General features: G+C 39.4%; 2 protein-coding genes across 11 annotated transcripts; one reads left to right on the forward strand and one right to left on the reverse strand.

The window, feature by feature from the left end:
* The first annotated feature begins 6,042 nt into the window (after window positions 1-6,042).
* ATIC (5-aminoimidazole-4-carboxamide ribonucleotide formyltransferase/IMP cyclohydrolase) lies at window positions 6,043-34,776 on the forward strand. Its single transcript, XM_030324194.1, has 16 exons — window positions 6,043-6,150; window positions 6,454-6,580; window positions 9,823-9,899; window positions 10,799-10,865; window positions 14,475-14,563; window positions 15,123-15,274; window positions 15,602-15,758; window positions 20,281-20,406; window positions 21,348-21,455; window positions 23,287-23,372; window positions 24,725-24,814; window positions 26,069-26,197; window positions 30,884-30,976; window positions 32,181-32,363; window positions 34,095-34,250; window positions 34,545-34,776. Exons 1-16 carry the CDS (start codon window positions 6,132-6,134, stop codon window positions 34,662-34,664), a joined length of 1,779 nt encoding a protein of 592 aa, XP_030180054.1. The 5' UTR covers window positions 6,043-6,131; the 3' UTR covers window positions 34,665-34,776.
* Window positions 34,777-46,450: 11,674 nt separating this feature from the next.
* On the reverse strand, window positions 46,451-116,311 carry FN1 (fibronectin 1). 10 transcript variants are annotated; one of them, XM_030324190.2, is made up of 46 exons: window positions 115,875-116,282; window positions 114,758-114,886; window positions 113,693-113,830; window positions 111,931-112,062; window positions 110,859-110,996; window positions 108,489-108,647; window positions 105,934-106,125; window positions 104,947-105,126; window positions 104,110-104,286; window positions 102,899-103,051; window positions 101,476-101,604; window positions 99,184-99,327; window positions 94,336-94,457; window positions 91,489-91,669; window positions 91,114-91,290; window positions 89,964-90,092; window positions 89,767-89,856; window positions 88,535-88,729; window positions 87,474-87,746; window positions 85,885-86,151; window positions 80,739-80,833; window positions 78,885-79,053; window positions 78,261-78,347; window positions 76,815-77,006; window positions 75,232-75,504; window positions 73,926-74,108; window positions 71,703-71,792; window positions 70,134-70,403; window positions 69,020-69,136; window positions 67,983-68,147; window positions 67,071-67,226; window positions 66,283-66,396; window positions 65,176-65,445; window positions 63,783-63,970; window positions 62,476-62,563; window positions 61,414-61,590; window positions 60,573-60,662; window positions 60,142-60,321; window positions 58,908-58,997; window positions 57,479-57,942; window positions 56,205-56,343; window positions 53,596-53,760; window positions 51,617-51,742; window positions 51,008-51,114; window positions 47,799-47,906; window positions 46,451-47,208 (listed from the first exon to the last, which is right to left on the reverse strand). In XM_030324190.2, the coding sequence occupies exons 1-46, from the start codon at window positions 116,020-116,022 to the stop codon at window positions 47,137-47,139; spliced, it is 7,428 nt and encodes a 2,475-aa protein (XP_030180050.1). In that variant the 5' UTR covers window positions 116,023-116,282; the 3' UTR covers window positions 46,451-47,136. The 10 variants fall into 10 exon arrangements, with proteins under 10 accessions (XP_030180050.1, XP_030180044.1, XP_030180047.1 ...); XM_030324184.2 differs by lacking the exon at window positions 75,232-75,504 and having other exon boundaries at window positions 115,875-116,311; XM_030324187.2 differs by lacking the exon at window positions 75,232-75,504 and having other exon boundaries at window positions 57,479-57,585.
* Window positions 116,312-144,179: the final 27,868 nt, after the last annotated feature.

The following is a 144,179-nucleotide window of genomic DNA, read 5'->3' on the forward strand; positions in this document are numbered from 1 at the left end:
AATTTAAAAACTGACATATTGGCAAGCAACCCTTAAATAAAACAACACTTCTACATAGTGATTACTTTTCAGCATGAGGGAAAGGGCAAGGTTCATCCACTTCCTCAGAGTCTTATGTAGGAACATAAGGAGTCTATATCAGACTATGTGCTATTTCTATTTTTTTCTAATGATAATTATATGCTTTAAATCAAGTTTTAATTTAGCTTTTCCTGTTGATAGAAACATACCCTATGATAGAACCCCAAATCCAGGGTTCAGAGTTAGAGAAACTTACATTTTTCTAATTTCTGATAGAGAGAATTGAAATAGTACAATATGCATTTATTTGTCCCCATATATTATTTAGTATCTCAGAGACAGGAAGAAGATATGAAAAATACATCTGTAGGATCTAGTACCCAAATCCTGAATATATATAAACTAGATTCTATATAATCAATCCTAAGTGTCTGGAAATCTTAACAATTCTGGCAAAACCAAATGTACCACTTTCCACGTTATTTTATTACTTTTTTAATGTTTATTTATTTTTAGAGGGAGAGAGACAGAACATGAGTGGGGGAGGGGCAGAGAGGGAGACACAGAATCTCGGGACTCGAACCCACGAACTGCGAGACCGTGACCCAAGCGGACGGCAGACCTTTAACTGACTAAGCCACCCAGAAGCCCCATACTTTCCTCATTTTAGATAATTTCTAAAATTTGAAATTTATATTTGAATCTTGCTATATAAATAGCATTTGCAAAGTGTCAAATGCTGGAAACGGCCAGCAAACCCTGTGCTGACTGTTGAAAGATTACTCCACACTTTGCTAAGAAAGAGAGTGCTAAGAAGGAGAGCAGAAGGCATGGGGATCAGCTTTCGCAAAGACTCTGCCTCACTTTTACTCTCATTTATTGCAGTGTCAGGCCAATCACAAATCTCACTTGGCTTGTTGTGTACAGAGGGCTTATAACATTTCAGGTGGGCAAAAACAAAGGTTGCATGACTTAAAGGTGAACAATCACAGGAGACTAAATCAGAGATATACAGCAAGGTCTATGTATCCTACCGTTTCATTAAACTTTGTATGCAATGTATAGATAACAGAGTTCCCCAAGGACTGCAGAAACACCTGGGAGGGCCTCCAGGGTAGTAACAAAGCAGTCCTCTTCCTCCTCCTCCAGCATTCCAAGAGATCCAGGCCCCTCCCAAGTTTAACTGCAGCCCACCAGAGACCTTGGTGTTACATTTTACCTAGCCAAGCATTGCATGTAATCTTTAATCTCGTCATCCTCAGTAATAACCCCATCAGTCAAATATAAAGCTTTTCAAAGAATTCTGTGCCTCATCGCAGTTGGCAAATGATATGAGAATTCTTGGATTCTGTCTAGATTAATGCTGTCCAGTAAAAATATAATGGGAACCACATATCTTTACAGTATTTTCTAGTAGTCGCATTAAAAACAGTAAAAAGATGGCTCAGTCTGTTAAGTGTCTGACTTCGGCTCAGGTCATGATCCCAGGGTTCCTGAGTTTGAGCCCCACATCGGGCTCTCTGCTGACATCTCTGAGCCTGGAGCCTGCTTAAGATTCTGTGTCTCCCTCTTTCTCTCACTGCCCCTCCCCTGCTCTCTCTGGCTCTCTCTCTCTCTCTCGCTCTCAAAAGTAAAACATTAAATTTTTTTTTTAATTTTTTAATTGATGTATTTATTTGGGGGGTGGAGGGGCAGAGAGAAAAGGAGAGAGGTAATGCCAAGCAGGCTCCATGCTGTCAGCACAGAGCCAAGATGCGGCTCAACCTCACAATTCGTGAGGTCATGATCTGAGCTGAAATCATGAGTCAGAGGCTTAACTTACTGAGCCACCCAGGAGCCCCTCAGTCAATATTTTTTGAGTGAATCCGAGAGTAAGTAAATAGTATCCTTGGTAAATATTCATCAGATGAACACTTGCCATATCAAATTTTTTTAATTATACTATTGGCTACTAGATTAATTATATGAACACCAAACAATTAAAATCCACATGTACTCCTAGGGTATTAAATGCTTGCTTGAACAAATTTCCTTTTTTTGGCCTTCTGACCTCGTCTATTCATTGGGTCTAATGTGTCTTCTTTCAGGCTTAAACTACTACTTCAGTGTCATTACCTTTCCAAATTTATTTATCTTTAGCTTCACATCTATTCCTGATTTGCATTTGTATTTCTAAATTTTTTTAAATATTTTGGGGAGAGCACAAGCAGAGGAGGGGCAGAGTGAGGGGGACAGAGGAAGTGGGCTCTACACTAACAGGCTGATAGCGGTGAACCTGATGTGGGGCTCAAACTCACAAACCAAGAGACCACAACCTGAACCAAAGTCATACACTCAACTGACTGAGCCACCGAGACAGCCCTGCATTTGTATTTCTAAAAACTTAGTGTATATTTTCATTTTGATGTCCCTCACTATTTATACTTTAAAATCAACATTTAGAAACTCAAATTTATTTACCCAACCTCTCACATTGACCTCAAACAGACACTGGCAAAACTTTCTTTTTTTTATGTTGATTATTTGCTTCACTGCTACTCAGATGATCAAGCTAGAAACAATGAAGTCTCCCTTATTTCCTTCCATTTTATATTTTCCTTTATGCAATTAACCTTCATGTGCTGCTGGTTTTACCTGATCTTGTCTCATACACATCTCTCCTTTTCCATGCTTTCAAGTCTTTGGTTGGGAGTTTGTTAATGCAAAACCTTCTTATCTGGTTTCCCTGCTTCCAGATATTCAATTCACTCTTTGTATCATTGCCATCTTTTACAATTCCAAACAGTTCCCACACCCTTCAAGGAAAATGTTCAGATTTCTTAATATGTCATAAGAGAGTTTAACCTCTAGATCAGAGAGGGATTTTGTAGACAATACTTAATCCTATTACCCAAACTCCTGGGAATCACTTCACAGGGCAAACTACATCCACACGAGTGGGTAAACTCTTGCTTGGAATAAGTTAGCTCAAAATGGAGCAGCTTTACTAATCCTTAGAGGCCAGAGGAAATTCCAGGTTTAAAAACGCGATAGAGGCTTTTTGGAGAAAGTGTTACGTTTACACAAGAAACAAATAGCATATAGGCAAAACAGATTAAAGCACACTTGAGGAACCGAAATCACTTATAAATATATTAGATATTTTTAGATACAGTAGTCCCCCCTACTGTTCCAAAACCCCTGGTGGATGCCTGAAACCACGGAGGGTACTGAACCCTATACACAGTATATTTTTTCCTTTACCTAAGAATGATAGAGTTTAATTTATAAATTAGTCACGAGAGATTAACAACAACTAATAATAAAATAGAACAACTGTGACAATATACTGTAGTAATAGTTATATAAATTTTGCTCTTTCAAGATATTTGACTATTCTGTACTCACACTTATGATGATGCGAGATGATAAAATGCCTACGTGACGCGATGATGATGACGTAGCAACTGTGAAGTAGAGCTAGCGTACTATTGACCTTCTGCTGATTCGTCATAAGGAGGCTCATCTGCTTCCCTGCAGCAGTTGGCCTCGGATAACAAACTGCGGAAAGCGCAACCACAGGTAAGGGGGAACTACCGTATATAAAGATGATCCCTGGGTCCTCAAGCTTCCTTCTGGATGGGTGTCAAGTAAGAGAAGAAATGAAAATGTAACTATTATAGTGCATGCATGTCTTTTCTGTCTTAAACAGTAATGCTAGTGATAGAGGAATTCAACATCTCCCATTTCTAATACACTGGCTTGCTTGTGACTAGCATCTTTGAGGAGGCTGTATTCTGAAGCCCAAAGAGAAACACATTTATTCACCTGCATCAGGTGAATGGAACAAAAAAAGAAATTACAAGTTCTTTCTTACCTACATCAGTCATTTTGCAGTTTGTGCTTACTTTTTATTTATTTATTTTGAAAGAGAGAGCATGCACGTAAGCAGAGGAGGGGCAGAGAGAGAGAGAGAGAGAGAGAGAATCCCAAGCAGACTCTGTACTGCCAGTGCATAGCCCAACACAGGGCCCAAACTCATGAACCATGAGATCATGACCTGACCCAAAATCAGCTCAACCGACTGAGCCTCCCAGGAACCCTACAGTTTGTACTTTCAACAGATTAATTTGCTTCTTACGATCTGAAGTAGACTGCAGAACAAATATTATATCCATATTACATAACAGGTAACTATGGTCCTAAAGTTGGAGTCATGTGGCCAGGATCACAAAGCTAGCCAAAAATTCATTTACTCATCTTGCCATTTACATATGGCAAGTCTTGCCATTTACATATTATCAAGTCTGAACTTGAAGACCATGGAAGTATTCATCAGAATTCATTTTAGTAAACATCTTTAAATGAAAAAGCTGTGTCTTGGTCTGGAACCCACGGTCCATTCTTTTTTAGTACCTAGGACAACATTCCAAAAGACCACTACAAAAATCAGTTTAATCCCATGTTTTCTCTTTATATTCATGTATTCTCATTGTACCTAACTGTGTATCTATACCTTCATTCCATCATGAGCCCCTTAAGGATAGTGATTAGGTAATATTCATCTGCCACTCAGGCAGAAAGGGCTCAATAAATATTTATTAAATTAAATATTTGAAATTCACAAGCAGGAAAAATATCCAATGCCTAAATACTATTTACTTTTCTCTTATCACTAATTTCAGCATTATTTTCTCCTCTCTCTGCCTTCTATTTCCTATGAAAACCTAATGGTGACTGAGCAGTGAGATTTCCTTTATTATTAGCTATGAACCTTGTCTCTTTTTTTAATTTTTTTTAATGTTTATGTATTTTTGAGAGAGAAAGAGAGAGAGAGACAGAGCGTGAACAGGGGAGGGGCAGAGAGACACACACACACACACAGAATCAGAAATAGGCTCCAGGCTGCCAGCACACAGCCCGATGGAGGGCTCAAACTCACAAACTGTGAGACTGTGACCTGAGCTGAAGTCTGATGCCCAACCGGCTGAGCCACCCAGGCGCCCCTGAACCTTGTCTCTTTAAATTCAAAGTTGGCAAACACAATCTGAAGACACTGTGATAATATTTCTTTCAGAAATGTGAGAAATATTCAGAGCAAGAAGTTCACATATTCAGAGCTCTTGATTCTGGCCAATAGATACTCATTTGGGGGAGTAAAAAAGCCTGGAAGAATTACAGAGGGTACCAGAAAAAAACACAAATAGCATATAGGTAATAAGAAAATACTCTCTTTTCTGCATCTGTGAGCCCTAGACTAAGAATAAAAGATAAGCAGTACTATTTTATAATATAATCCTAAGAAGGAACACTTAAAAAAATCTCTGTAAACAGCAATATGAATTTATGTTGTTGCAAAGGTGTTATTTTCCAAATGAAACGAGTGTGCAGTGTTGCTTTTTCCTATTTTTAATGAATTAAGAAAGATGTCCTCCCTTCCCCCTTAACCGTTATTTCTTTCATCCAGGCTAAGTCAAGTATTATTTACTGATGCAAGCCAGTCACCACCTTTAAGCAGATCTCAGACTATTTCAAAATGTAGAATCAAAAACTTAAACAAGTGTCCATTTCACTGTTTTGCCTCTATTACGTGAACCGTGGTGTCAATCGCTTAATCTTTAACCATCAGGTCTTCATTTTATTTATTTTTTTAAATCTATTAAAACGGAGTAGGTGATTGCTAAGATGCTTTCTACCTTCGCCGCTGTAGGTATTATTCCTTGTGTTGCGTTTTCTGTCCCAGTGCTTTTGACACTGCTGGCCGCGTTCCAGCGTCTGGGGACAGGCTGTTGGCATTTGCTCCTGAGGTCCTGTGCCGCCTCACTTTTGCGGAAAGGGACAAGTCACGCTGAGAACGTGAGATTGCAACGGTGATCCCTTCAAGTTCCGGGCCTAGGAAGGCCAGCGCCAACCTGGCTGCGCCTTCCCCTTCAACCCCGAGGCTCCAGTTTCAAGCCTGAAATTGACAGGGCGGGGGCGCCCGGAAGGGTGTCTGGGTCACGTGGCAGGTCAGGTGACCGCCCAGCGCGCCCCTCCTGCCTGGTCGCGCGCGTTCTGGGCACTCGGCGCCCCTTCGCACGTGGCGTGCCCGCAGCTGCCCTCGCTCGTCCGGGACCCCGCAGCCCGCAGCCATGGCACCCGGCCAGCTCGGTGAGCCCCTTGCGCGCCCTCGCGGAGCCACGCCCTCCGCGTCCCTTCCCCGCGGCGTCCTCGGCTCACAATGGCGGCGCCGGGCTGCGCGCCGTGACTGCAGGCTCGTGGTCCGTTCGCGGTAGCGCGGCTGGCAGGTGTCTGACCCGGGGGAGGCTCCGGGTTAGGCCCGGCCAGTGTGGGCCGCCGTGATGGCCTTGAGTTTCGTGACCGTCCTCCCAGCCGATCCCCCCACTCCCCAAGGCCTGGAAGGACTTCGTGTAATGTACTGCGAGTAGTGAGGGGAGATGTCTTCTGTTTCAGCCTTATTTAGTGTCTCTGACAAAACGGGCCTCGTGGAATTTGCCAGAAACCTAACTTCTGTTGGCTTGAATTTGATCGCTTCTGGAGGGACTGCAAAAGCTCTCAGGGATGCAGGTCTGGCAGTCAGGTAAGGCACAGCTTAGTTTTTAAGGTAAGTCCAATCCGAGGAACGGAGTGTGATCACGTTGACCAGAAAGGAATGCACTCCGGGCACAGAGACTGAAAGAAGTCATTTACTCCTTCCAGCAGTGTTGGGAGGTTGGCACACTACTTACACACTTTGCAGAAGAGGAAAGTGAGGCTCAGATTTAGTAACTTGTGCTCAAGTTTACAGAGCACCCTGAGGAGTTAAGGGTTGAAGCCCCAGGAGACCCCATTTCAGAGCCCTCTTTCTTAGCCCCTTCCTATAGAAAATTAATTTAGGCGGGCTATTTGTTATTAAAGAAAAACCTAGATTACCTGATTCACGCGATTCACGTGATATGTTTGGACTGGCTCTGTAGTGAAACTGTTGACATTGTTAAGATTCAAGTCTTCCTGTGTACCCTTACCACCTCTTAATGATATGAAGGCGCGCATCTTTCATTCATTCCCTTCTTCACAAGCTGTTCCTTACCTGGCTAAGTGATGGGAAGAAGGAATGAGTAAAATATAAATCAGCTGCCATTCCTGACCCCAAGGAGCTGGCATTCTGGTGGGAGAGTGAGGAGATAACTACTGAGGGGTAGAAAATGAATAAGGCTGTAGGACAGCTCTAATAAATGGCAGTGACTTTTTTTTTCCTTTAAGTTAATTTATTTTGAGAGAGACAGAGACTGCAAGTGGGGAAGGGGCAGAGAGAGAGGGAAAGGGAGAGTTCCAAGCAGGCTCCACAGTGCCAGCACAGAGCCCAACATGGGGCTCCAACTTGTGAAACCGTGAGATCATGACCCAAGCCCAAACCGAGAGTCAGATGCTCAACTGACTGAGCCACCCAGGCGCCCCTGGATTACTACCTTTTTCATTGTGTAATCCTGCCTTCTGTAGCCAGCTTTCCTAAATTTGACAAGTTCAGATGGCGAGAATGCTTTATTTTCTTTATTAAATAAATGCTTTCTATTTTCCAAAGTCTTTTTGCATCATCTCTCTGATGTTCTCATAAGAACCCTGTAAGAATCGTGACAGGCCAGCCTTTTCTGAAGAGCAGCAGGGTGAGAATCCAGTATCTCGGCTGTTCTTTCTTTTGGAGCATGATGGATGCTGTTGTAGTTGGACCTTTCAAATTAAGCAAGCTCCTCTTCTATAGCCTATTTTTCTCCACCAAACTTTGTATCATGGGACCATTTCAGACATAATCAAAAGTAGAAAAAGGTAACGAGTCTTCATGTTGCATATCCATTCTTCAGTTTAAATACATGGCAGCTGTGGAGTCTTGTTTGATCTCTGCCTCTACTCCTCGCTTACCTCCATTATAACTATGTATTTCTTACAAATTGGGAATGTAAATGTATTTCTCTCCCATTAGAGCGTGAGACTCTTCACACTTCATATTATACACACACGCACACACTGTCATGTAATCCTAACAACTTTTCAGTGTAGGTAGTATTATCCCCATTTAATAAATAAGGAAACTGAGGCACAAAGAAGTTAAGTAACTTGCCCGAGTTCGTAACAGTTAACACAGCTAGTAAAAGGCAGAGCCAAGATTTTATCCCAGGAAGTTAACCTGGAGGTTGAGGTAAACTGATGAGATTTTAATTGGTGACTCTACAGCAGTGGGCATACCGAGACTCTTTGAAGACTGCAGCTGCTGCATGCAAATTCTGGAATACAAAGGAGCAACAAGCTTTTTAATGACCCCACGTGGTTTTTCATTCTAAGAATAGATCTGCCTTCTCTGTTCTTAGCAATCATCCTCAGTTGGAGAAACTGGATTTTATTTCCCAAATGCCAGGAAAGGGAATTTTGAATTGGACAACATGTCACCAGTTTTTAGTGCATGTTGGAACTGTGTGAGTCATTAGTCAAACACTAGTCATCTGCAGATGGCCCTTCATGGGAGACTGTACCCAGGAAATTCTGTATCCTATTGGAATTTGCTGCTTTAGTTTTTTTTAATGTTTATCTTTGAAAGGGGCGGGGAGGGGCAGAGAGAGGGAGACAGGATCTGAAGCAGACTGTGCACCTGCAGCAGTGAGAATGATGTGGGGCTCGAACTCACAAACCCACAAAATCATGACCTAAGCTGAAGTCTGATGCTCAACCAACTGAACCATGCAGGTGCCCAGGAATTTGCTGCTTTAAAATATTTATTGTTTTTTTATTATAAAGGCAGTGTATGTTGGTTGTAGAAAATTTGAAAAATGTAGAAAATTATAATGAAGGTAATAAATAGTTTATAATCCTGTTTAACAGTTGATATGCTTCCAGTGTTTTTATAAACATCTGTTTAATTTCATAGCTCGTACAGAAGATAGTTTTGCTTCTTGATTTTGTTCACCTAACATATTGTCAGCATTCTTCATGTCATTAAAATTTGCTTGTAAATCAGGCTGGGGAATAGGGGAGTGCATGTCAGTTTGGTGATAATGAATCGATATTTAAACATTGTTTTGCATTTGGCCCTTTGTCAAAGTTTGAGATTGTTTTTTCCAGCTTTTTTTTCTGTGTGAAATTTTTAACATTTTACATAGATCTATTAATTCTTTGTTTAATGCTTTGAATGCACGCCTTACGTATTTAATTTTAGTAGTTCTGTGATTTTTTTAAATGCTCAAACCTTTGGGGGTACCTGGATGGCTCAGTCAGTTCAGTGTCTGATTCTTGATTTCGGTTCAGGTCACGATCTCACAGTTCATGGGATCGACCCCTGCGTCAGGCTCTGAACCTGTTTGGGATTCTCTCTTTCCCTCTCTCTCTGCCCACCTCGCTTGCATGTGCACGCTCTCTCAAAATAAATAAATAAACTTTTTTTTTTTTTTAATAATCAGACCTTTGATTCATTGGGAATTTATTTTTATGTGGAGTAAACTCGGATTATTCCAATTACGAATATCACTTTACTAAAACACAATGTTTTATTTTTCCACTCATTTGATATGTCATCTTTATGCTTGTTTATTCTTAAAACTGAATTCTTGTTTTTACTTTAGTCTGATTCTGAGATATTTAGGGGATTGTTAGTGCTTTTTTGTATATACTGCTAAATTAGTTTTCAATTGAACGCATGGCTTACAATTCAGTTTCTGAATTCTGAAAATTAAGGCCCTGAAAAATCCCCCCCAAATGAGAACTGTGGACGTAATGTTGAAAGATGCTTTGGAATAGCATAAAATGGAAAAATGACAGTTCAGCGGAAACAGCAATATTCTGTTCATCTATTTTCAGAGATGTCTCCGAGCTGACGGGATTTCCTGAAATGTTAGGGGGGCGTGTGAAAACCTTGCATCCTGCAGTCCATGCTGGTAAGTGGTTGGTACCTTCAATTCAAAACAATCAGTGGTCTTCAGGAATATTTTGGTTGACTACTTTATAGAATAAATGACGAAAAAGGCAGGTGATAAGCCCCCCCCAAAAATTACCTGTGAGTCTGTATTGGCTTTGTCACATTTGCTGCTAAAGTTCATACTACGTTAGACCCTGTTTAGAATCTAGAATGCTTTATTATGTGATGGATTCACATCGTTTTCCTCTGCTTGCTTTTAGTCCTTCTAACTAAGAGTGTTATTTCCTTCTGTAGTTAATGAAAATGTTTCAGTTTCTTGTGTGAAAAGACTTATTACACTCCACACTTAGGATACAGTATCACAGTGTAACTATCAAAATAATTCTTTTTCAAAGTGCTTTAGTTTTGTTTATTCATCTGAGACCAAGAGTTATGTATTAACCAAAAACGGTAAGAGATAGGTATATTGCTAATTACAGTTATAGTAAAATTTGGCAGAATAAAATCCTTAGGCTAAGGAGGATCACCAGACAAGCCACTTACTTTTGGGAACACATAGATTAATGGAACTGGCAATGGTTATATGGAAATTCCTTTTACACTTTGTTGCTTAAGAAAAGGGGGAATAATCGGTGTGCCTGGGTGACTCACTTGGTATAGCATGCAGCTCTTGATCTCAGGGTTGTGAGTTCAAGCCCCATGTTGGGTATAGAGATGACTTAAAAATGAGAAATCTTAAGAAAAGGGAAAATGAGGAACTTATAACAAAGCTTTTTAAATATGCCCACTAATCTTTCACTACTTTGTTTTCTTTATTAGGCAGTATTAGAGGGTTTAACTTGATTGATGGGACTATATTGGAAAGAAGTACCTTATTATAATGTGTTTTAACTTAATACTTTAACTTTGTTAAATTAGGAATCTTGGCTCGTAATATCCCAGAAGATAATGCTGACATGGCTAGACTTGATTTCGATCTTATCAGGTAAAAATTCTGGAGTTGAAATTTTAATACGTTGAGAATCAAAGACTGTAAGCATGACAAACATGGTGCCCCCCTTTTAAGACTAAGGTTAACATTAGGTTTAGTTTTCTGTTCACTCACTGTAAACATTTATTGAATACCTTCTATGTGACATTGTACATACATGAGCATTTTTAGTTCTGCCAAGTTTATATTACCAAAATTCACGTTTAAACTAAAACAAAAAGAAAACAACAAAAAGAACCTTTTTTTTAAGAAATTATGACCTGCATTTTGATACATATTAACAGTGTACTTATTTGCATAAAAATATGCACTGTTTCTTTTCAATGTATATAACAACTTTACTCAGATATAATTTCTATACCATATAATTTCCCAATTTAAAATTTTTTTTTTTTCAACGTTTTTTATTTATTTTTGGGACAGAGAGAGACAGAGCATGAACGGGGGAGGGGCAGAGAGAGAGGGAGACACAGAATCGGAAACAGGCTCCAGGTTCTGAGCCATCAGCCCAGAGCCCGACGCAGGGCTCGAACTCACGGACCGCGAGATCGTGACCTGGCTGAAGTCGGACGCTTAACCGACTGCGCCACCCAGGCACCCCTAATTTCCCAATTTAAAACACAACTTAGGGGCGCCTGGGTGGCTCTGTCGGTTGGGCGTCTGATCTCACGATTTGAGTTCGAGCCCCGCATCAGGCTCTGTGCTGACAGCGCAGAGCCTGGAGCCTGCTTCAGATTCTTTGTCTCCCTCTCTCTCTGTCCCTTCCCTGCTCACACTGTCTCTGTCTCTCTCAAAAATAAAATGTTAAAAAAATTAAAAAAAAATAAAATATACAATTTAGTGTTATTTAGTAGATTCAGAGTTGTACAGCCATCACCACGGTTAAAATTAGAACATATTCATCATCCCCCTCACCCCCAAACACCCATACCCATTAGCATTCATTCTTCATTTCCCCCCAAATTTCTAACCCTGTGTAACCATAAATCTGTTTTCTCTGTCTGAATTTATCTGTACAGGTATATCATACCAATAGAACCAGATAATGTGGGGTCCTTGGATTTCTTAGCATGTTTTCAAGGTTCATCCATGTTCTAGTATGTCTTAATACTTCATTTTTTTTTATTACTAAAAAATAACCTATTGTATAGATATATCCTATTTTATTTATTGTTTTATCAGTTGATGGGCATTTGGATTCTTTTCACATTTTGTATATTAGGAATGAGGCAGTCATGAGCATTCACGTACAAGTTTTTGTATGGAAGTGTGTTTTTACTTCTTTTGGTTATATACCCAGGAGTGGAATTCCTTGGTCATCTGGTAACTGTGTTTAACCTTTCTAGAAGCTGCCATACTGTTTTTCAAGGTGCTGATCATTTTACATTCCCTGTAGTAGTATAGGATGTTTCTGCACATCCCCACCAACATCTGTTAGCTAGCTTTTTGATTTTAGTGGTTCTGGTGGGTATAATGTGGCATCTCATTGTGATTATTACTGGCCTTTCTTAGTGATGTTGAACATCTTTTCATTTGCTCATTAGCCATTTTGTGTAGCCTGTTGCAATCCTTTGCCCATTTTTTAATTGTTTTTAATAACTTTATTATTAAGCTGTAAGAGTTCATTTTATCCTATTAGGTGGATTGTTTTTTCCTTTCTGTAATGGTGTCCTTTGACTATCACAAAAGCTTTAAATTTTGATGTCCACTTTACTTTTTCTTTTGTTGTCTGTGCTTTTGGTGTTATATTTAAAAAGCAGTGGCATAATCCAAGATAATAAAGATGTAAGAGTTTTCAGTTTTAGCTCTTATGCTTAGGTCTTTGATTTTTTTTTAAGTTATTTTTTACATATGGGTGTGAGTTAGAGGTCCAACTTCATTCTTCTGTATGTGCTGTCCAATTGTCCCAGCATTGTTTGTTGAAAAGACTTCTTTCAGACATCATTAGTTTTATCTTTGTGGCAAGTTTTGAAATTGAGAAGTGTGAGTCCTCCAACTTTGTTGGTCTTTTTCAAGATCATTTTGGACATTCAGGGTTTCTTGCATTTCCACACGAATTTTGGGGTCAGCTTGCCCATTTCTGCAAAAACCAGAGTTGGAGCTTCATAAGGATTGCATTGAATCTGTATATCAATTTGGGAGATGTTGCCATCTGAATATTGAGGCATAAACTGGGGTGGCTTTTCATTTGTTTAGATTCTTTAATTTTTTCAACAATGTTTTGTACTCTTTTAGCACACACGTCTTATGCCTTTGTTAAATTTATTCTTAAATAGTTTTTGTTTTTGTTTTTGATTGTACTGTTAGTAAAATTGTTTTCTTAGTTTCACTTTCGAGTTATTCATTGCTGATGTGTGTGTAGTTCAGTTAATTGTATGTCCTACAGCCTTGCTGAATTCAGAGATAATAGTTTTTGTGTGTATGTGTGTGAAATACCTTGATTTTCTATATACAAGATAGTGTCATCTGCTAATAGAGATACCTTTACCTCTTCCTTTCCAATCTTGATGCTTTTTATTTAATTTTCTTTGTTAATTGACCTGGCTAGAACCTCTAATACGATTTTGAATAGTGGTGGTGAGAGTGGACATCCTTGTGTTGTTCTTGATCTTAGGAGAAAGCATTCAGCCTTTTGCCTTTAAATGTGATGTTAGCTATGGGTTTTAGGGTTTTTCTTAACTACCTTTTATCATGTTAAACAAGTTATTTTCTATTTGTTGAGTGTTTTTATCATGAGTGGATGTTCAGAATACTTTTTGTGCATCTGTTGAGGTAGGTGGGTTTTTGTCCTTTGTCTTATTGACATGGGCTATTACATTAACTGGTTTTTAGATAGCAAACCAACCTTACGTTCCTGGGGTAAACCATACTTGCTGCCATGTGTGCTTCTTTCTATATTTTGTTGGATTCAGTTTGCTAGGTTTTTGTTGAGGAATTTTTTGTTTTTTTCAGTTTTTACCAGTTTTTACCAGTTGTGCTTATTTCACTGGGTGTGAACCTGCCCACAGAGCCCCTCACGTTGCAGGCCCAGGCACAGAACTCTACTCCACTGGTTAATTTTAGATCAGTTTTGTATCTTAAATTACTCTTTTGGCCTTACTGTTGCTGTCGTTGTATATGATCTCTCTGAAGACAAAACAAATAAATACTTCACCCTTAGAATGGTTTATCGTTTTTCATCATTATACCTAACCCGTTGGAAATAGAGTCTAAAATTGAATGTCGAAGGTAATAGTGATTGTATTCCAAAATGAGGATGTTATCTATAGCCTTGTAGTTTGCATTTCTGTTAAAATTTAACCAAATTTTTTAATGACTGGATCATATCATAGGAGCTAAGTGTACCTGGACAGCAACATTGCAAAATGATTTAGGGGAAATATGTTTTGAGAGTACCTGCTGACAAAGCCACTTATATTTACCTATGTTCTGCAACAGTGGGAGCTCCTGATGTCTCAACATACTTTTTAGAATTCTAAAATGCCAGGCTTATATTTTACATCTTTAGACTCTTTGGTCTTGTTAAAGCTACTGACTGACTTACATGTAAACCCCATAAAGTTTGTGTTTCTAATGGCAGCTAAATCCTTTTTTTTGGCTTAGGGTTGTCGTCTGTAATCTGTATCCCTTTGTGAAGACAGTGGCTTCTCCAGATGTAACTGTTGAACAGGCTGTTGAGCAGATTGATATCGGTAAGTTAGAAAAAACATATTTGAAGACTGACAGGGGAGGATTATTATATCTTATTTATTTATTTTTGGACTATTTACATTTATTTATTTTTACTTTTTGCTTTTTTTATTTATTATTTTTTAGAGAGGGAGAGGCGGGTCCGGGGGTCGGGGGGCGGAAAGAGAATCTTAAACATGCTCCATGCTTGTGGAGCCCAACGTGGGGCTCGATCGCGTGTCTCTGAAATTATGACCTGAGCCAAAATCAAAAATCGGATGCTCAACTGACTGAGCCACCCAGGTGCTCACTGGCTGTTTACATTTTAAAAGATATTTTGTTTTGATGTTCACTGAAAATCAAAAAATTGAGAGAGCAGAAAATAGTTACTGCTCCCAGACTGTGTTCCGGGATGACCATAATTCATCTATATTTTCTAAGCTCTTTCTTTATATAGAAATACCTGTGGGGTACATTTTCCTTATTTTTTTAAGGCAAAAATTAAGGTAGAAATACGTATACAGTGACTTTATTTAAAGGAGGTTAAAGTCATGGAAATACAAATTGTCTTGTTCTTCCAAGGTGGAGTAACCCTCCTGAGAGCAGCAGCCAAAAACCACGCTCGAGTAACAGTAGTATGTGAACCTGAGGACTATGTGGCCGTTTGCACAGAGATGCAGAACTCCGACAGTAAAGACACCTCCTTGGAGACTAGACGCCAGTTAGCCTTGAAGGTGGGGATGCACTTTTATCGAGCAAAGTGTTTGCCAAACCAAATGGTGTTCAGTTTTTAAAGACCATGTCACTCATCAGGCCTCTGCTTGGAGCTGAAATCCTTTTCCTGTAAGTGAAGAGAACCAAGCATTTCAGAGGTATAATGTCAAAAAGTTGAAAGACACTTGGAAAGAGAATGATTTGTTGTGTTCTTTAGTGATAGTGGGTGTCTTTCTTGCACAGACGTGTGTGGGAAGGAGTGTGGTTTGCTCTGTGCTACCTGAAACCCTCTCGCCCCAACTTTGGTAAATGCTGCTGGTATTTCACAAAACTTACCCTTTTTGTAGGCTTTCACTCATACAGCACAATATGATGAAGCGATTTCAGATTACTTCAGGAAACAGTATAGTAAAGGAATATCTCAGATGCCCTTGAGGTATGGAATGAATCCTCACCAAACTCCTGCCCAGTTATACACGCTGAAGCCCAAGCTTCCCATCACAGGTAAAGGCTGTGTGTTAGGTGGCATAGTTTGCTGTGTGTGGGTGTGTGTGTCTTTCTCTGTATTATATCTGATGTGGTTCACATTGAAAAGGTAAATGAAATTACATCATGCCTTTCAAAGCCACTGGAAGTCTGAGGTGCTAGGTGTTCTCATGAACAAAATCTGTTGAGACAGTCATGGGTTCTGGAGAGAGGTCAGGTTGGAGATGCAGTTTGAAATGTCCTTGGCATATAGATGATTTTGAAGATGTGGGACAGGATGGATGGATTTCCTAGAAAAGGTCGAGATGTGGAGGGACCAGCTGAGGAACACGAGGCTAGAAGACCGGCAGGGCTCCAGCTGGTTTGGAGTGCTGCTAAGAACAGGAAAGTGACTGTTTGATCCCGGAAAAATTTCATGAAGCAGTTTCCTTGGAATGATGGTTCTGGAAGCCCAGTTGAAGTTGGCCGAGATAGGAATGTGAGGTTAGGAGATAACAATAATAAAGATAGTTCTTTGAACAGGAAAATCAGTTAGGACTTCCATGGGTTTGTAGAATTAAAAGAGGCTTTTCACTTTTTTGTCCTGTTTTATTCTTGAGGTGGGCATTAGAACACGTGCTACTGTCTGGTCGGGGATGGGGCGGGGCGGGTTGCATGCGTGCAGAGGGCAGGGGAGAGAGTTGTGTGTGTGAAGGCCTTGGGTAGGAGTGCTGGCCTCGGGTGACCACAAGGACAGCTCTCTTCATACACTGGGAAGGCAGGGCGAGAGCACGCTTGTTGGTACATGGGGTGGCAGGAAGATGCGGGTACTCCTGTCTGCTTCTCCTTTCCCTTGTTACCAGCAGAGAGGGAGGAGCAGGGAGCAGGGTGGGAGATTTGAGGAGAATTTCAAATACTCCTTTCTTTCCCCTTCCCATTCACTGGATCCAGTCCTATTTTTACCCTACTTCAGATACATTTGGAATCTCTTCTAACACTGTGCCAGCCCCCTCAGTCACCCCTAAAGTCTCCAGACTGCAACAGTCTAATTCTCTCTGCTTTGTCTTTTCTACTCATGGCAGAATAATCTTAACCATGTAAATCAGGTGATGTTACACCCAATTTGAGACCATGCATTGGCTTTCCTTCCCACTTGAATGCCTGTGCAGGTAACAAACCCTGTTATCTGACTGCTCTTCTGTGGCAGCCCTCCCCTACCCCATGCTCCTCAGCGCCTTGTTTCCATTTGGTCCACAGGCACAGTGTCTGCGGCCTTTGCTCTGGTCTTCGAGGTCTTTTTTGCCATTCAGATAATCACCTTAAAGTCACCTCCTCAAAGTTTTCTCTGATCACCCAGACTGAAGTAGCTGCCCATCACACTTTTCTCACAACACTACTTGGTTGCATATACAGTAAAACCTTGGTTTGCGAGCATAATTCATTCTGGAAACATGTTTGTAATCCAAAGCACTTGTATATCAAAGTGAATTTCCCCATGAGAAATAATAGAAACTGAGACGATTTGTTCCCCAACTGGAAAATACTCATATAAAAATGATTACAATAATGTAATATGATACAAAATAATAAAGAAAATACAAAATACGAAGAAAAATAAATTAACCTGTACTTACTTTGAAAACCTTCATTGCTCATGTGAAGGAGACGAGAGAGGAGGGTTATTGTGTAGGATGACTTTGACTATCACTAAGGGAATCACTGCTGTCTATTGGGTCAGTGGCATCTTCTTTTTATGCAACTTGAACAAGGCACCTATGCAATGACACTTGGTTTTGCCTCCTTTTGAGGATTTCATGGAAAGTTGACATTGCATTGTCCTTAAGCAGATTCATCGCTCACACTGCTGCGGCTTTATTTGGGTGGTGCTTTTCTACAAAATTTTGCACTGTTTCCCACATTTTACATATCTCCCTAATCTCATTGCAAGTGAGGGATTCCTCTGCCTTTTTCTTCTCCTCTGCAGACGAGACACAGACTTAGACTTATAAAGTCTTGCAATTTTGGCCACTCACATAACCTCATTGGTACTTTTCGATGATTTTCTTCTTCCACTGTAATCATCTTCTTACCGCCTTTCTTTTCAACCTTTTTCTGCGTAGGGGCCATTGCATATGCTCACACCGATGTTGACTACAGTACAGTATTAATAAACTCTTGTCATACGCTGTATTGAATGTAACTGGCAATAAGGCAGCAGAGGAAAGGGTCTGAATGAAGGAATGAAGCAAAGCATTCCTAAGCTGACTGTTGTGTGGAAAAGCAAAGGACTGTCCAGAGGTGCTTTGACGTGACAAAAAATACCAGTTGTGGGCCAGTTGTGGGCACCTTCCGATGTTCTGAAAAATCCCTGATTTCTGCCAAACACCGCGAGCTGAGATGGAGCATCCGAGGATGGGAGACAATCACCCCACAGTCCTGCAGTGAGAGAGAGAGAGAAGAACCATTATCTTGGTTGTGATCCTGTGACATTTGGAGTCACATACTACTCATTGCAAGACATTGCTCATTTATCAAATTAAAATGTATTAGAAATTTGCTAATTTTGCAAGTTTGCTCGTCTTGCGGGATACTTAGAACAAGTTACTTACAATCCAAGGTTTTACTGTATTTATGTTTTAATTGTCTCCTCCCATTTAATCATCTTCTCCCGAGAACAGAAACCTCAGCTTTTTTCATAGCTTTTTGTTTATCGCTGCATCCTCAGTACTTAGAATATCGCTTGGCATGTTTCCTAAGTATTTATTGAATGAATACCTGGAAATTTGACATTTTGTATGAATTTTTACGTTTAGATTTCTTAGAAGAAATTCTCCTGTTTTATTCTCAGGTATTTCCTCCTTATAATGTTTCCCATTTAGATTCTGAGGCAAGAGATACCTCCATGTACTTTCAGTTCCCGTATTTTTCATTTTCAAAAGCTATTTTGTTCATGCCGGTCAAGGGAACTCTTTTTTAGGAACTTTTTTTTTTTTTTTTTTGGTAGATTTTATCTTTTAAAGTAGTTAATAGATTCACAGAAAAATTTCTCAGAAAGTACAGAGAGTTAGTTCCCAGACATTCCCTCCCTCTGCATCTCCTCTCCCCAGTTTCCCCCTTTTACATCTTGTATTAGTATGGTATGTTTGTTAAAATTGAGGAACTAGTATTGATTCATTATTATTAACTAATGTCCACTTTACATTAGGGCTCACTCTTTGTGTTGTGTATTCTGTGGGTTTTGACATGTATAATGTCATATCCGCCTTGACAATATCATGCAGAATAGTTTCACCAACTAAAAATTTCGTCCATTCTACCTCCCTGACTCCTGCTGCCATTCATATTTTTACCATGTCCATAGTTTTGCTGTTTCCATAATGTCATAAGGTTGGAATCATACAGTATGTAGCCTTAAGGCTAGCTTGTTTCATTTAGCGGTATGCGTTTAAGTTCCTCTGTGTCTTTTGGTGGCTTGAGAGCTCATTTCTTACTGTTTAACAATATCCCATGGTATAAGGATGTATCATAGTTTATCCATTCACCCCTTGAAGGACATCAAAAATGGAAAGACAATTTTTAACAGTTATAAAAAGTTGCTAAAAACTTTCAAGTCCAGGTTTTTGTGTGGACATGTTTTCAACTCATTTGTGTAAGTATGTAATATTTTCTCTTACCGTTTTCTACTTATTGCCTATTTTGTTTCTTCTCTGGCTCTCCCATAATCTCTATGAAGGCAGTGATTGGGGGATGAGACATTGGGGGCAGGGGGCTAGCTTATTCACTGATAATATTATCCCCATTACCTACAACAGTGCCCAACATTGTTGTAGGCACTCAGTAAATATTTGTCAGAGTTTTATTTTTAGAAGTATGTATTAACCAAGATAATACAAAGGAAATGCAGTTATAAATTGGCTTTTAACTAATGGCTCCCATTTTTTTGTATGTGCTGAATTTATAATTTATATAAATATATATAAATATTTATCTTGCTATTGTCAAGAAAATAGGCAATGAGAAACTCTGAAATTGTAATCTTTTTAACTGCATTTTAGGCAGAGCCTACTGAGGCTGGTATAAAAGAGGAAAACTCCAATGCATTTTTCCCCCATCCACAGCTCTTGCATTAGTTTGTAATGTTTTTGTGTTGACAAAGTTTACGGAATAGATTTTGTACTACCTCTAGAATTATCATGACTGTTCTTAGTTCCGTACTAAAGTGGATCCCTGACGATCACTGGTCTTGTTCTCCTGTTCCTGAAATCACTGTTGGTTTATTTCTAGATTGGCTAGATTTGGTTTCTTCAGTAGCATATAGCATATGTGAGTGTGTATCGTATATTCTTTTTGGGCAGGGGGCCGGTGAGGCAGGCTAAGGCTCTAGTGTTTTGGTCTCTGTTGTCATCAGGTTCTTTTATGTTTGTGTATATGTCTTTGCCTCTTAATTATACTTCTCTGAAAACATACTCATGCAGCCTTGACATAGGTTATGTTTTCAGCACTGTATATCTGACTTGATTGATCCTGCTTGGTAACATGTTGTGTATGTTTCCATATGTAGTTCTAAATGGAGCCCCTGGATTTATAAACTTGTGTGATGCTTTGAATGCCTGGCAGCTGGTGAAGGAACTCAGAGAAGCTTTAGACCTTCCTGCTGCTGCCTCTTTCAAACATGTCAGCCCAGCAGGTAAAGCACTGCTTTCTGAATGCTCTGGAACTGTTCAGAATTCACTTTTTAATTTTAGAAAGAATTGACATGTTCTAATGTGAAGTCTCAAACCACTTTTTTCAAGTCTGTTAACAATATTGATATGGTAGCATGACAAAATTTGGTAGTAAATTAACACATAGATGTTATTTATGTGTATGTAATTTTGTAACATTACTGTGAGATAAGGATCAGGAAAATGCTTTTTTATAGTGGAAACATAAAAAATAAAGTAAAATGGTTTAATGCAATATGGCTAAATATTTTTCCACAAGGTTGAAATAGAACTGATACAAAGAAGTTCTAGGGGCACCTTTTCTGTAACTTTTTATAGCCACTGAATAAGATACATTTTTACTTCTATGGCTAAGTCAAATCTAACACATAATTCTTTGAAGCTTATTTGATACTAAGGTGATGTAAACAGGAAAGAAATAAATGGTATGGGTATCAAGCCGGGTGGAGGGAGTCAGTAATGAAGCAAACTAACTTCGTAGATGTGTGGTGCTGGCAGACCCAGTGGTTGTTTTCAAAAGGCAGAGAGAAGAGATTCCCCCCTCCTCCCCCTCCTCTGCAACTGTATTTTTGTTGTTTAATTATCTGGCCAGATTTTTGTGTAATTTGGCATGGACGCTAGAAATTATGCTGCATAGACCAGATGTTAAGAAAAGTTGCTTTGGGGCGCCTGGGTGTCTCAGCCTGTTAAGCATCCGCCCCTTGATCTCAGCTTAGGTCTTGATCTCACGGTTGTGAGTCAAGCCCCACAATGGGTTCTGCGCTAAGCACGAAGCCTACTTTAAAAAAAAAATATATATATATATATATATGTGTGTGTGTGTGTGTATGTATGTATATTGTCTTGATTTAGGAGATGATAAGTAGTAACGTGTGGGGGTTTATTTTACGGTTTTCCCTACCAGGTGCTGCTGTTGGAATTCCACTAAGTGAAGATGAGGCCAGAGTCTGCATGGTCTATGATCTGTATGAAGCACTTACACCCATATCAACTGCGTATGCAAGAGCAAGAGGTCAGAACAGTAAAAGGGTTTTTTGTTTTTTTTTTTTATATATATATGAAATTTATTGACAGATTGGTTTCCATACAACACCCAGTGCTCATCCCAAAAGGTGCCCTCCTCAATACCCATCACCCACCCTCCCCTCCCTCCCACCCCCCATCAACCCTCAGTTTGTTCTCAGTTTTTAAGAGTCTCTTATGCTTTGGCTCTCTCCCACTCTAACCTCTTTTTTTTTTTTTTTTCCTTCCCCTCCCCCATGGGTTCCTGTTAAGTTTCTCAGGATCCACATAAGAGTGAAACCATGTGGTATCTGTCTTTCTCTGTATGGCTTATTTCACTTAGCATTACACTCTCCAGTTCCATCCACGTTGCTACAAAAGGCCATATTTCATTTTTTCTCATTGCCACATAGTACTCCATTGTGTATATATACCACAATTTCTTTATCCATTCATCAGTTGATGGACATTTAGGCTCTTTCCATAATTTGGCTATTGTTGAGAGTGCTGCTATGAACATTGGGGTACAAGTGCCCCTATGCATCAGTACTCCTGTATCCCTTGGATAAATTCCTAGCAGTGCTATTGCTGGGTCATAGGGTAGGTCTATTTTTAATTTTCTGAGGAACCTCCACACTGCTTTCCAGAGCGGCTGCACCAATTTGCATTCCCACCAACAGTGCAAGAGGGTTCCCGTTTCTCCACATCCTCTCCAGCATCTATAGTCTCCTGATTTGTTCATTTTGGCCACTCTGACTGGCGTGAGGTGATACCTGAGTGTGGTTTTGATTTGTATTTCCCTGATAAGGAGAGACGCTGAACATCTTTTCATGTGCCTGTTGGCCATCTGGATGTCTTCTTTAGAGAAGTGTCTATTCATGTTTTCTGCCCATTTCTTCACTGGGTTATTTGTTTTTCGGGTGTGGAGTTTGGTGAGCTCTTTATAGATTTTAGATACTAGCCCTTTGTCCGATATGTCATTTGCAAATATAGTAAAAGGGTTTTTGTTTCTTTGTTTGAAAAAGAGAAAAGAATGTTTTATCCTAAGTAGAATAAAGTAGTAATCTTTTCTTTCAGTAAAAGATTCCAAGTTGTCTTTAATTTGTTTTTTGTTTTTTTTAATTAATACTTAGGAATGACTCTATGAGTGCCTTAGAATAAATTTGTTTATAAAAGTGTGTGCTCCTATTTTAATGTAATAAATGGAAACATAATTAGAATTTGATGCATCTGATTCCACATTAGGCTGTTGCGTACATTGTTTAATATATAACTAAAACTATATGGTTGTTTTAACTACACTATATTTGGTTAGAGTTATTTTTTATGTATTTCAGAAGTATCTAATTCATGAGGTTAATAACCTGTGAATATTACTGTAACATTTATGGAAGATCATTGAGAAACTTCACAGCACTGTTCACCTTCTACAACAGGGTTGCAGACTGTGGCTCATGGGCGAAATAAACCCAGCCTGCCACCTACCTTTGTCAATACAGTTTGATTGAAGCAGGGCCAAGTCCCTTCGTTGATGGGACTGATTTCTACAATGGCACCGCTGAGTAGGTGTGACAGAGACAGTGTGCCTGCAAAGCTTAAAAAGTATTTGCTATCAGGCCTTCCACAGAAAAAGTTTGCCAAATGCTGCCTTAGAAGTTAAAATTAAAGAATACTTTGTTATGATCATTTCAGTTAAGTGGCTTATTAATCTGTTATTTAGATCTTATATAAATAATAGAGTTAAATTTAGAGAAATGGATTTTATATGATCACATTGGGGTTTTTTAAACATCTTTTTCTATGCAGAGACCATTTGTAACACTTCATTTTTATTTTTATAGGGGCTGATAGGATGTCTTCATTTGGTGACTTTATCGCATTATCTGATATTTGTGATGTCCCTACTGCCAAAATTATCTCCAGAGAGGTTAGTGGACTTTCCTGTATCTTGATCCAGGCATAACTGAGTAAAGCTCTATTTGGTCATAGTTTTCATTGAAACTATAACTTCTCATATTTATTTACACCATTTCTAAATTAAGTTTATCATTTAGAATGTTCATATTTTATGTAGAACGTGAATCCTTGACTGAATTGTAATTTTGAGATTTAGTGAGTGTTTCAAAAGAATATTTTACTATTATGATAAAGTTTTAATTTATATATTTAGGTTTTTTTACATTCTCTAGTAGTCATTATCTTAATGCCAAAGTTAATGTTTCTAAAGAGCAGAGGATGATGTAATAATGAGCCTTACCGTAAACCTTTGTAGATCTGTAATGAAAGATGTTGTATAAGGGAAGATTATAAACTACTCTGAAAAACTAACCCCCATTAGTTGAATACCAAACAAGCTTTCTGGAAAGGTGGGTTTTGGGGCAAGGAGACAGGCTGAAAGAAAAAGAAGATAGCTTGGAGGGAAAACGAATAGGTAGAAATGAAGGCTACATGAGGTTGACAACATTTAGTTGCTTTGGGGATTCTCCCCATGACCATTACCATCCCTCTACCATCCCCATCCACAGTGGAGCTGACCTGCTGTGTTTTATGTTCTAGCATAAGGCTTTGTAGTATGACTTCGCTATCTTTCAAAGATGTTAAATATGGTCCCTTTGTCTTGCTGTTGAGGTACTTGCCTTGCCTAAGGTTATTAGCAAAGATGTAATCTGATCCCCATGCCCTGCTCTTGTGGAACTTGCTTTGCCGAAGGTCATTTTGCTAGTACTGGCAGAGAGGGCACTAGACCGGGCTCTTTCTAGTGCAAAACACTTCATGAACAGGATAGTGAGAAATCGTTCTTCTTAAGGTACATGTATTACTGAGAATCATTTGTTTGTTCTTAGTTAAAACTGAAACAGCCCGAAACCCTGAAAGGAGAGCAAGTGAGATAAGGTCAGCTGTAGAACTCTGTGTTCTAATATAGGCTTATCTTTTCCAGGTATAGGTACTAGCATTATCTGCTGGAGAGAGAAACCAGAAAATGCTGCTGCATTAAGACAGATAATTGTGTTTAGATTGCTTAGGAAATGTTCCCTAATTTTTGAAAATAGAAATTAATGTTTAAAGGTCGCCTGGGTGGCTCAGTCGGTTAAGGGTACAACTCTGGATTTTGGCTCAACCCAGCATCAAGCCCTGTGTTAGGCTCCAGGCTGAGCATGGAGCCTGCTTGGGATTTCTTTCTCCCTCTCTCTCTCTCCCCCCCCCCCCACCGCCCCACCTCTCCCTCTCCCTCTCTCAAAATAAAAACTTTAAAAAAATTAATGTTTAATATATTTATAGGTATCTGATGGTATCGTCGCCCCAGGATATGAAGACGAAGCTTTGAAAATACTCTCTAAAAAGAAAAACGGGAGCTACTGTGTTCTTCAGGTTAGTTTAATTCATGTTTGAAATAGTAATTTGTTTTCTTCTCTTATGTTTCTTTTCCCCCATATTTAATCTTTTCTTTATGATGACAACCTTTGAATTTATCCTTTACTGAAGTTTCTTTAATTTTTAATCCTACAGGGTTTTTTTTTTCTTACTATTAATTTTTTGGTTTAAGACGAGGGTAGCTTCCTTAGTCTTAGTTTTAAATTCTAATTAAAAAAAAAAAGTTATTCAAAAGGTGTTAAATTTAAATATCATTTGATGAAAGGCCTCCCCATCCTTCCTTTTTGCCACTCTGTTACCTCTTTAAAAGTAATATTTTAGGGGCGCCTGGGTGGCGCAGTCGGTTAAGCGTCCGACTTCAGCCAGGTCACGATCTCGAGGTCCGGGAGTTCGAGCCCCGCGTCAGGCTCTGGGCTGATGGCTCAGAGCCTGGAGCCTGTTTCCGATTCTGTGTCTCCCTCTCTCTCTGCCCCTCCCCCGTTCATGCTCTGTCTCTCTCTGTCCCAAAAATAAATAAACGTTGAAAAAAAAAAATTTTTTTTTTAAAGTAATATTTTAAATTTCTTGCTTATCTTTTCTGAAATAGTTGGTACTTTTTAGGAAATATTTGCATTTCTTTTTCTTTTTGTTGTTTTTTCCTCCTGACACAAATGCATACAGTCTGACCATCTTCGAAGTTTGCCCGGTATGGGTGTAGCTTATGTAGCCAGTCACCCAGTCATTAGCCACCACACACGCTCTGCAGTGAATTAGGACCGGGTCACAGTCTGTGATAGGTCCTGCTCCTCTTTGAGGTTGTCCCATCAAATTTTATGTCTTAATGGGATTTCCTAATAGCTTTGCCAGCATTGTGTTCTTTAACTTTTTCTTCTTATCAATAGGAGATAAAAATGGCATCTCATTGCAGCTTTAATTTCCCATTATGTGTGTGGTGAACATCTTTTCATATTTGAAGTATTTTTTATTCCTTTTTATAAATTATCTGACTATATTCTTTGCCTGTTTTTCTAATTGATGAGATTTTTCCTTACTGATTTTTACACACTCTTAGGTATTAGGGAAACTAGCCCATAGTCTAGGATCGATATTGATGCCTGGCCATTCTATTATACCCATAGTGAAAGGATCTTACACATGCTTAAATTAGAAAAAACGAATATAAGCTTGCTTATAATGATTTTTTTGTAAAGTTAAATGAAAAATGTTAAAGGTTGTAGATGTGTTGGTTTTGACTCTAAATTTGTATTTTAGATGGACCCGTCTTACAATCCAGATGAAAACGAAGTTCGAACTCTCTTTGGTCTTCGTTTAAGTCAGAAGAGAAATAATGGTGTCATTGACAAGTCATTGTTTAGCAATGTTGTGACCAAGAATAAAGATGTAAGTTTGAAAATATCTGAACTGTATGCTAGTTACTCAGTGAGTATTTTTAATATTTATAAGCTTATGCATTTTTAAAGACTCATATTTAAAAATGGTTGATGTGCAAATGTCTAGCTCATTTTTAAGTTATCAAGTAAGTTTGAGAGCTTAAAAAAAGAATAAATTATGATATTAGAAGCTAATGTGTGTATGTACATAGAGATATTTATCTTCATTTCTACGTAAATGGCATCGTATCTTTTATGATTCTGTTCCATAACTTGCCTTTTTACCATGCACTAAGCTGCAAATATGCTTTCTATATCAGTAAGTGTAGATCCACATGTTCATCTAAAAGGCCACATGGCGATCCATGTATAGATGTACTAGGATAGATACTTAGATTGTTTCCATTTTCAGTGCTGTGATCAGTGTGTTCACATAGTCAAGTTTTTGTTCTTGTGCTGTTTGTCATCTGTTAGGAAGGACACATTCCTAGGATGATAGTGGTGATTTTTTCCTAGTATTTATATATACCCTATCATTTAATAGGCATAGCATTCTATGTGGGGGTTGGGGAAGGGTGACTACCCGATCATCTCTATTGTAAAGATCACAAAATTGTGACGTCAGGTACAGTTAAGAAATTTGTCCAAGGTTGCATAATATGGAAATGGATGAGCTGGTATTTCTTTTCTGAAATCTCTTAATTGGATCTTCGATTTTGAAGGATATTTTTGCTGGTTCTAACAGCTCTACTTGCCCCCTACCCCCCCCCCCCCCCCCCGCCCTGCCCAAGTACTTAAGATGTGTAACTACACTGTTTTATGGTCTTACCTGCTGGTATGTCTGGTATTTTTGATTGAATGTGAGAAAACTATAGAGCTATTTTGAAGGTCTGGATGGTGTTTTTTTCTTCCCTCCAGAAAGAGCTGACTTCTCCTTTTGGTGGGCAGATCAGATGGAGTCCGACCATCTTTATCCTGGCAGGAATTAAGCTGACTTGAATTTGGGCTTAAATCTTTGTGAGGACCAGTCTGTTTATGGTTCACCCCTGCTTTGCTGAAAGCATCAAGGGTCTGCTAGTATCACTTTTCCCTGGTGTACTAAACTCCATTTTTGCCACTTATTCCTGTAACACTGCCAAAATTTGGGCTCAGTTCCTTTACCTTTTAGCTTACTGCCTTTCAACTTAGAAAATGCTTGAAGCAAAAAGCATAGACGGCTACACTCGTTTCTTCCTACTTCCTTTATCTCTGGGATCTTTGCTTCTCAGTACTTGCTGTTTTACTACCTCACTGTTGAGCCTGTTTGTTCCTAGAAAAGGTTTAGTCTCGTAACAAGTCATTCATTGTAACAGAAATAGAAATGAGGAGGTGCAGTTGTTCCCAGGTCTGACTCCTGAGGCTTTAGGTAGAGTTGCTGAAAGTAAACCTCCGAGCCTTTATTGGAATAATTTGATCTGTTAATAAGTATATGGTGATTGAGACATGATTTTTGTTGTTTTATTCTTCCATTTTTATTTTTAAAAATCAGTGGTGCCCTGAAGTAAAGGAACATGGTAGGCATTTCATATAGAAATAGCTTTCAGTCCTTTGCAATCTACTCCTTTGGTCAAGGCTATTAAGTACTGGGATTTCCAGATGGAAGCATGGTTTTGTACCAGCTCACATTATAACATAGTAATATGAGGCTCTTTTTCTTCTTACTTTATTAACCTGACTGGTTAATGTGTCTTTTTAAAATACTGAAACAGTATTGACCTAGATTCCATAGTACCTCTGTTGACAACCCTGCCTGCCTATTGAGACTCTTAACTTTTGTAAGTTTTCCTTATAGGTTTGTAGGTATTGGACAGATGAATAATTTAACGGTATTTGATAGATTTTGTACCTCTGACTGTACTAACTTAGATGTTTTTTTACAAGGAATGAAGTATGGTTTTAATGCCTCTTTTATCTAAATTCTTCTCTACTTATTTCATATGTATTTTTAATTAGAAATTTGGAAAGTGAAGCATAAGAGTGATGGTTTTATCTTTCTTTGTATTGCCCTCTCCTTTGAAAGCAGTGTTTTAACTTTTCAGCCTCAAAATCCTTGGAGGTGTAGAACAGTGGGAGAAGCATAAGGATTGATTGTGCATTAAAAATTAGTGAACATGGTTGAATTATTTCCTCTTCCATTTTTCTTAAATAATGCTTTAATTTGTTTTAACTATTTGTGCCATGTATATATGACTGGATTCCTTCACTCCCATCCCCATACCATCTCCCCCTTGAGATGTCTTGTCTCATATTTCTTGATCCTGTCTCAGAATACCAGGGTTACGTTTCAGGGCAGACCTGTAGGAAAGCTGGTTTATGTTATTAATCTTTCTTAGAACCAAAGGAATAAAATGTATACTTGGCGACTCAAACAGATACAGACAGGAAAGGATATACTACGTTAATACTATCTTAGAATAAGAAATTCTTAAGAAATTCTTTTAATTGAGCTTTTAATTTTGAAATAAAAATGAGAATTATAGATTATAGGCACTGTTAAGAATTCCCATGTACCCTTTGCCCCATTTCCCCTGATGGTAATATAATGCCTTGTAATACTGCAGTACAATATCACAACCATGGTAATGATATTGATACAGTTAAGGCACAGAAAGAATGCTTCCACGACCACAAGGATCCCTTATGTTGCTCTCTTACAATCACACTCCCTTCCTTCCTGCCTCCACCCCCTCCTTAACCTTGGATAACATCTAATCTGTTCCCCCTTTTATAATTTTCATTCATTGCACATTCATGAGTGAGTTTTTCTGTGAACATAAGTTCTCATTCCTCTGTTATAAAAGGCCCAGGAGTATCATCAGTGGCTGCTGGGTAGTATCATAGTTGCATATTTAGTTTTTTTATTTATTTTTGGGACAGAGAGAGACAGAGCATGAACAGGGGAGGGGCAGAGAGAGAGGGAGACACAGAATCGGAAACAGGCTCCAGGCTCCGAGCCATCAGCCCAGAGCCTGACGCGGGGCTCGAACTCACGGACCGCGAGATCGTGACCTGGCTGAAGTCGGACGCTCAACCGACTGCGCCACCCAGGCGCCCCGCATATTTAGTTTTTTTAATTGCCAAACTGTTTTCCAAAGAGCCTGTGTGATTTTGTGTTTTACACCAGCAACATGTGAGTGACCCAGTTCTCTGCATCCTCACTAGCTTTTAGTGTTGTCGCCCTTTTTAGTTAGGTGTGTAGCAGTATCTTGTGATTTTAATTAGCATTTTCTAATGGCTAATGATGGGTGTTTTTTCATATTTATTTTGCCGTCTGTGTATCCTTTTTAGTGAAATGTTTCTTCGTGTCTTTTGCTCATCTTCTAATTAGATTGTTTTTGTCACGGAGTTTTGAGAGGTCTTTACTTACTTAAATAGTAGTCCTTTTTTGGTTATGTGGTTTGCCAAATATTTTCTCCCAGTCTGTACTTTGTGTTGTTTTTTTTTTTAACTTTTTTTTTTTTTAAGGTTTATTAATTTCTGAGAGAGACAGCATGAGTGGGGAAGGGGCAGAGGGAGAGGGAGAGGGAGACACAGAATCCGAAGCAGGTTCCAGGCTCTGAGCTGTCAGCACAGAGCCTGATGTGGGGCCTGAGCCTATGAACTATGAGATCATGACCTGAGCCAAAGTTCGATGCCCAACCGACTGAGCCACCCAGGCGCCCCTGTACTTTGCCTTTTTATCCTCTTAATACAGTTCACAGAACAGAAGTTTTAATTTTGAAGTCTGATTTTAATTTTGATGAAGTCTAATTTTTCCCTTAGCTAATTGATCAGTTAGCTGCTGCTTATAGTCTTTGTCCACATAGATAATCCTTCTTTTCAGTTTGTATTTGCTCTTTACATTAAACATAGTGACAGGGGCACCTGGGTGGCTCAGTCAGTTGAGCATCGACTTTGGCTTGGGTCATGATCTCACTGTCCGTGGGTTTGAGCCCTGCATCGGACTCTGTGCTGACAGCTTGGAGCCTGGAGCCTGTTTTAGATTCTGTGTCTTCCTCTCTCTCTGCGCCCCCCTCCCCACTCATGCTCTGTCTGTCTCTCTCTCTGTCAAAAATAAACAAACATTAAAAAAAAATTTTAAACATAGTGACATTTCTGGCTATAGCAATTGCTTTATTCTGTTAAGACTGGTAGTTCACAAGTATTTTTGAATAGTTTCTACTTAGAATATTCTAGACAAAGCAGAAAATGATCGTAATTTAATTTTTCCTCAACAGCCGTGGCTCTGTGTAGACATCACAGTTGTTTGTGATATCTGTGAAAATTATTCTCCATGTTCTTTCTCAGCATAAACTTTATCATGTTTCCATATATGTTCCTTGGCACTGTGGTAGAGAAAGTATTATTTGTCGGTTTAGGAATGGATATGGTACTTCACAGCATGATATGTAAACACACTTAAGCTGGAGTTGCTGCAAAATGGCATTAGTTTGAGTCCGTGATGCATTAGGCACTGCTGAGTTCCACAACAAGTATGTTGAATGTTGATCTTTTTCAGTAAAACACAATAGTGTTTTCTATGAACAGTTAATTCCATTCTATCATTTGAAAGGTACAACTACATCATAGGTCTATAAGAAAATGACTTGTAAGATGCTTAATGTTTTCCACTGGAGCTACAAATTCCACCATAGTTGACCGCCCTGTGTCTTTTCAGTTGCCAGAGTCTGCGCTCAGAGACCTCATTGTAGCCACCATTGCTGTGAAGTACACGCAGTCTAACTCCGTGTGCTATGCCAAGAATGGTCAGGTAACCACACTCTCAAACCCACTTCGGGCAGACTGTTGTTTTTCAAAATGATACTCGTCCCTCAGGTGATAGACTGCTTGGAAAGGAAAATTGGCCAGGTTTTTCTTTTCTGGGTTTGTTGGTATCTACTCAGTAATGTGGTAGACCGTTAGAGCTAGTGATGATCACAGAGTATCTTCAGAATGACATTAAAATTGGTCGTATTACTTCTTGCCCAGACTGAGTTGGCACATTTGGGTTAGTGGGACTGTAATAGCCGCCATAAAACTAGTTTATTCACTCCCCTCCTCCTGATGGCTGTGATATTTCCAGTGAAGAGAGAGTCAAGAATAGTACTGCTACCTATTACTCCATATTTTTGTAGCTTGTTGGATATTTTTGCGTTATTTCTAAGGTTATTTTACCAAGAATCTGTAGACTGCAAGTTAACGTGATCTTTTAAAATCAGGTTTACTGAGACATAATTTATATACAATAAAATTTACTCTTTTTAAGTGTCGAATTTTGAGCAGTTTGCCCACATTATGTAGTTCGATGAATGACCACTACCACGAGCAAGGTGTTGAATGTTTCTTATAGACGTCAAGCGAGATATTTCACTTGTTTCCTAGTGGGCTGAGCCATAGAATGCAGCACTGAGCCATCTCCTCCTGGGGGTCTCTTCTAACTCTGGACTGAACTGGTTCTGCTTTCGCCATAGCTTCCTCGGCGTTGGGAGCCCTTCTCACGGTGTCTTGAGCTCTTCTTGGCACCTGTTAAATTATTTGTCCCATAAGTGGGGGAGGGAAAGTGTGGATATTCATTAGCATGTGATCTGGAAGACTTTGAAATTCAGAATTTTAGTGATTGTCAACTGTTAAAAGACTGCTTGTCTCTGTTAACAAAAACTTGGGGGATTGTGGTTACTGGTGTTCTTGGAGTCAGGTTCTAATAAGTTCCAGTAAGACTGTGCCTCACTACTGATGTCCAGGAGTTCTAGAAATTTACAGAGTATTAATAGCCATACTTCAAATGTCACCGAAGAGGTAAAATGTGTTAATAGTAGTTACTGACATCTACTCTCACCCTTAATAACTTAAGAATTATTTGTATTTTGGCCTACTGTTTTTTTCACAGAATTGATAGATTTTAGGAAATGTGCACAAAAGACCTGTTTAAAAAAAATATCGAAAGAGAGATTCATCTTAATGTTCCTGTTCTTCAGGTTATTGGCATTGGAGCAGGACAGCAGTCTCGAATACACTGCACACGCCTTGCAGGGGATAAGGCGAACTACTGGTGGCTTAGACATCATCCACAAGTGCTTTCAATGAAGTTTAAAACTGGAGTGAAGAGAGCAGAAATCTCCAATGCCATTGATCAGTATGTTACTGGAACCATTGGCGAGGTAAAAGTCACTGGGTTTGTGAGTGGAGTATACTGGTATGCTCACTCTTTTCTGTTAACAGGTATTTTTCTTAAAATTTTACATTGTCTAAAATTGCAATTCTAAACTTTTTACCAATTCTCCATTGTCTGCTGTCTTTAATTTTTTTGTTCATAGTTAATCCCTTTCTGATACCACAGACCTTCCTTGTCTTTTAAAATTATAACCATTGGTTTAGTTTTATAACTTTGTACTTTCCCTGTTGGTTTTGAGCTTTTGATGGCAGGGACTATTTTTCACCTATCCTGAGGCTTCTTTCACAGTGCCAACCAAGCATGATGCTTCTGCATGATAGGTGTGTATTCAACATGAAATACAAATTATCTGATAGCAGGTAACCAGTGTCTTCTCCCCCTACACTTTCTTTTCTTTTTTTCAATGTTTGGTTTTGAGAGAGAGAGAGAGAAAGATCATGAGTGCATGGGGGAGGGGCAGAGAGAGAGGGAGACACAGAATAGGAAGCAGGCTCCAGGCTCTGAGCTGTCAGCACAGAGGCTGAAGTGGGGCTTAAACTCATAAACCGTGAGATAATGACCCAGGCCGAGGTCAGACACTTAACGGATTGAGCCACCCAGGTGCCCCTTTCCCCTACACTTTCTACCAGAGTCATTAACAACTCAATTTTTGTTACATTTCATATTTAATGTCTTCTATTTTGAAGAAAGCATACGGGTGCATTAAAATGACAACTCGGCGTACCTGGGTAGCTCAGTCGAGCAGACCATGCATGATCTCACCGTTCATGAGTTGAGCACCACATTGGGCTCGCCGCTGTCAGACTGCCAGTGCAGAGCCCACTTTGGATCCTCTGTCCCCTTCCCTGTGCACATCCCCCACTTGCACTGTGTCAAAAATAAATAAACGTTAAAAATAAATAAGTAAAATTGCAGCTATCAAGTAGCCTGCTAAAAATGTAGAACTTAATCCTATATTTGGACATAGCAAATGTCGATAAATCCTATGTGGAAAGCAAAAGAGAAGTCTGGTAATCGGATACTTGATAGTCTCCTGAGGAGGTGAGTTAACCACATTACGTTGTCCACAAGTTCAGGGACAGGAATCCATGACATCATAAGTGTCACATAAGTGTGCCTTATAATCATAAAGTACTTAAAACATAAGCCTTTCTTTTTTTACTCTAATATTGGTATTCTGTTTAATATTACTAGTGAAATCTTGCTCGTAGTTCTGGAAGGATCTTTATATGTACGTGAACAAGAGTTAAAAGTATGTTGTTTTAGCCAACAAATCATCCAAAATGGAAGCACCTTTTTAAAAATGTGAATACCGTGAATCATACCTTGATTTCATCTGTATGACTGACTGTAGACTTGAGGCTGTGTAAATATAGTTCTAGAACATCCATCATCATCTGTTTGCTTGTTTTGATACAGGGATATAAAATAGTAGATTTAATTTAGGCAGAGATTAAGAAACAAAATATATTTAGAATAAACTGATTTTGAAAGTAAATGGTATAATCTTTATTTGGTACACTTAGAATTACTTTTCTTAATGAAATGTTAAAAGCATCAAAAAAAAATTCTGGAGACGTAAATTGGAATGAGCCATTATTTATAATTAAATCCTGGGACAAATGCCCAAGTGCTTTCTGGCATTCTGATTTGCATCAGATAGTATTAAAGATTGTATCCAAAATCTTTCTTTCCCCTCTCCACCCCCTTCTCATAGGATGAAGATTTGGTAAAGTGGAAGGCATTGTTTGAGGAAGTCCCTGAACTGCTAACTGAAGCAGAGAAGAAAGAATGGGTTGACAAACTTAATGAAGTTTCTATCAGCTCTGATGCCTTCTTTCCTTTCAGAGATAACGTAGACAGAGCTAAAAGGGTAAGTGTGGAAATGATGTGCATTTGCACAGAAGTGATTATGATGTAAAACCACTTCAGAAACCCTGCTTTTGGTGTTTAAGTTCTGTGAGTTTTATAGCCAAGTTATGGCAGTGTGATCAGTAATATTTAAGTATTTTACTTTTCCATTTGATGTTCTTTTGCTCTTTTGGCCGAGCGAATCAGTCTGTATTGTGAACCCTTGTTAGCTTATGCTTTGTAGAGGAGGATGTTGGTTCTTGCATGTCTTCACCTGAACTTGTGTCTTGAAAGTCAATGTCTCTTCTCCCCGCAGAGCGGCGTGGCATACATCGCTGCTCCTTCTGGTTCTGCTGCCGACAGAGTTGTGATAGAGGCTTGTGATGAACTGGGAATAATTCTCGCTCATACGAATCTTCGGCTCTTTCATCACTGATTTCGTTGCACAGTATTTTATGGTTTGCTCATGTGTAGGTGAAAAATCGCATGTGACCTTTTGACAGATGCCTTTTTTAAAAAATAAAACATTAAGTCTTAGTTACCTTGGATCCACAGCTTTTGGTTGTATTTAATTTCTTGAAGTTACAGGCTCTCTAGCATGACAAACATTACCCACAAATATTTGTGTGTAAGAAATACAGGTATATCCCTGCCTCCTGGAACTCAGCTCCTCCCAAAACATTGCCTGCACCAAACATTAAAAATCATCAAGTAAGCCAGAGAAGCCGAGTAAGCTGGCATTAGATAACATGAGCAGCCTGCAGCCTCGCTGCTTTTCTCATAGGGGATTTCACTCATGCAGCCTTTTTTTTTAGCCACAGTTCTAAAAAGCTTGGTTTTCCACTTTCTACAAAAACAGCACCTTGCAGTGTGGGGCCTAGAACCTTAGAAGGGGATAAATAAGTCTTCTGTTGGCCACATATACGAGTAATACTAGTCCATACTCTTCCCTTCGTGTTAAATAAAAAGTTACTTGCAGTATCAGCAAGCCCTTCGTGTCCCTTCTGGAGGTCTGTAGAAACATAATCAATGTTTGCTGTTCAAAAGTTGACCCAGCATTCCATGTACAGGCTTACTACTGAAAGTAGAGCACAGTGGGGTGGCAGTGCCTCCCCACATCACAGAATGGTGCCCTTATGTGCCCTGCACAGGTGGCCCTGACTGCTGATATATATGATACCTGTGGCCAACTAAAACCTTTTGTGATTTTTCATCGTAATGGAGGGGGTCTTCTTTTTCTATGTCTTTAATCTACCTCCTCCCTACATTGAAAGTTCTGAAACTTTTGTGTTTTTTAAGGTCATCCTTCTAGTCATGCAATGGACTAATTTCCCAGCCCTCATTGAAAGAAGGCTGACTTGGCGTAACCAATAAAATACTCACAAAAAATAGTCGACTTCTGGGGCTAGGTCCTAAAAGGCATTGGAACTTCAGCCTTAGTTTCTTGGATTACTTGACCTGGGACTGGCGAACACCATGTTGTGAATTTAGGCAGCCCTCCACGAGGAGAGGAGCTGTTTTGGCAACACTACCTGCCAGCTCTGGGAGCCAGCTGTCTTGGAAGTGGTCCTCCGGCTCCCATCTCAGGCAACATATGGCCGCGACCTCTTGAGAGACCTGAGACACAAGTGTGCAAAGGAGCTTCTCGTGAATTCTTGACCCACAGAAACAGAGACATGTTTGCTTAAAGCCACGATGGTTGAGGGTGATTTGTTAGTAATAGGTGGCTAATCTAGGTTTTGGCTTATAAATTAAGTGTGCATTCGATGTCCCCAACTTGATTGTTCTTTAACTTTACCAAAAGTTAACATCAAGGGTATAATTATCAAAAGAGTGGTTGCTGTATTTAACACTGTCTCGCCTATCCATGCTTGCACAAATATTCTTGAGAACGGTACTACAAAATATCCTACTTAGATATACCAACGTGCAAATTCATCAAATTCATTCATTCTGTAATTACTGTTTTACATTTGCAGAAGAGGACTGTGTGAGAGCTGAAATGCCACCCTCCGTTACTTCCCAGATATGGAGGAGCAGTATTTTTTTCTTTTATAATTTTATTATTTTTTTAATGTGTTTATTTTTGAGAGAGAGAGAGAATGGGGGAGGGGCAGAGAGAGGGAGATACAGAATCTGAAGGAGGCTCCAGGTTTTGAGCTGTCAGCACAGAGCCCGGCGTGGGGCTCAAACTCAAGAGCTGTGACATCATGACCTGAGCCGAAGTTGGACACTTAACCGACTGAGCCACCCAGGCGCCCCCGGAAAAGCGGTATTTTTAAAGACCCAAAATGCTTTAAGAGTATTTCTGTTAAAGAGTAAACTTTTTAAACCAGATAAGTTTTTATTTTGGACTTCAGGCACACAGAATTAGAATAATCTTTAGCCCATGACAGACTGGTTTATGTACATGGTCTTAATAACATTATAGGACTGTGACTTCATCTCTAGGACAAAATCTAGGATCTGGACAATAACTTAGAATCCAGCCCTTTGGTGTCCCCATCTTCCCCCACGCTATCCTATCTCCTCCAAGATAACCTCATCCTGAATCCCATGTCGATCTTTACATTTTTATGTAAACTTAAAAATTAGGAATCTTTGCTACCTACCCAAAGATTAGGAAGATTTTCTCTTATGTTTTGCTCTAGACAATTTATAGTTTTTATTATTACAGTTTACATGTAAGATCTGTTTAAATTTTAGTGTGATGATGTATGCGTCAAGTTTCATTTTCTTTCCATACGTTCATCTAGGTGTTGTATCATCATTTGGAAAAACTTCCTGTTGGATTTCCTTGTTTGCTTAGTTAACCATTATTTGCATGGGTCTGTTTCTGGCCTCTGTTCTGTTCCATAGTTATTTGACCTAACACCAGAGCCACGTTGTCTTAAAAATTATAGGTTTGTGGTAAATTTTGAAATCAAATCATGGAAGTCCTTTATCATTGTCCTTTTTAAAACTTGTTTTTTGGTTATTCCAGGGCTTTGGCATTTTCCTATACGTTTTCAAATTAACTACTCTATTTCTATAAAGAATCCTGTTGGAGGGTGCCTGGGTGACTCGGTTGAGCGTATGGCTCTTGATTTGGGCTAAGATCATGATCCCAGGGTTGTGGGATCAAGCCCTGTGTCAGGCCGGTGCTGAGCATAGAGCCTGCTTAAGATTCTCTCTCCCTCTTCCCCACTTGAGCTTTCTCTCAGGGGAAAAAAAAAAATTCTGTTGGCATTTTGATTGGAATGACATTGAATCCATAGATCAATTTGTGGAGAATTGACACGTCCCCTTCTTTCCCTGTGAAGGTTGATCCCCTCTGGTTTCTACCACCTTTTGGTTCCTCTCCAGTGGTTTCAAATATTTTGTAACATTTTTGTTCTATGTTTATAACTATCTGTAGGAGAGTTAGTCTAGTATAATCTACCCAAAGGAGAATCAGAAACACCAGTGAACATCAGGAAAATTTTTAGTCACTGCTTCCATTTCTTAAGTTTTTTTTTTTTTTTTTTTAATTTCTAAGTCAATTCTAGGAGCACTTGGGTGGCTCAGTCAGTTAAGCGTCTGACTTTGGCTCAGGTCATGATCTTGTGGTTTGTGGTTTCGAGGCCCGCATTGGGCTGTATGCAGACATCTCAGAGTCTGGATCCTGCTTCAGATTCTGTGTCTCCCTCTTTCTCTGCCCCTCACCCGTTCACACTGTGTCTCTCTCAAAAGTAAATAAACAAAATTTTAATACATTTGAGTCAACTCTAGAAAGTATATTTTTTTTCTCCTAGGAATTTGACCATTTTGTCTTAAGTTGTCAAGATCGTTGGCACATGGCTGTATTGTTTTGAATTTTTAAAGGGTCTTTATTATGGAGGTTTTGGGATGGACACAAATCAGCTAAACTCTGTACCTGTCATCCAAGTGTAACTCATGATCACTAGTTTTATACGTTTGCCCCCTTAACCACTCCTCAACACTGATTATTGTGAAACACAATATAGGTATTTCCTCTGTAAATATTTCAGTTAAAGTGACTCTATAAAATTTTAAAGTATTTTTACTCTTTAAAATATATAATCAATCTATCTGCTGAAGGGGCCAAGAAATAATAATACCCCAGTAGCAAAGAACATGCCTAATGCAGAGTTCTTGGTTTCTGATGCTATCCAATAAAAGGATCCAGGACTCCTTAGAGAAACAGCCGACTCTAAGACTAGGGCAGAAAATATACAAGATGAGATGGATGCCTGGAGCATCTTAGTTTCAGTTAAGGAAGTGGTTTGAAAACAAAAATATAATGAGAGTATGTCAAAAGACATGGGAGCCAATGAAAAGAATTCCCAATAGCCAAAGCTGGAATCATTGGAGCAACAAAATAATGTAGTGTTGGATTATAACCCAATCTATGAAATATCTGAGTTCAACGCCGACATAAATGAATGACTAAATATATGAAGAATAAATCCATGAAGAAGAATTTTAAGTAATTTATATGGATACTACACTTTCAAGGATATGAGCATAACTTTCCACCCCTGAAGTGTGGGCCCTCTGCATAGTGACTTGTCAAGGAGTGTAGCATGGAAAGGAGGGTGAAAGAGTAATTACAGTGGAGAAAGCTGCCCACCACCTTGGCCAGGTGAAGGTTGAACCACTGTGTCACGCTGTTAGTGTATGTATGCCTAAAAATGGGAGTGGCACTTTACCTCTCTGGTCTTTCCAAAACCCTGTAACCCCAGCTGAGTCATGAGAGAAACAGACAACTCCCAGCTGAAGGACATTCTACAAAATACCAGTACTTAGCACTGTCAAGATCATCAAAAACAAGGGAAGTCTGAGGACTACTATCTAGAGGAGACTAAAGAGACACAACCACTAAATGTAATGTCCCCAGGATAGACTGCTTGAACAAAGGACATGAGGTAAAAACTAAGAAAAGTCTGAATGAAGTATGTAGTTTATTATGGGTCAGTGTTGATTCATTCATTGTAACAAATGTACCATAATAATGTAAGATGATAACAAGGAGAAAGTGGGTGTAGGGTATATGGGAACTCTGTACCATCTTCACAATTTTTTTCTGTAAATCAAACTATTAGCAAATAAGTTTTTGTTTCTGTTTTTAAATATATCACCATAATTCAAGTATCACACTGAAAGACCTAACCATTCTTAATATCAAATACCCAGTAACTCTCCAGATCTTCCACACTGGCTTTTTTTCCCCTTAGTTTGTTGGGAATAAGATCCGAGCCTGAGACACATTGCATTTGGCTGGTACATCTCAAGTTTGTTAGTTGACTGGTTCCTCTCCTTTTTTATTTTTATTTATTTTTTGCAGTCAATTATTGAAGATGCCCACTTTTTGGTTCCATAGATTTTCTGATATTCTGAATTTTGTTACTGCTTTCTTACAATGTCATTTTATTTTATTTGTGCCTCTTTGTTTTCAATCTCTTTTAAAGTGTTAGTTGTAGTTTAATGATTTTTTTTAAACGTTTATTTATTTTTGAGAGAGGGAGAGAGAGCGTGAGTGGGGGAGGGACAGAAAGAGAGGGAGACACAGAATCGGAAGCAGGCTCCAGGCTCCGAGCTGTCAGCGCAGAGCCCGATGCAGGGCTTGAACTCACAGACTGTGAGATCATGACCTGAGCCGAAGTCGGGCGCTTAACCGACAGAGCCACCCAGGCGCCCCTGATTTTTTTTTTTTTTTTTAAGTTTGATCTATCAACAGTGGAGAAAGATCGGTTGAAACCTCCCTCTGTGAAGATGAGTTTACATCACTCCCTGCAGATTTATAGATGTTTGCTTCTTGTATATTTGAAGCTAAAAAAGTGCTTGCACTTTTAAGTTACTATTTTTCATAGTGCTTTTATTATGTACTAACTCCAATCCTACTAACAATTTTTGTCTTAGATAAAATATATAAAGTAAGTTATTTTATCTACTATGAACATAGCTAGACTAGCTCTTTTTCTGGTTTATATATGTCTAATACCACTTTTCATTCTTCTTTGGTGCTCTTACACTATAGGTGCAGATACATCTGGAACCTGTTTTTGTTTTTAATGCACTTTGCCAACCTTTCCTTTTGCTTTCAGCTCATTTGTATTCATGTCAATTATTGATATATTTGGACCCTATTTCTACCATCCAATCTATAAAGTTCAAACCACTTTTTATTCCCTTCCTGTATTATTGCTTTAAACTGATAACTATATATTTCTCCCTTAGTAAGAACTTCTTCCTGCTTAAAGAACATTTCTCCATTCTCATCCCCCAAAACTCCCATGTTAATCCCAGATTTTCAATTCAGGGTTAGAGAGAGACATTTTCTCCTACCTTTTTTTTTTTTTAATTTAAAGACAATCTTTCCGAGGTTTCTGTTAACTACTTTGCATACCTCTTGCCATTTCTCCTGCGTTTTCTCTCATGTAGAAATTGTATGCAGTGTTGTGGTCTCTTTAGGGACAAATTCATTTTTAAAAATAAATTGTAACAAATCATGCCCGTGGAAAGTGCATAAAACATCTACAGTTTAAAGAATAACATGTGAACAGGGGTGCTTGGGTGGCTCACTCGGTTAAGCGTCTGCCTTTGGCTCAGGTTGCGATCTCATGGTTGGTGAGTTCCAGCCCCGCATTGGGCTCTGTGCTGACAGTGCCCAGTCTGCTTGGGATTCTCTCTCCCTCTCTCTCTGCCACTTCCCTGCTCATTTGCTGTCTCCCAAAATAAATGCACTTAAAAAAAAAAAAAAAAAGAACATGTAAAGAAACACTTATGTCACCATCAACCAGGTTAAGGAAAGTAATTTTTGCCAGCAGCCCCCCCATGCCTGTTCTGGATTATTTTCCCATTTTTCCCTCCAGGAAACTACCTTGTGCCTTTTATGATAATCAATAACTTGTTTTGCTTCTCACCAGTTGGGTGATCTTGGGCATGTGGTTTGAACTCTTACAGTTTGTTTCCTTCCTCACTTGTAAAATAAGGATGGATTTGCTTCTGGAAAGGCTGAGTAGCTCTTGGTTAAAAGTACTTCTGGTTAAAGACACATGAAGCCAGTTTGTCAGGTTCAGGTCACAACACTGCTACTAACAAGCTGAGTGATGTTAGGCTATGCACTCAGCCTTTGCCTCAATTTCTGTCTCTATACACCTCATAGGGCTGTTACGAGGGGTGGGTGAGACAATGTGTAAGAACACTGAGAATACCACCTGGAACATAATAAATACTGTAAAACATGCTAGTTACTATTCCTGGTGTTTTTTGTGTATATGGAAGGTGGTGGAGGATGACATTAATGCATGGAACTTGCTTCAAAAGTAGTAAGTGTATATTTGTGGAAGATTTTATTTCGGTTTCCAAATAGGTAGCCAAGAGATGTCTGATTTCCTTCAGCCTTTCATCGACTCTGTTTCCCCACACCTCACTTCTTACCAGTAGGCAAAAAGATATTGCAGAGACTTTCTGTAAGTAAAGAGGCATTTTGTTTTCTTTTTTTTAAATTAAAAAAAATTTTTTTTTAGTGTTTATTTAATTTTGAGAGAGACAGAGTGGGAGTGGGGAAGGGGTAGAGAGAGAGGGAGACCCAGAATCCAAAGCAGGCTCCAGACTCTGAGCAGTCAGCACAGAGCCCAATGTGGAACTTGAACTCAAAGACTGTGAGATCATGACCTGAGCTGAAGTTGGACGCTCAACCAACTGAGCCACTCAGGACCCCTCTTTTTTTTTTTTTGAAATAAGAGTCACATAACACAAAATTGACCATTTTAACAATTCCAACGTGTACAAATCAGTGATTTTTAAGTGTATATATTCACAAATTTATGTCACCACCACTGCCTAGTTCTAGAACATTGTCATCAACCCAAAACAAAGCCTGTTCCCATTAGCAGTTACTCTATTCCTCCCTTCCCCCTGCCCCTAGTACCCTTTAATCTACTTTCTCTTTTGGTTTGCCTATCCTGGACACTTCATATAATTGGACTCATGATATATAGCCTTTTGTGTCTGACTTCGTTCACTTAGCATAGTGTTTTCAAGGTTCATGTTGTGGTGTGTATCAGAACTTCATTTCTTTTTACAGTCAAATACTATTCCCTTGTACGGACACACCACATTTGTTTATCCATTCATCAGTTGATAAACATTTGGTGGTTTCCACCTTTCGTCTATTAGGAATAATGGTGCTATGAACGTTCGTGTACAGGTTTTGATGTGAACATCTGTTTTTGGTTCTCCAGAGTATATACCTAGGAGTGGAATTGCTGGGTTCAACACAATTCTGGGGTTAACTTTTTGGAGAACCACCAAATTTTCACAGCAGCTGTACCGTTTTACCTTTTCACCGGCAATGGATGAGGGTTTCAGTTTCTCTACCAAAGCTGCATGTTTTCGAGGCAAATATAACTTTTTAGCGCTTGGCTCAGCATCTTACATCTAATGCTGAATTAATTAGATCAGTAGGTTTCATTGTCAAGTCCCGTCCAGCCGTTTGCTGGCAGAGGCACCGTTTCCTTCTGGAACGAAACGGCAGTTTCCAAAGTACTGTAATGCAAGGAAAGAAAAGAGAAGGCCAAGGGAAAATCCTTGGCCTTCACTGCATTATGTGGGAGAGGAGCCTCCTGTGGCGGGCAGCGTGCAGACGTGTGTTCCAGGGCCCCGAGCTGCCTGCCTCCCTCGGCCTCCACGCAGCGCTAATTGTGAGTCTTCGGGGCTCCACACAAGAGCTATTTTAGAGATAAATTTGGCTCCTAAGATTGTTAAAACGCGCATGTCTCTAAAGAGTAAGTAAAAAGGAATTCAAGGAAATGTGAAACATGCTTTAATATCTTCTACCTGACCCTAGTGAGGAATGTTAGAAAAGGAATTTCCATTCTTTGCTTTCAGCTGAAGCACCATTTCTCTTGCTGTTTTATTAGAGTATTTTCTTCCTTTGTGATTTATATAGATTTTTGTTTGCAATTCAAATTAATCTTTTATTTCAATGAAGTCATGGAATGAGCCAATGTGGCAATGATTATAACTCTCATTTCAAATGTGAGTGCCATATACTCTTTAAAAACAATGTTCTTAGCCTGAAAAACCCACAGCAGGCAAGGTCATCCTTGTGTTGTTCTCCTTTATGAGCCTTTATGCTTATCTTTAAGTGTTCCCGAACACGAGAAGTCCCAAGAGTGGTCTTTTTTTTTTTTTTTTTAATGGTTGAAATCTATCTCCTGAAAATGGGATTTTTTAATTGTAGCTTGCCACTTTCCCTACCACAGTAATGGGAATTTACTGAATAGGAAGCAATTTCAGCATTTAAATGTGCTGATGTGATGTTTCTTAATCACTTTAATGAGTTTCATGCAACTAGAAATGGAATAGAATTTTCGATGGAAATATAATTAAATAGAAAAGTCATTTCCTATACTTGTAATTTCCACCTGATCATTTCTTTATTCACCGCCTTAGAAAGTGTGCCTTACAGACTTATAGTGATATTATTATACAGACTAATTTGCATCATTCACTTAGGTCATTAGAGCTGAAAACAATATAAATACACAGTAAATTTCATTGCAAATCAAATGCAGCAAGGCAAGGTAAAGCTTCAAACCTATGATTTTTCTTTTTGATTCTGATATATTTGTTAGTTTTACCTGATTTTTTCTTAAATTGGCAATTTCCTGCCTGAATCCAGATTGGTCTTTTTTTTTTTTAATGTTTATTTTACTTTTGAGAGAGAGAATAAGACAGCGCGAGAGAGTGCATGCACAGTGGGGGAGGGGCAGAGACAGAGGGAGAGAGAATCCCAAGCAGTCTCCACACTGGCAGCAGGGAGCCTGATAACGGGGCTTCAACTCGCTTTCAATGGAACCGTGAGATCATGACCTGAGCCACAGTTGGATGCTCAACTGACTGAGCTACCCAGGTGCCCCCAGGTTGGTCTTTTAATTATGCATTTTCAACCTGGTCTGTTTAAGACAGGTCTCAGGAAAAAGTATCATGAGTCAGTAAAAACTGTTTAAAGAACTTTGGAAATCCTCTTGGTTCTTGTTTTTGAATGATTTTTCTGAGAAATAGTAAAACAAAGTTTTACCATTCTTGCATTGTGATGCCAAAACATAAAAGACCATTGAAATTTGTTTAATTTGTTCTGATTATTTGAATGTAGTTAACCGATTCACTATTGAAACAGTTTAATTTTAAAATTAATGTATTGCTCTTGAGAATCTAGCAGACATTTTGGAAAACATGGTATTTTTAAATCTTAAATATGGAGCTTGTGTTTTTTTTTACATATCAGTGTATAAGTTGTCAAGAGGCTTTGTTGTCCATTTAATCAATACAGTCCAAGTGGATTTACCTAAACTCACATTTGGGAAGATAGTTTTAGGTTGCAGATAGTGGTTCGAAGCATATTCTCAACTGATAGCTGCTCTTTGGTCATGTTTTAAAATATAAAGACTGTTAAGCAAGATGGAGTTGGGGTGTAGACCTTGACCCACGTGTTACCTGGGCTTCCTCTTCACATATGGAAACGGAGGGACCCGTGTCCATTCTCGTAGGTAGGCCTGCACCTTCAGTGGGACAATCCACTGCACAGTGTGCATAGATTTGTATCGAATCACATGTTCTCTTCAGCGATGAATGATGACAAATGAGAGAGTCACTTAATATCACCATGATCTGTTTCTTCTGTGATTTATCTCTCTCTCTCTTTTTTAAACGTATTCAGAGCTGCTGTCTTGGTCATTACTGGCCTAATAAAGCTGAAAGATGAGGAATGTTAAACAGAAACCTAGGGTTAGCTTCTATGTCCTGCTAAGGAAAACTGATCTGAGCTGCATTCTTTATAAAATTAGACTGTAAAACCTTGTCCCAGTGAGACACTAAATGTCAGGGCATTTTATAAACCATAAATCAATTCAGACGTGAGATGTTTTTTTTAAACAAATGAACCCCGAGGAAATCTCTTTCTGTATTTAGTCTTAATATTCATTGGCAAGTATTTATTGAAAAATATTTCAATATTTTGTTCAATATTTCAATATTCTTCTGTTACTCAACAGTGTACAAAAAATGTTTTCCAAAGGCACTTGGGTGGCTGTCGGTTAAGTGTCCAACTCTTGATTTCGGCTGAAGTCATGATCTCCTGTCATGATCTTACGGTTTCTGGAATTGAGCCCCATGTCTGGCTCTGCGAGGACAGTGTGGAGCCTGCTTGAGATTCTTTCTCCCTCGCTCTCTGCCCCTCCCCCACTCGCGTGTGTGCATGCATGCTCTCTCTTTCAAATATAAACTTTAAAAAAATGTTTTCCATCTCTTGTATATTATGAATTACTAATTTTTAACTAATTAGAATTCAGCTGTTTCCAACACCATTATTTACTGTTTTAGATGCCAGATTCGATCTCAAAGTTTTGTTGTTTCCCCAAAGTTAAACTGAAAAGGAGATGTCCTCTGTAGGTCAGGAGTGTGCAAACTCTGTTCCCCGCTCTGCTGGGGCACCTTAAAAGTGTCAGCTGGCAGGAAGCGAGCAGAGCTGGGTTGAGGTTCTCCTATCACAGCATCTCCTTAAGACAGAACTCCTCTAGGATATACTGTTCAAGTAGTTTTAACATCACTGGCCTCCTTTTGTTTTCCTTGCAGGTAACCTCTTTGAATGGGTGTTTATTCAATGAAGGATGGCATGGAGAGGGGAGGGAAGGAAGAATGATAGTTGGAAAAAAACAACCAAAGGTTCTTTCAATCCCACTTCTGAAGAACCAGCTAGCAAACTAAATAAATATTTGAGTCCACTGAAATCTGGTAAAGCAGAAATATAAAACTAGCTCCATTACTGAAGAGATGAAATGATAAGAATGAATCTGTTTTTGTAGTGACAGATTTAGAAAATTTTGTATGTAAATCGCCAAGGGGGAAGCTGTACACATCACTGGTTTTCCAATGTTTGCTGAATTGAAAAACAACAGTAATTTAAAAAAAAAATTTTTGTTTATTTCTGAGAGAGCATGAGTGGGGGAGGGGCAGAGAGAGAGAGGGAGACACAGAATCCCAAGCAGGCTCCAGGCTCTGAGCTGTCAGCACAGACCCCAACACGGGGCTCGAACTCATGAGCCATGAGATCATGACCTGAATTGAAATCAGACACTTAACTGAGCCACCCAGGCGCCCCTGAAAAGGAACATCTGTGGGGATTCTTCTTTACCCCAAATTCCTTTATACAACATTCAAGCCACGACAGTCAAGTTGTGGAATGTAAATCTTTTATTAAACAGTTGTCTTTCCACAGTAGTAAAGCTTTGGCACATACAGTATAAAAAATAATCACCAACCATAATTATACCAAATTCCTCTTATCAACTGCATACTAAGTGTCTTCAATACAATTTTTTCCATATAAAAATACTGGGAAAAATTGATAAATAACAGGTAAGAGAAAGATATTTCTAGACCATTACTAGAATCATTTGGAAAAGGTGAATACTGTGGATATTTTAAATATCACAGTTACAAGGACATGCCGTCCCTACAATACTGCAGGCCAGTTAAGTGGAAGCAGAAGTGTTTGGGTAACTTTCCTACTTAAAAATTTGAGAATATCATTTCAATACATTTTGTATGTCGGTTGGTGCCTATGCTTCCCTATTGATCCCAAACCAAATCACAAGTTAGAATCATTTCATTTAAAATACTGAGCGGTATTGAATACTTCGGAGCAGAACAGGCGATGTACTGCTTCCATTTATGAGAAAAGTCTCAAAACACTCCCAGGGTGATGCTTGGAGAAGCTGTGAGTTGAGCTGAAGCTGGAGAAGTCACTCCAGAGCAAAGGGCTTAAGAAAGAAACTCTCTAAGATGGGGTCTGCTAACATCACTCCAGTTTGGATGGACCTTGGCAGAGAATCCATGCTTGTTTCTCTGGATTGAAAATATCACTCTCGGGAATCTTCTCTGTCAGCCTGTACATCTAAAGGCATGAAGCATTCAATTGGGCAGTTGACATTCTGTTAAAACAGAAAAGGAAAGAAAAAAAAAAGCAGCATTCTGTTAAAATAGAAGAAAAATTTATAAAAAAAAAAATCCTGTAAAGTTACAGAAAAAAGGTGGGGAGGATTTTATGACAACTACTTATAGATAGATGATTTTTAGCTTCAAGAACTTATCAATGTACCGAGCAATAGGAGATGTTTAAGAGTTTAATAAGTCTGAACCTAAATTATGTCATAGGGTACACACTCTTATGTGGATCCTGAGAAACTTAACAGAAGACCATGGGTGAAGGGAAGAAAAAAAAAAGAGGGAGGGAGCCAAAGCATAAGAGACTCTTAAAAACTGAGAACAAACCGAAGGTTGATGGGGGGTGGGAGGGAGGGGAGGGTGGGTGATGGGTATTGAGGAGGGCACCTGTTGGGATGAGCACTGGGTATTGTATGGAAACCAATTTGACAATAAATTTCATATCTAAAAAAAAGGTGTTTTTTAAAAATTAAAAATATTTGGTTCATTCAGAAGAAAGGTAGCTACAGAAAGAGACTCCCTACTAGGTGTCTAACTGCGTTTAGGGAAGAAACACTCGAGGTGCAGGTGCACGTACAGTGTTCGTTCTCTGGTGGTATCTCTGCGAGTACTGGTTGTAGTGGCCGGTGGAGCCTTCGTGACCGGGTTCAGCCCCTGGTCTTCGGCAGTTGTCACAGCGCCAGCCCTGAGAGAACACAGGCATGAAGTCAGATGGGGTTTATGATAACCTGGGAGCATCACAATTTAGGTCTTCCACATTGGCAAAGTATAAGCTATAAGCGGTTAACCACTGAGGGAGCTTAGATGAGGATTTTATGCATTTACAACTTGTAGAATACATTTGGGCTTATTGCTTATATCTTATAATTGCCCCTGTCTACTTATGCTTTTCCTGAAATGTTCTCCCTTCTCTCCCTATTCAAACCCCACCCATCTGCTAAGAGTCATTCCGGTCCCAACTTCCTAAGTAAGCTTTCTGCACTAGAAGACAGAGAGGTTTTCCTAGAATCCTAGAGCTTTTTAAAATGGACTTGCGATCACAGAGACAAACACCCTCATTTTGCCGATAAGGAAACTCAGGCCCAAAGAGTTACTTGCACAGAGCAAGTGGGAGAACCTCGTACTGAACTGCCGGTGGATTTGGGACTGCCACCCAGCTGCGTGACTCCTGACCATCTCTATCTGTTGTCACTTCTTCCTAAATTTCCATGCCTAGTGTGCATTGTAGCCTTTCATCTGGCCAGACGCGGGATGAGAGATGGGAACAGGATGGAGCGGGGCCACTGAGACTCCTCCCTGAGAGTTTTGCTAGAAATGTTAGGAAACAGGTTCTTTTTCGTTGTTGCTCCTAAGCCTGTAGGTGACAAACATGGAGCTGACAGAGGTCATCTTTCTCACTATCAGCAGGAGTTTCTAGAAAACAAAGCCAATACAAAGGAACAAAGCATATGAGAGAGTGAGAGACTATGAGTGCCACTGCCGCAGCAGCTCTGAAGCTGGTCGATCCTGGACTCTTCAGCTTTGTGAGTCTTTTTTTGCCTAAATCAGCTTGAGTTGAGCTTTCCTCTCATAACCAAAAGAACCTCAAATAATACAATCACTTTCTTCTACTGTCACTTAAATATTCCAGACATATTTCTTCATTAAAAAGTATATTCCCGGGGCGCCTGGATGGCTCAGTAGGTTAGGTATCTGACTCTTGATTTCGGCTCAGGTCATAATTTCACGGTTTGGGAGTTCGAGCTCCATGTTGGGCTCTGTGCTGGTGGTACAAAGCCTGCTTGGGATTGTCTCTCTCCCTCTCTCTCTGCCTCTCCCCTGCTCTCTCTCAATAAAACTTATAAAAAAGCATATTCCTCCTAATACCTAATACAGGTAAATACCTACTTACAGAATCACTGAATCTGGCTTCTACACACATAAAAATGTAACAGTTTCTACTGCTGTCTTTAGTGTTTCATTTAGCACTTTCTTTAGAACAGAACAGGTGTCACAAATGAAAGATTTCATGTGTGTAAATAATGAGGAGATGCTGAAGTGAGACCACAGTCTAAAAATTAACTTTCCATCACACATTTCTATACCAACCACTTACCAGAAATGCCTGAGTTCTATGATCACAGTCTTTGTTTAATGAGAGACAGTGAGCACCTCCACAGGTTCCTTCCATCAGAGGGAGGAGGTCAGAATACTTTCCATGAGCTCAGGTCCTCAGGTGGGGACAGAGGCAGACACCTGAAGACCCTTCCCTGCCTTTCTAAAAACCATTTTCATCATGTTCCTTTTCTTCTTGGGTACCTACAGTTGGCTAATACCAAAGGCATCGACCAGTGAATCTTACCCTGGGGTGGGGAGCAGGCTCTTCATGTATCAGAATGTGAGGAGCTGTTGGAGAGGGTGTGTTTTCATTGAAAATAAAAGGAGTGTTATGTTTCATGGCTTATGAGTTATAAGAACCATTTTATTTTGAAATTTCAAATAATATTAGAGAAAAGCACAGCATTTTCTATCATACTGAGGTACAGTATGATAGAAATGGTTGAGGGGCCCCTGGGTGGCTCATTTGCTTAAGTGTCTGACTCTTGATTTCGGCTCAGGTCATGACCTCACAGTTCGCGGGTCTGAGCCTGAGTCAGGCTCTGTATTGTCAGCATGAAGCCTGCTTGGGATTCTCTCCCTCTCTGCCCCTCCCCTGTGTGCACACGCGCACATGCTCTCTGTCTCAATAAATAAAAGGAAATGGTTGAGAAGTTCCAGTTTAAATGATGGACTTCCAAGCCTTTCCATAAGTGGCTTCCCACTTCTCATCTGATTTGTTACCATAAGACGCTCTGCAGACGGGTGGCTCCCTGGACCCCACATATGCCAGCCCCTTCCCTTCTCAGGTGCTTTACTCTGGTCTCTCTGCTTCCTCCTCTTCCCTCAACCTATTTTAAACAATCTAGGGGCATCCGGGTGGCTCAGTCGGTTAGGCGTCTGACTCTTCATTTTGACTCAGGTTTTGTGAGTTCGAGCCCCCACGCTGGTTTCTGTGCACTGACCACATGGAGCTTGCTTGGGATTCTCCCTCTCTCCCTCTTTCTCTGCCTCTCCCCACTCGCACGCTGTCTCTCAAAATAAATAAATAAACTTAAAAAAACAAAAAACGAAACATCCTAAACCCCAGCCAGTTCATGTTTCTCATTCCATGGAAACTTTCTTGCTGATTCCAGCCTACCTGGAAAGTATTTGTCAGACTCACTAAGAAACTTAATCAGCTTGACTTTCAGTGTATGCTAATTTAATGTTTCCAAATATATCATGAAAAGCCAGGACCATTTCTCCTTCCCTCTGTCCCATATTCCTGAAGCACAGTGCTAGACCAACAGCAGGGATCTATTACTGGATTGAGAGAGGATACAAGAAAGTGGTAATTTCTTAGGTCCAGAATGTTATTCGGAATATTTAACAGCAATGCCACGGGGACACCTATCTATCAGAATGGATCTAGAGGCCCAGTGCTGTGCAGCATTTAACACTTTAATTTAAGATGAAGAATTGAGACAGCCCGAGAATAGTAGGTGTGAGAAGAAGGGCTGGGGCTGCCACAGAGGGGAGAGCTGGGAAAGGGTGTAGAGGGGCCTAACGTTGGCAGCTATGTGCCAACAGGAAATGAGGTATTTCTACTTTCATAACGGGCACTACCACACCTTTGTGTACAGCATACACACAGGAAGCTGACCTCTTAATCCCCAGTGCAGGAGCCCCCTCTTTGTCTTATTTAAATTAGAGGGAGGCTGGCCTTACCCGCTGGCCTCCGAAGCATGTGCAGGAGCAAATGGCACCAAGATATTCCTTCTGCCACTGTTCTCCTACATGGTATGTCTTCCCATCATCATAGCACGTTGCCTCATCTGCGTGGAGACACAAGTCAGAAGCTCATGTAAGATTGAGAATAATACAGACCTCACCTTCCTAAAGAGGGTGGGTTCTGTTTCTCTCCCAAATTTGCATCATCACAGCCGAAATCCTACATGTTTGTGAGAACCATTGTTAGGAGAGGTACTGCTGTATAGATCTTAGGGCAGCACTTCCAGAAACTAACTCTGATAAACTGGATAAGGTTCGTATTTTAAAAGTTGAATCTAAAGAACCATAAAGCTTTCTTGTAGTATTTCACTGCAACTTATGGTCAAAATACTGAGGAAAAGTGCTCATGTGCCCTGTAATAACATTAAATCATGGCTCATTTTTGAAGCTTGTCTCCACTTTCCCAAATCAAAAGATTAACAAACCCACTGCTCACTCCTCAAGGAGACCTAAAGTCTCCAATCATTTCTGTGAATGAGAGCTGCAGCTCAGTAATAAAAGTGGGAGTGCTTAATAAGCCACTAAAAATGATGTGTGGCAACGTACGAGGATCACACTTGAATTCTCCTTTTCCATTTCCAAGACAGGTGCAGCTCATCATCTGGCCATTCTCCCCCTGACGATCCCACTTCTCTCCAATCTTGTAGTTCACGCCATTGTCATGGCACCATTCTGCAGGGTGGGGAAAGTCAGAGGCAGAGAGTTACCAGGGTGTTCTGACTCGCAAGACAGTGCGTGAGCTGGGACACGTCACAGGATTTCGAACGCCAGGCAACCTGGAAGGAGTGGCAAGAAAAGTTCAAAGTCATGATCTCCATGACAAGCCAGTTTTGGGTTGGATTTAAAAATATTATCTTTACAGTTTCGCATTTTCTAGGATATTTTAAGACGCGATGTATTCTGCCAAAATCATGTCACAAGAATTGTCAGTGACCTTCATCTGCATTCTCACTCTTAAGGTTTAAAATTACTGGAAACCAAAGTAGGATTTAAATAGTCTTTTGGGAATGGATCATAGATGAAAAGTCACTTTTTGGATTTGCAGAGAACCTGGATACAAAGTAGTTCTATTAACCAAAAAACAAAGCTCAGCTGGTTTCCACGAGTCACAGCCTGTTTCTTGTAAATGGAAAGGGTAAACGAATAGGCCTGTGTGTCAAAACAAAACAAAAACAAACAAAATGATAGATCACTGGTTATTATCCCTACAAACAAGGCTGCTTCTGAGGAGCATCTAAAAGTCACAGTGCTGTATCTTTACTACACATGAAAGATGTCTTTAATCTCCAAAACAAAACGCACCTCAGAAGTGTGTATAACAGTATACCAGTTCTTCCCTTTTATCAAGTCGGTCACTCCTTACTTTGGCAATTACGACATATAAGCAAAGGACATGTGAGTTGGGCCAAAGCATCACATAAATCCTTATAGCTCTGCTCCCACAGTTGCGCCTAAGTACTTAGCTTGGTAATAAATATACAAACCTAAAATAGTTCAGTTTCAGAAATGAAGAGCCACCTAAATGATGCCAAATGCTAAAACCTCCAACTCCTACTAAACGGCATAGGGCACACCTGCTCCATCTTTCCATTTTCAGATGGTCAAGCACACCAGCCTGCATTGAAAAAATTAGTTGTCTTCATATGTTAGTCTGAATTAAACCACTTCACATTTTAGTCTAAAAATCTCTTAAAAATCTATTATGTTGGATTTCCCCAAATACAACTTCTGGATATGTCTTGTAGGAGGCTCGTTTATAAGCCATAATGGTTAACACCTATAAAAAGAAACCAACTGTCCATAATAATCACATCCCCTAAAAAAAAAAAAAGCAGAAATGAGAGTTTTGTAAATTCTAATGTTAAATCTCAAAGCATAATAAGTCATTTCTAGGATCATTTTAACTGAAAGTATAATTAAAAATATTACAATCTTTTTACAGTTTGAAACTCAAATATATTTCAAATGAAGTCGATTCTTAATTATGTAGAGATGAGTATCTGTTCTCTCTACATTACGTGGCAAGATTCAAACTACCTGATGTGTGTACATGGATGTGTGATACGAGGGTGTGTATGCGTGAGAGTGTGTATATATTATGATATGTGTGTGTTTGGTGTGTGTTGAAAGAGAGCATGAGCATAAATGTTCACCTCTGAGCTCACTCAACATTAAAGATTAAAAAAGATTTGGGATTCCTTCATGTCTCTGCTATTCTTCATTAGACTTGGCTCCAGAGAATTTGACTTTATTATCTTAACAGAAATTTTTTGTAAAAAAATCACATTATCATCACAAATATATTCTTAATTAATAGTCATATTGCCCCATAACCCTGGAAATGAGGCAAGAGTCAACAAGTAAAATTTCCCATCATTTTTTATGATGCAAAATATTACTTTGAGGCCAGCAGTCTCCCCTCATTTGCTTCATGTTTGGAAGAGCCCTTGTCTGCCAAACATGCTTGCTTGGCACACTGTGCTAACGCCTGGAACCGGAGGAGATGGACAAAGCAAGCTACTCACTAGATGAGTCACATCTGAAATGCCCACTGCCAAAGCCCAAGCACTGGCACGAGAGCTTAAAGCCAGATTCAGACAGCCGCTCCCACTCCTCTCCGACGGCATGATGGGAAACCGTGTAGGGGTCGAAGCACGAGTCACCTGTAGGTTGGTTTAGGCCTTGGTCGACTACATGAAGAAAAGGAGGAAAAAGAAAAAGAAAAGACATCTTATTGGTGGTTTTGGAGCATAAGGAGAAAACCGAATTACGGTTATAATGACTTAGTCTAAACCAGAAATCCCAGCAGCATTTAGAAACATGCCTCTGTTCTACCCAATGCATCAGCTGCTCTAACAGTGCTTAGATGCTGCCGGTGAACACTTGCCCAAGCACCTTAAAAGGAGCCCACATTTCATTTTTGCCATCACTTCTAAAAAATCCTCATTTCTGGCAAAACATGGAACACATCTCAAGGCATTTTAAGCTAGTTCAGAACCTGAGCGGGACGCAGAGGCTGGACTGTCTCTCCAGGAGTACCTGAGGGACCTTACGCTAGTTACTTTGCATTTCTCTGTCTTACTTCCCTCACCTGCAACACGGGGATACTAATAAAAATATATCTACCTGCTCAGGATCTTGTGAAGGTGATATTATAGCATGAATTCAAAGCACTGGTCCATTGCTAACACTTAGAAAGTGCTCAACAAGTAAAAAATATTAGAGAGCATCTTTTGCTTTTGCTTTTTATTTATTTATTTTAATGTTTATTTATTTTTGAGAGAGAGAGTGAGTGAGCAGGTGAGGGGCAGAGAGAGAGGGAGACACAGAATCTGAAGCAGGCTCCAGGCTCTGAGCTGTCAGCACAGAGCCCGATGCGAGGATTGAACTCACAAACTGCGAGATCATGACCTGAGCTGAAGTCAGATGCTTAACTGACTGAGACACCCAGGTGCCCCTGAGAGCATCTTTTGCTTTTAATGCAAAAGTCTCAGGCATTCTTATATACCATTAGAATGCAATATTCACTTTTATTATTGCAGCTTTTGCTTTGCATAACCGTGCAAAAATAGTGCAAAAATCCTAGGTTCTGTACATTATTATCATAGTAGTAGGACTGTTTTACTTTAGCAATAAAATCAACTGTTTCAAATAAGAGAAAGCAAGGGATATGAACGACTCAGGAATGAGTAATGAGGTCTCTTCATGTTGCCTCAGATCTTGGTCTTTATGTTTTGAGAAAAAGTAATCTGTGCAAACAAAGCATGCTTCCAATGATTTTCTAAAAATTAAATAAACTAACTTTGGTGACTTTGAATCCCACCGGGTCTATTTCTTTTTATAGTGCAAACATCAAAATCTCAAAAGCAATAGATATTTCAAGTGGCTAATAGTTTAAAAGGCATCACCCTGGAAGAAACTAAAGTTTGAGAGAAACTAAGAAGTCTGACATGTCTAAAAGCCAGGAGAACCTGGCTAGAATGCAGAATACTGCTGCTGGGGATACTGGGTTGGAAAGAGAAATGAAAGGAAACTGAAGTGTTACTAGGGATTTCGGTAACCCTCCTAAAAATAGCCAGGAGTTAAAATTCCACCTGACTTAAGTTATGGAGATGGAATCTTAAAAAAAAAAAAAAAAAATGATGTGGAAAAGCACAAAGACCTCTGTGCTTTTGAAAATTCCTTTCATGTGGCTCCCCACTAGTAAAACCATGCAAGGCAGAAGGCATGCATTACCATGGATACATAACACAACAAGCACAAAATGATCCCCCCACCAAATAGTCAACTGCTTAAATTCACAGACATTTATACACGTAAAGTAGCATGGTCATCTGTGTACTACACATTCGGCAGCTGACCCTGGAATAAAGCCCGTCCCTTGACAGGGATAGAATTTAGCACTCCCTGCTGATGTGGGATAGAGAACCCTCTGGTGGGAAGATGGAAGGTTCATGGTTTCGATTATTCCCTATCTCATGTTCCTTGGTGAATCTTCAGCTGATGCAGGTTGAAAAGGCAGGTGATACACTACTGGCTTAAGAGGACTTTGCAAGTGTTACAAAGAGATGTCGGTGACCGTTTAACCTCTATTTCAGCTTTGGGCCTATATAATCAGAAAAAGAAACTGAAATAACACTGGACTAAGGGAGCTCCTTGAACAGAAGGGGGCTATGTTGGCAGCATTTTACATGAGGAACAAAAACCAGCAGTCGCTAATGTTTGCAGATAGGGAATTTCCTTTACAGGTAATCAGTTCCAGTACTTAAAAATCCCTGAAGACGCAGCAACATGGTGAGATGCAGAGGGCCTGGGAAAAGAGATCAGGAGACTTGTGCCCTGTATCAATTCAGATACTCACTGGCAGGTAGTCAAAATGTTGGACTAAATATTTGAGGTCCCTTCCAGGTCCATTATCATACGCTGTTTGAAACTATTTGTAGATGCATTTTACAAAGATACTTGGATACCATGAGGGAAAAATCATTGCATTTAAAGTTGCTCATTTACTTAATGACATTACCTCCCAAAGTTAAAAGACAACAGCAACAAAGGAACATTCAGTCAAGAGAAAAAGGGTCTCTGGGGTAGTCCAGAGGGGAGCCTGTGCCCGAGTAACCAGGCATGCACGTACCAGAGTTGCCCACGGTAACGACCTCCTCCCGAACCTTGTGCCTCTTGTGGTCTTTCAGTGCCTCCACTATGATGTTGTAGGTGGCCCCTCTGGTGAGGCCTGTCAGGGTGGCACTGGCCGAAGTTCCAGGAACTCGGAACTGCAATTATCGGCACATCCAAAGTGACGGAAAGAGCGTTATAGTGAGGAATCCATGTGACTTGCCCTATTCTCTTATCAGTAACCCGCGCTACGTAAATAAAGCAAACAAGGAAGGACGGTGGAAAGGTCTCAAACCAGCCGTAGAGAGAAATGGAACTTGGGGGAGAGGCCATCTTTTTTATTTGACCTGCCAAAAATCTACCCTCTGTGCTCCCTAGTTATCAGGAGCCCTCAGTAATTTAATAGGCAGGCTCCTCTTCGTCCTGCTGTAATCGCAGGTCTGTGTAAGCCCACTGGAAACCCTCACCACCCCATTTCACATAAAATGTGGACACTGTGCCACGAGGGAGATCTGTTCATCCTATGCAAAGTGGCATGAGACCCCCAAATGGGGGCCTTAAAGCGTTTTGGCAAATCCTCAAACTCATGTTTCTAAGCTCATGAAACTTTCACGGTGTGGTCAGTTTCTTTTGTTTTTGTTTTTATTTTTTAACTCTTCCACTTTCTAAAAATAAGAACACAATAAAAATTGATACCAGCAAGACAAAGAACAAAAGTTTTAGAGAATCTATCGCTTGTAACAGCTGATATGCATGGCTTCACTTAAGTTCCTTCTCCTTAGACATATTGTAGATAATGGGATTCTTCATGGACAAACTATAAGGTGGCTACTTATTTATTTATAAAGATTTCATTTTTAAGTAATCTGTACACTCTACGTGAGGCTCGAACTCACGACCCCGAGATCAACAGTCACATACTCTTCCAACTGAGCCAGCCAGGTGTCCCAAGGATGGCATTTTAGCCCTTCTTGCACAAATGTAAGTTCAGGCAGAATAGTGATCTGTCTTTTCTCAGGTAATTTTTTGTCCATATTACTAAGGAGCCTCAAATGTGTGAGAATAATAGAAGTTATTTTATTTTCTCTACTAAACAAAAGCTAATGATACTTTTTGGCACATCCCCCAAAGTAAGGCATCCTGAGATTTTAAAAAGAAGAATCAGGGCTTACGCCTGTCACCTTTCTAAAAGGTACTAGAAATAGAGCCACTTTATAGTTGAGCTCTGGTCACTTCAGTTACCTAGCTTACTTATTTCCAGGCAACTCAGAAGTAAAGAGGAAAAGCAATTACCTGTAAAGGTTCTTCGTCAATGCCAACGGGATGACATGAAATGATATACTCAGAGCTTTCTTGGAATGGGGTCCAAGAGATGGTTGTCTGAGAGAGAGCTTCTTGTCCTGTAGAGGCATTTGGATTGAGTCCCAGAACGTGAGGGTAGAGGTGATGGTCTACGTCTCCCCTGGGGACATGACCAACTTGGATCTCCTCATTTACATTCGGCGGATATGGTCTTGGCCTATGCCTTACAGGGGTGGCCGTTGTGGGCGGTGTGGTGCGCCTAAAACCATGCTCCTCAAAGATCATTTGTTGCCCAACACTGGGCTGCTGACCAGAAGTGCCAGGAAGCTGAATACCGTTTCCAGTGTCATACCCAGGGTTGATGAAAGGGGTCTTTTGAACTGTGGAGGGAACATCCAAGATCTCTGGTCCGTGAAGATTGGGGTGTGGAAGGGTTACCAGTTGGGGAAGCTCATCTAGCCGAGAGAGGTTAGAGCCAAAAAAGCAAAGCGTGTTAAGCTCCCAAAAGTAGCAGCAGTAGTCGTTATCAATTCAGGCAACAATGACTCTTTATCAATCTGATCAAAGCCCTTAGAAAATTAGCAGTTCTTAAATCACAAAACACTTTTTCCAAAAAGAAATCTTTATGATTTTTCTCAAAGGTTTCTTTATAGTTTAGAATGAAAAAGCGTTCGTATGAGTTTATCATACACATAAAGCTTTGAACCGCTGAGCCCCAAAGAAGCTGCTTCTGCTCAAATTAAGCCTAATGGAACTGAAATGTGCAGCCTTTTTTCTTCTTTTTTTCATTTGAGAATCATGTTATAAGGACTAGAATCCAGACTAATTATTTCAGCATCTGAAGTATGAGAATTCCAGAGGTTTGACTCAACAGTTTTTCATTGACATGATAAATTCAATGAATTTGAATTGAAATGATAAATATACATACATGTTTATTTCTAAAACTCTCCTATCAGCGTAAATATAGCATTTTCTTCAAATTAAACTGAAATTGGAATCATAAAGTTGAAAAAATTATTTAGCTCAAGTTTCAGAAACCAAATAATAAATAAAGACAAATAGGAAGGATTATTCTCCCTACTTTTTTGTTTTTTGTTTGTTTAACATTAACTTCAACAGAAGGTATAAAAGAAGAGCGGTAATAACAACCTGCTTTTTACATTTTAATAACTGGCTTACATTTTTGAAAAGTGAATAGAAGGCTTTATATTGACTGGCTAAGAAAAAAAAAAACTGAATGTTGCTGATTATGTTAGGTTATTCATGATATCAAAGAGCACAATATACATGCTAAGCTGTTTAAGAAACAATTTCCAGGAGAAAGGTATCAAAACCTCGAGAACCTTTTCGCGGCAAAATTTATCACTTATAATTAGTTTTGTCTTGATTATCTTCCTACCCAGAAGGTCCCCTTTACCTGTCTTTTTCCTTCCAATCAGAGGCTCACTCTTCTGGTTGTTCTTGAGGGCAATGACTTGGATGGTATACTCGGTCCCTGGTTCCAGACCTGACGGAAGGACAGATCATCACATTAAAGTCTGTATGCTCAGCTAGTCAAATGGAAGTTGATGCTACTGGGGGGCAAGCATCCTCTCTCTAGCTGGCCTTTGGCCTCCTGAAAAGTAAAACAGACTTCACCTTTTTCCTGCAAAACCCAAATACTCCACATAGGACGACCACTTGGCAAATTAATAATTTTCCTACCAAATCCGACACCTGAGTAAACATGTTTATGCTAATTTTTTGTGGGTATTCCTTTAACACATGGTCTTATTTGCCCTTTTGAATTCAAGAAAGTCTATCAACATCATAAACCACTGGTGGAATACACATTTGGGGGAGATCACTGCAGATTGTATACATGAATCTACTTAGGCCTAATAACCAGATGGTCCTCAGTGACAGGATCAATGAAAAGTTAGACTATAGGTAAGTACTCTGTAAGAGAAAGCAGCCAATCTTTGTGTGGTCCCTGTAGGAAGTATCCAGTTCAACTCCTTCCACATCTGATTCTATTTTCCTTCCTCCAAAGTTTCTAAAAAAGCAGCATCTCTTTCTGGTTTCTCTGTGTTCCATAGTATTTTAAAATCCAGATGATATCCTGTACATAGTTTAAAATTTTAATCCCCTGGAACAAAAATAATACCAGAGGCTTATGATCTTTCCCACTGAAATGCACAACTCTTATTCTCCATTCCAGGCATTCTCCCCAATATGGGTGGTTGGGAATCACTTTGCCTCAAGACCTAGTCTGTGAAACTGGGCAATGAGGGCAATGGCAGGTGGCACTCTGGCAAGTCCTGTAAGATCATCAGATCTTTAGGGAGCTCATGGGAGGACAGGATCACAATTAGTTTGTTTTGAAAAATGTCTTTTTCTAGGACTGGACTGACAAGTATTTGGCAAACATACAGCCAATAAATCTAGTTATGCCATGATGACAGTATTAGAATTACTGCATTTTCATGAATTCCTGTATTTTCAGATGTATTGAGCTCTACAGCTCTTCCACAGAGAATGCTTTTTGAAGGTGTCAGAAACAGGGCTTCTTGTTCTCGTGATACAGCATCAAAGGCATAGTTGGGATCTGCTAAGTGCTTTGTGTGTCCTAGGGAGTCTGGAGGAAAATAGCAACATGGAAACCCCGATACCAGTAATAGTAGCTTCTGTGACACCAGGGCGAGGACGAGGGACCACTTCTCTGGGAGGGGACCCAGGTTTCTCATACTTGATGATGTAACCAGTAATCCTGGCACGGGGTGGCTGCCATGATACCAGCAAGGAGTTGGGTGTGGTGGCCAGGAAACGCAGATTGGATGGTGCATCAATGGCTAAAAGAAAACAAAATTAAGTCTCTAAGAAAGTGAGTAAGCAAGGAGATTATTCCCACACTCCTTTCCCTCCCTTATCAACAGACTTGAGAGAATCTGAGAGTTCTAGAACTATAAAAATGATTCACTTGTGATCTGCAATACAACGTCAGTCTCATTTTTGTTTCTTAAGCTCACATCACTGATCACCTATAAGTTGATGGCATTTCTTCAGTAAAAAAGTAGTTACAAAAAAGAAAAAAAGTAGTTACCAGTGGAGGCATCGATGACCACAGGAGAGCTCCGAGCATTGTCATTCAGGGTGTATAAATAGATCTTGTAGTCCATGCCGGGTTGTAAACCTGTGATTTGTAAACAGATGCTTTTTATCTGATCTTAAATTTTTAGGAGAATTTTCAAACTCCTGTGTAATTTTCATAGTTCCTCTACCATCCCATACAGACCACGTTTGAGCAGTAAATTAGAGCGTGGTATGGGTGCTAATAAGAAACATATCTCAAAAGAAAATCACTGATGCATACAAAGATATTGGCTAAAATACATTTTAAAGTTAAAAAAATGCTATTAGAAGTGGTCGTCTTGGAGAATAAGGGGCGAGCACCTGCTGAGTGTGTTTTCTCTTATTGTAATCAGTCACTGGCTGGTAACCAGACCTAAATTGACCCAGATATTGAACATTCTCAGACTACCACTTTGATTTTTATGAAGTAGTGTTGTTTGCTTTTTAAAATTTAATTATGTTTTATAATCAATATTAATGTTATGAACTGTATGCCACTATTTAGTTTCTTTTGGTTTTAAGCATTATGTTATATATATTTTTTTATATAAGAAAGGATACATTGATGAAAGGTTAAATTTAATAAATGGAACTTGTGCCATTTCTTTGGCAAACATTAGACAAAATCAGGCATTCACAGAATACAATTATTTCTAATCATAGTATGAAAGTGAGTTTTTAAATATTATATCTGGATTATTGTAAAACACGGACAGTAAATTTAATCATTGCAAGTGGCAGAGTAACTGAGAAGCTAATTTATGTCGTGAATAGCAATCAACAAACGTGATCAGTCCAGTGAGTTCCCTGACCTGTGATGGTGTAGCTTCTGACATCTGGCTTAATGGTTCTCTGAATTGGAGTCTGGCCGTTTGCTGGGATGGCATCAACTTGGAAGCCAGTGATTGTCTCAGTCTTGGTTCTCCAGCTGATGGTGATGGTGGTCTCCGTAGCATCAGTCACACGGGCCCTTCTTGGAGGGCTGACATCTGCACAGATCACAACTGGAGATTAGCGCCCGGCTGACTCATTTAGGTAAGGTTTTGATATTTTAAAATGTTTCTTTATTATACACCAGATATATCCATTTCTATGAATAAGTAATAATGTGTAGATTTTCCCCTGCATCCAGAGAGAAAGGTTGACAGTAATTAGAAAGTATGAAAAGATTCACCTGTCATGCTTGTTTTTTTTTTTTTTTTTTTTGCAAAACTAAAAACCTTTACAGATATTACCAGTGGTTTCTGAGTCTGACTTTACAGTATCTACAAATATCTTAGTTAAGTGTTAAAATTACTAATTTATTCTAACATAAAATATGGGTGGTAGGAGTTACAATGATATGGCCAGCCAGCAATAACATATATAGTATTGCTAGTATTTTGTCCTTTTTATAAGGCTTCATTTTTTTCTCTCAACATATGCAATGGAAACTGTATTTTATAGATTAGGAAATTTTGATACTTTATGTGATTTTTGAAAGAGCATACTATAAATTATTGATATGGCACAAAACTAGAATTTTGACCCAATTTTGTCCAATACTTATTGTACTGTTAAGGTACAGAAGTCCATGTGTCTAGCCTCCGCAGATTTATGAAGACAATTTCCAACAACTACAGCATAAACTAAATGTAAGTCCTAGTTCATAACACTAACATTATCACATTTTGAAGTGATTCCATTTATGTGCCAGTACACCACTTTCTGGAGGGCATAAAAGGTGACTGTAGGCAGTCAAAAAGATGGGCAAGCAAATCAGTTTCCATATTGCGAATGCTTCTGTGAATTTGGTGATCTAGAAAATCATTTACCATTCTTTCATTTTTGCTTATGCAGAATATCTGTCGACATTAAAATGCCTGATTACTCACTCTCCAGAGTAGTGACGACTCCCTGAGCTGGTCTGCTTGTCAAACTGTCCTTAAGGGCATAGACGCTCACTTCATATTTGGTGGCGACCTAGAAAGGAGGACACGGTAAGTTTTAGTAACGTGATCTACTGAAACCGAGGCATTTTCACTACAGCATTAGAAAAGCACAATGGTTATAAAGGAAAAAATAAACTAGCAAAACCCACAGCGCCATAAATTCCTAGATGAGTTTTATTCCCGCACTGCAGATGATCAACAGGACGTGTTAATTACATGAATTTAAAAATGTGCTTAGGGGTCAACACCAAGTAAGCTTTAACTTACATACTTACACTGATACAAAGTTGATACAAAGTGGGGAAAGCAGGTATTGGCCTGTTTTTCTCCTTTATGATCTGACAGGTGCCAATCATAAATTTTTCTGACCACCGAGAGGCAGAAAGAACACTCTACTCTATCTCAGAACCCTCTGTCATTTCTCCTGAAACTGGCCTTATGTTAAGAAGTCCATCCATATCCTAGACTCCTGGCTAGTTTTCCACATGCTTATCTAGAAGGATTAAAAATGTTTCAATGAAGGGAGAGTCAGGCTGGATTGATACACACTGGAGAATACTCCTTGCCAAGATAAAAGAGCTCAAAAAATGCATAACCAAAATGGATTTATGCATTCAGCCTATGGATATATGAATTGCCCCCCTCAACACACACATACACACATACAATCTTTTAAAATAAACAGAATACATTTAAAGAGCTGTGCAATATCCAAAGCTGTTTATAAAATTCTGTCCGAGAGAGTCATCTGGAAAAGCTTACATCACTATAGATAATTCAGATACAGAATTACAAGAAAATTATTTGGTGGCAGAGGCACCAAAACATAATAGATTTATTATGATATTTTATCTCCACCACCTTAAAATGTGTAAGAGATGATTACAATTGATCCTTGTACAATGCAGGGGTTAGGGGTGCCAACCCCCCTGCCCAGTTGAAAATCTGTTTATAACCTTTGACTGCCCCCCAAACTTGACTAGTAATAGCCCCCTATTGACCAGAAGCCTTACTGATAAGCAGTTGATCACCACATATTTTTGTATGTTATTTGCATTATATACTATACTCTTATAATAAAGTAAGCTAGAGAAAAAAAATGTTATTAGTAAAATCATAAAGAAGAGAAAATAAATTTATAGTACTGTACTATAAAAAAATCAGCATATATAAGTGGACCCACACAGATCACATCTATATTGCTCAAGGGTCAACTTTGTTTTATTCCCATGAAAAAGGGCACTGCATACCATGAGTCCTGATACAACCACAGATGAGCTGTCAGGAGCAAGGTTGATTTCTTTCATCGGTCCAGTCTTTTCCTTGGGGGTCACCCGCACTCGATATCCAGTGAGCTGAACATTGGGCGCTGTCCACTGGGCGGTCAGGCTTGTTGGTGTAACCTGGGTGAACTTCAGGTCGGTTGGTGCAGGAATGGCTGTCGGGGTGGTCATTAATTAGATGTTATATTATAGGAACCGGGGAAAAGGGAAATTAAAGTGAATTCCGAGAAGTATAGATTGTGCTTGTTTGGTGAGGTGGGTTCCCTGGTCAAGTCAAGATTCAGTATGAGAAAGTATAAGAAGGGATGCAAAATAAAGAAAATGTTTGCTGAAAAAAATGTGTTTTATATCCACCAATTCTCAAAATCACTGGAAACACTTGGAAAAATGCCGGAAGACTAAGGGACTTTGGGTTTGAAAAGTTGTTTTTTTTTTTTTTTTTTTGCTTTCCCTTAAAAAAAATAAACATAAAAAAACAAAGTCAAGTTGGCTTATTGGCCATTAGGATTGATTTTCCATTTTATATGGAAAGATGAGCAATAGCCCTTTTCCCGGATAAGTGATTTTGTATGGAAAACCACTTCACAGAGTATTCCATCCCCAAAAGACAGAATTATGTCTTTATCCTCTTTATTTGAACCCCACAGCAGATAGTGCTGCTAAATTTGAAGTATTCTCTGTGGTGCAGCATAAGAAGAAAATTGGCTCACAACAGAAGCAGAAAAGAGAAGCAAAGAGCAATAATACAGATAGTCACCTCCAAGGTTTATGGTGCCACACAGACACAAATTTAGCATTCCACTCTGCTTCAGAAACAAAGCACAAGCGGATAAAGTATAGTGGAAAGCATTTGCCCTAAACTGTTTCCACTGTGTCTGACTCCCAAAACCTATAAGCAAATTGCGCACTCAGCACATGATATCTAACCAGAGAAGGAAGGTCTTACCTACGTGTTCTCAGAATCATGCTGCTAGGAAATAGCCCAGTTTGGGTTCCTTTTTTAGAGTAAGCTCTAGGATGCCAAACTCCTTTCCTTTATGCACGGTGAGTGTGACCGCAGGGAATCCCGGTTTAAGAAATAATTCACAATTTTAGGACCATCTTCAGTTGTCTCACTTTATGGCCTTATTTATAAGCCAAGCCACTCTAAAACTTCCCTTTATGAGACTGTATCTGAATATCCCTTAAACTTTGTTGCTTATTACTATTCCTTTCTAAAGAGGGTCTTTCCTATTAGAGAGGCTGCTTTTTTTTTTTAACCCCCTTCCAGGGAATCAATAGCCCAAGAAAGTATAATTCATTCAGCAGGGCATAAAGCCGCTGCTCCCATGAGCACCCACTGGTGCAGTTACCGATATACCTGTGGACTGGGTTCCAATCAGGGGCTGGCTCTCCATATCATCGTGCAAGGCAACCACACTGACTGTGTACTCAGAACCCGGCCTGAGGCCTTGCAGCTCTGCTGTGTCTTCTTCACCATCAGGTGCAGGGAATAGCTCATGGATTCCATCCTCAGGGTTCGAGTAGGTCACCCTGTACCTGGAAACTTGCCCCTGTGGGCTTTCCCAAGCAATTTTGATGGAATCGACATCCACATCAGTGAATGCCAGTCCTTTAGGGCGATCAATGTCTGTTAGGCAAATTAATGGTAAGAGGTTATGTGAAAAGCAAGTTGTGAAATAAGCATTTTTACAACATGCAAAGCAGTTTTGCAGATACCATTTTCTCTGATGAATTAAATTCCAATGAACCCACTATTAAATGGAAAATTACTTGACACCTGAATAGGTTTTTTAGAAACTATTTAATGTTACATCACTTATCAAAACATAGGTGTATGTGAGACACATAGGCACCTGGTAAAATGTCCCCACAATGAGGATTTATTTCTATTAATTTTACGATATTGTAAAATTTGTTTTTTACAATTTGTTTTTTACAATTTGTTTTTGCAATGTGATGTTAGTCTCACAGACCTGAATTTTCTATACCTTGGAAGCGGTAAAGTTGATTTTCAATGTTAGAGTCAGATTATTACAACCTTTCTTTAACTCTTCTCTCCCCACTCTATTATTTACATTAATTGCTGGTCCAGACAGTTTTCCAAATGCTCTGAACACAATAGCTTCACGAAGCATGCCGCAATCAACTTTACCATCCAGTCGTAGAAAAATAGGTCCAGGCAAAATATTTTGTAGATTTGCTATAGGCAAACAAGATTTTGCTGAGGCCATTTGAGCAAAAGAAATTCAAAGCACAGCAACTATGATAGCTCCACAAACTTCCTTCCCTATATGTTCATTGCTTGGCACCAAGAAGGAAAAATGTTTGTAAAGGGCTCAGCTCAAGATTCAAACTAACCAAGTTGGCTTTCTCTAGGTATAATCGCAAAAGACGTGCAGAGGGCATTCATTTGCCTAAGAACACAATTGACTTTGAAAATGGGAAATAAGCATTGGTTACATACTGGTTACTGCAGTTTGAACCAGAGGCTGACTCTCTCCGTTTCGATTCTGAGCGTAGACACTGACCACATACTCCACTGTGGGCTGCAAGCCTTCAATGGTCATTTCTGTTTGATCTGCAAAGGGAGTGAAAAGCAAATGCATCTATGTCATCCACTGTAAGGTCAGCTAAGTGACTTTCAGAGTTCCGTAATAAACGCACGGTGGCCCAGAATTTTCATTTGCAGAATTACCATAAAAACATGGATGAGTCAGATATCAATCTCCCTTGGACAAACATGTTCTTTGCTAATACAAACTGCCATACTGGAGTAAAGTCAAACTAAAGGAGACACTCTAAAATTTAATATGATGTCTCCAACAATGAAGGATGCTGCTCTTGGAAAAAATGAAAATTAGCCTGACCTCAAGATACTACCTTGGGATCCCGATTTCACCAGCATTTTATATAAAAACAAAAACAAGAGTTAAAAGGATCTTAAAAAGTTAGGCCATCTCTCTCTTTGGTGTGCATGATAAACAAACCCACAAAGATAGATCTAATCATGTAAGATGTTCACACCATCAAACAGAACTATGCACGTAAAAGTAGAAACACACTTATCCTAAAAATGCTACCATGGAGGGAGTTTGTAACAATCTTGAGCCCTGAGTTCACAAATGGGGATCTCTGATGCATGATATGAAAATATATAGTACTTCAGACCTAGGTGGCCATTTATATTAAAAACCATATGGTGTGACCCTATTCTGTTTATCCTGATGTATGTGAGATGCTGGTTTTTCTCACCTGGACCCGCAGTTTTAGTTTTTGATGGTCCTGGGCCATTTTTGGGAGTAGTGGTCACTCTGTAGCCAGTAACAGGGGAACTTGAAGGCAGCCATCTGACACTAATGCTGTTTTCCTGAACGTCAGTCACTTGCATCTGTGCTGGCTTGTCAATTTCTACACATAAACACAAGGAGAAATCAGTGAAGCCCCAGTCCGTGGGGACAAGAATGGACAAGTCTTGTTTCCAGTTCTGGTATGTACAGAATCATCTCTTATTACCGTTAATGACTCACAGGTGTATCTTTTGCAGAAACACAGAGATTGCCTTCTGGAGGTGGGGCATGCATCTAGATGCCATTACCTATTTTCAAGATGGCTGCTTCATTCACAAAGACTATATTCCAAGTAGGTGTTTGTCTTCTTATCACCTCATTCCTTCACTCATTAACGAATATATTGAACACCCTCTATGCTTGTCTCTATTGCAGGCACATGGAATATATCCATTAACGAAATACACAAAATCCCTTTGTATATCTGGTGATACTTCTTTGTATATCTGGCTCAAAACTCTGCTGGCTGTCTATGTTGTTTCTTATTAAAAAAGAAAACCAGGGGCGCCTGGGTGGCTCAGTCGGTTGAGCCCCTGACTTCAGCTCAGGTCATGATCTCGCTGTCTGCGAGTTCAAGCCCCGCGTCGGGCTCTGTGCTGACAGCTCGGAGCCTGCAGCCTGTTTCAGATTCTGTGTTTCCCTCTCTTTGCCCCTCCCCTACTCATGCTCTGTCTCTCTCTGTCAAAAACAAATAAACATAAAAAAAAATTAAAAAAAAAAAGAAAAGAAAACCAATTCCACATGAGGAGAGTACTTTGGAAGAACTCTGTAAAACTAAGTAAATATTCCCATGTCACCTCAGAGCAGGGGTTGGTACCTGTTCGATAATCAATGGAAATTGGCTTGCTGCTTGCTGGGCTGTCTCCACGGCCAGTGACAGCATACACGGTGATGGTGTAGTCCGCTCCAGGTTTCAGGCCACTGATGGTAGCTGTGGACTTGCTCCCAGGCACAGTGAACTCCTGGACAGGGCTATTTCCTCCTGTGTGAAAAGAGGTTAGTTCAAAATGTGAGGGGCTGAGAAATAGTCGGGGATTGTTGAGTAACTATAATAACATATTGAGACAGCAGTTAGTCACATGTTTTCTTATTCCTCTTAAAAGAGTGCTATTAATAGGGCCTAAACAGAAAATATTTATTTATGCATGTAGTGAACCTTAATAAGTGTGGAAAAATTGGGAGAAAATCACAGTTAATGCTTAACATTCCAGCTTTAAAATGTCTCTGAATTGTGGGTTAAGATTAGAAGAAGAAAGAAGGTAAGTCCTCAACCCGGACTGCATAGACTGTGTTCCTTTTTCAAAATATTAATGCAATATATTCACGTTAAATAAAATTTTGAAGGGGTGCCTGGATGGCTCAGTTGGTTAAGCACCACTTGATTTCAGCTCGGGGCATGATCTTATGGTTCATGAGTTTGAGCCCCATATCGGGCTCTGTGCTGACAGTGTGGATCCTGCTTGGGATTCTCTGCTTCCCTTTCTCAATGCCTCTCTCTCTCCCTTAAAAATAAATAAATATTAAAATTAATAAATAGATAAATAAAATTTTGAAAATATAGGAAAGTAAAAAAAAATACAAATCACTTATCATTTTACCACTGATCATACATTTGTGAATTTTGAATTCTTTCTTCCTCAGCCCTTCTATTCCCCCTTGTTATTACACGATTTTTTTTCTTGATTTTGCCACCCATTATAGCATACGTATTTTTTCACATCATCTTAGAAAAGACAAGGCTCCTCTGAATGGACTTGCCAAGGTTTCTTTGCATACGTATCCATTGCTGGGTGTTCAGGTTACCCACAACACAATCCGACTTGATCGGAATGAAACAGTGTCTTACTAACGCACCTGTTTCTCCATAGGTGATCCTGTAATATCTCACTGTGACAGCGGGAGCATCCCAGCTGATCAGGAGGCTGGTGGGGGTGGCGGCGATGACTTCCAGGTCCCTCGGAACATCAGAAACTAGAAAAACACGGGAAAGTTGCCACATCTATAACTTTCAAACAATGCCCAGATTCACTCTTCGCTCATTTTTCAGGTCAGCGCCTTTATAATTCTCTCATATAATAATGTAAATACTACGCAAGATTAGTAGAATTAAAAATTATGAACAATTCAAGGTAAGGGGTTAAAGAGGCAATTCAAATTGTGATGAAATCATTATTACAAATTTATCATAGTGCTTTTTTCTTCAACTTTTTATTTTGAAAAATTGTAAAACAACAGAGAAGTCACAAAAATAATATACTGAACACCTATATCCCCTTCTCACAGGCATTTGCTAATTGGTAACATCTGCCACATTTGCTTGTCTCTCTGTCTCTCTGTTAGTCCACTTGAGACTGAGGTACAGATATCATCATGCTACTTCTCCCCCAAATACTTCAGTATCCATCTCCTAAAAATAATGACACTATTACATTAAAATAATTGTGTTTTTAAAGGAACTTTGAAACAGGGACTTTCTTAATATTTTGAATAAAACTTTAGGTATTGGAAACATATAAATATCTAAATTCGGTGAGAAATTTTTTGCAATAAAAACATGATCTTCGGGGCACCTGGGTGGCTCATTCAGTTAAGCATCCAACTTCAGCTCAGGTCATGATCTCACGGTTTGTGGGTTCGAGCCCCGCATCAGGCTCTGTGCTGACAGCTCAGAGCCTGGAGCCTATTTCGGATTCTATGACTCCCTCTCTCTCTGCCCTTACCCAACTTGTGCTCACGCTCTCTATCTCTCTCAAAAAATAAAAACTAAGATGTTCATTAAAAAATTATCTTTGATACAGTCTAAGAAGGAGATTTTCTCCACATACACTCTCACTTCTCTCTCCATGTCTCATAACCACAATCTATTTTTAAGAGACAATGACTCAGACAACACAAAGCTGTTTCACAGAAGACACCCCCTGCACAGGAAAGTCCTCGGAGTTTCTTTGCAGACCAGAAAACAAGTTACCTGTTGACTGTTGGCCAATCAAGGGAGGACTTTCCTCTCTGCCATTAAGAGCAACGATGCTGACCACATATTCTGTGCCCGGAATGAGATTGGTGAGGGTGATGGAATTCCGAGACGGGGGCACCCGATCTTCCCGAGGTCTTCCACCAGTGTGCTCAGGGTGATGGCGAATCCGGTAGCCAGTGATGGTGGCTCGAGGAGCAATCCAATGGACGGTGAAAGAGTGGGCAGTGATATCAGAAAAGTCTATGCCAGTTGGGGAATCGAGACCTGTTTTTCCCACCCAGGGGAGAAAGGTGGGGATGGGGAAAGACACCACCAGTTTAGAAGGTGAGGAAGAATGCAGGGAAGGTAACACACAGCCTTCTGTCTGTCCTTTCTCATTAACACAACGTATTGCCATAAACCTCAAGTTATGAAGCACTGATTCTAAGCCACACACAAATTTCGAAATCCTAAACTGACTCAGTTCCAAATGGCCAACTCAAGTTCTTTTTTCTTTTGCTAAATAATCCAAGTTATGTATGTGTGTTGTTATTCTAGGCTTCTGCATCACTCTTAAAGATGGGTGTTTAAGATATCCTGGGAATTATTTTCAAATGCTTCAGTGTTCAAGTATTCCACATTTCTATCCTGTGTCTCTCAAAATAAGGCAAGTTATGCCCACTCTCAAGCTTTTGGCTCTCAAAGAAGTTTTCTATACTCAAAGGGAACTGATAGGTCAATGGGGTGATAATAATGCCAAACATAAAGCTCTCAAAAACTAAAACAAGACATCATCCTGGACAAATTACAATGCAGGTAAATCCTCATGAATTGAAAATTTAGTGTACCATGGAAAAAGTAATCAGAATTTAGAGTTTATCTCAAATTCAAGTCACTTAATCTCTCTGGGACTACCAGAAAATTTTTATTTTAGTACTAATAATTACTTATTCTATTCAATAACATATTCAAACCAAATTGAGATGTCGCAACTTTTTTGGGGAAGCAAGTGGATTATAATACATAAGTTAATGGATACATCACACTGCAGTTTCTTAAAAGGAATAATTAATAGAAGCCCTCATATTTAAGGACCTATTTAAGGACTTTAATGTAATATTATGGGATTCAAATCAACTTCTTTACATTATGCATGCATATTTCATCAAGCAGATAAAAAAGATAAACTTGTTGGCTTAGCAAAGGAGGGAAAAGACTTCCATGACAAGGACAGTGTTGGGTCAGCCTTAGAGCTCCCTAATGAAAAGGAATGTTCGCTATTTCTAAATAAATAGGGATTATATTATTCTCGGGCGATTTTTTACAAGGACAGATAACAAAGTTCCTGGACTATTTTGAGTCCTCTCTGGAAGCAGAGAGTATAATCTTAGTGACTGGAAATCAGGATAATACTTGAAGAAGTATCATTTAATTTTTAAGACCGGTGATCAAAAAGGAATGACAAGGTTATAGCACCACTACCATCACAAGAATGGAGATGTAGTTTTAGAAGCAGTATTCTACTTTACTATTAAAATTGGTAGGTGAGAGCTATTTGATAAGCATACTGCCAACATGACTCACCTGTTTTCTGTCTTCCTCTAAGAGGTGTGCTCTCGTGTTGTTCGTAAACACTGGAGACACTGACCAAATATTCGGTGCCAGGCAGGAGATCTGAAGAGGCAAGTGGCACTTACTTTTAAATTGTGCTCAAAAGCATGAAAAAGCAAAGCACCCTTAGGACTATTTCAACTGATAAAATACAAAAAGGTTCAGTCCTATAACTGACTTATACTGACATGACTATTGGTACCTGGAGATGGGCTGTAACAAGGTGATAAGGAAAGGTCACCTCACCCTGTGACATCTCTAAGCTCTGCCCTCAGTTCCACTTCTGAGAGTGATTCAGCCATCTGCAATAAGATGGTCGCTGCCATGTAATATTATCTCTGTCATCCACTTAATATGATATCTATTAAAGGCATATAGTAATAATGACCGTGGCACTGTGGATTATCATTTACTCCTCACCAACAACCCCAGGAAGTAGTTTGCTACAATTGAAAGTGGACTTACGGCCATACAATAAACTACAAATATTTAAAGTGTACAGTTTTGACAGGTTGTGGTGTATGTAGGAACTTGTGAAACCATCACCAAATTCATAACAACGAAAGTACCCATTTCCCCCAAAAGTTTGGTTTATAACCATCCCCATTTTACACAGGAGAAAACTGAGGTGCAGAAAAGTCATCTTGTTTGGTGTACTTACCCTAGATCATATAGGATTTGACCCAGACCAAGACCAGTGGTCTTAATAATTAACCTTTACTGGAAAAGAGTTCTATTCCATGAGGAAAGTGATTGGTTCCACCATATTGAAGGAAGAACAGACTACTTAAAGAATTACATACACATTCCTGAGTATCCTCTACTCTTAATTTTGAGGTCCCCAGAAAGGTACAGAGTAGGGTTTCTAACCTTTGAATTCCTACTCAGTAGACCTCATTCCCCTCCATACCATCTCCTCTTCAGCCTTTGTACAGAGGCCCCTGCAAGGTTTGGGAAAGCACCAGATGAAAGACCTGGATACTTGGACTCTACTTCCCTTATTCCTGCTTGCCCAGGGGCAATTGACTTAGCCACTAGAGACCTCGGTTGTTTCATCTGTAAAATTGGGTAATAATGGCTTCTCTGGGGGGCGGCGGGGGGGATGGCTACCTTGCAATCTAGAGCAGGATCTAAAATAAGATCTTAGAATGTGTGATGAACATGTGACCAGTCAGTGGGGCAGACAGTGGTCCTGAAGCAGGAGCTGTGTAATGAGCGATGCTGTAACTACTGACTCCAGAGTAATCCAGAACAGAAACAATAGCCCTGTTGATAGGCAGAACTAAGGATGTTCTCACCCTCAGCCATGAAATGAGAAGCCAAGACTATAGTCATGTTGAGCTGCCTTTCATTCTCTAAAATGTGTCTGCAACATAGAGGATATTTTCAGACCGTCATTTGGTAATACACCTAAATATGAGCTCTTTCTTTTCTTACGTAGAAACCTATGCTATTCTCATGTGCTTATTTTACTATTATGGTGAAAATAATAAGAAGCAACATTTACAGGAAAAACAGCACCATGTTGCAGCTTCCTTCTATTTTCTTTAATAAACAATGTCTATTTCAAAAAGGTAGGATCCAGAAAGACACATAAATGGTTGCTGTTTATTTGAATGTTAGCTGTTTTCTGGGTCCTCAGCCTTCAGAGAAATCCTGCCGAAAGGTTCTTTCTGAAGTACCAATTACACTTCTGGCTCTTTCTTCAAAACATCATCATCCCGATCTATCCTGGTAACATGTCACTGTTTCTGTGTTTTCAGAAGCTGGAGATTACCCACTGGCACTTTTTTTTTTTTTTTTTTTTGATGGGAATAAAACAGATATGGTGACACTATTTTCAATCCTTATTGTTTCTCTCTCTGAACATCTAAATTTAGTCCTCTATTTTCTCTTGACATTCATTTATTTGTATGTGCTTATTTGGAAGCAGAATTTATTTGAAGTCTTCGAACTTCGCTGCTGGTGCTTTTCTACTGTGATCTTTAAAAAGTTGTGGATCTCAAAGATACATACATTAAAATAATGACAAACGTGACATCTTTCAAAGTGTACAGAGTCACACATCACATTTGGGGTTTTGTTTGTAGTTTTGCTGTAGCTGTCTTGATCTTAGTTGCTCCTCCCTGAGAACCCGGAATTCTCTCCTCGTGCTCTAGCTTAGCATTTATGGAACAGATACGGTTGACTGCTTACTTGTTAAGACCACTGCGTTGTCTGAAGGAGAGATGGACAACTCCGCAACATCTTCCTCATTCTTGACAGGGGAGTAGCGCACCAGGAGGTTGGTCAATTCAATGGACGGAGGTGGGGCCCAGGTGACACGCATAGTGTCTGGACCGATATTGGTGAATCGCAGGTCAGTGGGAGGAGGCACAGCTGGTTTCAAATAAGAAGGAAGACGGAGTCAATGTCACTTTTAAAATGAAAGGTAACAAAAATTAGCTGGAAAGGTAAAACCAATAGTTCATGCATTAAGGAAATGAGTCAGAATCATGCAAACATTCTAATCTAAATCTGATCTAAATCATAGTGAACTACTGTTAAAAATAAAACACTACACACAGTACTGTTAGGCCTCTTTAACCTTTCTGCCATCAGTACATTTCAAAGAATACTTTTCATCTACTTTCAAACATGTTGATTGTAAGTACATTATTAACACCAGTGACAGTTATTTAATCCCAGGCTGAAGAGGCTGAAGTTGCCACACAGCAAAGAGAAACACAGCGGTACTTTTCAAACACATGCACACAGACGAAAAGACAAGAGGTCCTACATTTCCCCTGATGTGAGATGACTACAGCTACTGGCATCGCTACGATCCCACTCCGTGAGTTCTACCTACGAGTGCAAAGGGTTCATGCAGATTGGTTCTCAGCATGTTTCTTACCATGCAGGGCAGAGAACCTTCGGAATGTTGCATGCTTGGCCCCAGACTGGTTAAAGAGGAGTTTCTTTACCTAGCCATGGCAATGCAATCCACAGTGCCCCAAAGTTTCTTTTTCTCCTATGTCAAGACAACCCCCTTCCAACCCACCCTAAATTTGACTGGGTTTTTAAGTCCACTGCAAAGAAGGAACATGGTAGGGTTTATCAAGGAGTCGAAAGAAGAGCATAACGGCACATTCTATAAGTACCTCTCTCATAAACTGGTGCTCATTATCCGAGTTGCTATTCATGTGAGATACTTTGTAAAAACTCCAAGTCTGCAAATTCATTTAACCTTTGCCATTTTGTGTTCAACAGATCAGATCTCGCTAGCTTTCTACACATTTGTGGCTTAAATGAAAGTGTCTTTAAGACCACTTGCATATGCCTGCATCCAATCAGTGTAGCATATACATTCAATTCCTTCGCCCCGGGCCTCAATCCACCCTCTCTTTCTTAATCATTGGCAAATCGCTGGCTTTTCCCACGAAACATCCATATTTAACCAGAGTGACTGGTGGCAGCATGCAACACCGTCCATGTCTCAAACACAGAAGTTTTCAAAATTCACCCGTTTGCTGTGTCAGTGTAGTAGGGGCACTCTCTCCGCCATTAATGAGAGTGATAACGCTGATGTCATAGTCAATGCCCGGCTCCAGCCCTGTCACTGTGTAGTATCCTACTGAGGAGTCCACAAAATCTTCAAAAATAGGGATACCTTCTCCTGCCGCAACTACTGTGATGCGGTACCCAATAATGGTGGAAGAGTTTAGCGGGGTCCACCTCAGGCCGATGCTTGAATCGGTTATATCAACAAAGCTTAGGTCAGTGAGTTGGGGCACCTCTATTGAGTTACAAAGCAAAGAGGGGCAAAAGGAAAATAGAGGCAAAAAAGAGGAAAAAATAAAGCAGTGTACATCAGGTTACCAGTGGTAATAATTGATGGAATGTTAAAGCAATGATGGTAATATGCAATCTTTTCCAAATTTTCTGAAAAGACATCCTAATCATCATGAATAGTTTGCTTTCCTGGGAGAATAAGACAGGTTACAATATTCTTTGGGATTTTCTTGCATTTTAGAAATGTCTCTAAATAGTAGAGTTTGAACGTCTCAGATTCCTAAAAATTATAGGCCTATTTAGGATGTCAAAACCATTCTTAGAACCTAGACATGATATCTGTAGTAAGTATCAACAATGTTGTTTTTTTTTTTTTTTTTTAAATCCAAACTGTTTTAGTAGGAAAATAGAGCTCGCATGAAGAAGCTTAAAAAAAAACATCGGTGGGTTTTTCTTTCTTTTCCCATACAAAAACTCATGACAACATTATGGCCATAATGCTGATGCAGTATCATTGTATGGTGTGAAATGTGCCATTCAAAAGCACATTCAGGTGGAAGACAGACTTGAGTCCAATACTACTGCCAATATTTTGTTTAATTCATAATCAAAGTTATTTAATTAGCATTAGTAAAAGCATTCTACCAAACAGGGCAAAGGAGAACACCGCCTGTCCAATGCTTTCATTCGGTCACAATCCAATTTGGGGCAAATAAAAAACCTATCCCTAGATAGGTCTTTTCAGTGTTGTCTTTCAATCCACCAGAAAGAACACCCGAAGGTATGGCCTTTCTTTTTTTCTTCAGTTTTATGAAGGAAGGATTTGAAACTGCAAGATGAAGAATTGGACGTGTCAACCAAGTGCTAAGCCAATGCTCACATGTGGAGATAGGTACGATTGTACAGACAGCTGTTGAAAATGGATATGGACTGTAAAATCAGGGACAGATGTACCGATGGGATGCATTTACCATATTACTTTTAGCCTGTCAGTACAGAGGACAGACACATGACACTGTTTTAGTAATATTTCCACGTGAGCTGACAGTACAGAGTGAAGGCCATGGTTGCCACTCCATTACATACCCATCGCAACAAACAGCATCCCAGTGAAGCACAGAAAGTAAAGCGGTGTTAACAGCAAGCATTTGTCCAAATAGTTGCTTTGACTTCATGGTTTGGGAGAGTATGGTTGGGAGGTCAGAATTAAATCCCAAATGTATCTGACACCCTCAACCATCTGGGGATTAAGATATCAATCCCCACTCTTATCGAATCTGCCACTCTTAGGATAACTGCTTATTGTTCCATTACCTGGGATGATGGTATCAGAGATAGGGGCACTTTCCTTGTCATCTTTGACGGTGTAAACACTGACATTGTACTCCAAGCCAGGACTCAGGTTTTCAAAAGTGCAGGAACTCTGATCTGCATGGACCACTTCTTCCAAAGAATATCCCTGTTGGCCATTTGTAGGGGTGGTGGTAATTCTATAGCCAGTAATGTCTAGAGAGGACAGAAAGGAGGAAGTTACTGCACAGAGCATTTGTGACCGAGGCTGAATCAAAGTAGATCCCAATGATGGACCCACAGAAGGGAATGGGGAAAGGACCCAGCATTTATTGAGGACTCTCCTGTTATTCAGTGCTACAACAACCCTTTGAGGCAGGTATTAATATCCTCAGTTTAAAGAAAATCTTGGAATGGGGGAGTGATTACCATAGGCTTGTCTGACTCCTAATCCAGGTTCCTTTTACCACTATACCCTGCTTTGCCTTAACAGATCATCTTCAGGACAGGTGAGGAATCCTCCATTTTACCTGCTTAGTCTGGAATGGTTCTCAACCCTAAGCATATTCCCCAATATGGGCTCTCCTAATTTACAAGGTCTGAACCTATGGGATTTACAGGAAGGGAATAAGGAAAGGAGACAAAGTGAAAAACAAAAGTGGCTATACTTATATTGTATACAAAAAAATGCTCACTGTGGAAGACGTAAGGAATCATAGAAACTGGGCAGTAAGAGTGTTGAGGGGGAAGAGAGAGACATTCAAATTAAAACAGTGATAATTAGAGATCCACAGGGACCAGACTAAATGAGAAAATATGTTTAAGTTAAACTTACTAAAGGGTGAGGAACAGGCTGGACACGAAAATGGTGTCTAGACAAGAAAGTCCAACTGGATGGAAATAAAGGTTTAGGTCATTACATTTGCTAGTGACCATCCAGACAGGCAGCCTAGACCATCCACAAAGACTAAATGTTAATGATCTGGTTTCAAACAAGCATACGACTTGCCAGCTTAAAGTTTCAAACTGGAGGTCATTTCTGTCTTCCATCACCTTTAGAGTTTTGTGGTGCCTCTCATGACAAAATATTTGTAAAACTTCATTGAATAGTATACTTAGAACCTCTAACAATAGACAAAAAGAAATTTCTGCAGTATGATTTCAGCCTTTTTTTCTTTTTTTTTCTGGCAATTTTGAGCGCCACTGAGCAAAAGGTACCATCCAGAATGGTTTCTGTCAGCCCTCATGATGCCCTACAGCTTGATAAGGGTCTGCCTTGTTCACTTTCCTGTTATCTAAAGACACATGCAGTGACACACGCTACATGTCACTCTGTGATGTACGCTCACGTACTATATTTTTTATGGAAAGCTGGGTACTTATAATGTTGACCCTTTCTCTCAAAGTTTCCAACACCTTTGTCCTGTGACAGTACCACACAGACTTGCCCTTGATACATCCCAGGCTTACCTGGAGTGGTGCTCCTCTCCCAGGACACTGTAAGCACACCGGTGTCGGGGTTTGCCTCCAGGTGCAGGTTTGTGGGTGGAGACAACGCTATGCAGAAAAAAGTTTAAGTTACAAGTTAAAGCTAACACCAAGCACTTGACCTGTGGAATGTTTCTTGCTGCCCTTTCCTTCTCTCCCTCCCTTCCTTTCCCTTCCCTCCCCTCCCCTTCCCTTCCTTCTTTCCTCTTTCTTTTTTCTCTCTCCTGTCTCCCCCTCCCTCCTTCCATCCCTTCTTTTTAAGAATCAGTAAAAACATAGAAGCTATACTATGAAACCATGGTGGACAGCAATTCTCTGAGACCATTTTTTTTACAATTAACAATTTTGAAATACTATTGACATTCTTTCTGTCTTTCCAGTTCATAAATATTTTTGACATTAGAAAGAACAGTTCTGATGCCATGGAATATATGACAAGAGTTGAACTTGCTGCTCCAAATTTAGAAATAGCTAATAAGATAATGAGACATGGGCTCTTCCTCTTACACCGTCATCAGAAGCAAAAAGTGATACTGATATCAGTTATTTTTACAAATTGGAACAGTTTTAAAAGCTAAAAGAAAAGAGGCAAAGGACTCCTCTTACGTGTCACAACTTTCTTTACAATCGGTGTATCTCTCTCCTGCCCATCTCTCAGGACCGAGATGGTGTAAATGTATTCCACGCCTGGAGTCAGGCCAGACACGACGATGCTTCCTGACTCTGAAGTCACTTCTCGTGGTGCTTCCCCTCCCTGGCTTGGTCGTACACCCAGCTAGAAGAAGGAAAGCAAAATAAACACCAAGGGCAAATATTTCCAGAGCTAGGTTACTGCCGAGAGGTTTTGGTCATGCTTTGTATAATGTGAGCTTCTATGCACACTGCATGCTGTGCTTTTATTAGGGAATGAGTGGGCGCCTGCCTTTCGCTCTATTAGATTCTTCAACTGGAAGCTCCCTGGACTAGGGGCGCAAGGTGGGAGAGGTATCTTCCCAAACTGCATTACATTGGCTTGTAATGGATGTCTCTGGAGAACTGTCATTACATAAGGTTTTGCTTGATAAATAATCTCCTGATATAAACCAGAAATACACAGGGGCTTGGGGCAACATGGCAGTTCATTTCTATTTTCTTTTTTTCTTTTTATTATTTATTTATTTATTTATTTATTTATTTATTGAGAGAGAGAGAGAGAGAGAGAGAGAGAGAGAGAGAGAGATAGTGCAAGCGGGGAAGGGGCAGAGAGAGAGGGAGACACAGAATCTGAAACAGGCTCCAGGCTCTGAGTTGTCGGCACAGAGCCTAACACGTGGCTCAAACATACAGCCGGTGAGATCATGGCGTGAGCCGAAGTCAGATGCTTAACCGACTGAACCACCCAGGTGCCCCTCTATTTTCTTTTTTGCTGGAAGAAATCCTCTAGCACTCTTTTTAATGAGTTATGAACATTCAATGTAAAGGTTAGTAGAGCCTTTAACATTTTGTACTTCAGAAACATTTCTTTTGAAGAAGTATGTTCATAGCTTAAACTGCAGGACAATATATTACAAAAGAAGAATTAAAATAAATGTGCCCATAATTTTCAATTTTTTAATATTTTATTTCAAAACCTAGGCAATACCGTATCATCAAACGGTATTCTACTCTAGAGACGTCCTTTGTAGGTTACAAGGCTTCTGAAAGTCAGAATGACACGATTAAGGAGAATTTGAAAGGTAATCTTCAAAAACCGTATCTCTATATTTAAGTAGCATAATCATCAATATGGCTATTTGCATATTTCAAAAAAGAAGTGACCTTTGGTGTATTTTTTTAAACAAGCTGTCAATGGGATTTAGTCTTGATTTCCAATTATAATAAATATTTCTCTCCCTATACTCTAAATGCCAAAGAAAGGAATTCTTTTAAACATATTCATTTGTATTCATCACTTTCCTAATATCATTACTTTAAAGAACATGAATCCAGATATCTACAGGGAAGACCTTAATCTTAACTTCTATTAAGAAATTCACCCAAGGGGCTTTGAACAAGTTGAGATGAAATGATTGGATGAAAATGTGATTTTTAAGTGACTCTGACTTTAATTGGTCTCTCTAAATGGGTTTTTGTGAACTTGTTGACACCCATTTAGAACAACACAACAAATGGCGTTTCCTTATATATTTTAAAATGCAGTCCCCTGGGGGAAAGGATGGAGAAAATCAGATAACAACAACAGTTCCATACTAATGTTTTATCCTTTTGCGAAGCACTTCCACAGCCTCAGTCCATCCTTCCAGAAATCCAGTGAGGCCACAGTAATGTTATACCTGGACAATGCGGTCAGAGAGGCACAGACAGAAGCAGCGAATAAAACCCAGGTCTCCTGACTCCCAAACATCCTGTTTCTACCACATTCAGAAACATAAGGCCACTTCAGGGCTGTCTCACAAGAGGTTAGGGATATCTGCAATTTACCTTAAAACCAATCCTTGGAGCAGGTGTCCATGTGATCACAATGGTGGTCTCAGTGACCTCTGTGTTGTAAGGTGGAACAGAGCCGGGAGGCTGCCCTGTGAAATAGAATCAATGCATGTGTTCAATGTGCTGGAATCACAGACTATTGCACAGAATGCATGTAGCAATTTTTTTGTTTTTGTTTTGTTTTTGTTTTTTCAGAGAAAGAGAGAGCGAGAGTGGGGAGAGGGGCAGAGAGAGAGAGAGAACCTCAAGCAGGCTCCACACCCAGCACAGACCCCAACGCAGGTTCAATCCCACAACCCTGGGATCGTGACCCAAACCGAATTCGAGTCATCTGCTCAACCGACTGAGCCACCCAAGCACCCCAGTAACAAGTACTTTTATGGAGAACCTCTGTTTACTCAGCTAGTGGATCCTGAATGTAACACCCTCACTGGGTGAGAATTTGGAGTAGGTCAGCGCTTCTCAGTCTTTTCTGTGCCACACAAGTTGTCTGACACCTGGCTAAAATGCAGGTTCTGACTCAGTAGGACCAACATGGGGCTAGAAGTTTGCATTTCTGGAATGCTGATGCTGAGTCCATGCATCATACTTGAGTGACAAAGAGCTAAGTGACAAAGAAGACACTTTCAAGTCCTTGCAGTCTATGATTTGTGTCTTTTCATCAAGTTTGGGATTTGAGTTTTAGGACAATTAATTTCCCTGGAGAATCCCATTTGAAATATGAAACTGACCACAAATTGATTATCATTCTGCTTTTTAAATCATTAATTTGAGAACAATAGTTAAATTACAGATGAGATCTGAAAATAGCTTTAAGTTGAATTATTCCATAATTATGGTCAATTATTTTTGGTTGCAATAAGAAATGCCACATGAAAGTTAAACAAAATCTGCCACTATAGACACACTTAAAAATTCTAAAGGTTCCTTAAATATGTGATTACCCATTTAGGATAATCAGACTGAAAAAATTTAGTACTCTGCCACTGAAATTAAGAATTATAACAAAAGTTAATTTTGCATCTCCTAACATCCTAACCTCACTGTTATTTCTCTTAATAAAAATATTACCGTAAAAAGAAAAAAACAGAAAAGAGGAGTGCCTGGGTGGCTCAGTTGGTTAAGCGACTGACTCTTGATTTCGGCTCTGGTTATGATCTCATTGTTTGTGAGATCAAGCCCTGGATTGGGCACTGCACTGAGTGTGGAGCCTGCTTGGAATTCTCTCTCTCCCTCTCTCTCTGCCCCTCCCCCCCTCACATGCACACTCTCTCTTTCTCTCTCCCAAAATAAATAAACATTAAACAAATTTAAAAACAAGAAGAGAAAGGATGAAAGAGTGTGTGTACACAAACTTAAGACAGACATTTTCGGGGTACCAGGGTGGCTCAGTTGGTTAAGTGTTTGACTCTTGGTTTTGGCTCAGGTCATGATCTCACGACCTGAGTCATGAGATCAACTCATGAGTTCGATGAGTTCACAACTTCATGAGTTCACAAGTTCGAACCCCACATTGAGCTCTGTGCCAACAGCACAGAGCCTGCTTGGGATTCTCTCTCTTGCTCTCTCTCTGCCCCTCCCCACCTCGCACTGTCTCTGTCTGTAAATAAATAAATAAATAAATAAACTTAAAAAAAAAAAGATAGACATTTTCAACAGTCCTATGAATCTTACTACAGATTTAGAATCTCTAAAATATAATCGGCTGAACAACTAAACCTTGTAATAAGGAAATGAGCATTTTAATAACTGGCTGCTATGGGAAAGGTGAGGTCTCAAAAGCCAAGACATTTGAACAGGGCAAGTGTCAAATTCAAGGGTTTCAAGTGTGTTGCCAGCTCAGATCACGTGTTTGGTGTCTTCATAAATCCTTCTTTTTTATGTACCAACCAAATTCTGTGCCCACTGGGGGAAACAACTATTAAATGCATTTATGCTAAATTGTGAATGGCTGGTGAGACAGTTATCCCCCAGAGGCACACACATGGAAATTAAAAGTCTCAAGACCCCACTCACTACTCAGCTCCAGTCATTCATCTTCCCTGTGATCACATGGGAATTCAGGCACCATTGCAATTCTTCCTTCCCCCCCCTCCCCAGTCTGGACTTTAATGTGTGATTTTAAAAACTGTTTTGAAAATACTGTGTGGGGGAAAAATAAAATATGTGTGTGGGCTACTTTGTAATTACTTACTCTAATGGCCAAATTGAAGTTCTACTGGTTTAGTGAGCTGTTTCCTAACTATGTTATTATTTCAAGGGTGTTTTGGGGGGAACCAGGATGGGTAATCCATGGTGCCTTCCCAGAGTCTCTGAAATCATACACCACTTGGCTGCTGCTGACTTTGACAAAATGCCGTGGCCAGCCGAGTGACCATGTTAATGGCCACCAAAAAAAAAAAAAAATTCAGAAAGCAAGCAGCTTCTTGTACTGAACATCTGTGAAAGCCACAACTTTTTCACAAATTACATTCTTTTCAACTGTCTTGGGCTTCAAGACTGGGTGTTTTCTACTGATTGAGCCAGCCAGCTAGAATCTTCCTAAGTTTAAGATGATGCTCTCTGCCTGGGAAGACCATTACAGGAAAGTCTCCAAACCACAAACCCACAAACTGATGTCAAACAAAGGATGTGACTGTAGTATGAATTATGGGTTCTGGCAGGTCATACATGAAGAATAGTCTAGCTGTTAAAGAAATAAAATTTGCCCTATTTATAAAGGAATAAGCTGTATTTTCCCCAGAAACAGCCCCCCACCCCCCACCTTCACATTTGCTTTTAAGAATTTGGCACAAGTTGTAAAATCCAGAAAAGTTCTTCCCAGAATTAAGCTTGGTAAGACAGTAAAAAGCTACAGAAACTTACAGCAATTTCAAAAATATGCAAGCCCTACTGATGTTTATAGCCTCAGAGAGTTCTCCAAGTTCAAATGAAGTTGTGGAACTCCCTACTTAAGTAGGTTTATTTAAATTGAAGCTTGGTTGAACTGTTCTCATTCTCATTCTTCCCTCAATCATCTATTCAGTGAATATTTTTTGAAAGTGTGCTGTGTGCAAGGCACTATGTTAACCTTTATCTAATAAAATTAGTTTTGACTATCAGTACTTCCCTTAACTCAAATATAATTTTATTTTATATAAATATACTGTGCAGAGAATAAAAATAACATGTCCAATATATCAAAGTCTCCAAATAGTCTACACTGACCCGCCATACTCTACTTAATTACTGTTAGTACCAGTGAAAATGGTTTTTCTTTCGTGGGCACTCAGTCCAACAAAAGAAACTACACAAAATATGTATCATGTTAAGGAGTGAAAAAGTAAAAATGATAATTTGTAGAATCATATGTGGTCAGAAAAAGGCTAAATCTACTGAAATCTCCATTCTAATTCATGAAGGGCATCTGTAAGAAATAGATATTTACAAGAAATATAAAACACTGGTTTCGTATTAATGGATTCTACAGTATCTTAGTAACATGTAACATAAAATAGCAAAATTTAAAGGTTAACTTACAAATAAAAAGACTTCACTTGCTTACAATTAGTAGTTACTTAAGAAAAAGACTCCACTAACAAAAATCATACACCAAATTTAAATGGAATTAAATTTTTGGTAAATTATGAATTCCTACAGGAAAATGAATTTTCTTTGGGAAGTAAATTCCATAGTTATTTACAACTAAACTTATATTCACTTTTTGAATGCTTATTAACGTCTGTATTTTTAAAAGCTTTTAGAAAAATGTAAACTAGTTGATAGTTGTAATATATGTCAAAAAGTGTTACGTGCTTCTGTAACTGAAAAGGTCGATTTAAAAATAACCAATAAAGCTAGAAATTAGGGGTCTCATAATTCTTTGTAATATAAATGAGAATGTTTTTAATAGAAATCAGTTTATGAATATAGGTCTTTATTGTGATGTAGATACATAGGAGATTTAAGGCCACTTCCTATAAAAGGTTGAATAAAAAAGGATAGATGTGACCAAAAATTGTCAGTATTTTCTTTCTTATTAAGAACTCTTGAAGTGGAACTTCAAGAGTAATTTAAGAAAGATAAAAGGAAAAAAAAAGTTACTCTGTTCCTCAGAAATACTTTGATCTGCTGCAGTCTCATAAAGAAATAATTTCCTGGGGCACCTGGGTGGCTCAGCTGGTTAAGCATCGACTCAGCTCAGGTCATGATCTCATGGCTCATGAGTTTGAGCCCCACATTGGGCTCTGTGCTGACAGCTCAGAGCCTGGAGCCTGCTTTGGATTCTGTGTCTCCCTCTCTCTCTGCCCCTCCCCTGCTCGTGCTCTGTCTCTGTCTCTCAAAAATAAGTAAACATTACAAAAATTAAAAAAAAAAAAAAGAAAAATCATTTCCTTATCTTCTTGGTCTGTTGGTTTCCATAGTTGGTAAATGTTTTTATTCTACATTTACTGCTATCATTCAACACCCAGAGTATTAGGATGTAGACATAGGTGCTGTTTCCTTGCCTTAACTAGGATTTGGTAAATTCATTTAATACAATAGCATTCAATTTTCAAATAACTAGGTGCTTTAAACTGTGTTACTCAAAGTGGTCCCAGAGGAAAAAAGAAGCTTGGCAACATTTGTAGTTTAACATGCTGCTACCTTCATCAAGAAAATCTTGCTTCGAAAAATAATCAACTGAACTGAATGGTGTGTTTCATGATTTATATTATGGCACAAGCTCCTTATTGTCCAATAAGAAACAATTCATGGTTCAAATAGCTGGTCCATGACCACATTTTGAGTAGCACTGGTTTAAATCTTCCTTTTTTTTTTTTTAAGTTTATTTATTTGTTTTGAGAGAGAGAGAGAGAGAGAGAGAGAGAGAGAGCAGAGCAGTGGAGGGGCAGAGAGGGAAAGAGAGGGAGAGAGAATCCCAAGCAGACTCCTCACTGTCAGTGCAGAGTCCGATGTGGGGCTCAAACCCACGAATTGTGAGATCATGACCTGAGCAGAAACCAAGAGTTAGAAGCTCAACCGACTGAACCACCCAGGCGCCCCTTATACTAAGGTTTTTTAAGTTAACTTTTTAAAAGTGGGATGAAGAACAGAGAATGCAAATAAAGGTAAAAGAACCTATGACATCACTAAGAAAAGAGGGTAAACTTTGGCTTACGGGTGGTAAAGACGCCAGTGGCTTTGGGGCTCTGTTGGTTGCCTTTGACAGCCATGAGGGTTGCAGTATACTCAGAGGCAGGCTGCAGATTCCTCAGCGGGTACTGGGAGGCAGAGGGCCCTATGTTGTACTGCTTGGGCTGGCCTCCCCGGGTCAGGGCCACGGTCAGTCGGTACCCGGCTATGCGGGCCCGAGGTGGAGTCCAGGTCACGATGACAGTGGAGTCAGTTTCGTTGGTAAATCGGAGGTTAGTGGGAGCATCCAATTCTAGAAAGAAAAGATGAAACACATCAAGAAATATTTGAACCTTGGTAATGATCATACTGAAACTTAAAAGCCCAGCTGAATTTTCTAAAGATTTCTCAAGGTTGAAACTAAGCAAAAGTCAAAACCTTGGAAATGTTGAGCCATTAAGAAATGGAGTGCTACACAGAACTTTGCAAAACTGTGTCAGTCATGAGAAATTGCTGCTTTTTTTTTTTCTTTTTTTGCTTGACTTTGATCCTGAGGAAGGTCTAATTTTCCATCCTGACTTTCCCATCACCCTCTGAAATTGTACTAACATTATAGAGATAGCATTAAAAATACAAAAACGAAAACACTTGTGAAGGCTACAACTAGACTCTGCTCTGAGCCAAACAGGTTAAGAAATGAGAGACAAGCCCACTAAAATGAGGGCAAGACATAACCTCTACAAGGAACAGAAACAGTATTCTCTGCATTTATTGAATGACTAGTCCTTTGCTAGAGAAATAAAAGTAATTTTCCCATGATTCCTATCAGGTAATAATTATAACATATACATCAGAATCATGGTAAGACACTGGTGAGTGTGCACTATCAGAAAGAATCACACACATCGTGAGTTTCTTTGAGTATGATTACTAGCGGTTTCCCTACAGTAATTTAAAACGCTTTTCAGATGAAGGGAATGCTTAGGAGAGAGTCAAGGATAATCACTGAAAGAATGGGACATAGAGCCAAAATGCCATTACGTCTTTGTAGATCTAGCTCCATCACTTCCTAGCTCTGGAACTTTACAAATTGCAGAAATTTTTATGAGCTTCAATTCCTTCATGAATCCAATGAGGATAATAAGACCTTCCTCATTAGATCCAAAAGAGTATTAAATATAAGGACAACGCTTGTAAAGAACTGAGCAGAGGACCTGGCACTTAATAAGCAATGTTTCAAGCAATCACTATTCGTAAGTAATTCTCTCATAGAAGGGTTAAGAGCATACATTTCAAGTTTGACGGAGACAAATGTAGTTATAAAAAATATACTCAGGTTTGCAATCCATGTGTCTGTTAGCAAAGAAAATTAGGTTCTCTGAAGTTGTCCTCTCTCAGTGCCATTACGTGGGTGCATGAATTTGGGGCACGGGTTACCATTTAGCATGATGGAGCGGGTCTCAGTTTTGCTTTCAGGTGTGATGGGCTTTACGTCCACTCTGCATTTCCTTATCCACTGGGTATTTCCCTATTTCTAACCATAAACCTAGGAGTAAATGGTTTGCTGCACATGCACCACAGATCGGGAATGAGGGTGGAGGATTCGGGGTGGAGATGGAGGAGAGCAGAACATACTGGTCGTCTGTTCTGCCGTCAGAGGCTTGCTCTCCCTCCCTTGGTTCACAGCGAAGACTTTGAAGTGATAGGTGACCCCGGGGGACAATCCGGTGACCTCCGCAAAGGTGTTCCTGCTAATGGGCAGCCTCTGTCCATGCTCCCCAGGCAAGTTGACAGGGATCACGTCCACGCGGTAACCCGTCACGGGGCTCTCAGGGGGTGTCCACATGATGGTGATCTTGACGTCAGTCACTTCCACAAACTGCAGGTCCTTGGGAGGGGGAACTTTATCTAACAGACAAGAGCCAACTGGTCAGTCACAATTCCTACTGAAGACTATTGTTTTTTGTTTTTTTTTAAAAGCCAATTTCCTAGATGTATATAAGGAAATTCACAGGGGTTCTCATTCCAAACTAATGCCAAGTTTTGTCTCTTAACTAGAAAATATGAATTTTTTCTTATATTTTGATGGTTCTGACATACTGCTTACATAGAACATTTGAAGTTTTTATCTAAAATATGTAGGTAAACCGAAGAGTTTCCAACATATTAAGTGTCCTATCAAGTAGTTTAAAATAAACATGCAAAAAATACAGTACAATACAATGCAATACAATAATACAATAATAAAATAAAATAAACCCTTATTGTGACAACAGAAAAAAATGTGGTTTGTATTTTACTGAACCATTTTATAGTATTTCAAAGGAATAGAGAAAGTGAGCCTTAAGTTTCTAGAGAAAAATGTGAAGACGCTAAGGTGTCAGTTTTTATTCGGGAAGGCCAATAGCCAGCTTTGATAAGTCAGTTAATAGTGTGGACATTTCAGTCATATTTCTTAAGTTTAGGGATAAACTAATCTATAAGATCACTTGCATGGAGGAAATGTTGACAGAGACGAAGCAACCCTCCCACAGAAACAACTATTCTTTCGTCTAACATTTCTGGTCCTCCCTAGCAGGCTAAGGAAATGAACACAGTCCAAGGATAGTTTTATTTCTCCAACAAAAGAGCGGTTAGTCGTGTTTCCTCGTTAAGCCCTAAGAGATACAATGCCATAAGAAGTGACTTTAAGTTACCTGAACGCGGGACACCAGTGGTTTCTTGCTGGATGAAAACAGGAGTACTTTCTTGATTTTCTTCCACAGCGTAGATCGTGATGTTATACTGAACTCCAGGTTGCAAGTCACTGAGGGTGACGGAGTTGGCGGTTTCAGGAAGGTTAAGTTCTGTGCTACTACCTTCTACTGATGGCGAGTACACTATTCTGTATCCTGCAGATTCAAGGGGGAAACGTTAGCCACACTGTTTTATGAAACAGAGGTTTCGTAAGTCGTAAATCTCTTATCAGAAAAACCCTTAGCATCTTGCTTGATTAGTTAAGAACCAGAGATGTTGCCACTTCTCATAAGGACTATTCAGTACAAAGGTAAAACAAGAGCAGCCGTGCAAACCTTTTTAAATAATAAATATCATCCTTGAAGACCTAATATCCTTAATAAATGTCTATTAGAGATGCCACGAGGTGAAAATACTCATGTTAAAATGATTTCTTCTCTTTGAGCTCCGAGCACTGAAAGCAATTAGTGAACTACCTTGAGCGCAGATTGTCTAGCACTGTCTCTTTCGGAAACTTTAGAGGCAGCTGAGTCACTTAATGAGCTAAGAAGGCAACTGAGCTACCTCTTTAAGAATAAGTCTTAGAATGAGGTTTTCAGAAAAATTAACCCTCTTCGGCCTCAGAAATGACTGGTTAAATAAGTCCATGAGCTGGCTTTAGAAATTGTGTGTGTTGGGAAGCCTGGGTGGCTCAGTCGGTTGAGCGTCCAACTTCAGCCTGGGTCATGATCTCGCAGCTGACGAGTTCGAGCCCCGCGTCGGGCTCTGTGCTGACAGCTTAGAGCCTAGAGCCTGCTTCAGATTCTGTGCCTTCCTCTCTCTCTGCCTCTCCCCCACTCATGTTCTGTCTTTCTCTGTCTCAAAAATAAAGATAAACATTAAAAAAAAATTTAAGAAATTGTGTGTGTGTGTCTCTGTGTGTGTGTGTGTGTGTGTGTGTGTGTGTGTGTGTGTATGGGGTCAATAAAATGGATATGACGGGAAATGATCTGTAAGAAAATTGAGCTGTAAGCTTTGATGATAATCACATTGTGAATTACTATTACACACACACACACGTACCCCTCTACCCTAGACTAGTAATTATGCAGAAGATTTACGTGACCTCCCTGTCCACAGGTTAGAATTGGCCACCTCGCCACCTACGCCATCAAGACTAACATGGCAGCCAGGGAGAGGAGGCCAAGCTCACCTGTGATGGGTGCCTGGGGTCTGCTCCAGCGAACAACAATCGAGGTGTCATCGACTCGGTCCACGGCAGGGTCAGGAGGCGCATCGGGCGCTAACAACAAAAAGAAAAGGGCAAATGAGGAAAACAGTCAGGAAATATCACTCTAGGCCTGTTCTACAGACAAACAATTCTTCTCACAGCATGTAGTACACATGTACCTGTTGTCTGTGAAGTAGACAGGATCAGACTCTGCTCTCCTTCTTCAGATATCTGATAGACATTTACAATGTATTTTCGTCCAGGAAGCAGGTCAGGGATGCTCACAGAAGTGGCCGTGCTTGGAAGATCTTTAAAGTAAAAAAGGAAAGGTTACCAATCAGAGCAAACCAATCCCTCAAATCACTCCACAACCTATAAAGGGGATATTTTTAAAACTGTACATTCATAAGGGAAGGGGAAAGTCTAGAAGGAAATGTACTAATGGGTAATTGATAATTATCAATACATTATGAGATTTTTCTTTTGTTTACCATTTTTTTCTGAATTTTTTCTCTGAAGATATATAATTTTTGTAATCCACCCCCAAATTTATAAAAACAGCTCTCTGTAGTTAAAAGTCAGGGTAGCGGTTATGGTCAGGGGACGAGGGGGTGTGGGGTAGGAGGGATGATCTTTTTTTTTAAGTTTATTTATTTTGAGAGAGGGGGAGAGAGAGAAAGAGAGCATGAGTGGGGGTGGGGCAGAGAGAGGAGAAGAGGGAGAGAAGTGAGAGCAGGCTCTGCTAACAGCACAGAACCCAACTCAGGGCTTGATCCCACGAACTGTGAGACCATGACCTGAGCTGAAATCAACAGTCAGAAGCTTAACCAACTGAGCCACCCAGATGGCCCTGAGTGTTCTTTTTCTTAATCTGGGTGCTGCTCACATGGATGTCCTAACTTTATAAAAATTCATCAACTGTATGCCTATGATATATTATACTACAATAAAGTTTTTAAAAAGCCCCTAACCATGAGAATTTGAAAAGCATGAGTACACCCCCAAAGGCTAACATTTTCTGCTGTGGTCCTCATACTGGCAATCACTTCCCTGGAGAAAACACTATGGTTGTACAGACTTGTGCCCAGGCAAACGGGTAAGGCAGCTCACACTGGGACCAGGAAAATGTGAGCATGGCTCAGGAAAAATCCAAGCTCAGTTCTAGAAAGGGTCAGCTGTTCTCCTTCCTCACATTGGAAGTTTGTTCGGTCTGAGCTGTCAACTAGTTCCAAAACTCAATGAACACCTTCTTGGAGGTCCCCCAACCCACATACACATAGAGTCACCATCAGCCACTCAAAAGCTGTCATGGCAACACATTTAGCTTACCAAGGTACTGTGGTTCATCTCCCTCCTCACTTAGCTCGTATTCCACACGGAATCCTGACACGGTGTCTGATGCCGAGACCCATGAGACCACAAAGCTGCTGGCCGTGATTTCGGTCACAGATTCAGAAGTGGCCACAACGGGAGAAAGGGGTGTCGTCTCTCCTGTCACAGTGTTGCCTAGACAGCCACGGGAAGGGGAGAGGGAGCCTTCAGCCATCAAGAAAATGTCCTACTGTCATCTACAGAACACCGTTTTTTAAAAACAGTATTGGGGCCATCCATGGAAGAATAGGACCTGAGAAGCAAACCACTCCCTGAGGACAGCGCAGCTCTGAGGAACACAGGCGTGGGCATGAGGATGGCTCGGGTACGTACTAGTCACTGCTGTGCTCGTGCTGGTGGTGGTGAAGTCAAAGCGTGTCACCTCTCTGTGGCCGTAGTGCTGAACACTGATGAGCTGTCCCTCATATACCACACCTGGGGTCAGGCCTTTGATGGTGTAGGAATTCAAGTGGCCAGGAATGGTGGCTTCCTTCCAACCGCGTGGGGAATTTTTCTAAAGATTTAAAAGAAAAAAATCACATAAGTATTCACAAGGATGAACATTCAGAGATGATCATGCGTAATCTTCAAAGAACGAGGGACCTGTGCAGCTCCATTGTGGAGGAAAATCATGGAAAACTGAAATCAGAATAGGGACCTGTAGCAGAGTTTAATGTCAATAATAATTATTAGTATGGCTAATATTTACTGATAGCTTATTGTGTACCACACCCTGTGCTTTTACTTGCATTCTCTCATTCAGTCTTCATCTCTCCCTTCTCCAACTTCATGGTATAAATGCCCTCATTTTACGGGTGAAGAAACAGTTATATGACATGCCCAAGGTCACACAGTCACAGGCACGGGGCACCTTCCTTTTTGCCAGACGAATTTATTTCATATTAGCAAGAAAATACGATGAGCCTAAGTTTTGCCTCTCCCATTTTTTAAATGTCTATGATGCACAGAGATATATTCTTTTCTTGGGTGGGAAACGGCCAGATATTCTACTTCTCACTTAGTAGGATACAAATTTCTTGCCTTGCAGAAATAGTCAAAGATATAATATTACTTTGTGACTCAGTTCCTGCAACCATCACATATAAGGTTCAGCTGGTCTGGCTGTATGACTCATTCTTGGATATGATTTACCCCATCAAAAGCGGTTAGCCAACTTTGGGCAAGACTGCAGAAGAATGTGATTTCGGTTTATTTAATCTTTGCTTCCAGTTTACATTTCACATCCGTCCAACTTCATTAATATGTCATGGATCACAAAACTCATTGCAGTAAAATGTGTGGAAAAGAAACACACTTACTTCAAACAAGATGAGATCCTTTTAAGTGTAAATATTCTAAGCTAAGTCAAAATACATTTTTAATGCCCAGTGACTTTTTAAAATTATCCAATCAACCAGTTCCTCAATAATTCAAATACTCAAGTGTCCATTTATATACATATATAGATTTAATTTTTAATGTTAATTTATTTTTGAGAGAGAGACAGAGTGTGAGGGGGGGAGGGGCAGAAAGAGAGGGAGACACAGAATCCGAATCTGCGCTGTCAGCACAGAGCTGGATGCAGGGTTCGAACTCACTAACTGTGAGATCATGACCTGAGCCGAAGTCGGACGCTTAACCGACTGAGTCACTCAGGCACCCCCATTTATATTTTTGAAATAAATGAAATGGATCATAGTATATTTTAAATTTAAATTTTAACTCAAATTTTAACGTTGAAAAAAATCTCAAATTAGTCATTACGATTAGATCAGATTTCATGATAACTGTTTTATTCAATTCTAGGTTAGGCATCAGAAGAAAGTATTCAAAAATACACTCTTGGATAATATCCATTGAGGAAAAACCTGAAAATTCTTCATCGTTAAAAATCTTAAAGAAATTAGTCACTGCTGCTTCTTTGAAGATTTTCCAATTCAATGTACATCTTATTACTTCCCTATAAATGTCCCTTATTACAGTGATCTCACGCAATACTTCAGAATTAGTTTTAAAGTAAATAAAACTGGGAGTGAGATGTAAAGATGAGAGACAAGAAGGTATTGGAGGGGAAAATATAGTAATCCCACTGGCTAACATCACTAAATGCAAAGTTCTGGAAATGGCTGCTCTGGACACTATGACAAGAATACTGAGTATGCTACAAAAAAGAATGCTTTTGGGGCACCTGTGTGGCTCAGTTGGTTAAGCATCTCTTTGTTTCAGCTCAGGTCATGATCTCATGGTTGATGAGTTCAAGCCCCATGTCCGGCTCTGTGCTGACAGCTCAGAGCCTGGAGCCTGCTTTGGATTTTGTGTCTCCCTCTCTCTGCCTCTGCCCTGTTCATGCTCGTTCTCTCTCCCTCTCTCTCTCTCTCTCTCGTTCTCTCTGTCTCAAAAATAAACATTTAAAAAATTTTTTAAAAAAAGAATGATTTCACAGCTTGAATTTTTCCCAAAGAGTTTAAATACAATTGCCTGAGTTGGTCCAGCATTTTGTTTTATTTTGTTTTTAATTGCTAGGATTTAACAGCTGTGACTAATAGTGGACATTTTTTTTCCTGGGTTTAAAAGAGTGTTTCTTAAGTTATGAGTCATGAATTTTGGAGATCTAACAGGCAGGTTTGAAGGGTAAGAAATCCTAAAATTTACTAGATCAACATCTTCCTCAGTATGATTTCTTCAATTTCTAGATGCTTCTCATTAAAAACTCAGAAGGTTCACTTTTTAAACAAGCCAACTATCACCCCTCATTTTCTTCCCTGGAATCATCTCTTTTCCCCCTCTACCTAAAAAACTTCAGAGAAACAAAAGTAACATTTTAAGAAGTGATCCCTTAAAAAGTGAACCTCTATAGCTAAATATTAATTTTTTCAAATCATGGAAATGATGCCAATAACTGTCTTCCTCTGACAGAGGTGCAAAATATACGAAGCCTTTAGATTTCCTTCCCATATCGGGGAAGGGTTGTTTCAGACATTATCATCTCTAATTCCTTGTTAAGAAGATCTTTCTAAATAACAAATCTTTCTAAATCCTTCTAAATACCAAAAAAGCTAAATCTATATATCAAATCACAGATAGTTCATCAGATCAGTTGGCTCGAAAGCTGGAAAACAAGTATTTAGAATGTGTTTGTTTCAGAACACTCAATGTCCCGTTTGTGGGTGGGATACTCACAGGTTTCCATCTGAGAATGTACTTGGAAATGTGAGATGGCTCTGGTGCATTCCACTGGATGGGGTGAGAATTGGGCTGACTGGGGGTCTCAGTGATGATGACTTGGACAGGACCAGTTGTGCCTGAAAATGAGAATGTGAGATTTGGTGATCTTGGGTATTCACTTGCTTCAACTTAAAGTTAGTGCACGTGGATGGCCATCATTAAAAGATAGTTTTGCTTATCAGTAAGGGTGAGTATAGTTAAAAAAATTCTGGGATTACTTTTTTACATATTGTCCTTGGAAATCAATGCAATAAAATCCTTTCTAGTCAATAAGTCATTTTCGTTCACATGAGAAATGCAAATAGAACTTGTTTATAGCAAATAAAATAAAATTTGAAAAATGCCTTAGTTTTATTTTGTCTCCATTTTCAAAATAAGAATTGAGAAAATTGCCAAACTACCCTAACCCAAATAAAGTAACAAAGAACCCAAACTCCCATTTATTTATCATACTAAGCTTCTTTAAAACAAATTCTCATCTGTGAAGCTTTTCATCTAGAATGAATCCACCCACTAAGAAGGACACAACATTCTAAAGGTCATATGACATGATATAAAACACCCATATTTCTAAATGGGGTAGAATCCTAGATGAATACACAAAAGCAGTAATGACAGGTTCAGTTTTATTTCTTATCAGCCTACACATCCATTAGGGAAAAAGTTTTCATTTTATTTTTACTTAGTAAGTATACTCTAAAATCGTATCACTGATGGGCCACGTTATTAAGAGATCAAAGTTTTTTTTTTGAAAAGCAATTATCAGCTGAAATGACAGGTTGAAGTATATACTAAATTCAGTATTTCCACATCTCAGTATGTATGATTGTTTCCTACAAAATTTAAAGTATGTTTTTTTAAAGAAAAAACAATATAAGGAAAATGGAATTAATTTCTTAATAGTGTAGACTCCACTTAGGATAATAATGAATTACCTAGAAAATTTATGCTTGCTGAGCAGAACACATCTTTTCCCTAAACACTGTCTTTTTCATGATGTCAATGTTCAACTTTTTTGAAATGAAAACAAAGTTTCTTGTCATAACCTTTCCAAGAATTTCTAACTGCCACTCTATCAAAGACAGCAAAATTTTGCAAGTTTAGTAAAGTATTTCACCAGATTGTTAACAGATTTAGGTTTTCTGAAAGCTCTTAGGAAAAAAAAAATATTGATTTTCAAACCTAATTATCTTTGCTGTCAAATTCTCTTTGAAAACAAAGTTTTCTGTAGGAGAACAAATATATAACTTGCATCTCTGTGTAGACTTAAAAGTTTTACAATAATATGCTCACTTCCACACTGAGAATAATTCAAAGTGGTTGAAAACTAACAAGTTAAGATTCTTTGAATCTTAATTTCATTTAATGCACCTATTTCTAAGCCACATAAATATCAAAATCCATGTACAGAATTCTTAGTTTTCTATAATTCCATGTCACTCTTTGAATTACTCCTTCTGTTCATGAAGCTCCTCAAAAATACAAATAAATTTTTAAAGACAAATGGTGAAGCAAAATGTTAGAGATGTGACTTCTGTGAACATCAGTAAATACAGAAATATCAGGTCCTTAAATTATTTACAATAATTGGCATAAGGTTGTTCAAATATCAGTCCTTTAAGGAATTCCTACTATAATTTCCTTTGGCAGTCATGATTTTGAGGGAGGAAAAGGTTTATGATGCCATAGGTTTATGATGCCATAGAATGTACAACACCAAGAGTGATCCTTCATGTAAACCAAAGACCTGGGGTGAAAATGGTGTCTTGATGCAGGTTTATTGATTGTAACAAATGCACTGCTTGGGTCGGAATGTTTGTAATAGGGGAGGCTGGGCATGTGTGGGGCAGGAGCTGTACGGGAAGCTCTGTATCTTCCTTTCAATTTTGCTGTGAACCTAAAACTGCTCGAAAAAAAAATTAGCTTTTAATTAAAAGAAAAAGTGTATGATGGTTGAATGTCTATTAAGTTTTAGAAAGACAATACAAATGACAATTACTGTCCACCTTTAACCCTAATCCTGTTCCTGGGTCCACAAGGTAATAAACGAGAGGGGAGGGAAACAAAAAAGGTGACTCACTCGTTTTTACCTCAGTGATGGAGCAAAACTACAGAAGTTTTTTCTCTTTCTAAACTTTCAAGCACTGGTTTGAAATTGTAGGTTTTAAATTTTAGGCTTGTACCATAGACCACTGAACATCAGTGTGGATTTCATGCATTTAGTGTATTTTTTATCAGAAAGTAAAGAGCCCGTGTCCATCATTTGTAAGGCCAACTAAATTCTGGTTACCACTAGACTTGAATCTACATATGATTTGAAGACAGGACATCTGAAAATTCTGACATCATTTACACTGGTTAGATTTGGTAAAACTAAAATTAACCTAACTGGTATATACTAGCAATTACCAGTAAAAACCTTACTCCCTCTCTTATTCAATCTGGTCAGGCTAACCATAAAATAGTTAAGTAAAGATATGACACAATGCGTATGCTTTTAAAATCAGTTTAAAATAAGGCCGAAATGAATCATTTCCAGGAACGATGACCCTGGGGAAGTTAAATATTTATGAGTTTGTGACTCAGTCCTTTTTTCTCTATTTTGTTTGCTGAGATCTGTGCTTCCCTGGCTGTTTATTGACAAACCAAATGCCTCTTATCTTCTCTGAGTTTGAACAACTCCACCAAATCCTCTGTAGACGGGAGCAAACAGGGCAAGGCTCAGAGACAGTCTACTGGTCATCTGTGGTTCCTTTATTCTCCCCAACCTCATGAAGCCCCGCGCGCTAGGCATGAACCACTGAGCAAACCAGGCATGGAGATAAGCACCCAACCACGTACTGAGGGCAAACACCAATCCCCTCTCCAAATCTCCTTCTCTGTGTTCCCTGAGCATTCTTCTTACCCTTTTTAAAAAATAGGAACAAAGTCAACAAGTAAACTCCAAAGCAGAAGGCTTCCTTCCCATGTAGATTTCACCCCTGTCCGGTTCACCTAAATGCTTCCAGCGAGCAGTTTTGTGAATAGGCTCATTGTAAAAGGGTGAGAAAATTTTTTTTCTCTAAATCATTGAAGGCGATTTTCAACAAGTTGCCACAACAATAACAACCATAAACATAGAAACTCAGGAGCATTTCTTTAGAAGGCTCTACCCTTTAGTTGCCTCATTAAAGGAAAAAAATATATATATATAATTTCTGAACTTAAGGTTCTTCTGCAATCAGATATTTTAAACGTTATTAAATAAAAAATATATTTTAAGTGATTCCTACACCTAAATTCACCATGAATACAATTTAAGAGCCAGGTCAATTTGTGCTGTGAGCTTGTTTAAGCAAAGTCACCTTGAACGGCCCTGGCAGTGACTGAGGACTGGGGAGAGCAGTGTTTCTTCCAAGTTTGTTGGAGGGGTGTATCTGGGCAGTTAGTGTTTAGGATCAGAGATTGTTAGGTTGTTTGTGCTAGAAGGAACTTTAAAGGCAATCAACTTTAATATCCCCATTTTACAGATGAGAAACTAGTGAGTGAAGCTTGACATGGAACTCTTTCACAGCCTACAGCCAGGACCCATGTCTTGGCAAACTCTACCTTTGGCCAAATTGTTCCATATCCTGTTGTCTGTGATAGTGAATATGTGTAATAAGAGATACTAATCTCTTATGACATTATGGAGGGATTTAGTTTACTTAATCTTTTTCTGTTTGTTTATTTTTGAGAGAGAGAGAGAGAGAGAGAGAGAGAGAGAGAGAGAGGGAGACAGGGCACAAGCAGGGAAGGGGCAGAGAGAGAGGGGGACAGAAGATACCAAAAAGACTCCTCACTGATAGCAAAGAGTCTGACATGGGCCTCAAACTCACAAATCATGAGATCATGACTGGAGCCAAAGGCAGACACTTAACTGACTAAGCTACCCAGGTGTCCCTAGTTCACGTAATCTTAATTTCTGTCATAGGCAGAATCTGATGCTCTCCCAACTTCTTTTTGTTTCTGAATGTGGCCCATGTTTCAGGTCTAAGGGTAACAGAGGCCTAGGAGGCTTTGCAGCTTAGTAGTTGCTCAAATAACTGGTGCCTAAAAATTTGAGCTTCATAATTCACTGTGTCTTATTATAATCACTCAGTGAAAATTAAATTTAAAAAATGTTTTTTTTGTCTAAAATGAATTAATCACACCTCCAGCTAGGCATTATGTCCTGTGACCTAAAAAAAAAAAAAAAAAAAACCAAAAAAAAAAACGAACCCAGCAATAAACATTTGAGAATATTTGAACTGCGTAGGCAGAAAATTGACCAAATTACTCAACTGTTGACCCAGGATACTTTGTTCTAGACTCCAACTGATCAAACAAATGAAAATTTTGACACAAAGAAGCCCCAGATGAAATGGTGAGCGAACACACATACCCTATATTGTATTTCACATAATCTCTCTAGGCAACCTTTCTGTTAAGAGCCATAACATACAACCCCACACATTACCTCCAGTATAGTTCACGGTATGGTTTCTATTTCCACGTGGGGATGTGAGATGAAATTAGCCAGAGTGTTTTAACCTAATGGAACGCTCTACAGTGTTCAGAAACAAATTTACACACAGGCACATTTTCACAGCTGAGCACACCTTTAACTTGATGGAGGAGAAAGGAAAATTATTTTAGTCAAAAATCTGATTATTAGAGACAAGAGAAAAAGATAGAAAATAGAGAGGAGGCCAATGCAGGCATCAGAGTATTAAAAACACTGATGCTGCTCTGTTTTGGAAACTCCGTTAAAGACTCTCAGTTTGCATTAAGAAAGGTACTTACCTGGATAGGTCTGCAAAGGTTGGCAATGCCACTCCCCAATGCCACGGCCATAGCAGTAGCACTGGTACCTGACACCATGCACGTACTTCTCCCAGGAGTCTCCAATTTGATAAAATGTTCGGGTTTCTGAATCCTGGCATTGGTCTAAAATATAAACAAGTAGAAGAAGCAGCATTGAAGACATGGAGGTACAAATTTAATTTCAGTGTGCTAGACCATATATTTTTTTTTTAATTTTTTAAGGTTTATTTATTTTTGAGAGACAGAGAGAGACAGATCATGAGCAGAGGACATGCAGAGAGAGAGAGGGAGACACAGAATCCAAAGCAGGCTCTAGGCTCTGAGCTGTTAGCACAGAGCCCGATGCGGGGCTCGAACCCATGAACTGTGAGATCATGACCTGAGCCAAAGTTGGATTCTTAACCGACTGAGTCACCCAGGTGCTCCTATATTCTTTAAAAAACATTTTTTAATGCTTATTTATCTTTGAGAGAGAGAGAGAGACAGAGTGTGAGTAGGGGAGGGGCAGAAAGAGAGGGAGACACAGAATCTGAAGTAGACTCCAGGCCCTGAGCTGTCATGTCAGCACAGAGCCTGATGCAAGGCTCAAACCCACAAACTATAAGATCATGACCTGAGCTAAAGTAGGATGCTCAACCAACTGAGCCCAGACGCCTCCCCCTCCTTTTTTGTAAATTTTCAGACCGTATATTCTTAATTTTTTTTTTTAATTTTTTTTTTCAACGTTTACTTATTTTTGGGACAGAGAGAGACAGAGCATGAACGGGGGAGGGGCAGAGAGAGAGGGAGACACAGAATCGGAAACAGGCTCCAGGCTCTGAGCCGTCAGCACAGAGCCCGACGCGGGGCTCGAACTCACGGACCGCGAGATCGTGACCTGGCTGAAGTCGGACGCTTAACCGACTGCGCCACCCAGGCGCCCCCGTATATTCTTAATTTTAATGGAAACTTGCAACTGTCCTTACATTTAAAAAAAAATTAATGTTTTTTATTTTTGAGAGAGAGAGAGAAACAGAGCATGAGCTGGGGAGGGGCAGAGAGGCAACTGTCCTTACAAATATATGTGGTTACAAAATGTTTTGTTCATATCTTTTACCTTACAGAGCAATTAGTAGTAGTAAAAAAAAAAAAGTACCCATTGGGAGAAATGTTTAGCTTTCTAAAAAGATATTTCTTTTTAAATTTATTTTTATTTTTTTCAAGTTTTATTTATTTTTGAGAGAGACAGCATGAGTTGGGGAGAGGCAGAGAGAGAGGGAGACACAGAATCTGAAGCAGGCTCCAGGCTCCGAGCTGTCAGCCCAGAGCCCAATCCGGGGCTCAAGCTCACAGACCATGAGATCATGACCTGAGCTGAAGTCAGACACTTAACTGACTGAGCCACCCAGGCACCCCAAAAAAGACGATATTTCTAAATAAAAAATTTATGATTTAGATTTCAGTATATACTGACATTCTGAATATCAATTTTGGAACAATAAATTAGATATTATATTTAAGCTATATTGATGCACTGACTTACCGTTCGAATAGTAAGAACAAAGGATCACTTTATATACCTCTTTAAATTTTGGAGTGCTTAATTTTACATGCACATGGATGAACTAGATTTTAACTAGATTTTAACTAGATTTTAAATTTTGGAGTGCTTAATTTTACATGCACATGGATGAACTAGATTTTAATTGCTGAGCATTTTCTAAAAAAATACCTCTCAGGCTTCTCTCTCAGCTTTGATAATCTCATGTCAAACAAACTCATCTGATCAGTTTGTTTTCGTGGTGAGCAACAGGTCTCCTTTGGTAAGGGAATATTAATGGATTACCTTAAGGCTGGCCATGCAGCTCTTTTAAGGCTCAATCTTCACTATTTGCTTGGATCTATTTATTATAAAGGGCAGCCAAGAAAAATAAAGTATTTGGAACGAGGTATTTACTGGCACGCTCACTTGCCCGCGTTATTGCACAGTCAGCAAAGGAAAGTTCTCTTTCATAACATGGATTCTCTTTATGATTCAAAACCAAAGAACTAATTCCATTCCATTAAAATAAACCTGCATGTGTTACCAAACTCAACAAAAATAGATAACTGTCACTATCAAACTGGTATCTTGGTCTATGATTAGAGAAAAGACTTTGCAAAGCTCTCTGCAAGCCATTGATCAAAGTCTGGAGTCAACTTCCATTATGTAATATCAAATGGCTCTCCTTATCTGAAACTTGTTAACTAGTCCCAGCGTCCAAACCCTCCTAGAGACATGAGGCTAATTACCAACGGGATCGCATTTCCATCTGCCCCGGCCCTGACCAAAGCAGGTACAATTCAGCATGTGCCCCTCTTCATGACGCTTGTGGAATGTGTCATTCACGTTGTAAGTGATGTCGTCAACAATACACTGATCTGTTTAGGAGACAGTGGGATGGTGGAGAACTTTTTTAAGTTTCACGATGAGATAAAAAAAAAAAAAAGCCATGTTTTTCAAAGCATACAGTTTTTTTCCCACTAAATTACCAACACCTCCCACTAAAATAACTTTTCTACTAGCATAGAAAGAACATTTTTTCAAACCTTAGTCAGGAATACAGGATTTGGAAAAAAAAAATTCTCTGTCTTATCAACTTTTTTATAAACTTAAATATCAGAGGTCAAAGTCTATACAACTAAGTAAAGAATGTGGTAAAATACACCTTCCTGTGGAAAGGTAATTTTTAAACAAATACGTGTTTTACTTTTGGAAAAGTTCTTGCTAATTTGATAATGTCCTTTAGATCTCTGCGTGCTATGAGAAATAGGAGGAAAATTAAGCATACTTATGGAGTACCCAGCATGGTGTGATGGTCTGATCTCTGGAATGGCTGGGGTGGGGAGATATTTGGATTTGGGAAATAAAATAACATCGATGGCATTTGTGAAATTAAAAACAAAACAAAACAAAACACAAGAGTAGGCCAACTATGTTCCAAACTCTCTGAGAGATCCTGAGAAAATTACTTTCCCTTTTTGGGTCTCAGCTCCTTCCTCTGTAAAATGAAGTGTTAGTCTGTATGTCTTTCCTTTCTGTTCTGCAACATCATGTGGAATTATTATTACTCTGGTATTGTGTTACCCACAAAAGGAGAACAAGTTCAGGCCAAGGTCAACACACCAGTTATATGGACTATTTATTGGTTCAGAGTTGTACCTAAATCGTACTCTTCAAATCAAAGAAACAGAAGTACCAACATGGTTTTCATAAATCGATATCCCTATATTATATCCCAGGATCCAAGGCAAAAAAAATTGAGCTGAGCAAAAGAAATAGGTCTCTCTGATTGTCACCTTCAATTTGGATCTGCAAGGATCTGTTTTTAGAATAGCAAAGTCTCTTTTCTTTACAGAAATTATTCAATCTTTTCTAGACATGAATCCAATGGTGTAACTAAAAGCTAACAGGATCAAATAATTGTGTTCTAGCCTTTGAAGTCATCTTCTCAGCCTAAGTACTTACATCCTGGGAATGTTTCAAATTTTAGAAGTGCTCTGCCAGCTTCTCTCCACTGGCTGCCTAACATGACAAACCTATCTAGCACGGTAGACTGATGGCATGGCGTCACACATTTCCCCTCCTGCTTTTGGAAAGTACAAATGTCCACAAAACTTGGTCCTCTCTGCAGTCTCGGTCCTTTCACATGCTCTCATTAATAAGCAAGCATACCTCGGAGCTGAGAGTAGGCGACACAAGTCCATTCTCCACGACCATTCCCAACGCATGTGCACCTCATCATGTGGCCCATATCATGCTGTTTGTCCCACTGATCTCCAATGCGATACATGACCCCTTCATTGGTTGTGCAGATTTCCTCGTGGGCTATATAGAAATGGATGGAGAAATGATCACAAGGTATAAAAACATGTGCAGTATTATCAGTCCTTAGGCTATTAGGATAACCAAGAATTGGTTGGAAAGCAGTCTGGTGTGCCTCAAAGAAGTCTCAGGGCTGCTCTCTGCATGTGTAGAGTTTTAAGTACCAGAGGGAGCAAACATAGTCCACAGGTGAAGTATGTTGTAGGGAATAATTACAGGAAAGGTTGAGGGACGTTAAACCACAATAATGCCTACACATTCATGTAGAGGGTTTGCATTGTTGTAGAAGACTGATGTTGACTACTGCCTCATAATTTTTTCTACTTCCAGCTTATTCTATCCTGAAGGGAAACTATGCATTTGGGTATAGAATTGTAAGCTAGAGCATGTTTTTCTTCTAAATCCGACATTCTCTTGTGTTGAGAGAAATAAAAGTATAATTAGTTTTCTTATGTTTCATGGCCTCACATTCCACAACATACGGTGCACGGCTTCTCAGTTCCAAAACTACAAGATCAACTGTAACCTATGGGGTTCTTGAAATTTGAGAACAAAGAAAAGGTATTGGCCCCCCTTTCTCTATCCTTACAAACTAGATCCCCCTTAAAAAAGAAAAGATCCCATACTTGAAAGAAAAGCAGAGTTTTGGTCATTTTGGTATTTAATAAGTGACCGGGCTTATTCTAATCAAACCAAAATTATGTTGTAAATATCGTGGGTCTGTGACTACAGCAGTTATGTATTAAATGCTGTAAGTTGTGTGCTCTTTACAAATGACAAACCTGTAAAATATGTGCATTTCCAGACTTTAAAAAAAAGCATTTTTATTGCATCTATATGTTTTTGGAATTCAACTATATCAAAAGGATTTTACAATTATATGAATGGTTATATAATATATAATAATTATATATGATATTATATAACTATATGTATATAAATATATCTTACAGAGTTGCATGCTGTCTGAAAATTAAGGCTTAATGGGTAAAATAGGAGTAAACCGGACACTATTCTTCTGTCTTACTGCGTAAATGGGTGTCTACAGGGCTTTGTCTTACCAGCCATGGGGCAGAATCCAAACTTCTGGTCAGCATCGTAGTTCTCCGTTGTTCCACACCACTTCATGTTGTCTCTCCTGCCCTCAGAAGTACAGTCCGTGTAGTTGTGGTTGTTGTACAGGAAGGGGAAGCGGCACAAGGCACCATTGGAATTTCCACCTCGAGTCTGAACCAAAACTGCCCAGAATAACAGACAAATAGGAAGAAATAATATGACAACTGAGCTTACAGTGGGGACTAAGCACACAGCTTCATATGACCCCAGCTTACAGTGGGGAATTAGCACAGGAAGGTTCCGAGCGAGCCAGGTCTCTGCAGCTAATTCACGGGGAGTCTACCTCAGAAGAAAGGATGCCTGATAATATAGTCTCAAGCTTCCTTAGCGTATTCACCTTCACCTTCAAAACAGATTTAAATCCAATTTCACTCTCATTTTCCCAGCCAAAAGAGAAAAGATCAAATGGTCGCTTTGAATAAAACATAGTGTTAACCAGTAGAGAAGCAGAAGCACTCAGGCATTCATCCTGTGTATTCTTTAGCGCTGGGGGATTGCCTACGGATGTTAATATACCCGTATCTTTAATCACATCATAATCCCAGTGTGTCAGAAATAATTGAACAGGAGGGCTTTCCCCTCGGTGTCATTTCCCAAGGGTCCTGGGGAACATGGAAGGATCTTCAGCTGCTAAGTTCGCTTCATGTCTCCTGGGTCCAGACTGAACAAAAGTGATATGTCTTCTGCAGCCTCAAGATGAATGCCCAGAAGGCTGGCAAATAAAAATAGGGCGTGAGAAATGGGTTTTTCTCACTGCGGTGCTTTCCTCCTGGGAGACTCACCAGTATGGTCTGTACAGAAGGAATATTTCTGGTCTTGCTCATAATTGGAAGTTGTGCTGCACCAGAGATGTCCATCCTGTCGCCCTTCTGTGGTGCAGGAGTAGAAAGTCCTGCCGTTGTAGGTGAATGGTAAGACACACGGCTCCCCGTTTGAATTGCCACCGTAGGTTTGGGTTACAGCTACAAGCACAACCAAAAGGGTCTCAGTAAACAGAGCTGCATTTATCTCCCACCAGTAGCTGCTTCTTTATAGCTTAATGGAGACTAAGCTTGTGCCTTCAAGCGGCCAGCAGAGAATCACCTAGTCAGTCCAAATGTATTACTCAGCAAACCTATCTTTTGTGAATAGAGTGACACCGGAGTTCCTCTGCCCATGTCCTTTGTTGCCACCTTTGCTGCCGTGCCTCAGTTTCCCCATTTGCAATGGTATATTAATACAGACTAGTTACGAATGCTGTTCAAAGTATACTGGAGTGATATACAGAACTCTGTTGGTGCCATAATAATTAATACATGAGGTTATTCTAGGGAAAAAGTCAAAGGTACCAATTGTTATTGGTTACTACCAATTATATAGTTATACCACTATAGTGGTTACTATCACTTTTGTAGCCCAGAAGCAATGTATTAAGTTGTTGAAAGTTTACATCATGAAGCTCCAAAAATTTGAGATTCAGAGTATAAAATATGGTTGGTTTGCTATTCAGAAAGCAGCCCTCTTATAACAACATTTTAGACAAATAAAGATAATACATAGCAGTTTAATCCCCACTACAGGAAAGAAAATACATAGATTGAAAAGATTGGAAGAAAATATATGAAATGCCAACCCTGGTTGTTATCACAGGGTGGTAAGATTATAAGCTTTTCTTGTTTGCTTTATTGTTTTACTTTGTTTTTTTTTGTTTTTGTAAATGAATGTACTGCTTCTCAAAAATTTAATAATAAAAAGCTATCAGTATTATTTTTTGAAAAGATAATACAGACCTGTCTCTTGGCAGCTGACACCATTGCCCAGGCAAGTGCACAGCATTTGCTTATTCCCTTGTGTCTTCAGCCACTGCATCCCCACAGAGTAAACCACACCACTGTCTGTGACACAGTGACCGTATGGAGCAGGCTGGGGGTGAGGCTGGGGCTGGTAAATGGCGGTTCGGACATCTGTGAAAGAGCCAGATCCTAAGGGCATGAGAAAGGAAAGTCATAAAGCTGGGTGAGAGAAACCAACTAACTACTTTCTGGAGTGGGGATCTTCAGGGTCCCATACAGATCACTCTGAAATCCATGGTGTTACTGATCTGGAACTGAAAAGAAATGCCCCTCCCTGTGTTAGCTTTTACGTTCAGCCTAGGAAATAACCTATAAGAGTCTAACCAAAGGGTCTCCATCTTCCAGCTTATCTGAATTATATTTCTAAATCACAGAAATTATCCTGCCACTCAACAGAGCAGATGCCCTCAACAATTCCTCACTCAATCCAGGAAGCACATGGTCCACAGCTTCATAATCCCCCACACTTAAGTTCTTCCAGCTCACCTCTGACCACGTCCTTCCTTGGTGTAAGCCTTGTCTCCTCATTCACTCATTGTACCCTGTACTGTCTTTATGTCTTTCCCTTCTCCTGGAATGGTCTGCCTCACCCTCGCTCCCTTAGCAGCTTCTATATGTTCAATATAACTAGGCATTTCTCTTGCCAATATTGTTTTTGAGAAGTCCCTGACACCCTGCGGCAGACCTGTGGCCGTCTGTTTAACTCTGATCTCAATGAAAGCATCCTGGGCAGCCATTCTGGATTCTCTAGAAGTTGTTCCTCCTTCCACATTTTGTTTCCCCCCAGGATTATTTGAGAATTGGTGTGTGTGTGTGTGTGTGTGTGTGTGTGTGTTTCTAAACCCAATCAATCCGCTTAACACAGCTTTGTTTTCAGAGTAAGACAACACAATATGTTGATCTTTTCTCTCACTTTACATACAATGGGTCCCAAGGTCATACACACCGGGGAGTGGGCATCTGTATATACCCCACTGAAGAGCCACAGTACAAAGTAACATAAAGATCTCATAGAAGTAGGATCCATTTTGTTTGACCCAATGCTTCTCAAACTTTTTAAACAGAACCTTTTCTGTATAATATTAGTAATATTAATAAAATTAGATAACATTTATTGAATCCTTATCCTGTTATACCTCAATTATCCTTTTAATTTAAACTATTTCAGAAGGGGAGCTGGAGGAGGGAAAAAAATAAAACAAACTATTTCAGTAGATTGATGTTTATAATTGTTTGTTTTTTTGGTTAGCAGTAATTTCACTGATATAATCAAAAACCTCAGGATGCATGGGTGGCTCAGTCACTAAGTGTCCGACCCTTAATTTCAGCTCAGGTCATGATCTCACCATTGTGAAATGGAACCCTCCTTCGGGCTCCACACTGTGCATGGAGCCTGCTTGGGATTCTCTCTCTTTCTCTTGCTCTCCCTCTGCCCCTCACCTGCTCTCTCTCTCTCTCTCTCTCTCTCAATCAACCAATCAATCAATAAAATAAAAATGAAAATAATCAAATAACTCAAAGATACTATCAAGTCTAATCTTGTTTACCTTTGGAAGTGCTCAGAGCAAGACGAAAATTCACCAAAGGGAGAAAAATCTAAACAAATAATATTTTTATTTATGGTTAAATGGTTGATTGATAACGGGCTAAACAATAATGCTAGTACATTATGCAGTGAAAACTTGATGAGAACATATTAAGAAGGATAACAGAAGCACACACCCGTGATCGCCATTATTTCTGTCTTCAGACTCTTACAAAACAAGTTACAATGCAAAGATCTTGCTCTTGTGCCAGAAATAATGAAAACTAGTTTTTTTTTTTTTTTAAGTGCTTTAGACATTGTGTCATTCATTCTCATCCCGAGGCCTCCTCTGAATTTCTCGAATTGTAAATGCCAATACATGAAGAAAATGATTGTGCATTATTTTATGGAATGCAACAAAGTCTGCTGGAGCATGGAAACCACGCATAAAGAATTGTTTCCACTACAAAGAAAGCTGAATGTCAGGACAAGGAAACATATTCCAGTTTGGAAAAGAACAAATGTACTTTTTTCCCTTTTCCTAGCAGAAGAACCAAGTAGTCGTGTAACCCATCATAACCCTTTCATTTCCATTAAAATGCACTTTAGGTATTAAAAATGCATAGGTAAAAAAATGCATATGTATGTGAATGTATATGTGTGCATATCTACATATATATCTATATATTAATTGTGTGGGTTTTTTAACATTGGCATTGCCTTAAACATCATTTAATCTCTTGGGGCTAAACCTCCTTTTGTTCCCTCTAAGATCTATTTTTATTTCATTTTTTAGAAATTTAAAACCTGATATTAAAGTTTTTAACAACTAGCAGTCTGTAAATGAACTCAGATTATTAGCAGAAACATGGCAAACTCATCCTCAAATGGCGTGTCAAAGGAAAGATGGATTTGCAGAAATAGGTTTCGAAACGTGCTGAGGTTTCTGGCTAGTTCTGTGCCTCACCAGCGGACGTGGTCTGCAGAGCCGCATGCCTCTCACACTTCCACTCCCCCCTGCCGTTGCCCGTGCAGATGCACTGGAGCAGGTTCCCCCGATTATCCTTCTTGCTCCACGTGTCTCCAATTCGGTAGGATGTCCTGGTGTCCTGGTCATTGCATCTGTCTGTATCAGAAAGGAAGCATTTCAATATACACGTCATGTCAAGCTGGGCAAATGCTCAAGTCAATGCTAAAAAAAGAACGTAGTGGTTTAAAGTTTGGTGAGCTATTCTCTGGTGGTAGGTTTCTATGTGTCTCTGGTAGCACAGGTGTCAACCTTCTGAAAGATGGGATTCCATTTGTTAGAGCAGAAAGGGAGATGTGTGACTTTGTAGGATTTAGTCTCGTTCCTCTTCGCCTTTGCCAAAGGACTTTTTCATCATCTTTCGTCCATTAATTTAAAAAAAAATTGTTTTCACATTGGTCCTTTGATCAAATTCATTCTCTGGCTTTCTATTTTCCCCCTCTCTTTCCTTCTCATGCTCTCCCAGCTTTCTCCCAGTAATTGCTGGATACGACCAGCCCTTCAACAGGGGACTTTCTTTAGAAAGTGAGAAACAATAGGAGGCAAGTAGGTTTCAAAAGGTCTCCCCCAACTGCCCCAAAGAAGCTATAAAAAACAGTAGCATCTCTTTTTTCATTTGTTATGTAAGAAAATTCAGAGTACTGCCAACTTCTTTAAAATGTTCTCTTCTAACCTCCTCCAACACACACCTATTTAAAATTACCAGTCAAATGGCTTCTTTTGAATGGCTCAGTGTGAACCTTTCATGGAAAAATGGAATTATTAACATAAAGTGATCATTTGTAACTAAATTGCCATTAGTGTATGTGTTCAATTATCTGGCAAATAGATTGTTTCAGTTATAATCCAGTTTTGTCCATATGCTACAATGTGAGGAGGGAGGATTTGATTTCTGTATGAATCAGAAAATCACAGCACAAGGTGAAAGAGACCATAATTAGACGGTTGATGTAAGTGCACACAAATACACACCCACATTGATCTAGCATCAGAATGGAGGTCTGGAGGAAGATATTATAGCTTTTCTCCATATCCCAGGGAAAAGTACTTCCCTAAACCCCTGTAGCACTATTTTCAGTATTTTTCTTGAAGCCCTTAATATTACACTTTGTAGAAAATGAATATGTATAAGCCTTTCTTATCTTCCTGACTGACTAACTAAGTGCTTTTGGAGGCTGTACTAATGTCCAATTTATTTTTTGCATTCCTATACCGTCCTGTATAAACTGGGGACTTACAAAATTTCATGCAATACATGACTTTTCTTTGAGGAACTTTCCCCCAACTTGCTATTAGAAGAACTTTAAATAATAGATGAGGGTTTGAATCAGACACTTACTTTGTCTTGAGCTAAAACTTTGCCACCAAGGTCTTGAAAGTCTGATGATCATAATAACATTCTAAATGCAAAAGATCTAATGAACAAGCAAGTTTCTGGGAAAGAGTCTGCCAGAATTATTATCACTTTCCATGAAAGACTCATTTTTTTGTTAGCAAAGAATTCAAATTTAGAGGTTGAACATTTTAAGATGGTTAAACACTTTAACCTAGATAAACAAAATAGGTTCAATATATTGAGATTTGACTTAGAATTTATTTATAACAGCAACATTAATGGTTGTTTTGCTTCAATAAACTAGTTGCCTTTGGTCTGAAAAGTTCAAGAGAGGAGCCTTGAATCCCTAGGGCAACAGGTAGGGCCTCCAGGCAATCCTGGAAGGAGCAGCAGGGGTGCTAGAGGTCAGCCTCTTTATGGCACTAAGAAGCCTATTTAAGAGCTTTGGGTAAGAGACACTGTCCTTAGTCCCACGTAGACACATAATTTTAACCTATATGTGCTTTTTATTTTCATCAGTTTTGCCAGTGAATATGCCCCAGTTAAATTTCAAACATAGAAGGAAACCTAAAACTTTAGAGCTTCACTCCATTCTCTGTTAATAGTACCTACATACCCAAAGATGTATTTGCATGGATTTTAATGATTTCTTTGCTTTTAATACTTGGAAAATATCTCAGTGATAATTTAATCAAACATTTGCAACTAATCTTCAGGTCCACAGCATATTTGGCATTTTAATGCATATTTGGGATCTTTCTTAGTCACTCATAGCCGAAGACCTCATTATTAAACTTTATAGTTCTCTTTGAAGAAACAGAGTAAGTTGATTGTGGAATTTTTCTTGACATCCAAATGTTACCAAAGCATGCTGGTGTGGTGGATGTGTTATAAGTGACATCATGTTACAGGTCTCTCTAGGAATCCAGAAAACAATACCTCGCCTCATCTTGAGCAAAAGAACTAAGACGTACTTCTAGAAGTACAGGTGATACGTCCACTGCCTTCTCCCAGACAGGTACAATCCACCATCATCCAGCCTTGATATGGCTTTTCCCAAGTTTCTCCAACAACGTAGGAAGTTCCAGCAGCATGATCAAAACATTTCTCAGCTGTAAGGAAATTTGGATGAAAAACAGGGGTGGGGGGGGAAAGGGTTATTTTGAATTGTGCAGGCTCCTTGTAATTTAAAGTATATTGTGTAAGCAAAAATCCAGCCACATTTTTTTAAGTGGTACTCTGTTCAAAAAGAAAGGCACGCCCTATAACTAAGCACATAGTAAGTAACCAAAGTGAAAGAAAGCCCAAGATGAGCCGGCAGGCGGAAATTCTATTCTCCTAATAAGTACATAGACTATATATATTCAGCTAGTAACATTTCTCACACAAGTATTTGAGTGAAAAGGATCTGTATATGTATTCATCTGTGGGGGACAAAACACCCACAATTCCGATCTTAATTATGAATGCATAAAAGACAAGAAAGCTGTTTAAAATCTGATTTCTGTAATAACTACAACACAAAAAGTCTGATTCAAGAACAATTTATATATTCAAATCTATAGGCAGAGACTTAGACTTGTGTTTATAGAGTTTAAGATTAAGGCCAAAAGAAGCTCAAAAAGTTTGAGTTTGAAAAAGAAAAATTACCAAGGTGTGACAGAGCACACACAGTATTGTTTCGGTCCAGCGTGTTCCAATAAAGAAAGATGTCAAAAGTGCTATTTTTTTTCTTTTAAATAATTTATATCTTGACCAAGGAGAAAGCAGCGATGAGACAGTAGACAAAAGAAATGACTGTTTCCTAAATCTTTCAATTCGATCCTGTCCTTTTGAAACAAAATTAAGACATCTACCAATGTTAGTACTTTTGGGCCTGATTCCTTCAGGGCTGTGGATTATGAACTATTTCAGTATTTGAAATAAAATTTCCACTTCCCTATTTTTTGAATTGGAATTCAGATCTCGCGTCCATAGGGCCTTTGGTGCAATCCACCATGTTGGCTGTGCCTCCCCGCCTCTCCGTCGTCCCTCAGAGCCACACACCTATCGGCTTGCAGGTCCATTCTCCTTTCCCATTACCAAGACACACACACTCCAACATGTAACCGCCGGTCTCATGTGGTCTCCTCCATGTGTCACCGATCTTGTAGGACTGACCGCCTTCATGGCAACGGTCTGTTCAAGATAAAAAGCAAATGTTAGAGAAAAAGACAGAGAATATTTCAGTGAAAGAAAGAAAGAAAGAAAGAAAGAAAGAAAGAAAGAAAGAAAGAAAGAAAGAAAAGAAAAGAAAAGAAAAGAAAAGAAAAGAAAAGAAAAGAAAAGAAAAGAAAAGAAAAGAAAAGAAAAGGTCTCATGTTCCACCCAGGATAGGTACTTGGGTTAGGCAAAGCAAGAACACAGACAACAGCTTTCCCATCAGAGGCAGGGGGAAAGTTAACAGGTCTGGTCACTTTGGGTCTTGGTTAAGCATGATGGGAAATCACACAGAAAATTGAATGGCAAAGAAAGAGGTCATAAATCCTGGTTCCTCGGAGAGATCACAGGAAATTGGGTCCTAAGGCAGAAAAGAAAGGCTGGCAGGCAGATTGAGCCTGACGGAATGAAAAGGCCACATTGGGCATAGCTTTCCAGCTTTCAGGAGTGGGAGAGCCCATGTTTTACCCCAGCATAAAAAATGTCACATTGGTGGAAATCACATAGATGCACACCTATCAAGTGTGGAAATCTGGGTACTCTTCTAAGCTATTAAACACAGTGGCACATCAGAGGCCAAACTGTCCATTAGATTATAAGCACTATGGACCACTAACTCATAAGACTGCTAATAAACTTGAATAAACCCTAACACTAAGTATAGGAAAAGCTGATTGGGTCTATTCACAAAGGACTGCTTTGTTCTTTTGGACAGAAGCCTTTCAAGTAACTTATACTTAAAGGATGGATTAAAAAAACTAAATGCTTTCTTTTTAAAATTTAATTTAATTAATATATTATTTTTTATTTTTTTTAGAGAGAGAGAAAGAGAGAGAGTGGGGGAGAGAGAGAGAGAGAGAGAGAGAGAGAGAGAGAATCTTAAGTAGGCTCCATGCTCAGTGTGGAGCCTGATGTGGGGCTCGATCCCATGACCCTGGGATCATGACCTGAGCCGAAACCAAGAGTCAGATGCCCAACTGACTGAGCCACCCAGGTGCCCCACTAAATGCTATGTTAATAGAGTCTATTGGTAGCCTAGTGAATAATAATGAAAAGACTGCCTTAGCTAAACGGGAATTAATGAGAGTCAACACAGTCCCCAAAGGTCCTTGGAAAACTAGTAGGCTAACCATTCCATATTATCCCTGGGAATAGAGATTTGTTTCCTGGGTAAATCCTATAAGTCACAATGAAGTAAGACTGTATCTGTGGGATGCAAGAAGTCTGTGCATCACAAACAAGAAGAGCAGACCACACAATGGCTAATTCTCCTCTTCTTGACCATCTTCCTAATCACTTGGTCAGTCTAGCTTGAAGATGTCCAGGTAAATTAAAATGAACAACTCCTCCAAGCATATCTTACTGAAATGGAACTCAAGAGATCCACTGGGTACTCACAAGTCCATACAAACTAAACACTGTTTCCACCTGTGCACAGAGCCATCTTCCAGAAGCACAGGATCCAGTTGGGTGATCACATAAGAGCACCCAGTCACCTGGGGTAAAGCCCCAAATTAGGAATATCCAGTCATGGATAGCAGAAAGTGACAGTGACGGTAATGGAGAAATTCATTTATTTTATTGACATTTTGCAGAATGTCTTCCTTACTTGCAATGGTACAACTTATCCTCCCTCGCCCAGCTCCAATGCAGGTACAGTCCCAGATCATGGAGTCTTTAGGGCGCTCATAAGTGTCACCCACTCGGTAAGTGTTCCCAGTGTACTTGTCAAAGCAAGTCTCTTCAGCTGAGGAGAGAAAGAAAGTTCATGTGAGCCTCACATATATAAAAGCTTTTTTATTCCACTAATCCCATCCAAAGAAAAACTCACTTTTTCATTCTATGAGTAGCACAGTACAACAGAAGTATGTAAAAAATTAAAATGGGAGACCTAGATTTTATTGCAGGCTTTAATGAAGCTCAACTTTTGAACTTTGACCAGTTCTCTGATTTTCTGTAAATTAATTTCTATTGTAAAGGATTCTCAGGCCCTTAGGAAAAAACTGTATTAAGCACTACTTGAGGACTGGTTAGATTGTGAAGGAAGGCTTCCATTGTAATCTCTGGCTCACTCAAACCAAGGTCCACACTAAAAGCAAACAATTTGAAGATCTCCACCTCCCACCAGGCACTGTCATGTCTTAATCCTATTTCCATTTTAGCCTCATCCGTGCTTCTCTCCAGGTGTTGTTATAATTTACAAGAAACAGAAAAATGGTCATAAAAGAATGAGAACTTTGAAGTAAGCAGCTCCTGGTTTTATGTAACTGACAAATCACTTTATAATAGAGTGCCCAAAGTGTTTTCTGGCCCGTAATCTTACATGTAGTTTAAGATTTGAAATTCTTTTCTAATAAACTAAAATTTTATAAGTGGTTTCTTTGGAGGGGAAACACAAAATCTTTCATTTTCTCATCAAAAACTTTGAAAGAATAAAACAAAAAGTAGACTCAAGAAACTACTTTCAGATATACTAGTTGTTTGGTTTTAAAGGTAGAAGTAACATGTAAAAGACAAATAAAAGCAGTTACTAACAGTTATTTAAAGAGGAAATGATAGATAATTCTACTGGGAAATGGTGTACATATTTTTGTTACCAATGCTAAGTTTAATTAACAAGCACCCACTTCCCCATATATCAAAAGATACTAACTGCCAGGCTCCCACCACTTACGTTCAGGTTTACTCTCGCAGTTAAATCCTCGGCTCCCTCCATAACAGGTACAAACCAAGGCATTTCCCAGGTAGGTGCGCTCCCATTGTTGGTTTATCTGATAGTGTTTCCCATTGTCATAACAGCCAGCTATAAATGATTCAAGAAAAAAGTGATTACATCTCCATCTTCTCTTTTTTCTAAATTATGGAATTTTCTTACACAACTAAATTGACAAGACTAAGCAACAAACATAGAAAAATAAGTTAATCAACAGAGGATCAGAATATTCCACTCTAAAATATATAGAAATTAGCTATCTAGGGAGTTAACCACAATTCGTACATGTAGATATTTAGGTATTCCTTTTTTCTCTCTTTTAACTTAGCTAAATGTTATACAATGATGTCATTTCCATCTGGCCAGGGGTCTACACCAAAGGAGTGGAAACATTTTGGAAGACAGATACCTGGAATTACATTTTAAAATATGCAAAGACCTTCAATGCTTTTCTGGGGTAATAAGTCAAGAAGGACAACTTTAAGCAGTTTCCTTTAGCCCAGGCTATGGGAGGGTGTGTCTTTGAAAAACTGGAAGAGGAATTCAGATCTGTTCTTGGAGAAGTATCCTGAAGGGCCCAAAGCACTGTAAACCAATCACATCGCTTTCAAGTTCGTTAGGAACAATGTAACTATTTGGACACCCTCCTACCATCCCCATTTTGAAAATATTTAACCAATTATTTAGTAACAAAGAAAATCTGAAGCGTAAGGATCACACTAATACCAAATGGAAAGTGTAAAGGCAGTTTCCTCCTTAAAAGCAAGTTTGGATGAATTCATAGGAGGACGACTTTAGTAGGTACCGCTGACAAGAGCGCTGCGGGAGCCCCTGTGCTCCAATGCATTATTTTATTCTAAGGCCCTCGGACCCAGCCTGATCAAACCCCGAGCCTTTTGTGCCCTCGTTCGGCAACTCTCACTAAGGCGTGCACACACACACACACACACACACACACACACACTCACTCACTCACACATGCCGCACACGCGCGCGCGCAAAACTTCAGCCACAACTTTGGTTGGCTTCAGGGTCCCGTCCCGGGGACAGCCTGTTTCAGCCCGCGGTCGGTACTCACGCTTGCTCTGGCTGACAGCCACTGGGGTCTGGGGCTGAATGATTTGCTGAGCCTGCCTCTTGCTCTTCGAGGCTCCGGTGGAGGGCAACGCTGTCCCCAGGGACAGGACGGCCAGCAACAGCAGCCGGGGCCCCGGACCCCTGAGCATCTTGAGACGGTGCGGGAGGGAGACGCCCTCACCAGAAGGCAAGTTGCCACCAAGTTTGTCTCCCTTTGCAACCTGCGGGAGAAGGTTCCAGTGCCTTCTGCGGGTTGGTGACCCCAAGAAAATGGGGGCCAGGGGATGGGGAAGGGGACGGCCCGAGGGACAGAGGGGAAGGAGAGGACGAGAGAAGTTGTGGCTGCAGGTCCCCTCTCCGGCGCTCGCGCCTGGAGCTCCCTCACCTCCCCCTGCAAAGCGCTGCCGGCGCGGGCGGCCGAGCCCCGAGCGCCAGGGTTTATATGGGACGGTCCCCTCCCGCCCCCCACGAGGCCCCGGGCGCCGGGGAGGAGGGACGGCCCGGCTCCCCCCACCCTCCGGCCCCCGCCGCCGCCGCCGACCGCGCGCCGATTGGCCCGGACTCCGGGTGACGTCAGGGGGACTGTGGGTTCGCCGCGAACAAAAGAGATGCTGATCGCCCGCCAGGACTGGGGCAAAGGAACTTTTTTTTGGTTTCCTTTGCGGTCGTCAAACTTTCTTGGGGCTGAGGGGGAGGGATGGGAAGCGGCTGGAAAGGGGTAGACTGGGAGGAAAGGGAGGGGCTGGAGTTGAGCGAGGCGAAGGGGTTGCAAGACACCCCCCGCCTTTCCTTTTCTTTTTTACTGGGGCGGGGGGAAGTTGAGGAATTGCATCACTTCTGAGAAAAAAAAGTCTGCTCACTGGAGTGTATTTTGGGGGGAGGAAAAACCATAAAGTAGCCACCACCTTGCAGCTGGAGGAATGTAGACTTTACAGTCCCAGGGCGGGGCTGGCTTCCCTCCTGTTCCCTCTCTTTGGTCTAATGTGCACTGACTTGGGACTCGCTTTCTCTGCCTTCACAGCTTCCTATTCAAGACTTCTCCCCTTCTGAAGGCTGTTCCTGCCGGGTTCTGAGGAAGGGGGGAGAAAGCGATTCTTTAATGAGCTTCTACTAAGTTCTGCGGGGTGCTTGGAGGATCTGGGGGAAATTCAGAGAACGAGTTTTCTTTTTGGAAGGACAAAGCAGCAGTTAAAAAATGTGCGGGAAAGTCTCTTTCCTGGGGATGGGGTGCCTGTTTCCACTCAAAGTGAAATCAGTCGTGGATGACCTGAAACCTGGAGAGAGAAAGGTCTTCATGTCTTTGCCCACGTTCTCCAAGCCTGTTGCACACGGGGGAGAGATCTTGTCTGACTCACTAAAAGCTAAGAAAAGACCATTCACAGCCTTGCCTCCCAATAGTCCCTTCCTTGCTTTTATTTGGCATTTTCTTTTGGTAGACATCAGTTTCATCACAGAATGCCCTTCCCCCAGCCCCTGCTGCCAATAAAAAAAAAAAAAAAAAAAAAACATCTCAATTGTTACATATTCCAAGAATGTGGAAAGTTCCCATTTAAGGTCTCTCCCTCTTTCCCTCTAAATGCAGAGGGTTGAAAGGGAATCTGAGAAGACTAGCATTTAGCAATTCATCACATCAGTTTGTTTTCAGACAAACCAGAGTCACACTCGGCTTTAAAAAGGTCTTCAAAAGGAAGACTCCAGTTTTCTTCAGCAACTCCAGAGAGACCCTGACTCAAAGTTCTGCCTTCCAGAAGTAATGTTCGTGGTGCAGACCTCCTGTTTGCTTTAAGAACCTATGAAAAGTACTGGAAAAATGTTTATTTCTGCAAGTGCTTGTTTTCTCCAAAAGTTCCACCTCCAGTAACTGCCATGGGTTAAAGAACTCTATGGTTATAAAATACCCAACACATCAAAGACACAAAACTAACATTTGCTTTTATTAACGCATGGATTAAAAAAAACCCACAGCAAATATCAGTTTCTTACAAGTAGTATAAAATAACTCCTTGAGTAATCTTTGTGACCAACGTTTCAAGTTGAGAGGGTGCCATGGGTTTCCCCAAATTTAGAGCCCCGTCTGGGTTAGACTTTTTTGTTTGTTTGTTTGTTTTTTTAATTTCTCATCATCATTCAACAAAGCAGTTTTCTCTTTCAAGTATAAAAGGGCCCCTTGTAAAATGCCTAGTAAATTTCTGGGAAGCCATAGGGAAGGATACCTGGAAATCAGGATGTAAGCAAGATAAACCTGAAACTAAAGCTTTCTTAAAATACATAGATTCTGGGGGAAGGAAATAAGTGGTTAGAAAAGTATTTCGTCAACAAACAGCATGATATTTTGATATATTTGCTGTACTCAAAATACATTAGAATAATATATATATGAGAGTTTGGAGGAAAAAGGACCACCTTACATTTGAGAAGAAACTTTTATATTTCAATCCTATTGAAATATAATTTGTTTCAGGAAATAGTACATCTCTAATATCTTACAAGCAAAAATATAAAAATATGAGACTGAATTTTATAGGAATGTTTGGAAGTTTACCCTTTTACTTGAACTTTTGTTGTTATTCTTAAACTTTGGAGATGGAGACATTTCTTTGGTTAAGATAACAAGGCTTGCCTTGGTATTCTTTCATTATCAAAATCCCTTGTAACTATGTAAGTCTAGTATCTCTTACTAGCGAGTTGATTAAATATTGAAGACCTCTCTGATTCTGTTCTAACTCAACTGATATGCCTAGGGTCCAAGATTCCCTTGCATTTCTTAAGGAATCTGGAGACTATTTGGACAGGATGGATTCTTCAGTAAATAGTTTCCTTCTACTTGCAGGATATATCCTTGGATTTCTTTTTCCTCATCTTGATTTGGAGAGGAAAGTGTGACAAAGGAGACAGAAAGTAAATTCATAGGTGTCTGGGGCTGGGCCCAGGAATTAACTGTAAATGGGAACAAGAAATCTTACTGGGGTGATGAAAATAAATGTTCTAAAACCAGACTGTGCTGGGACGGGTGCAACCTGGCAAAGTTCCTAAAAATCATGGGGTTGTAACTTCAAAAGGGTGAAAATTATGACATTCTGTAAATTACACCTCAATAAAGTTGTTTTTTAACAAAATTGACCAAAAAGTAGTATTTCTTTATTCTTTTCACTTGTACCTCTTCTGATTTTGTTTCAAGGACATACTCCCAAGAGGCTGCAGCCATACATAAGGTGGCCTCATGTCTTCATCTTTCTGAGAGGAAGTTTGCCTTTGATACAGTAGCAGATTCTGTGCCTCTATGCCAGAAACTCCTTAAGAAACCCAGTATTTGTGAGATGACATGTATGTTTCAAGACAGAACAAATCGTTACTTAGGACTGTGCCTTGTTTCTCCATGGAGGTGCCGTGGTGATAGGATTTTCCCAGAATTTATTTAGAGCAACTTAAAAAGGAACACACGTATTCGTGCGTGGGGAGGGGGGTGTTATTTGGATGTTTTGTTATTAGAGGAGGATATTGAGGATTATGAACAATTATGGAAATCTGAGTTGAATTGACTATTAGTTGAAGATTATGGTTAAGCACAAAAAGAATTTATCAGATCCAGTCATTTAAAGAGGATTGAAATTAAAAAACAATTTAAGGGATAAATTTTAAAAGGCAATTTTTTTCCAAGTGAAAATGAGTTTCCTTTAAGACTAATACACACATGGCAGAAAATACCCTTGCTAGCTGAAACCCTTCTATTAGAAAAAAATCTTAGCCCTGATAAGAAATAACTTCTTGACCCAAAGGTTACTTTAAAGGAAGGTAGGCTGTTTTTCCTGAAAACCTTTGGCTTTTATCCTGTTCTTAATCTCTTTCAGTCCGGTTAGAGGGAAGGCCATTGACTAGAGACCTTTGGAACTTTCTGCCTTAAGAGACTGTAGTGTCTTTTTCACTTTTGTCATTTCATGGCTGGAGAGAGATAAATTGCAGTAGTTTTGTTTCTTATCTTGATTTTATTTTTTTGGCATGAAATCCTTCCCATCTTCTTCCCTTGAAAACGGCCAAGCTTGCAAAACTGCTACTCATTAAACACAGGTGTGAGAAGGAAAAATAAATTGCCCCAAGGGCAAACTGTCTAAGCAGTTTGTCTGTAATTGACAGGGCACCTACAACCAGGGAAAAAATATTTGATAAGGGCGTTAATTTATTCCTTGAAAGCTAGCCAGCTTCCACTTAATAAGTATTTTGTTTATATTTTAAGTTACTTTATTATTTAATCAGCACTTCTAAAAGCTTTAATCTAAGCCGCCCCCCACCCCTGCCCCCTCGCCACTTTTTTAAACAGGAGTACTCTTTTCTCATTAGACTAACTCCCAAAAGGCTTTGCGAAGAAGCCTAATCCATCCAGTAAAACAGAACTAACTACTGTGTAGCTGGAACACTTAACCAACGCTAAGAGAACATTTCCAGCTTCCCAAGATGGGTAACAGTTTCTGGGAAAATTTTTATTTTTGTGTGTTGCTTCTTTTTTCAGTTTTGCTTTATTTTATGTTAGTGTCTTTAAAGGTTTGTTTTGAAAGGCTGAAAAAATTTTTTAAAAACTTGGAGTGCCTTGGTGGCTCAGTCAGTTAAGCATCCAACTTCAGCTCAAGACATGATCTCATAGTTTGTGGGTTTGAGCCTCGCATCTGGCTCTGTACTGACAGACCCTCTGTCTCCCTCTATCTCTGCCTCTCTCTTTCTCAAAAATGAATAAACATTACAAATTATTTTAAAAAAACTTAAAGTACTTGGGGTGCCTGGGCGGTTCAGTCAGTTAAGAGTCCAACTCTTGACTTTGGCTCAGGTCATGATCTTACAGTTTGTGGGTTTTGAGCCCTGCATCAGGCTCTGCACGGACAGTGTGGAGCCTGCTTGGGATTCTCTCTCTCCTTCTCTCGCTCTGCTGCTCCCCTGCTCCAGCATGTACTCTCTTTCTCTGTCTCTCTCAAAAATAAACATTAAAAAAATAAATAAGTAAATTATAAAAACTTAAAATATTTTAAAAAACTGAAAAGATTTCCACTATTTAAATTATTTTATATCCTTTTACATTTACATACTTTCAGTTCTGATATGCAGCTGATCATGAAGGTTGTGTCAGATGCTTAAAAATAACTGTACACATTATCTCTTAAATAAATTTTCAAGCCAACAAAAGGCTATTGTCATATAGGTGGTCAGTAGGCACTCTTTCTACCAACTTTTTTAAATGATTAATTAGTTACAATAAATTAAAGACATTCAACTCAATTATAAAAGTGAAAGCATAAATATATTTATCTCTAAATCTTTGCTGAACCATTTTCTAGATAAATTTAAGATACTCTCTCATTAACTATAAAAATTGTACTGAGATGCAATAAACATTTAAAATCATTACTGTGTTGGGGCTCCCTGCTGGCTCAGTTGGAAGAATGTGTGACTCTTGATCTTGGGGTTGGGAGTTTAAGCCCCATGTTGGGTGTAGAGATTACTTAAAAATAAAATCTTTTAAAAAAAATTTAATGTTTATTCATTTTTTTGAGAAAGGTGGGGGGAGGGGCAGAGAGACAGGAAGACACAGAATCTGAAGCAGGCTCCAGGCTCAGAGCTGTCAGCCCCAGAGCTCGAAGCATGGCTTGAACTCATGAACCATGAGATCATGAACTGGCCAAAGTTGGACACTTAACCCACTGAGCCACCGAGGTGCCCCAAAAAATAAAATCTTAAAAAAAAATCTAAAATCATTACTGTGTCAAACATGGAAAACTAAGGCAAGTTTAAGTATCTGCATCAGGTCTTAAAGATTCTAGCACCAAAAGAGAAATAAATTAAAAGCTAGATTTTATTAAGCACTTAACTCTGAGACCTGATACTAAGTGCTTTACAAGCATTTTTTTTTCATTCAACCATCAACAACCCTCTGAGGTAAATACTATTCTCTATTCACTTACTTTTACAGATAAGGGTCTGAGGTTTAGAAAAGTAACTCAAAGGATGTTTTCTGAATTGCCAGTCCTATTGAAATTGTGGTATCACTTAATGATCTTCCTCTGGAACAAATGTATAGGCAAAGCAATTGGCTAAAGAATTTAGTGGGTGCTTTAGTCAACAGAAGACTAATTTATTCAGAAGATGTCACACAGATCTCAGTTACCTGATATGTTACCAGTTGTCACCTGTGGTATCTGGGGCCATTCTTTTGTGAACCAATTTCCTTCCAACAGCCTATGTTCTGATATTGTGAATCTCATGTAGAAGACCATTACCTGACTCCAGTAGACTACAAGCATGGTGGGGCAGAGTCTCTGTCTTGTTTACTCTGTCTGCCCAGTGCTGGACACAAGGCACTATTGGGTAAGTACTTGGCACCTATGAATGAAAGAAAAGAAGGGCACACGATAGGCACTCTCAAATTCACATTTAGTGATTGTTTATCCAGCCGGTCACATTACTAAGTGCTCTGCCTCTGTTATTATAGTTTATTGTCAAAGCAATTGCCAGAAATAGATATAAATAGCCTCATTTTTCTCTCTGAGCCTCCAGAGATTAAAGATGGTCCTTAAGCTGGTGTAGTGAGAGAGGGACAAAGCTGGAACTTCAATCAAGTTCTTCCTGACACAAAATCCATGTTCTTTGCCAAGGCGTACGAGGCTTCCCCCAAAGAGATCTGTTCCCTATAAGTGTTAAGAAATTTGGAAAAATTCTTTGATGGTTACTTTTTTTGGTTCCTCCCAGATCTTCATGCTCTGCTTTTCACTGCCTTGCTCTGACCTGGGGGCTGACCCCTTGGACTTGGCAGAAATCTCTGCTTGCTGGAGGGCAGGAGGACAAAGAGGTCAGGGTGCTTCTTTTGAAGTCTGTTTCCTGTTTCAGGGCCGCAGTTCTGGGGGGCAGCTGCCTGTCTCTAGAACATGCGTTCTTTCTCAGTGGGAGCAATATTGCGCCCAAGAGGGTAAAACTGGTTCTTGAGAAGTGAGTGGGGGTTAAAAAAAAGAACCCAAACAACTCACCCCTACACGATAAAATCTTATTCCTTTGTTGTTAATTTATTTTGTTAGGTAAAATTTGAATTAGATTTAATTTTTGGAGTGGGGGCAATTGAAGTGGGGATAACTAAAAAGAAATGGGGAGGAACTCTGCTCTGGAGCGACGTCTCCTGCCAGACTGTTCTCTGAGGCTCCAGCCCTCACTGGCTCCCTCCTATGATGACAGCCCTAGAAGCAATAAAACTTCATACCTTCCTGGTCCCTGGGAGACTCAAACATCCCTTCTTCTTTATCCCTTGGCTATGCCCATACCTCTTTAACAGGCCTTCACCAAAGTGTCTCAGAGGAAATCATTTGAATTCTATTTCCTGCTGAACTCTAATAATACAGATTCCAACAGTTTCTAAGGATAACATGAATAGTTCACATAAGCTATGGTTTAAGTTGTAAATTTTAGCCAAATAGATTTAGGACACATGAATTCTTTTCCAAACTTAGCAACTAATATGACTCAGTCAGTGATTTCTTCTTGCATTTCCCACGTCTTGGCCTTTATGTTTTCCTTTTCTCTGCTGAATATGTGCCCCTCAAATATTATATCTTTCCCAGAGTAAAATGCTCTGATGATAGGAGCACATGACCTAATGATTATAAATTATAAAGAAAAGAAAACAAAGCAAGATTTTATTTTTAAGTATATGTGTTGTAACTTCCTAACTCCCTTGGAAATAATTTGATTGATCCACCGAGCAATTTGGTTCATGCAAAGAATATGGGATCAAGAGACTTACCAGATCAAAAATGGAAATTTATCTTTAAAAATCCCTCATAAATCTACAAATGGCATGTATGGAAAAGCTGAAGTTTTTACACATTTTTCATATGTGTAAAGATGAGCTTTGCTTTTTAAGTCATTTCAGATACTGAAATAATTTAGCTGAGAGCTTGTAAAGTCAGGGAAAGCTTGTGTGGATTGCTCTACTCCTGTGAGCAGTAAATACCAAGGTCTTGCCAAAATTCGTGTAGATAAATTCGTTATGCAGAAACAAACTTTCTTAGACAGACCTGATGCATCACTAATCATTTATACCTTTTGGAGACTCTTCATCATCTTTTGAAAACTAGAGAATCCAAGGGTGGCTGGGTGGCTCAGTAGGTTAGGCTTCCGACTTGGGCTCAGGTCATGATCTTGTGGTTTATGACCTCAAGCCCCCCATCAGGCTCTGTGCTGACAGCTCAGAGCCTGGACCCACCTTTGGATTCTGTGTCTCCCTGTCTCTGCCCCTCCCCCGCTTGTGCTCTGTGTCTGTCTCTCTTTCTCAAAAAACATAAATAAACATTAAAATAAAAAATTAAAAAAACCTAGAGAATCTATTTATTTTTATTAATTTGGAAATCAAAATATGTATCACATCTTTGTCAGTTCTGTGTGATCAGTTGTAGCTCATCCTAAAGATACTTGATAATTTATTCTCTATTTTTTACAGCATAGTGGTCACATTTTTGTCAATTTGTACAAAATTCTTGAAAGATTCCTGGTACTTTAACAACTTACACATTTCTTTAATCTTCCCATTTGCTTCGTCCAATTAAGTTTTGAAGCAAAATAATACAAATTTTTACAGACCCTAAATTATAAACTCATTTCAGTTTGGAAGAGAGAAATACTAAGCATAAATTATGATTAGAACATTAAATTTGCTCTGATACTATCTAACCTCTCTGAGGAAGTTATCTTTATTTTTTAAATGTTTTTAATGTTTATTTATTTTTGAGAGACAGAGAGAGACATAGCATGATCCGAGGAAGAGTAGAGAGAGGGGGAGACCCAGAATCTGAAGCAGGCTCCAGGCCCTGAGCTGTCAGCACAGAGCCCAACACGGGGCTCAAACTCACAAACCCAGAGATCATGACCTGAGCCGAAGTCAGACACTTAACCCACTGAGCCACCCAGGTGCCCCAAGTTTTTCAATTTAGGCACACATAATATGAAATTAGAAGGTAAGTATTCTCCTTTACTTGTGAAAATCTTTATCTTTTCATTCTCTGTTCTTTACCAAATTTGTTTAATTGTGGGTAAATTAAAATTGCTTAAAGTTATAATCTAGACAGCCAGCTCTAATATTCCAGCAAATTATGTTTTTGGTTATTCCCAAATAATAACAGATTATTTAGAGAAAGCTGTATTTAAAGAAGTTTTTAAAATTTAAAAAACAAGGACATACTGTTTTCTCTCAAATGTTCCCTTAAGATTCTTTAACTGTTTAATGGTATAATTAACATATAATAAATTGCACATACTTAAAGGGTGCAATCTGATAAATGTTGGTATATGTGTACACCCAAGAAGTGATCACCACAATTAAGATAGTGGACCTATCCATCACCTTCAAAGGTTTCCTTGTTTCCCTGGGCAGTCCCACCCTCCTGCCTTGTCTATCCCCAGGTGACCACTAAGCTGTTTTCTGTCACTATGGGTTAATTTGCACATTCTAGAGTTTTATATAAATAGAAGCATACAGTATATATTCCTCAGTACCTGACTTTTTTGACTCAGTGTAATTATTTTGAGATTCATCTATGCTGTTGCTTTTATGGATAGTTCATTCTTTCTATTGCTAAATAGTATTCAATTAAATAGTTTTACCACCATATATTCATCTATTGATCTGCTGATGGACATATGAGTAGTTTTTGATGGCTAGAAATAAAAACCGCAAGAAATATTTGCATGTAAGTGTTTGAACATACACTTTCTTTTCTTGTGGGTAAGCGTTTAGGAGTGGAATGGCTGGACCATATCATAGGTATATATTTTTTAACATCTTAAGAAAAGTCCAGATGGTTTTCCAAACTAGTTGTGCCATTTTACATCCCCACCAGTAATGTATGAGGACTATAGTTTCTTAACATCCTTGACAACACTTGCTATGATCCATCTTTTATATTTTAGCCATTTAAATAAGTATGTAGTGATGTCTTTGTGATTTTAATTTGTATTTTCTTAATGACCAGTGATGTTAAGGATCATTCAGAGTGCTTATCCATTTATACATCTTCTCTTATAAAGTGGCTATTCAAACCTTTTTCTCATTTTTTGTTTTTTTTTTTTTTTTTGTATTGAGTTCTGAGAACTTTTTATATATTCTAGATACAAGTTATCAGATATATGCTTTGAAAATATTTTCTCCTGATGAATAGCTTGTCTTTTTTTTTTTTCTACAATGGTATCTTTTGAAGAGTAAACTTTTCTAATTTGATCAAGTACAGTTTACAGTTTTTTTCCTTATGCCATTTGTTTTGAGTCTCTTAAGGATCATTGTCCCTTGTTGCCTGATACCCAGTGTCTTGAAGATCATAGTTTCATACACTTTTTCTTTCTCTCTTTCTCTCAATCTCTCTCTCTCCCCCCCATTTTTTTAAAAAGTTGTTTTGGGTGAGATTGTAAATTTGTTTCCTATGATCCTATCTTAGCTGAGAGTGGGACTGCTCTTCAGTTTTCAGATATTTTAAATATATTAATCAGTAACTTGAAAAAATACTATGCCTTATTTCAAATATAACTTGGAGTTATATGTATTACATATGCATTTTTAGATAGTTTTGTGTCTCTTTTATTTTGTGCCCAATAAAAAATATTACTTTTGACAGTATTTTATTACATAGATTTTTTTTACTATTGTCTTCATATTTCCTTTTAGCTAATAAAGCATTATGTCCTTTTCTATCACTTTACTCTTTGACAATAAATTTTATTTCTCTTGGAACATGATGTCAAAGACTGAAATTGGAAGAAAGTCTAAGCTCAAATCCATGGAAAAGACACCACAGGAAATAAATGTTATAACCATGGGGCTTCTCTAGGTGTTGAATTAAATGGTTATTAAGCTAATTGATAGATAGTCCTGGAATCTATTATCATTTAATATAATTAGTATGTAAATAATGTGACATAACTTGTGTTCTGTGTGAAGTTGTTATTGATTGTTATCTCTGCTTGAAAGTCAGAAAGTCAATAGGAAAATTATGATTATTAGTGGCAATGATAACAATTATAGGCCTTCTCTGATTATTCTGGCCCAATCTGATATTTTTCTTATTTTGATTACACTTACATTCTTTTCCACATACACTGGCATATTTCTATGGCTTCTTGAAAAAAAATCTGCATGGATTCTTTTCTCTTCAATAGCACTGTAAACTCTTTGATGGTAAGCACTGAATTCACTCCTACTAGAAAGTCTTTTAAATTTTCTATTATTTGAGGTTTTGTAAGGAATACGGTGGAGACTGTCCAACCAGATCCATTCTCTTCTTCCTCAGTTAGTTGCTTCGTGCACAGCGAGACTACATCTCACAGCCTCCTCTGTGGTTAGAAATTGCAGTGGAAATAGTTCTCACCAATGGAATGTGAGAAGTGATGTGTCTCTACCTTGGGTCTGGGACTTAATTCAATGGGCATATCTCCTCCAGATTCTTTTATTCCTTCCCACCAGCTGAAACCACGCAAGCTTGGAAAGCATCCAGCTTTTACCCTGCAGATGATGAAAATGTCTTGGAAACAGGTTGGGACCTGACTCTGCTCTTCATGTGAGCAGAGCACAGCTTCACCATTGACCCGGACCATTCGTTCTGGGACAATTGCATAAGAAAGAAGTACACTCCTTTATGCTGTAAGCCTCTGTGTTGTTGATCATCTTTTTTTTTTTTTTTTTTTTTTATAGCAGCCCAGCTTTCACATTAACCAACAGTGGGGGTCTATCTTAGTCTTCCTTAGATGCCCTGTTGCCATGTCTCTTGTCAATAATTGGAGGCCCCAGAGGGGTGCCTGGGTGGTTCAGTCGGTTAAGTGGCCAACTTCAGCTCAGGTTATGATCTCGCCGTTCGTGGGTTTGAGCCCGGTGTTGGGCTCTGTGCTGACAGCTCCAGAGTGCGGAGCCTGCTTCAGAGTCTGTGTCTCCTTCTCTCTCTGCCCCTCCCCCACTCATGCTTTCTCTCTGTCTTTTAAAAGTGAACAAATGTTAAAGAAATAATAAAACAAGTAATTAGAGGCACCGGGTACCTCTAAAGGTAGGGAAGAAATGAAGGACTGAGAAGTACTTGAATGTCTCTCTATAAGCAGGAACTTGACAATTTCTTCATCTCTCCTCTAGTCTACCTAACCAAGGGCCAACTCACCACATCCTCACCTCATGAAGCAGGAGCTAGGAATTTGGCTTACCGAATAGATGGCCCAGAAATACCAAATGCAGTAGCAGGAAGAGTGGTAGAAGGGAAACCCAGTGCTGAAACAGGAGGATTGACTGAAAGTCGACACGCTTACTCTCCATGTGGCAGATGGGAGAATTTCTCTCTGGATTAAGTATCTTTGGAGAGAGTGATATGCAGATACAATGAAACAGCCAGATGTCAACCCCAATCACCTATAGAGATGTTAGTCGGTCATTAGGCTCCATCATGTGCACAGAGTTTCCAGTCAGATCTTTGGTGCCTCAATTCTCAATCTCAATAGACAGCTAACGGTCACCAAACACTTGAGGAAAACCTCTTACATGAAGAAAGAGCAGAATGGACTTACACAGAAGACAAAATAAAATATTTGAATGAGCGACAATGGAAGAAATAGGAGAAAATGAAAAACAAAATAAATGAAAACTCGAAAATCAGTGACTGTAGAGAGAGAGAAGAGATTTATTGTATGAATAAAAAAACATTAGTAATCTATATATGTATGGGCCTTCAGGGAGCAAGAAATAACTCACAAATTAAAAAAAATAGGGCAGCAGAAACTCTGAATATTGATTTTATTAGATATTATGGTGGAATTGGGAAGTGTCTTTACGGGGGGTGGGTAAGGTAATGGAAGAAAGATGGGGAGGGATGGGGTAAGAACAGCTGTTTTTCATAAAAAACTTTGTACTAATAGGGAACCTGGGTGGCTCAGTTGGTTAAGTGTCAGACTTCAGCTCAGGTCGTGATCTCATGGTGTGAATCTAAGCCCCGCATGGGGCTCCATGCTAACTGTGTGAGCCTGCTTGGGATTTTCTCTCTCTGCCCCTCCCCCACTCTCTCTCTCTGTCTCTCTCAACATAAACAAATAAACTTCAAAAGAAATTTTACTCATTATCTTTTGATAAAAATAGAATAAAATTATAAAAAAGAAAAATAATAAAGAAAAAGAACTATCAAGACACTTGATTTAAACTGAATATTTGTATTAATTCTAGTACTGGAGATAGATATTGTACTTTTCTCTCATTCAGTAGCTTTCCAAATTGGAAGGCCGATGAAAGGCCAGGACAAGCAAGAGAATCCACTACCCAAGCTGTCTTTGGCAAACAAGATTTATTTCAACTCTTTGGGAAGGAAGCAAAAGTCTTGTTCCTAGAGCTCAGATAACTTGACACGTCCTGACCAAGAGGACATTTGAACAACGAGGCACTTGACAATTTCTTCATCTCTCCTCTAGTCTACCTAACCAATCTCTGTCGTAGACACTAGATCAGAAATCTGTAGGGAGGATTCATTATTATTTTTAGAATGTGTTGATGGTCTAATGTATACCTATTAAAAATATTCAAAATTATACCAGGGCTATATTGCATTAAATGAAATTAAATAAGCACTGGAAACAAAATGCACATGACTTTCAATACAGCGATCCCAAATTCCTGTCTTTTTTTTTTTTTTTAAGATACCTAACCTAACCCACAGATCGGCAAATTTAGAAGCCAAATCTAGCCCATCATTTTTTTATGCAGGCTGTGATCTAAGAACAGATTTTATATTTTTATTTTTAATTTAAAAAAAAATTTTAATGTTTATTTATTTTTGAGAGGGAGAGACAGAGTGAAAGCAGGGAGGTGAAGAGACAGAGAGGGAGACCTAGAATCGGAAGCAGGCTCCAGGCTCTGAGCTATCAGCACAGTGCCCAACAGGGGACTCGAACCCACACACCATGAGATCATGACCTTAAGCCAAAGTCTGATGCTTAACTGACTGAGCCACCCAGGCGCCCCATATATTTTTAAAACCAAAAGAATAATACTTTATGACATGAGAAAATTATATAAAATTCAAATTTTAGTGTTCACAAATGACATTTTACTGGAATACCACCATGCCCATTTTTTAGCATATTGCCTTTGGCTGCTTTCTTGCTACAGTGTCAGAGTTATACAGGGAGAGAGACCACATGACCACAAAACTGAAAATATTTACTATTTGTCCCTTTAAGAAAAAGTTTTTTGACCATCTGAGTGAAGTATCTTTCCAGATGACTATAATATTTCTTCTAATCTTTTTAGTTGCCTTGTTCACACCCAATTCCAAAGCAATACTTTAAATTCTGCACTTTATCATGTCTTTTCAGAGTAATTCAAATTAATTTTCAAAGAAAATGCTCTTTTCACACTTCTGTACCTCAAAGGTTCAAAAATATTTAATTAAATTGCATGATTATGAAAACAAGTAGAAATGGAATAAACAGTTTGGTAGCCAAGAACTGAGCCCTGGTAAACCCGACTGACTGGAGCAGAAGAGCATTGATTGACATGTGGACAGGACCACGGCTTTGAGGATGCGTGGCATCACTGTTACGTTCCATGGACAGAAAGCAGAGCACAGGCCAATACGGTGCATGGATGGAGTGGAAGTTGTTTAAGAGATTTTACTTTGAAATTGTAGTCTGGTTATTTCCGCTGCTTGGCATTCTCGTCCCAACTAAAGTATGAACCCCATAAGGGCAGGGGGTCATCTTCACATTTCTCTTGTATTCTTTCCCCAAGCACGGGATGCTGAATGGAACGCGCCACAAACGTTCAGTCAGAGTGTCCCGATGGGAGGTTAGATAGTGAAGCTTCCACAAGCCAGAGGTGACAATGCCTGGGGTAAGTCAGTTCTCAGAGCCACACAGACAGGTCTGCTCAACCACGGATTTTAGGCCCTCAATCTGTTTTGATTTGTGACGCTGTATTTCTTTTTTGCCATTCTCCCAAATGACACTTCAGCTTTCCTGATTCATTTTTATGCTTTCTCATCTACCGCCTCGATGTTGGACTCTTGCCTAAGCAGCAGCATTCAAAGAAAAGCCTCCTGTCAGAATCGCTGATGTGAAAGAAGGCCATAAGGTTCAAACGACTTCATAGCGCATAAAACAATGTGACTGAAAATGGGCACATTATTTATTGTTCCTGACAAAGAGGAGGACGCAGTGGAAAGCTTGCTCAGTTTTGGTGAGATGGGAGAGTTTGCTGCACGCTGCCGAAAACTTGAGTTATAAGATGTCATTAATATCGACAACAATAACAAAGCTGCCTTGAAGGCCAATCGTTATATGTAATTTGCATAATTCTTGCCTCAACTATTTTCACTTTTATTTACTCAGGAATATGATTAAAAATCTGTAGTAGAGCAGCCTAGTCTAAGGGTCCTTATTACCCTAAGACAAAAATGCTTTTGGGTTGCCAATTAACCAAAAGTTTTGTATACAGACAAAGTATATACTGCAACGTATTATTACTCAATGTATAATTAATTGTCAAACGTTAAATATGTGTACTCGGGTATAGGAAACCTAACAAAAGTTAGGTTATTAATTTTATTCTTCATTTGCCTTATGATTTCAGCGAAAGTACTTACTTTTTCACCCTCTTTTTAAGAAAACTGGATAAAATTATACCTGTCTACATCTCCACATCATTAGTATATTGCAAAGAGTGGTCTGCAGAGTGGCATTTACAGCAGCTTTTGGCTTCATATTTATCAATTAGCAGTTTTATATAACTGGCACTCTGGTCCTTGCTTTATCAGTACATACACCTGTATCACCTTGATTATGCTTAAAAAAAAAAAAAAACCACTTGTGCCTTAGTTTCCTTATGTGCAAAACAGGTATGTTGAATTATATTATTTCTGGGCAAAAAAAATTACGTCATTTTAAAACAGCTCTTATCACTTGCAATTTTTAAACTTCACTTTCAAAAATGGCTGAATATAAAATAATGACACATTTACACTTGTTAACCATTCATGTACGTATTTTGTCTATACCCAGAGAATTGAAATACGTATTTTAGCAAGGAATATGGGTTTGTATCTGAACTTGCTTTGTTTCTAAGTAAGAGAAAAGTTGAAGAGATAAAGCTTTATCTCTAGCAAGAGTAAAAACTGTGTTTTTCTCCCCTGTGTTTAAGTCATCAGAAAACCTTTGTTACTCTACCTCATGGTTTCCTCTTTTGGGGGTCCCTGGAGGTGGGCAGTGCAGTTCACAAAACAGGCATCTCTTCCCTGCCTGCATCCTAAAGAGATGGCCAATGAGGGCTAGAATGGAGGTAGCGATTCACGATGGACCTGCTAACCGTGCCCGGAATTAGGGAGGCTCCTCTGCTGGTTGAAGGCCCCACTGGACTGGAGTGACCCACGGAGGGCACATGACTGTCCTAGCAAGGCCAGATGCATGGAGGAGCAGAGAGGCAAAAAAGATTTCAATGACCAGCCTCCATACCTAGGGGGAAAAAAGGAGTGCAGAGTTCAGCTGGCTTGTCTGGTTATGCTTTCCAAATTTACCAATCCAGTAACTCACTTCACTTCTTCAGAGATGAGACAAAATGAGATAAAGGTCAAGGAGAATTACCAGGACTGTGCTTATGGAAAATCATCAGGAAGAGGGTAAAGATGCTTTTCTTTTCTAAACGTACGGTCATAGTCATTACCGGCTATGTTCTCCGGAAATAAACCTTTGTGAGTTTTTTTTAAATTTTAGAGAATGCCAAGATATGGCATGTAAAGCAATTTAATATAACTTCTCAGGTAGGTTCGTCCATAATGAAACCACTCTTGGTTCTACATTTGCAGATGCTCTTTGCAAAGAAATGTGTGCACATGTTTAACATTTATCTTCAGTATTAACTGTGTTAGCATTACTATTGCTTACTCTGACATTTTAGTTTTAACATTTCTATTTGGAGGAATTAAAATACCTTTGACTTCAAAGGCAATATAACTCATTTTCACAATTTGGAGTTCATGTGAGTGTTTCAGAAGTGTTTCAGAATGGCTGTCCATGAATTTAAAGAATGAAATGGCTTCTGAGACAATGTTTAAGAGTATGCCACTTGGAAATTAAAATCCTACTTGTGGGAATTGCTTCTATGGAAATATATGTCAGTGTACGATGTAGAATATGGCTTGATAGAATGAATATGTTGGCAGAATTTTCAGTGACTAGATAAAGATCTATAATGAAATAATAACTAGCAAGATAAGAACAAAATAGCTACAATCTTAAGTACAGTTTGACCTTCATGACAATGGATAGAAATGATAGGGGGGTAGAGATTTTATTTCGACATAAGGATGAACTTCTTCATGGTAAGAGCTATCCAAGACTGAAATGGGCTGCCTTAGTTACAAAAAGGCTGTATGATCACTTGGTGATGGTACTTGAAGGAGAATCATTCATGCTTGTATTCTATTGGTTGACTTCCAAATTCTCTTCCAATTCTAATATTCTGTAAGAGCTATTGAAATATGTAATGATGTCAACTCTTCCAAAGTTTTTTTTTCCCTTTTATGTTAGTTAATAGAATATACTAAAACTAACCATCATGCCTCTGCTCAAATAACAAAAAAGAATCAGGGGAGGAAGTTCCAAGATGGCGGCGTAGGAGGACTCTGGGCTCACCGCGCGTCCTGCTGATCACTTAGATTCCACCTACACCTTCCTAAATAACCCAGAAAACCGCCAGAGGATTAGCAGAACGGAGTCACCGGACCCAAGCGCAGACGAGAGGCCCACGGAAGAGGGTAGGAAGGGCAGCGAGGCGGTGCGCGCTCCACGGACTGGCGGGAGGGAGCGGGGGCGGAGGGGCGGCTCGCCAGCCAAGCAGAGCCCCCGAGTCCGGCTTGCAAAAGCGGAGGGGCCTGACGGACTGTGTTCCGACAGCAAGCGTGACTTAGCGTCTGGGAGGTCATAAGTTAACAGCTCTGCTCAGAAAGCGGGAAGGCTGGAGGACAAAGGGAGGGTGAGCTGCAGAGCCCCCGGACGACAGAGCTCAGTTTGGTGGGGAACAAAGGCGCTCGCCAGCGCCATCTCCCCCGCCCATCCCCCAGCCAAAATCCCAAAGGGAACCGGTTCCGGCCAGGGAAATTGCTCGCTCCGCGCAAACACCCAACTCTGTGCTTCTGCGGAGCCAAACCTCCGGCAGCGGATCTGACTCCCTCCGGCTGCCACAGGGCCCCTCCTGAAGTGGATCACCTAAGGAGAAGCGAGCTAAGCCTGCCCCCCCTGCCGCCGTGCACCTTGCCTACCCACCCCAGCTAATACGCCAGATCCCCAGCACCACAAGCCTGGCAGTGTGCAAGTAGCCCAGATGGGCCACACCACCCCACAGGGAATCCCGCCCCTAGGAGAGGGGAAGAGAAGGCACACACCAGTCTGACTGTGGCCCCAGCGGTGGGCTGGGGGCAGACATCAGGACTGACTGCGGCCCCGCCCACCAACTCCAGTTATACACCACAGCACAGGGGAAGTGCCCTGCAGGTCCTCACCACACCAGGGACTATCCAAAATGACCAAGCGGAAGAATTCCCCTCAGAAGAATCTCCAGGAAATAACAACAGCTAATGAGCTGATCAAAAAGGATTTAAATAATATAACAGAAAGTGAATTTAGAATAATAGTCATAAAATTAATCGCTGGGCTGGAAAACAGTATACAGGACAGCAGAGAATCTCTTGCTACAGAGATCAAGGGACTAAGGAACAGTCACGAGGAGCTGAAAAACGCTTTAAATGAAATGCAAAACAAAATGCAAACCACCACAACTCGGATGGAAGAGGCAGAGGAGAGAATAGGTGAACTAGAAGATAAAGTTATGGAAAAAGAGGAAGCTGAGAAAAAGAGAGATAAAAAAATCCAGGAGTATGAGGGGAAAATTAGAGAACTAAGTGATACACTAAAAAGAAATAATATACGCATAATTGGTATTCCAGAGGAGGAAGAGAGAGGGAAAGGTGCTGAAGGGGTACTTGAAGAAATCATAGCTGAGAACTTCCCTGAACTGGGGAAGGAAAAAGGCATTGAAATCCAAGAGGCACAGAGAACTCCCTTCAGAGGTAACTTGAATCGATCTTCTGCACGACATATCATAGTGAAACTGGCAAAATACAAGGATAAAGAGAAAATTCTGAAAGCAGCAAGGGGTAAACGTGCCCTCACATATAAAGGGAGACCTATAAGACTCGTGACTGATCTCTCTTTTGAAACTTGGCAGGCCAGAAAGAATTGGCACGAGATTTTCAGGGTGCTAGACAGCAAAAATATGCAGCCGAGAATCCTTTATCCAGCAAATCTGTCATTTAGAATAGAAGGAGAGATAAAGGTCTTCCCAAACAAACAAAAACTGAAGGAATTTGTCACCACTACACCAGCCCTACAAGAGATCCTAAGGGGGACCCTGTGAGACAAAGTACCAGAGACATCACTACAAGCAAAAAACATACAGACATCACAATGACTCTAAACCCGTATCTTTCTATAATAACACTGAATGTAAATGGATTAAATGCGCCAACCAAAAGACATAGGGTATCAGAATGGATAAAAAAACAAGACCCATCTATTTGCTGTCTACAAGAGACTCATTTTAGACCTGAGGACACCTTTAGATTCAGAGTGAGGGGATGGAGAACTATTTATCATGCTACTGGAAGCCAAAAGAAAGCTGGAGTAGCCATACTTATATCAGACAAACTAGACTTTAAGTTAAAGGCTGTAACAAGAGATGAAGAAGGACATTATATAATAGTTACAGGGTCTATCCATCAGGAAGAGCTAACAAATATAAATGTCTATGCGCCGAATACCGGAGCCCCCAAATATATAAAACAATTACTCATAAACATAAGCAACCTTATTGATAAGAATGTGGTAATTGCTGGGGACTTTAACACCCCACTTACAGAAATGGATAGATCATCTAGACACACGGTCAATAAAGAAACAAGGGCCCTGAATGAGACATTGGATCAGATGGACTTGACAGATATATTTAGAACTCTGCATCCCAAAGCAACAGAATATACTTTCTTCTCGAGTGCACATGGAACATTCTCCAAGATAGATCATATACTGGGTCACAAAACAGCCCTTCATAAGTTTACAAGAATTGAAATTATACCATGCATACTTTCAGACCACAATGCTATGAAGCTTGAAATCAACCACAGGAAAAAGTCTGGAAAGCCTCCAAAAGCATGGAGGTTAAAGAACACCCTACTAACGAATGAGTGGGTCAACCAGGCAATTAGAGAAGAAATCAAAAAATATATGGAAACAAACGAAAATGAAACTACAACAATCCAAACGCTTTGGGACGCAGCGAAGGCAGTCCTGAGAGGAAAATACATTGCAATCCAGGCCTATCTCAAGAAACAAGAAAAATCCCAAATACAAAATCTAACAGCACACCTAAAGGAAATAGAAGCAGAACAGCAAAGGCAGCCTAAACCCAGCAGAAGAAGAGAAATAATAAAGATCAGAGCAGAAATAAACAATATAGAATCTAAAAAAACTGTAGAGCAGATCAACGAAACCAAGAGTTGGTTTTTTGAAAAAATAAACAAAATTGACAAACCGCTAGTCAGGCTTCTCAAAAAGAAAAGGGAGATGACCCAAATAGATAAAATCATGAATGAAAATGGAATTGTTACAACCAATCCCTCAGAGATACAAACAATTATCAGGGAATACTATGAAAAATTATATGCCAACAAATTGGACAACCTGGAAGAAATGGACAAATTCCTGAACACCCACACTCTTCCAAAACTCAATCAGGAGGAAATAGAAAGCTTGAACAGACCCATAACCAGCGAAGAAATTGAATCGGTTATCAAAAATCTCCCAACAAATAAGAGTCCAGGACCAGATGGCTTCCCAGGGGAGTTCTACCAGACGTTTAAAGCAGAGATAATACCTATCCTTCTCAAGCTATTCCAAGAAATAGAAAGGGAAGGAAAACTTCCAGACTCATTCTATGAAGCCAGTATTACTTTGATTCCTAAACCAGACAGAGACCCAGTAAAAAAAGAGAACTACAGGCCAATATCCCTGATGAATATGGATGCAAAAATTCTCAATAAGATACTAGCAAATCGAATTCAACAGCATATAAAAAGAATTATTCACCATGATCAAGTGGGATTCATTCCTGGGATGCAGGGCTGGTTCAACATTCGCAAATCAATCAACGTGATACATTACATTAACAAAAAAAAAAGAGAAGAACCATATGATCCTGTCAATCGATGCAGAAAAGGCCTTTGACAAAATCCAGCACCCTTTCTTAATAAAAACCCTGGAGAAAGTCGGGATAGAAGGAACATACTTAAAGATCATAAAAGCCATTTATGAAAAGCCCACAGCTAACATCATCCTCAACGGGGAAAAACTGAGAGCTTTTTCCCTGAGATCAGGAACACGACAGGGATGCCCACTCTCACCGCTGTTGTTTAACATAGTGCTGGAAGTTCTAGCATCAGCAATCAGACAACAAAAGGAAATCAAAGGCATCCAAATTGGCAAAGATGAAGTCAAGCTTTCGCTTTTTGCAGATGACATGATATTATACATGGAAAATCCGACAGACTCCACCAAAAGTCTGCTAGAACTGATACATGAATTCAGCAAAGTTGCAGGATACAAAATCAATGTACAGAAATCAGTTGCATTCTTATACACTAACAATGAAGCAACAGAAAGACAAATAAAGAAACTGATCCCATTCACAATTGCACCAAGAAGCATAAAATACCTAGGAATAAATCTAACCAAAGATGTAAAGGATCTGTATGCTGAAAACTATAGAAAGCTTATGAAGGTAATTGAAGAAGATTTAAAGAAATGGAAAGACATTCCCTGCTCATGGATTGGAAAAATAAATATTGTCAAAATGTCAATACTACCCAAAGCTATCTACACATTCAATGCAATCCCAATCAAAATTGCACCAGCATTCTTCTCGAAATTAGAACAAGCAATCCTAAAATTCATATGGAACCACAAAAGGCCCCAAATAGCCAAAGGAATTTTGAAGAAGAAGACCAAAGCAGGAGGCATCACAATCCCAGACTTTAGCCTCTACTACAAAGCTGTCATCATCAAGACAGCATGGTATTGGCACAAAAACAGACACACAGACCAATGGAATAGAATAGAAACCCCAGAACTAGACCCACAAACGTATGGCCAACTCATCTTTGACAAAGCAGGAAAGAACATCCAATGGAAAAAAGACAGCCTCTTTAACAAATGGTGCTGGGAGAACTGGACAGCAACATGCAGAAGGTTGAAACTAGACCACTTTCTCACACCATTTACAAAAATAAACTCCAAATGGATAAAGGACCTAAATGTGAGACAGGAAACCATCAGAACCTTAGAGGAGAAAGCAGGAAAGGACCTCTCTGACCTCAGCCGTAGCAATCTCTTACTCGACACATCCCCAAAGGCAAGGGAATTAAAAGCAAAAGTGAATTACTGGGACCTTATGAAGATAAAAAGCTTCTGCACAGCAAAGGAAACAACCAACAAAACTAAAAGGCAACCAACGGAATGGGAAAAGATATTTGCAAATGACATATCGGACAAAGGGCTAGTATCTAAAATCTATAAAGAGCTCACCAAACTCCACACCCGAAAAACAAATAACCCAGTGAAGAAATGGGCAGAAAACATGAATAGACACTTCTCTAAAGAAGACATCCAGATGGCCAACAGGCACATGAAAAGATGTTCAGCGTCTCTCCTTATCAGGGAAATACAAATCAAAACCACACTCAGGTATCACCTCACGCCAGTCAGAGTGGCCAAAATGAACAAATCAGGAGACTATAGATGCTGGAGAGGATGTGGAGAAACGGGAACCCTCTTGCACTGTTGGTGGGAATGCAAATTGGTGCAGCCGCTCTGGAAAGCAGTGTGGAGGTTCCTCAGAAAATTAAAAATAGACCTACCCTATGACCCAGCAATAGCACTGCTAGGAATTTATCCAAGGGATACAGGAGTACTGATGCATAGGGGCACTTGTACCCCAATGTTCATAGCAGCACTCTCAACAATAGCCAAATGATGGAAAGAGCCTAAATGTCCATCAACTGATGAATGGATAAAGAAATTGTGGTATATATACACAATGGAATACTACGTGGCAATGAGAAAAAATGAAATATGGCCTTTTGTAGCAACGTGGATGGAACTGGAGAGTGTAATGCTAAGTGAAATAAGCCATACAGAGAAAGACAGATACCGTATGGTTTCACTCTTATGTGGATCCTGAGAAACTTAGCAGGAACCCATGGGGGAGGGGAAGGAAAAAAAAAAAAAAAGAGGTTAGAGTGGGAGAGAGCCAAAGCATAAGAGACTGTTGAAAACTGAGAACAAACTGAGGGTTGATGGGGGGTGGGAGGGAGGGGAGGGTGGGTGATGGGTATTGAGGAGGGCACCTTTTGGGATGAGCACTGGGTGTTGTATGGAAACCAATTTGTCAATAAATTTCATATATATAAAAAAAAAAAAGAATCAGGAACATTTAAAATTGGCTAAGTGGAAGAAAAGGACCATTGGAAATGAATTTTTGCAAATTAAAGCATTGAGAACAATATCTATTTCTAACAAGATTAAAAGATTATTGCAAGTATGAAGTATTTTATACTATTAGTATTCCTTTATTACTTCTGAAAATAGTTTCTATGTATTACTCCTAAAACAATGCTGTAAATGATCGAAATTTTGTTGGTGAAATCACTTGGCAAATTCTAAAATTTATGAGAGGAAACTCATGAACAAAAGCTGCCCAAAGAATGGACACTATTAATTTGGAAGCATGGTCTTGAAGATTTGATAAGTAGATGGCTTCTACTGTCTTGGCTATAACTTTTCTAATAAATTAGCCACAGCTTCTTTTTATCCAGATGGATGGAGCTACATTGATTTAGCATTATCGAGGCAACAGTGGTCAAAACACGTGACTAATTTCTTCATTGCATCCCAGAGTTAAGCTTCACCAGAAACACATTTCCTGATTTGATAGTAAATGCCGCACCCTCAATGACAACTAGGAGGAGCTGTTTGGTCTTTACTCTCTCAAAATCCTCACTGTGGCATCAAAACGTGCCTACTTACACTGAGTTCACTTTTTGAGTCTTTTGGTTCACATATGTAGAGTACAAAAAAATACATGTTTTGTAAAGAAAACACGATGGCTGGGATTATTTATGCCAATGAAGATTCTTCTGCTCCTTTTTGTTCTTAAAGGTTTTCATGAATTGTTTTGAAAAGATGGCTTGTTAAATTCTCAGCTCAATCATCAGCTCTTGGAGTCCTGTTTCTGTGCATAGGAACCTACCACACTTCTCAACTGCTTTTTTACTTTGTAGGAAAAAAATGATTCAATCTACAGTTTCAACTGTAAAACATCTCCCCCCCCCCACCCCACCCCCACTGTCATCATGCCAAAACAAAATCCCTCACATCACTCTGCATAACTGAATCATATACTCTTTGAATTTCAAAAGGTCACCATTGGAAACCTAAACATTGCAGTGTTTGTTTGTTTAAGTTTATTAACTTATTTTGAGAGAGAGAGAAAAACTGGGGGGGCAGAGAGAGAGAGAGTGAGAGAATCTCAAGCAGGCTCTGAGCTGTAAGCACAGAGCCTGATGTGAGGTTTGATCCCATGAACCTGAGATTATGACCTGAGCCAAGATCAAGAGCCAGATGCTCAACTGACTGAGCCACCCAGACACCCCTGCAATGTTCATTTATTAAGAGAGTTTTATGTAAAAAAAAATTATATTGGAAATAAACATAGTTTCTGACCTCAAATACTTCAAGATTACATTTGAGAACAGACAAAAGCTTTAATATGGCTCAAAATTGGTAATAGCAGTAGTTAGAAACAACATAATTAGAGGTAGGAGACATTTTCTCTGGTGTAAGACTGATGAGATGATAAACATATATGCATTTTTTTTTTTTGATGTGTGCATCTTGGAGAGTAAAAGATAAGGGAGTGGGTAAACATTTTTTTTTTTTTTGGCTATGTTCCTATGATGCCAAAGTTATGAGAACCCATCAGCCAAATAATAACAGATTGAACACATCCAAATAATATTACTCTGAATGAAATGAAATCGTTATTTCTATAGATGAACAGTGAATATTGGCAATGTCATATGTGTAAATCAATAACAATTAAAAAAAATCCTACCTCAGTTTTCTATTGCTGTATACAAATTGCCACAAATTTGACAGCTTAAAATAAGACTTAAGTATTATTTCACAGTTCAGTATATCAGAAGCCTGGGCGTACTTGCCTGGATTCTCTGGTTGGGGTCTTACAAGCCCCAAATCAAGGTGGGGCAGAGATCCAAGCTCAGTCAGATTATTGGTAGAATTTAGTTCCTTGTGGTTGTTGCCAGGAACTCAAAGCTCCTCTTTGGTCCTCGATGTGGCCCCCTCCATCTTCAAGCCAGCAAGGATATGTTGACTCCTTGTGCTTCAAATCTCTGACTTCTTCTGCCGCAAGCCTGAGAAAGCACTCTCTTTTAAAGGACTCATGTGATTGATTAGGCCTGTCCAGATAATCACTTTGATTAACCCAAAGACACCTGATTGGTGACCTTAGTTACACCAGCAAAATCCCTTTTGCTATATAATGTAACTAACCTGGGCTTGATAGCTCATCATATTAGAGTGAGAAATCTTAAGGGACTATTTTAGAATTTTGTCTACCACATATATTAAACATGATCCCAAATGTTTTGGATGTAAAACCCTCAATTATCATAACTGCTATCCATGACTTGGGATCTTTCTCCAGGTACAAGATGTCCACTAGAGGATGGGGTGTATTTTTGGAAATGGCAAGCCTTGGAGGATTTTTCTAATGTGTTAAATGTAGTCAGTGTTCTCCTAACACATTTCAATTTTAACCTTAGTTCTATTCTAAATTATAAAATAATACTCATTATTCCATGAGTCAATATTAAAAATAATTGGAAAATGTTATAAAATTAATCTCAGTTTGCAATATATATGTGTATCAAATCATTACCTTATACCCCTTAAACTTATGTAGCGTTGTATGTTAAATATATCTCAATAAAGGTGGAAACAAAATAAAATGAAATACTATAAATCTGGTAAGAATCTGAGAATGTATTCCAGAGAATCCATGGTACATTTTTTACCTGGCACCACTTTAAAAATAATAGCCAGGGATAATACTCAGTCATAAAAAAGAATAAATCTTGCCATTTGCAATGACATGGACAGAGCTTGAGAATATTATGCTAAGTGAAATGTCATCAGAAAATGAAAATACCATGTGATTTCACTCATGTGGAATTTAAGAAACAAAACAAATAAATGAACATAGCGGGGGAAAGAAAGAGGCAAACCAAGAAACAGACTCTTAACTACAGAGAACACACTGAGGGTTACTGGAGGGGAGGTGGGTGAGAGGATGGGTGATATAGGTAATGGGGATTAAGGAGGGCACTTGTGGCACCATGTGTTGTATGGAAGTGTTGAATCACCATATTCTATACATGAAACTAATATTACATTGTATGTTAACTAACTGGAATTTAAATAAAAACTTAAAAAAAAAAACTGGAATAGTCAAGCAAGGGAGGTAACATGTATGCAATAAATAACAGCAAGTCTAACGGCAAAAAAATAGTTAAGAGTTGAAATAATTAGTACATTTATGAACTGAAGAAATTACAAACGACCTCTCCTTTTTAAATTTGAAAAAAGTGTGCATTACTCTTGCTAGTAGACAGTGATATTTAGAATGTTTCCACTTCTGGTCTATTTGATAGATTAAATCCAATGACACATTAAGTGTTATGCATGCCTAACAAGTTGTAGGGGGCTGTGCTATGGGGAGAAGAAAATACAGGACATTTTTTTGAGAACCTAATATTGCAATGTAATAATAAAGAAATCAATGACCACCATTTACTGACTGCTTATTATGTGCCAGGCACTGTGGTATAGATAAATGGTCCAGACTAAAGTGCTGTGAGAGGTTGAGCTGGGAAGTGGTTGAAGACGTGGGCTCAGCAATCAAGCTGTCTGGGTTCAAAGCTATGCTTATTCACTAATTATATGATACTGGACAAGGTTTTTTAGCCTCTTTGTGGTTCTGTGAAACAAGCATCACCTTCAGTAACCTACTTGTTGAATGGATTAGATAATCTATGAAAATCATTAGCACAGTGCCTGCCTGGTACATAGCAATTGCTCAGTGAGTAACACATTTAATAAATTATTGAGGAGGGGCATCTGGGAGGCTCAGTCATTTAAGCATATAACTCTTGATTTCAGCTCAGGTCATAATTTCATGGTTCGTGAGTTCAAGCCCCAAGTCGAGCTCTGCTCTGATAGCTAGCATGGAGTCTGCTTGAGATTCTCTCTCTCCCTCTTATCTCTGCCCCTCTCCCACTCATGCTCTTTCTCTCTCTCTCTCTCTTTCAAAATAAATAAATAAACTTAATAAATAATATTTTTGGAGGAAAAGAAGATGGAAGAAAAAGTGGAAGGAAATTGATACAGGCAGAGTGATCAAGAAAGGATTTATAAAGCAGATGAAACTTGACTTGAATGGAATTAAATCGAATTTTTATACAGTTGATCCTTGAACATGACAACATAAGGTTGAACTGGGTGGGCCCACTTATATGTGGATTTTTTTCATAAATATAGTACAGTACTGTAAATGTATTTTATCTTCCTTATGATTTCTTTTTTTTATTTAAAGTTTTTATTTAAAATTTAGTTAGTTAACATATATGGTAAAATTGATTTCAGGTATAGAATTTAGTGACTCATCATTTACATATAATACCCAGTGCTCATCACAAGTGCCCTACTTAATTCCCATCACCCAGGTAGCCTATCCCCCACCCCCACCCTCCATCAACCCTCAGTTTGTTCTCTATAGTTAGGAGTCTCTTTTTTTTCCTTATTGTTTCCTTATGATTTTCTTAAAAACATTTTCTTTACTTGGAGCACCTGGGTGGCTCAATAGGTTGGGCATCTGACTCGATTTCGTCTCAGGTCATGATCTCACTGTTCGTGAGACTGAGCCCTGCATCAAGCTCTGGGATGACAGTGTGGAGCCTGCTTGGGATTCTCTCTTTCTCTCTGTCTCTGTCCTCTCCCATTTGAACTTTCTCTCAAAATAAATAAATAAACAAAAATTTTTCTTCTCTAGCTTACTTTATTGTAAGAATACAGTATACATGTAACACAT

This window comes from Lynx canadensis, chromosome C1, assembly GCF_007474595.2.
Source record: "Lynx canadensis isolate LIC74 chromosome C1, mLynCan4.pri.v2, whole genome shotgun sequence".
In the NCBI taxonomy this organism is placed as follows: domain Eukaryota; kingdom Metazoa; phylum Chordata; class Mammalia; order Carnivora; family Felidae; genus Lynx; species Lynx canadensis.

Coding starts and splice junctions, on each gene's coding strand:
- FN1 (XM_030324190.2), bottom strand. CDS start 116,022: ATGCTCAGGGGTCCGGGGCCCCGGCTGCTGTTGCTGGCCGTCCTGTCC. Junction 94,458..99,183: donor ACCTTTGCAGACCTATCCAG/GTAAGTACCTTT, acceptor TCTCATTTTCAG/GCACAACTGGTCCTGTCCAA. Junction 63,971..65,175: donor GATTGGAACCCAGTCCACAG/GTATATCGGTAA, acceptor CCACCCCGACAG/CCATTCCTGCACCAACCGAC.
- ATIC (XM_030324194.1), top strand. Junction 24,815..26,068: donor GGAGCTACTGTGTTCTTCAG/GTTAGTTTAATT, acceptor TTTGTATTTTAG/ATGGACCCGTCTTACAATCC. Junction 30,977..32,180: donor GCTATGCCAAGAATGGTCAG/GTAACCACACTC, acceptor CCTGTTCTTCAG/GTTATTGGCATTGGAGCAGG.